Raw genomic sequence first — 139,312 nt, forward strand, 5'->3', positions numbered from 1 at the left:
ATTTTGTGCTTGGCTTCCCTAATTTTATGTCAATTGTTTTCCCCTTATAGTCATTTGCAAACACTCTATACTCACATCTGACTATCTATTAAAGATATCTTTGAATGTGACCTTTTATCTTGGCAAAGATAGGAAATTAGGCAAAGAACTAAAAAAGAAAAATATCCAGTTCTAATATGAGAGGGTACCTGGATAATCTGCCTAACCCCTCTGGGATTCAGTCCTGCCTTGGCTCTGCCAGTTCTCTCAGACCTCAACTCCTCTCCCAATCCAGGCAAGAGCCTGAGCCTCTAAATCAGTTGAACAGCCCCACTCCACCCACAACTCATAGGCTCTGCTCTGCCACCTGCCAACATGCCAGCCTGTCCTTCCTCCAAGTCTGCCCCACCTCCACCTCAGCACAGCCCCCTTACCCAGGGACACAGTTGATCGCCAGCTCCAAGCTTCTCCTTTCTTGCTGACCCAGTTTCCATTCCAACAGTGGGTAAGGGCCAGCTCTGGGGATGCAGGAACAGCAATCCCCAGCAGTCACATAGTCTGTGAGCTTACTAAATAATGCTCCAGTGGGTGGAACTGACGAGTGAATGGATCCTACAAGCAGAGACCCATCCCTTAGTCCAGATTGGATGGACTGCACAGGCTTGGTGAATACAGGGCTAAGGCACTCTCCATGGCTCAGCCCCGTGCCAGCAACGCCATTCGCACAGTGCCTGTTTTTTGCCTGGAGGCACTCACTATGTCTTATCCAAAACCCTCTCTCTGGAAGAACAGAAAAAGTCAGTGCACCCTCGTCTAGGCTCAGCCAGTTTATCTGCCTTAAACTGGCTCAGTTCCACAGCTGATACGTGAAACCTGGTCTGTTTCTGGTTTTATGATCCACATGTGATGCTCCAGAAAAAAACAAAAATGTCTCTAACTCTATTTACCAGACTGGGGGTGGGGGGGTACATATAGTTACGTATTTTGATACGTAAATCTAACTTAAGATAGAACCTTTTGCTCTCCTTATGCTCCACATACAAAAATGTGTGTTCATCATTTTAAAAATCCACAGCATACTGAAGAGAATAAAGTTCCCTTTCTCAATGAGCCCCCAGAGACCAACCCCTAGAATCAACTGTTGTTAACAATATTTTTATCATTCCAGAAATTTTCTACATGTGTGTAAACATGGATTTCTATAACTTCATTTTACACAAATGAATAGGATGTTTTAATACATACTTAGTATTTAGGTCATTTCTAAGTTTTTTCACATGGCCCTATGACTAGATACTTTCAAAAACACAGATAGTCCTTGATTTAGAAGCACATGATAACCTAAAAACTCAATTTGTAAATAACCTTTCTGAAACTCAAAGCACCTTTTCAGAGGAATAATGTTTTAAATCCGGATCAACAAACTTTTTCTACAAAGGTCCAGATAATAAGTATTTTCAGCTCTACAGGCCACAGTCTCTGTCACATGTTCTTCTCGTTTTTTTTGTGTGTTTGTTTTTATTTACAATCTTTTTAGAATGTAAAAACCAATCTTAACTCTTAAGCTATACAAAAACAGGGTGTGGGCCAAACTTGGCCTTAGGATTATAGCTTGCTGACCCTGTTCTAAATAGCAGTTAGGTGCCAAGCTTAGCTCTCAGAAGCAATGGGTTGCTAAGATACGAAAAGAGATACTGTCTTTTATTATTATTTTTTAAAAGATTTTATCCATTAACTTGTCAGAGAGAGAGCACACAGGGGTGTGCAGCAAGGCAGAGGTTGAAGCAGGCTCCCTGCTGAGCAAGGAGCCCCATGCGGGACTCCATCCCCAGACCCTGGGATCGTAACCTGAGCCAAAGGCGGATGCTTAACAGAATGAACCACCCAGGCTTCCCAAGATAATATACTTTAAATTGCTCTATAAACCATAACATCTCTACCAATGTGAAGAACTATTAGACAGTTCTTCAGTACTTAGCATGTGGGTAACTTTAAAACTGTTAATACTGAATAAAAAAGTTTTATGTATCTCAAATTGCATGAATTAGTGAAGAATCTGAATAGAATTCTCAAGAGAAAATCTACAAGGCAGCAGAGATAGATAACATCATGTTACATCCAATCCTACCTTTTTTGTCAACACAACATAAACACATCTTGATTCAAATTTGATTGGTTAGTGTGGTGTGCGTTCACTGGATAAGTAAGTGGCTCCTTCCATCAACAAAAGAGTAGACCACTGAATTTCTACCTCCTATGGACACTGAAAAGGCTTTTCTTATGCCTTTTCACAGACACATGCATTGACCTAGCCTTGAATCCTCTGCCAGCTGTACCTGCTGTAACCTACAAAGGCGGAGAAGAGGCAGAGAGTAGAATAGAGAGGATGCTGGAGAGTCATCTGGTGACTACCTGTATTAGGAGCCTTATTTTAACAATAACAGAAAATCCCGGTCTCATTTCATTGAGCTTTAACCCTTATGACTTGCCTCTTCTCTGTCACAGAGAATAACTTCATAACATGACTACACTTTTATCTTCTTATAAAAGAAATGCAGAGTTATTTTTGAAGCATCTGGGCTGAAACAGGAAACAAGGTCAAAAAGAAAGGCACTAAAGAGGATCACGTGTGAGAAAGGGGTTGACGGGCTGATTTTATACACAGGCAAAGAAGGCAGTTCGTGACATACATGCAATCTGAGAAGGGAAGGCCGGGTGGAGGGAAGATGTTGCCCTGGGCATGTGGCTTCATGTCAACAGGTCCTTAATGCAGCGGCATTCTGTGATATTTCCTTTAGCAAAGCATCCTATAACTTGCTAAAAGGGGTCCTTTCAAAAAAAAATTCTGTAATAAAAAAAGAAAACAGTGGCTATCCATACCTTGTATTTTAAGGACCCATTGGTTCCTCTGAGTCTTCTTGTCCAAGCAGGTGAGCCAGAGCACAGTGGCAAAAAAAGAGTGTCAATGATGACAGGTACAGTAAAAATATTACCTACATTTGTACACCACTGAAGAGTTTAGAAAATACTTTCCCAAGTACTATCCTCCTAACAACTCTGTAAGGTCAGGGATTTGGAGATGGGTGCGGTAACTTGCCCAGGGTCACACAGCTAGCAAAGGGCAGAGCAAAAAACAGCACTTGAAGTTTCTGAGGCCAAATTCAGTACTCTCCACATCTCCCACACTGCTTCGCAGGAGGTTCCACAGAGACCTGGTAGGAATAGGCATTTCTACTTGTATTCCTCGCCCTGTTCTGTATTTAGTGCTTGGACTCCCATGAACATCACTCTAAGTGTCCTGCACTTATTAAACACATGAAACTGCTGACCCTCAAATAAACCAGCATGGTTTGCTGAGCATTTGCATCTGCACAGGGGAGACCGCAGAGCCCAGATGGGATGGGAGCCAACTCTGGGACCGGACTCAGTGGGCTGAAATCCTCAGTGCACAGCTGACCAGCTGTGTGAGCTTCAGCATGTTACTTAACCTCTGATCAGTGTATGAAAAGCATATAAGCCCGGTGCCAAGGACGTAACAGAAGTTCAGTAACTGATACAGATTTCACTCTTGCTGAGTCTTCACCTACCTTCTTTGGGACCAAAAGAAAAACTACCAACAAGAGGCTGATTGGTATCTTCAACTCCACTCTCTTCTTTCCAAAGAAAAAAGTCACAAATACATGAACAGAGGGAATGCCTTGTATATACATGTTCATGGGTTTGGCTAATGAGTCTATCTGGTTGTGCACAGCCTCCACATGCTAAAATAATCCATCCTAGCCCTTAAGCCAAGCTACAATTTAAAAATTTAATAAATGGCACTCATCCTCTAATCTCTCCCTATACATGATTGACAAGCATCAGTGGAAGCATCTTGTGGAAGTTACTGTTCTGGAAAGCTGGGGTAAGTGGGCTGAAAGCCAAAATTACCCAAATAGCTTGAACTCCTGGAATTTATTTCCCAGCTAGTGAAAATAATCAGTTATCAAGGGCTCCCCCTACTGGCACCAAAAAGCAAAGGCTAAAATTCAGATAACATTTATGCAACGTACAGAGTATTGTGTCTCTTTCTTCTTCTGGACAAGTTCCCGCAACAAAAAGGAATATAAGACTTAGTTCAAACTATTTCTCTTTCTGAGGGATGGAAGTTCATGACTTAAGGATCCAAATTTCCTCATAACTAAAAATACATGCATAGAGAGAAAAGCTCACACAGGGGATTCAAAAACTGGGGATGGGAGAGACTTAACATCATGCTGAATGGGAAAGAGCTGAAGGAAATGGGGGTGGCTCAGCGGAGAGACAGGGACCAAAGGGTACGTAGCAGGAATGATATCTGACAGGCTAGCATGGAAGCAAGATAAGCCTTATGCTACGCAGCCCCACTAGAGGGCGGAGTCATCAGAGAACAGATTTTACCTTACAGAAAGGAAGAACAATTAATAATGAGCACTATCATACATAAGGAACTACAAAGGGCAGGTGTGAAGGATCATCGCTGACTGGTGAGCGGGCAGAGAACTAAAATGGATTATACTTAGGATTTTAGTTCTAAAATCCTGAGAATGTATGTTAAAATTCCAAACAACTGAACAGTCCTGTTAAGGCTGGTTGGTGTCATCCTCAGACTTTTTTTCAATATTAAGTTGAAATTGAAATTTTCCAATATTAAATTGAAACATACTGTGCTTCAAGCCCTGATTTAGTCTCAAAATAATTTTAAGAGAAAAGACGTCAAAATCAAAATAAAGGGTAGATCATGCCAATGTCAACTTCCTAGTTCTAACGTTATACTACAGTTTATGTAAGTTACCATAGGAAGAAGCTAGGTGAAGTGTACCCACGGCCTCTACATTATTTTTGCAACTTCCTGTGGATCTATAATTACCTCAAAATAAAGAGCTTATGCAAATCAAATTAAAGATATTTCCCTACGAAGCACCTGGGTGACTCAGTTGGTTAAGTGTCTGCCTTTGGCTCAGGTCATTATCCTGGGGTTCTGGGATCCAGCCCCACATTGGGCTCCCTGCTCAGTGGGGAGCCTACTTCTCCCTCTCCCTCTGCCTCTGCCACTCCCACTGGTGTGCTTTCTCGCTCTCTCTGTCAAATAAAGAAATAAATAAATCTTTAAAAAAAAAGATATTTCCCCAAGAGGTTCTAAGTAACCTCAAAGACAATCGAGTTCCGTTCAAGAGTGCAGTGTCATGAGCCACCAATGACTCTGTGCAAGTACCCACAGGCAGCAGGGCTCATTTCAAAACCATGATCAATCAGCTATTAAGATTTACAGTTGTGATTAGGAAAGCCTGTCATGCTGACAGGTGTCTAATTTGGTTACGCTGATCATAAATCTTCAGCTATCTCAGATCGCAACATCAAAATCACCTATAGGCAATACATTCTTACAACCGCTGCCTACGTTGTACTACAAAGGAACCACATACAGACTTCATTACTATACTTTATCTAACTATAACACAGTAACATGCTCATATCTTCCTCCTCCCCAACTATGACTTACAACAAGAACTACAACCTGTTTTTATCTGACTTTATCACCAAAACCTAACCCATTAATAGTTTTTTAGTAAATACTCATAAAACAAGTAAGAAATAAACCAGTAATTAAGTTATTTTCTTCAACTTCTGGGACTTTCTTTGACTTTCTTTTCTGATACAAAGACACCCAAAGAAACATCAGAGTCCCTACTTTGGAATCAGGATTAAGTATATGTATACATATACATACAAATGTGTTTATGACAAAGTCTACAAAACACAGGTGTTTAATTTCTAAAGACCTTTAGAACCACTTGTTTTTGATCTGCTAGTTTCCTAAGACATTATTAACTCAGCTTGATTTTTTTTTTTAAGATTTTATTTATTTGACAGAGAGAGAGAGAGAGCACAAGCAGGGGGACCAGCAGGCGGAGGAAGAGAGAGAACAGGTTCCCTGCTGAGCAGGGAGCCCGAAATGGGGCTCAATCCCAGGACTCTGGGATCATGACCTGAGCTGAAAGCAGATGCTTAACCTACTGAGCCACCCAGGCACCCCAATTCAGTATGATTTATAATGAAAGAGAGAGGTCAAGCTTTTCCAGATAGGAAAACCAATATGAACTGTTGAACAGATCCCCTGAGCTTTTAAGTTCCTCCTAGAATGATCTCTGCCTAGTTTTACCAAGTGCCAAAAACATTCAGCCTCTTTCAGAAATTACTGCGATATCATCACCTTTGGATTCTTCAATATTAACCAAATGAAAAGCAGATGGAAATTTCTCTAACTTTTATCTGTTTATTAAAAATCTTTTTCAAATAAATACTTTGAACAACCATTAACAATCAAAGCAGTGAGATCACTGAGTGTTGCTTCTTTCTGCCAAGAAGGCATACCATTAGCTTGTATAGTTAATGCAACAGCCACATCCAAAGTCAATTAGGCTGTTTTAAACACATGACGGACACTACTTATGATCCCAGAGACACCAAGGACTCCTCGGGGTCAGTCATCTGAATAGGCTCTGAAGCTGGCTTGATCCTTAGAACCTCTGCAAAGCCATCACCAAACCAGCAAGTGACATGTGCTATGTCTACGGTAAAGTAGAAAAGGCGGTCCTGGCAGAGCTTCCGTCGATACACAGACCGCGGGTCGGCTGACAGCACAGCCTCAATGGCATGCCTTGCTTCCTCTGCTGATTGAAAATACTTAAATGAAGGCTGACTGCCATCTGCAATGAGAAGAATACAACTTAATGCTGGTCAAATTTCAGTACAGTCAACTTCAATGTGGAGTATCACACTGAATACACTATCACTTGAAATGAACTGGGTTTGGCAATCTACTCAGTTCTTACAGAGAATGTTGCTTTCAAGTAGTTTCATTAGATTAAACTTACACGTGCCCCAAATTTTCATTCGCTGAACAAAACCTTCTATGTTCAATGTCGACTCTGATTTGATTCCTTGTCATTCCGTTTCTTCTCAGAATGGAGGCATGGTCAGGGAAATGCATGACAGTCCCAGCACTCTCAGAAAGCCACAAGAAAGAAGACTAAACCCACCTATACCCAGAGCACCAGCCATAAGCAAGGGATAGTGTCTCAGAGAGCTGGTGTCACAAGCCCTAGTTAAAGTAACACCACATTCCCTAAGGAACGAGGACTTGGGAGAGTCCTGAACAAAGTAGTATAGATACTCTGAGAAAGTTAAATACCATCACTAGAGAACAAGCCACCCCAAACAACCAAGGTGAGGATGTACAGTAAAAAGATGTACACCCTGTTAAGTGGCAAAACTTCCTACATCTGTGTCATCATGGATGTTTTTTAATTTTTAAAAATACAGTATGAACAAAACTTAAATAAAAAATTAACTGTGACTTAATTTTTAATAGCTACAACATAACATACATCCAAGTAAAGGCCAGGCCCTTCCAGGAAGGCATGTGCTTTAAACAATGTTGTTCCTGTTCAAAATACCATCTGGAGTGGTGGTGGATCTTTATTCTTCTGAAAGTAAATTCAGTTTTTAGAAAACAGCCAAAATCACTTGGGTAGTAAGTTTGTAAATAAAGTCATGAAGTTCGATCTTTGGTCAAAAACCAAGGACCAATTCAATTGCTGATCATGTGGAATCCTTAAAAAAAAAAAAAAAAATCCCATCAAGGACCAATTATGCAGTGCTGAGATTCCTTTACTGCATGGCTCATGAAATGACTCCAAGGCCACCAAAAAAGAGGAATTCCAGAAACATCACACTCTTCAGTAACAGTGTACCTGGTAAAAGCTTGAGGACTTTGCACAGTTGCTCATTTGGCACAGGTGCCCTGCCAACACTTCTCTGCCTACTTACTCTTCCAGGCTCAGCTCAAATACTTTTTCCTCCAGGAAGTACTCCCAAATTTTTTCCCTGTTCCCCAAGTCATAATCCTTTTCCCGTCATGTGCCCATAAGCACTCCATTCCAGCGCCAATCCCCCCACTCCTACCACCAACACACGGCCACCATTTCAGTATCTTTTATCTTTTCTAGACTCTAAAGCTTCTGACAGGGTCATTTCTTATTTCTGTATTAACTCCAAATTCTGCTGGTCCAAATCAGTCCCTGTTTCATAGTTACATTTCATAATTTCTCTTTTTAGTGCTTTTTCAAATCAACAAGGCACATTATAACCTCTCAGACACCTAGCACTATAGTTTGAAAAAGATAAAACTTTCCAGAGTAAGAAGCAATCACTGCTAACTGCAGACGAAAGGGTAAGTAGAAATATAAAGTATCTTCTGAGCAACACTGCTTTCTTTGTTCTTTCACAAAATCCCTTTAAAACTGACCTTCCTCAACTGTATACAATGAGGAAACAACTTTCATAAACAAAACTTTTTAAAATAAAGAGCTCAATTTAAAAATCAGACGCTTTGTTTAAACATAAAGCCTTTGGAAAGAATAAGAAACACACCGTGGAGCGGCACATGAAATCAGACATGTCCTTGGCAACTAACTGGCTGTTCTTACTGGGCTCGCTGCAGCCACCTTCCTTCTAGACTGCTGCCTCACATCTGCTATGGGCTGGGCAACCAGGGGACAGCATCTGTTACAAACTGTGTGTTAAAGTAAACGAGTCCAAGTAATAGCCCTGTGGCCTCTCTTCTACAGTAAAGGGCACGTCTCCAGTGCTGGGACTTTTTACAGGGACAATTACTGTGCTAAGAGACTTCCCTTCTACCCCTAGGCTCCGTGCCACAGGGAGAGCTATCAGCCGCCTGACAGAATAAGGTGGGATATTTCTCTAGTCAGATAGTAAAACATGAAAAAAGTTAATCCAAGTATAGAATGAGCACAATTTAGCTTCTGAACGCTGTTTGAAAACTCCAGGAACTACTGTAACGGACTGACAAGAGGCCCTAAATCATGTGCCACCTCATGAGGCAGGAGCCTCCTCAGCAAACACTTCACTGAGTGTCTGGGACTCACTGTGCTGAAGAAGGCTCGTCGTCAGATGGTGCTGTTGCCCAAACAGAATTTTATACTCCTACAGTTCGTATAACCAGTCATACTGACAAATCCTCTACATAACTGCCCTCAGAAATACCAAATTGGGCTAAAGCTCTCATTCCAAACTGAGAGACAGAGGGTACCTGGCTCACCTTCTGAACTAAGGTGCTCGAGGTCCGTCTCTGCGTGAGGAGTGAAGCGGACTTCCAAGGGGGTCACGGGGGCCTCTCTAACCCAGTCAGGGACTGCGCTGCGGTGGGCTGCACCAGCCATCCTGGAAGGACAGTGAAGAACCACCGGCTGCATCTCCGCACTGTTTCCTTGTGCGACCACTGCTTCCTTCCCTCTCTTTAGCCTCTTTTCTGTACCTTCCTCTGAAAAGCTCTTCCCCGGGCAATTTGAGCCAATTTGTTCTTCTGCCACACTCAGACTCTGATCACTTCTTGATTCTACACCCAAATCTTCTGCTATCTCCCTGGGCTGAGGGGAGTTTTGCTGGACTTTTGTTGAGTTATCACGTTTCATGTAGTTTGCTCCTGAAGTGCCATCTTCATGACATTTAGGTTTTTCCTTAGTGTGACTACAGGCTTGTGGTTTATCACACCTTGAGAGCTGTCGCTGGTCACAGTGGTCCGTCTTGCCATCAGACTGGGATGTGTTTTGGGATTTATATTGGTTATTCTGTAAACTAAAGTCCTGTAGAGGCTCAATCAAATTTTGTGGCGAGTCATACTCAGCTATGTAGGGCTTTATGTCTAGTACAGGTGTGCCATGAATCATGTCAATTCCAGAAAGGTATATAGCTCCACCTATAATGTGAAAAACACATCCTCTTAGAAATCGTAACAATGAAGAACAGTGCAAACAATTAAGAACCAACATCATCTGCTTATGCCTCACCAAGCTCACTCACAATTCTCTTACACACCAGGTTTTCTTATACCTGGTGCCAACACACCCTTTTCATTCTGCCTGGAAACCCATCCTCTTCTTCACCTGTCAAACTCCCACATGCTCTTTAGGGCTCCTCTATGAAACCTCACCTACAGAGCCTTTCTGGCTCTTCCACACATAAGCACTCTTTCCTCTGTGTTCCACAGAGAAACCTATGTAAAAACCTCTACTACACCTCTTTTCATATGGTCTGGCAATGACCTAGTCAGTCTCTCTCCCTAGACAGTGTGGTTAGGCCCTTGAGCACTGACTCATTTTTGCATCACTGGGGCTTCTAACTCTGTTCCAGGCATAGCAGAGTCTTCAGTATATCTCTCTGGGATCAATGAGGATTTCCACTGTGGCAAATATACACGAAAGTGGCCCCCAGAATGCCCACCTCCTGGTGTTCACACCCTTGGATAATCCCCATCTTTTGAGTGTGACTTGGTATCACTCCAATGACTGTGTTACATTATCTAAGACTCCTGTGCCTGCAGGCAGATTCACTAGAGATATTCTCCTGGTGGGCTATGAAGTAAGCAACCACCCTGAGAAAGCCCATGTGGCAAGGCACTGCAGAAGCCTTTAGGAGCTGAGGGCAGCCACCAGGCAACAACCAGCAAGCAACTGTGGCTCTCAGTTCCACAACTACAAGGAAGTGAATTCTGCCAACAACATGGGTGAGCCTGGAAGCAAATTCTTCCCCAGTTGAGCCTCCACATAAGAACTCACCTAGATCACACCTTATTTGCAGCCTGGTAAGATCCTAAGCAGAGGACTGGCTTAGCTGTTCCCATATTTCTAAACTAATTATTATGAAACATAGTAATATTTCAAAGAGATAATAAATGTGTGTTGTTTAAACTGACTAAGTAGGGGCGTCTGGGTGGCTCAGCTGGATAAGTGTCTGCCTTTGGGCTCAGGTCATGATCCCAAGGTCCTGGGATCAAGCCCGGTATCAGGCTCCCTGCTCAGTGGGGAGTCTGGTTCTCCCACTCCTTTTGCCCCTCCCCTCCACTCATGCTCTCTTTCTCTATCTCTCTCAAATAAATAAAATCTTTAAAGAAATTAAAAAAAAAACAATAAAGTGTATGGCAATTTGTTACACAGCAATGGAAATCAACACATCCATCAAGACTCAAACACTTAAACAGAACAGAGGTCACCACTGCCAAATATTAACAGGTCTTTTGTCTCACTTATACAGCTGCATGTCCAGTGCCTGCCACTGGTGCAGATTCTACTAACTTGATTCTTGGGAAATTGGCCAAATGAGAATCAAAAAATTGCATGTGATCACATTCCATTCTGTCTCCATTTAAGAAAAACAAGACTAACAGAGGACTGATTTCTAAAACATGCTCACTACGAATGAGCCTGGAACTTTGGAATAATGACTTTGGACTTCCTAACTAACGGATATGCCCAACAATGTCTGCAGAAGGAAGAAAGCATTGTAGTATACATAAAAGTTCATGGGATTTAGACTTACACAACCACGTGGCTGGATGCTATTAGGCGTATTATCAAACATCAAAGAGCCTCAGCTTCCTCATCCATAGAAGGAGGATTGCTACCCTATCAAACCCAAACAGCCACAGAGAGATTACGCACAGCAACACGCTTTATAAACTGTAAAGCACCACGCAAACACTAGTAGTCACCATAACACTTACTTGTAAGAATGTATACAGTGTTACTGCGTTTGCCTTTTACATTCTAATTTGAGCTCCCCCATGAGAATTTTAAGTTCTTCAATGCAGGGATTTTGTGTGTGTGTGTGTGTAAATTTTTATTTTTATCTATTTCTTTTGGTGACACACAATATTTTAATAATGAGAACTGCAAGTGATGACATCATAACAGGATATAGTAAAACCTGAAAAAATACAGAGCGCTTCACGAATTTGTGTGTCATCCTTGTGCAGGGGCCAATTTTAGCATATGTGCTGCTGAAGCAAGCACAATGCATGGATTTTTATCTAATTTGTTTACCACTATACCCTCAGCACCTAGAACAATGCCTGGCATATACACAGTGCTCTGATAATAAAATGTTTAGTACTATTACTCAAGCTGGTTGGCTATCACAAATTGACAAAGCTCAAGTTGGACTGGTTTCAGAAATTTCGTGGAAAACCTATCCAAGGCTGGGCTGAATACAACCCAGGGGATGGAGTTCAAGTTCTGGAAAAAAACAAACAAAATAACTGATCTTACCTATTTAACACTAAGTAGCCTGAAAAGTACTTACAGCTTTTGTCTCATAAGATGCTAAAAAAAAAAAAAAAAAAAAAAAAATACTATGTAGTCCCAGAGAGGGCAGGTCCTACTCCTTCACCCGCTTTACAAACCAGGAAGCTAAAGCCTAGAATGGTCTCCTGACCTCCAGTCTTCTGCCTCTCCAACAAATGTGCTTATTGTTAGTCAGAGTGATTCAAGAACGGGATGCTTTACTAACAAACAAAACAAACAAACCAAAACTCAAAGATACAGAGAACAGATCACTGGTGGCCAGAGGGAACAGAGTAGGGAGATAAATGAAATGGGTCAAAAGGATCAGGAGATACAAACTCCCAATGATACAATAAGTAAGTCTTGGGGATGTCATGTACAGCACAGTCAGTAATATTGTATCGTATATTTGAAAGTTGTTGAGAGTAGATCTTCAAAGTTCACACCGTAAGAAAAAATATTTTAAACTATATGGTGACAAATAATATCTAGACTTATTGCGGTGATGATTTCACAATGTATATAAATACTGAACCATATTGTACACTTGACACTAATATGTCAATTATACTTCAAAAAAAAAAAAAAAACCACGGATGCTTCCAAAAAATGTATGGCCCAGTAACTAGGCTATATCTGAATACACAGTTAAAATGAACCTGGTATTCTACACAGGTACTTCCACAATCTGACAGGTGTATAAATGTTATTATACTGCAATTCATAGCAGACCCTCTGCCACACGTCAGAGTTAACAGGTGTACTACAACCACAGCACATGTTCATCTCCTCAAAGTGCTAGGAAGAAATAATACACCACCACCCTACATGTTTACCATATCTACACATACAAGCAGTTATTCTCTGTTAATTCTGAAAGTGTCCAATTATTGTTGAATAATTTTGTATTTACTGTATTCTAAGTCAGAGAAAATTTGGTTACTAATTTAATTATTTTTTAATAACGTAATAGTTTCTAATATATGGGATGATATAATTAAACTCTGAGCATCCTATAAGAGCTGATTTCAAAGGGTAACATTCTTTTTTAGTCATTTCTTCTTCCATGCCTGGTAATCCCCAGGGGTTAACACCACTGGTACTCCTCCGAGTAACAGCCAGTTAATACTAAGTTTGTTTTATAAGACTTCTTTTAGATAAGGAAAAAAGATAAAAGTAGAAATGAAATTTGTTACCTTCTACCTTTTCCAGTTTGGCCAGGGTCAGTCCTATTGCATTGGGACGATGTGGGCTCCTTGTGGAGAAAACTCCAGTCTTTATTCCATTCAGCCTAGGAGGCTGCACTTTTGCCTTACAGCTCAAATGACCATTTTTGTGAAAAACAAACAAAATCCTATTGAAAATAAACCAAACCACCAAGTAAGGAAAGAATACTAATTAATTTATCATAATAATTTTATGGGGAAAAAAAACTTTAATCTTTAATCCCACAAGTTAAAGCTGAAAGAATGCTTTTTAACGGTACTAAAATGTAATCAGTGGGGAAAAAAATAATGCCATTCTCATTCCTTGAAGGATGGCAGCGTCTTATCTCTATATCCTAACAAAATTACTGGTACGTTGCAGGAACTTTTACAAGTATTTTTCAAGTGCCTGAATAAGCAATATTTACGAAGTAAGAGCCTGCTATTTGCCAGGCAGTCTGCTACACATTTTTATACTTATTTAACTCTCTTAACAAGCCCAGGACTTGTAATTTATCCTCAAGAATGAGGCAATCCAGGTTCAGAAATGTTAAATAACTTCACTGGGTCTTCCTAAATAAAACAGAAAAGCAGGAAGCCATAAAGAGAAACAATAACAGATTCAAACTCATTAAATCATTAAATTTATGACTATAAAATGTAATCCCAGGAGAAAATGTTTGCTACATGTACAATAGATAATGGGTTAATATCTGTGGTATATAAACTGTTCCTACAAATCACAAAGGGGAACTCATTATAAGAAATTAAGCAAAGACAGGGTGCCTGGGTGGCTCAGTTGTTGGGCATCTACCTTCCGTTCAGGTTATGATCCCAGAGTCCTGGGATTGAGTCCCACATTGGACTCCCTGCTCGGTGGAGAGCCTGCTTCTCCTTCTCCCACTCCCCCTGCTTGTGTTCCTTCTCTCACTATGTCACTCTCTGTCAAATAAATAAATAAAATCTTTAAAAAAAAAAAAAAGAAAGAAAGAAAAAAGAAAAAGGGGCGCCTGGGTGGCTCAGTGTGTTAAGCCTCCATCTTCAGCTCAGGTCATGATCTCAGGGTCCTGGGATCGAGTCCCAAATCAGGCTCTCTGCTTAGCAGGGAGCCTGCTTCCCCCTCTCTCTCTGCCTGCCTCTCTGCCTACTTGTGATTTCTGTCAAATAAATAAATAAAATATTTAAAAAAGAAAAAAAAGAAATTAAGCAAAGAACATGAATTGACAAAAGAGTAAGAAATAACAGCAACCAAATGAAAAGATGTTGAACCTCACTAATAATTAAGATATTTAACTGAAAAATAAAATATTGTTTTTCTCAGGTCACCTGGATGGCTTAGTCGGTTGAGCATCTGACTCTTGATTTCAGCTCAGGTCATGATCTCAGGGTGGTGAGATCAGTCCCCGCTTAGGATTCTCTCCTTCTGCCCCTCTACCCATGCGTGTGCATGCTCACTCTCTCTCTCAAATAATAAACAAAATCTTTAAAAAAAATCTTGGTTTTGGGGCACCTGGGTGGCTCAGTGGGTTGGGCCTCTGCCTTCGGCTCAGGTCATGATCTCAGGGTCCTGGGATCAAGCCCCACACCGGGCTCTCCGCTCAGCGGGGAACCTGCTTCCCCCTCTCTCTCTGCCTACCTCTCTGCCTACTTGTGATCTCTCTCTCTCTGTGTGTGTGTGTCAAGTAAATAAATAAAATCTTTGGAAAAAAAAAAAAATCTTGTTTTTCCCTGTCTGACAAAATGCAGAAAAACTGGAACATAGACAGTGTTAGCAAGAATGTAAGGAAAAGGTCATTTTCATACACTTACGATACACAAATTAAGCTTTTTAGAGCAGTTTGGCAGTAGCCCTCCAAAATTATAAATATGCACACCCTCTAGCTCAATATAACCATTTCTGATATTTATGTGTGAAAATGTACATGTGCCAAGATCTGTGTCTAAGAAGGTTTGCTACAGCATTACTATAATAGTAAAATAACTATCCATTAACAAAAGAGTGGTCAAATCATGTCATATCTATATTTTGCAGTAAGAGACAGCCATTAAAGCAAAAAGAAGAAATCTGTATGCATTGTCATGATATACACTGTTAAATGAAGAAAACATATTCCATTGTTTAAAACAAACACCTACCCTGGTGTGTATGTTTATGCTTCTATATCTACTAAAAAAGAAAAAGTGGGGCGCCTGGGTGGCTCAGTGGGTTAAAGCCTCTGCCTTCGGCTCAGGTCATGATCCCGGGGTCCTGGGATCGAGCCCCACATCGGGCTCTCTGCTCAGCAGGGAGTCTGCTTCCCTTCCTCTCTCTGCCTGCCCCTCTGCCTACCTGTGATCTCTGTCTGTCAAATAAATAAATAAAATCTTTGAAAAAAAAAAAAAAGAAAAAGAAAAAGAAAAAGAAAAGGCCTGGTAGCATGTAACCAAGCTATTAACAATAAAAATCTCTGAAGAGTGCTGGGGCTAAGGATGAGAGAGAAGACAAATAGGAGGGATACAAAAAATCTCTTCATATAGATCTGGACCCATTTTTTTTTAATATCAGCAATGTTCTTAATTTAATTAATTTAACCAAGATCATACAAACTAGGTCAGACACATGTTGCTTTTACTCTACCCACATCTCCAAATTAACAAAAACATAAGCTATCTCAGAATAAATACTTCATTTTAGGTCTTCACCCGTAAAATTAGACCAAGTCATACTGGTGATGCTGGAGTGGGTAAGAATGGATAGATACAGAATTCCAAGTGACAGTAACACTAGTATAACACAGGTGCTAATATAAGTAACACTTCATTTAGAGTATCCAGATTTCTAAAGTCTCTTTTGTCTCTTAGGAAGAACAAACTTAATTGTTAATGGTCAAGAGCAGAGTCTGCAAACTTTTTCTGTAAAGGGTCATACGCTAAGTATTTGAGTTTACATGCCAACAAGTCTGTTGTAACCATTCAACTCTGCCACTGTACCACAAAAGCAGCCACACACAATATATAAACGAATGGGAATGGCTGTGTTCCCATAAACTTATTTACAAAGATGGGGAAAAAACAAAGATGGAGGGGTAGATGGATTTGGTCCACAGCCTGTAGCTTGCTGACCCCTAGTCCAGAGGATAGAATAATGACTCACAGGCAGAATCACGAAGGTCCATAGAGTACAACTCAACAGAAGGCATTCATCACAATCAGGACCAACTGCAAATGGAACGAGTCCCCTCAGTGGATCCCAAGCTTCCGTGAGAATGCCCAAGTTATGCATACAGTCACGTGTGTGAATATGCAACAGGAATTCCATGCAACAGCTAAGTGTGGTCTGGAGGGCAGACTCTAAGGTTGCCTTCGATGGGAGTACTTTACTCAAGAGCAGGTTCTGACCCAAAGATCCACTTCTAACCATAAAACAACTTACCAAACATGAGAAAACTGTTCTAAGCCCATCAAGGAATGTTCAGGATTATTAAAGATGCTCTTTCTAATTCTCAAACAAGCCCGTGAATGGCTACAAACAGACGGCTGCCTTGGAGTACCATTCTTGGCTGAGAAACAGGATTCCAAGTAGCCAATTGGCTCAGTTAAAAGATTCCCTACAGAAGAAAAGTAGGTAAGAAATCGTTAGTCAAAATGTCAAATAGAGATGTAGGAAAACATGTTTTCTTTAATGACTGATTTCATAATTTTAGCATCTACCAAGTGTTATACAGCTATTAAAAATGATTCATATGTCATGAATACATATAAATAAATATATCATCACCACACACATATTATTATATCCCTTTTGACAGCCAGAGAGAGTAGAGGTCTAAGAAAGACAGGGGGCTCGAGGCACCTGGGTGGCTCAGTGGACTAAGCCTCTGCCTTCGGCTCAGGTCGTGATCTCAGGATCCTGGGATGGAGCCCTGCATCAGGCTCTCTGCTCAGCGGGGAGCCTGCTTCCTTCTCTCTCTGCCTGCCTCTCTGCCTACTTGTGATCTCTGTTTGTCAAATAAATAAATAAATAAAATTTTAATCTTTTTTTTAAGATTTTATTTATTTATTTGACAGAGAGAGATCACAAGTAGATAGAGAAGCAGGCAGAGAGAGAGAGGGAAGCAGGCTCCCTGCTGAGCAGAGAACCTGATGCGGGACTCCATCCCAGGACCCTGAGATCACGACCTGAGCCGAAGGCAGAGGCTTAACCCACTGAACCACCTAGGCGCCCTAAATAAATAAAATCTTTAAAAAAAAAAAAAAAAGAAAGACAAGAGGAATTCTCAGAAGTTCTACTATGACCATAACTCAAATTCAATGTCACCATTACTAAGGTATGTGACTTTGGTCAGAGCTAAAAGAGTATTTAGGGGCAACTGGGTGGCTCAGTCGGTTAAGCCTCTGCCTTCAGCTCAGGTCATGGTCTCAGGGTCCTGGGACTGAGCCCTGCATTGGGCTCTCTGCTCGGCAGGCAGCCTGCTTCCCCCTCTCTTTCTGCCTCCTCTCTGCCTACTTGTGACCTCTCTCCGTGTGTCAAATAAATAAATAAAAATAAAAGAGCATTTAAAATACAGGGAATTGGGGCACCTGGGTGACTCAGTTAAGCATCTCAACTCTTGCTTTCTGCTCAGGTCATGATCTCAGGGTTGTGAGATCAAGCTACAAGTTGGGCTCTGTGCCAAGCATGGAGTCTTCTCCACATTCTCTCCCTCTCCCTCCCCCTCCCCCGCCCCTTCCTCGGCTCACGCTTGTGTGCACACTCTCTCTAAAGAATAAATGAATTCTTTTTTTGTTTTTAAAGGTTTTATTTATTTGACAGAGAGAAACACAGCAAGAAAGGGATCACAAGAAGGGGGAGTTGGAAAGGGAGAAGCAGGCTTCCCGCTGAGCAGACAGCCCAATGTGGGGCTGGATCCCAGCACCCTGGGATCACGACCTGAGCCAAAGGCAGACCCTTAACAACTGAGCCACTCACGCACCCCAAGAATAAATGAATTCTTAAAAAAAATTTTTTTTAAATAAAATAGAGGGAATAACATGCACAAAGTTAAATGACAAGTGTTACATCACATGCAGAGAACAAGTTATTTTGATTGGCTGGAGTGTGAAAGATAAGGCAAAGAATAACAAAAGATAAGGAGACAGATTGTATACAGACATCCTCATGCTTTTCACAAGCTTGCGTGTAAGCCACTGTGTGTTTGTGAAAGACCTACCTCAGTACCTGTTTTTGCTAATCAAAAGAAATCCAAAGAGAATGTTTGATTTTACCAAAAAAAAAAAAAAAAGGCTAAAATGGAAAGCACTCAGCATCTGTTTTGCAGCAAGCTGTTATAGATGCAGGATGCACCCCAAGCAGTGAGATCAGCCCCACCCAGGTCTTTCCCCAGGAACTACACTCAGCATCTGAACATCAAGCCACCAGAGCTTTGAACTGTGTCTGTGAGCATCTGTGCTTTATCTTGATTTATTTTGTGCATCAACTAACAATATGTGTCCTGAAGTAACAGAAAAGCCTAAGAGGTAATTTTTTGGGCCTGGGAACATTCAACAATTTTTCCACATAAATTAATGGTAATTGCTTCTTCACATTATGCCATTTCAGGTCACAAAAAATTTCATAGGAATGATCTACTTTCAGATAGTGTGGGGAACATGTTCCAAATAAGCATACATTCAACTAAAAAGAACCGAACAGGGGTGCCTGGGTGGTTCAGTCAGTTAAGCATTTGCCTTCAGCTCAGGTCAGGATCCCTGGGATCAAGCCCCGCTTCAGGCCCCCTGCTTAACGGGAAGCTTGCTTCTTTTCCCTCTGCCTGCTGCTCCCCCTGCTTATACTCTCTGTCAAGTAAATAAATAAAAATCTTTAAAAAAAAAAAAAAAAAAAAGGAACAGAATATATGAAACAAAGTAGTTTAAGCAATAAAGGGAGTACATGGGATCATAATCATACTACTAAAATATCTACAGACAGAACAGATTTCAGGTTTGGCTTGGTCTAGTAGCTCTCTGCTCTAGTAGCTCTCTCTTACTAGAATGTAAGCTCCATGTGGCAGGAGTTTTTCTACCTTGTTCACTGCTACATTCACGGCCTAGTACATTGCGTGCAAGGGGGTAGGTACTAAAAAAATTCATGTTACATGGAAAAAAAAAAAGGATTGTTTAAGTCTAAACTGGTTAAATTGGAAAGTGAGAGGCACCTGGGTGGCTCAGTTGGTTGGGCCTCTGCCTTCAGCTCAGGTCATGATCTCAGGGTCCTGGGATCGAGCCCCACATTGGGCTCTCTGCTCAGCGGGAAGCCTGCTTTCCCCTCTCTCTCTGTCTGCCTCTCTGACTACTTATGATCTCTCTGTCAAATAAATAAATAAAATCTTAAAAAAAAAAGAAAAAAAAAAGTGGGCGCCTAGGTGGCTCAGTTGGTTAAGTGACTGCCTTCAGCTCAGGTCATGATCCTGGAGTCCAGGGATCAAGTCCCACAGGGATCAAGTCCCATATTGGGCTCCCTGCTCAGCAAGGAGTCTGCTTCTCCCTCTGACCCTCTCCCCTCTCATGCTCTCTTTCTCAAGTAAATAAATAAAATCTTAAAAAAAAAAAAAAAAAAAGGAAAGTGAAAAACTGAAAGAATATAATGTCATTTAAGAACGTTTGTTTAAAAAAAAAAAAAAAAAGAACGTTTGATTAGGGGCACCTGGGTGGCTCAGTGGGTTGAAGCCTCTGCCTTCGGCTCAGGTCATGGTCCCAGAGTTCTGAGATCGAGTCCCGCATCCAGCTCTCTGCTCGGCAGGGAGCCTGCTTCCCTTCCTCTCTCTCTGTCTGCCTCTCTGCCTACTTGTGATCTCTGTCTGTCAGATAAATAAATAAAAATCTTAAAAAAAAAAAAAAAAAGAACGTTTGTTTATACATTTACCTATTTAAATATGTACCTGTATATGTTTAGAAAGCTGTCTGAAAGGATATTTCACCAAAATGTTAACATTTTGGTAAAATGGACATGGTAATATGGTAAAAATGGATAGTGAGATTTCTGGACTATTTTTATACTTTGTAATTTGCATAATATTCAAAATTTTTTAAATCATCAGAAATCCTCTTTTTTCTTCCTAAGTAGTAACTCCTTTCAAAAGACAAGAACTTGGCAAAGCAGAACCAATATAGGTTTCAAGTCCAAGGTATCCACAACTAGCATTTTGAATTTACAAATAACTTTTTTTTCCACATTTCATGAAAAATTTACTAACTTCTTTCAAGAGATGACATACAGACACTCTAGACCATCATTTTATTTTCAGCTTCCATTAATTAAATCTACCAGCACAAGTGGTAAGATTATAGGCCTGGTGTTGTCCCTCACAGTACCTTTCATTACTTTTCACTTATAAAAACTGTATTATTGGCTACATATAAAATATTACATGTATTAAATGTGTAACAGAGCATAATACTATGAAATCCTGTGTACCCACCCACCCAAAGAACTAGAGCTTTACCAAAAAAAACGTATCTTTTTATGTTGCTTCTCTCCTATGGCAACCCATCCTTTCTCCCTGAGATAAACAGGTGCCTGAATGGGATCTTTATCACTCACTACCTTTAATATAATTTTATCACATGCATATGCATGCCTAGATAATATTTATTTTGTTTTGAATTCCATAAAAACTGGGATTGAACTGCATGTTATCTTCTCAGACTTGCTTTTTCTCTCTCAGTATTACAATTCTAAGACCCTTCCATATTGTGTATGCTTTTGATGACTTTAAAATATTTTTCCAAATATGCTTACAGGCATTCTTTTGTTTATCCTCATCCACGTTTCTGTGGAATAAAGATAGTAAACAATTTAGAGATGAAGAAACTAAGGCCAAACAATTCTCTGGTCTTCATTAAAACGCCATAAAGAAAAATGGCCAAAAAAAGACCCCTCACCTAGTAAGATGGGATCCCTGTGTCTTGTTTTCATTTGTTTAGCAAACATTCCAATATTCTACAATTGCCAGACATTGAGCTAAGCTTGGGTAGAAGAAACAAGAATTCTTATCACAGCAGAATTAACAGTTGGTTGGGGAGAACCTCACAATATGTTTCAACATCATGGGAAAAATATGGAAAGCACCTAGTGCCACACAAAGTGCTCAGCAAAACGTGGTTTTCCAAGCTCTTACTTAGGCATTTCTCTCATTTTAACAATACTGCAATTGTACTAACTGTGTAATACGAGAAAAACCAACAAGTTATTAATGCAGAGTTTTTGTACTCAAAGTTTATCTGAAAAAAAAAAAAAAAAGAAAGAAAGAAAAGTTTATCTGTATGTCTTAGTACTGACAGAAAGTTCAGGTCCCTTATGACCCTCCTGCCCAGACCGTAAAATTACCCTTGTTATAATTCATGTCCCCAGCACAGTTCCCTCCCCTTCTTAAAATACACTACACCAGGGACGCCTGGGTGGCTCAGTTGGTTGGACGACTGCCTTCGCCTCAGGTCATGATCCCGGAGTCCCGGGATCGAGTCCCACATCGGGCTCCCAGCTCCATGTGGAGTCTGCTTCTCCCTCTGACCTTCTCCTCACTCATGATTTCTCTCACTGTCTCTCTCTCTCAAATAAATAAATAAAATCTTTAAAAAAAAAAATACACTACACCAGTACTCCAGACTCTGAGTTCCTTAATTTTATGCTACCTCTTAACTAAATTTTTCACTTTTCTGTTAACAGACATTGTATTTCTTAACCTGGTATTCAAGGTTCTCTACAATCTGAATCCAATCAACCTCCTTGCTCCATCCAGTATTTCAAATTTATACTCCCCAGTCTGGTGTTATGCAGACCTCTAAGCCCTGCTCCTTCCTGCCTATGAAAATATTAGGCCTGTAATCTGGCACTGTGCAACAATTTTTTTTTAAATGAGCACAACCTTCTACAAGTAACAGTCCTTTTAGTAAATTCAATCTAAGTTAAACTTTTATAACATGCACAAACATTTCAGTCTTGAGAATTTTCTTCACAATGAAAACTGGCAGTAACCTAAAAGCCCAACAATAAGGAATTGGTTAATTAGAACACATCTCTAAAGCAAAGTACTCTGCAATCCCTTAAAACTATTAATGGCCACCCATTTATATGAAATTTAAGTTTTAGAAAGAAGTTATAAGACAGTGGGGTCACATAATTCATTTTCTAGTGTGCATGCGCAGAAACAAGTATGTAAGGTAGGCACCAAGATATTAACAGCGGTTTTCTCTGGGTGATGGCAGACTTTTTCTTCCATTTGCGTCTTCTAATTTCTAATGTTAATATTCGGCTCTATATAATGAGGTGAAAATAAACTCAAGCCCAACTTTCCGGGCCCAGTTTAAAAAGATTTCCTGTCTCTCCTTTTCGCCCTAGAACTTTTCCACATCTCCCGTCTCACTTCCTACAGCACTGGATGCCTCTCTCGGGGGTATTTATTAATTCCTAACCCGCGTAACACCAGCGTTCACATCCTATCTCTCCTACGTGAGCAAAAACTCTGTGAGAAAGGCTGTTACACTGCACGTGTCTGTTCCAGCCACGGTGCCAAGCCCAACCCAACCGGAGCTACCAGGAACGGAACAGATGACATCAGGCCGCTCGCCTCAGCAAAATCACGTGGTCGCTAGTGCACGTGATCCGTGGCTTCAAGAACTGCAACGACCCACTTGGGTTCAAGTTGTCGCATTTTACATCCCGTTATGAAGTCAGGTCTGCGCCTGCGCCCAGGCCTCTTTTGGGTGCGGAACCGCTGGTCTCTCAGAAGTTACCTGTTTCCAGAGCCGGCTTCACGCACCCACACCCGGTCGCTGTGGGCTGAGGCCCCGGCTCTTCCAACACGCGCATGGCGACTGCTCACTGAGGTGTCGACTGGCAGCGACAGGCCTTCCGCTTCCGGTCTCCGAGCTGGGTGCCTGCGCAGTAGCCGCCCTGACGGGGTGGCGCGAGCCCAGAGCCTGGCGCATGCGCGGGTAGTGGGACGCGCTCTAGGCGGGCGCTGCCTGTGGGACTGGTAGGGTTTCGATTTCCATTTCCCGGCTTCGGTCTCTCTGCGGGATCTCATTCTGAGCCTTCGCGCTGACCCGCTGCGATTCCCTGCCAGTCAGGAACTCCGAATTCCCGCGCTTGTGAAGGGGGACACTGCGATGAAGATTTACGCACTAAGATGTCTCTCTCAAACATTGATATAAACAATTACGTGACCAATGAATGACACTGATTTTTAAAGACAAAGGATGTGTTTATGCAGTTAACCACTTAGCATAACGATGGGATGTTAGGAAATTAGAAATTCTTTTTTTTTTTTTTTAAAGAAGATCCTGTAGTTCATGAGTGCCCACAAGGCATTTTTTTTTTTAAGATTTTATTTATTTATTTGACACAGAGAGAGAGAGAGAGAGAGATCACAAATAGGCAGAGAGGCAGGCAGAAGGCAGCCCCGCTGAGCGGAGAGCACGACTGGGGGGCGCAATACCGGGACCCTGGGATCATGACCTGAGCGAAAGGCAGAGGCTTAACCCGCTGAGCCACGCAGGCGCCCTGGGGAATTTGAAATTCTTGAGTGGTGGGAATACACATGATTATACTTCTGTATACTCCCAACTTTTCCGCAATAAAAACGATGTTTTGTCAGCAAGGAGCCCTAACTGAACCTTATTTCACTTCTAATGGATGGTGAGCGTCACACTGGAGTAGGAGTTAAGGAGTCCGGACTTTTCTGTGCTCCATACCCTATGGGAACTGAAGCAAGAATGAAATTCAGAGCCAATATGCTATGTACATGGGAGAGATTGTGATCGTTGTTTCTGGGCAAGCTGTGAAAGATTGAGAGCCAACAAGAATCCTGATTTCATTCCATGAGAAGACCAGTTATCCTTGCAGCGATACTATCCTCTCACCTACTTATTTGTAAAGTCATTTCTCCCCTATATCAAGTTTCTCTGTACATAAAATTCTGTTTCTGGGTTTTTTATCCTGTTTGTGGTCGGGGAACATAGGGCTTGCAATATAAAATATCCAGAAGCATGCAAGTCCACAGATTTTAAAAGCTCAACCATGAAAATCTGTTGCTAAACCTTCTCATTTCTCATGGCGTTATATAAGATCACTAGCAGAAAATAACCGGCAACACCCAAAGATTTAAGGAGAAGGTTGTGTAAAACACACACTTTGGGGCACCTAGGTGTCTCAGTCAGTTAAGCATCTGCCTGCAGCTCAGGTCATGATCCCAGGGTCTTGGGATCTAGTCCGGTGTAAGGGTTCTGCACTCAGCGGGAAGCCTGCTTCTCCCTCTCCTCCCTGCTCCTGCTCTATCTCTGTCCCTCTCTCCAATAAATAAAATCTTAAGAAAATAATAAAAATAAAGCACACACTTTAAAATTGGTCAACTTCATATATGAGTCCTAGGTCCATGAAAATTTGGAAAAGAATACTGTTAATCTGTTTCCAGAAGGAATGCCATTAATATGTGCACTTGCAGAAACAAGTTTGAAAACAATTGAGCTATACACACTTTTGTAAAACTGGGGCTGTAATAGCTGTGTTTGCCACTAGATGGTGGTATTAAAAGTGATGTCTTGCTTAATTTGTTGACAGACGAGTGTGGGAAAAGAGAGGTATTTGCCCTCTTGACACTAGATACCATTATCTAAAGATAATCACAAAAAATAATGCATTACCGAGTGTGACAAGAACTGCGATGCAAAGCAGATTTGGAGACACTGATGAAGTAGCTTGCTACATCCAAATTTCAAAGATAAATTTTCTTTTTATGGAAAACAGGAACTTAAATATATAGCAACTTTATTATGCGATCTGAGGCTTTTTATTACCCTTTCTAGAGTTATATCTGATTATTTATAGTTTATAAGGCAACTGTTCTTTGGAGGTGAGACCTAGGAATCTGCCTTTAAAAAGCCTAAATGATTCTAATACAGGTGATCATCAGCCTACACTTGGAGAGACACCACCTCTTAGAATGGTTCTTAACCTTCCATTTGGATGAAGGATCCCTTTGAAAAGCAATTAAAGCTTTGGGATTTTTAAGAACCACTATTGTACCTACCATGAGAGGAAAGTAGCACAAAGTAGGGATAGATGTTTACAAAACCTTTGATTCTGTGACCTCAAGGTTCAAAGCCAAGGAAGAAAACTGGGAAATGTTTAGATGCACACTGGTGTTTGAATGAGAATAGTGAGAAAGCAGAGTTTATGTGTATACAGGGAGCAAGGTAAGAGGATGAGCAGAAAGGATCCTAAGAGGTAAAAAGAGAAGATCCCTCTCTTTCTAATGTACTATAGTCCTCATTCCATCTACTTCCCCATCTCTTTCACCGTATGCCCCTGTGAATTGTACCTATGCAAGTATCTTATGGTTCGTTTTAATGCAACTCTCTTAGAACATGAAACTTCCATTTAGTCTTTTTCCTCTAATGTTGACCCACTCTGGCAGGTGGATTGAGACAAAATTTCTTAAGATTAGACCTAGCATGAAAAGCACTGAAGAAGTTAGATGTGACTTTAGGTGAGTACCCAGTCTCTCTGAGGATATTCTCTCATCTATAAAACTGGAACTATAATCATTGTCCCGCCCATTTCACACTCATATGCAAATAAAAAAGTGTTTATGAAAACAAATTCTGAAATGTCATCCAGATGTAAATGACTATTATACGGTTATGCTGCCCTCAATATGTCACTGGAGTAGTATGATGGGGTGTGAGTAAATCCCTATACGATGAACCTATCTCGAGAAGAAAAAAATGTAATGTTCATGGGGGTGTGTGTGCAAACAGAAGGGAAACAGCATTGTGACTGCCCATTTTATCAGTGGCCATTAACTGTAGCTGCACTTTAGGATCACCAGGGGAGTTTTTCAAATACCCTAAATGCAATGTTGTATCCCATTTTGGATCCTGAAGCCAGAAAAAGGGCATTAGTAGAAAAACTAATGAACTCCAGATAATGGTAACATCACTGTCTTAATTTCTTACGGTTTGATGAATGGACCATGGTTACAGAGCTTGTTAACATTAGGATAAACTGGTGAGAGGTATACAGGAACTTCTGTACTATCATGTTTTCTATAATTTTTCTTTTAAAGATTTTATTCATTTATTTGACAGAGATCACAAGTAGGCAGAGAGGCAGGCAGACAGAGGGGGCGGGGGAAACAGGCTCCCTGCTGAGCAGAGAACCTGATGCAGGACTCGATCCCAGGACTCTGAAATCATTACCTGAGCTGAAGGCAGAGGCTTAACCCACTGAGCAACCCAGGCACCCCGAGTTTTCTGTAATTTCTAAAATTATTTCTCAAACAATATTTAAAACAAAAAAAAACTATTTAAAAATTAATGTATCTATACCTGGATGCCATCCTAGACAGGTAAATCAAAATCCCTGGGGAGGTGTCTGGACAGCTGTAATTTTGAAATCTTCTCCAGTGGTTCTAATGGACCCTGAGCAGCTCTTCTACACCGTGATGCTTATGAGACTGGGATTCTGTCTTGTTCTTAGCTGTCTAGCTAGTACTTAGCACAGTGCCTCTGTACCTATATAGGGAGCTTATACAATCTCATCCTTGCTGAACTAAACCCTTACCTGCAAAAATCCCCTTCCTTTGAGTCTTCTGTAATAACAGATGGAAAACTGCAAACAGCGCCCCCGCCAAAATACTGGGAGGTTCAGATATCTTCCCACACAAAATAATTCCTATTCATGCCGCCAGTCTCTTGTAATTTTCAGCTAACCCTGACCATTCTAAGATAGAAAGTCTCAAAATACTAAAACTGCATTGTTCAAAAGTCTTACTTCGTTCCACATTACCGAACACATACTTCTTAGGTGTGCAAAATTCTGTCCACTCTGATATGAGACTTTCAGCCTATTAGCCTGCTGTTCCACACGGACCGTGCATTAACTGTAGTTTGTATGCAGTTCCCTTGAACATATGCTGAATTCATCCTTCTCTGTGTCACATACAGTGAGGCCACAATCCTCACCTACAGTACAAATCTTTTCCGTCTTTCAAGATTCCTTGAAGATGTGATTTTTTTCAGGTCGCTCCAGCAAAAAAAAAAAAAAAAAAAAAAAAAAAGTGAGTGTTTCCTCTATTGTGTCTACTCTTCAAATGACATTAGCATTACTGTTATTTGTGTTCTGTTTTATTCCCCCCACGAGACAAGATTAAACCCCTGGAGGGTAAGGACTATGTGTTATAGGTGTTCTAATCCTCGTGGTGCTTATCAGGATGCTGTCCAAACGGTGAAACATGTAATAAGGATTTAATGTACATTTTGCACAAATACAATATTTAAAAAGGAAAAAGAAAATCAAAATTCAAACACTCCAGGAAACTGCGTTGATCACTCGTCCCCTCAAAATATCTTGGAAGGAGTCCCAGAATAATTGTTAAAATTAACTTAAAAAGACTACCAAAGTCTGAATAAAATGTTGATGCTATTGTTACATGGATAAGTGAACAAAGTTTACAAGAAAACTATTACTCCCCCAGATTTTAAGTGTTCAAACAATACTTTCTCTACTTTTAAGAATTAACCAAGGAAAAAATAAATAAAATATAGAAGAATTAAAGGTTCTTGATAAAGGTGATCAATTATTCAGCCATTCCTTTCCCATTTCTGTCTCTCCCCCACCACTATCCTCACCCCAATATGCATATATGTATATATACACACACGCACACGCACACGCACACGCACACACTAGCAGGATATCATCTATGTAACAGAGCCTGAAAAAAACACCTTCATTCTCTCAGAGTCTATACATGAAAAAAAGAAAACGTTAAAATATTAATGAGTATTGTAGAGATCTACAGTGTTTTGAAAAAATCACACACGTAATATATTAAGATGTGTATTTTGTTGGACAACTATTGATGGTTGAGCATTGTTAAAACAAAACATAACTAAAGACGTCATTTTCTGGATGAATTTCTTGAGGAACATTTGCAATTGCTGGTATCTCTGGTTCTTCTGCTTCAGGTTTTTCTCTCATTTCTGTAAAACAAAATATGAAAATAGGTTCAATAAATGGTATTGAAACAATTAAGTATCTCGGGGAAAAAAACTCTGCCTCACACCTTGCACAAAAGCAAATTTCAAATAAACAAAAGTTTTAAATATTAAAATACCATAAGTTTTGTAGAAACAATAAAATGTTTTTTATACTCTTAGTGTTAGAAAGGCCTTTCTAAGCAGAATAGAGACCAGAAAACATAAAGGAAAAGAATGACTGGTTTGAAAAACTAAATATTAAAATCATGACAGTTTTGAATAACTAAAAATTAAAATCTTATCATGTAGATGACAAAAACCACTATAAATAAAGTTAAACCAAAAACAACAGGGAAAATATTTATAACTTATATGTAGGTGAAAGCTTAATAACTATGATATAAGGATCTTTAAAATCAATCCAAAAGATCAAATTTAAAATAGAACAGGAATTCAAACAGGCAATTCTCAAAAGAAAAAAATTCAAATTTATAATAGTCATGAAATCCAAATTCATGATAATATTAATGCCTAGTAGCAGTAGTCATCATTAAAAAAGTAGAAATTAAAACAATTGGGTTTTTTAGTTTTATTTTTTTAAGCCTAACACATAGGAAAAGGTTGTTGTTGGTTTTTTTTAAAGATTTATTTACTTATTTTAGAGAAGTGGGGGCAAAAGCAAGGGAAGCGGCAGAGGGAAAGGGAGAGAGAGAATCCTCAAGCAGGCTCCCTGCTGACTGCAGAACCTGACACGGGGTTCAATCCCAGGATCCTGACATCATGACCTGAGCCAAAATCAAAAGTCAGACATTCAACAAATCGAGGCACCCAGGTGCCCCAGAAAAGTTTTTTAAAGGTAATAATATGCAGTATGGGCAAGGGCCTAGTGGAAAGGCATTATATAAACTCTTGGTTTGTGTGGATTGCTACAATATTTTGGGATGCTGGTCTGACAGAATGTATCCAAACATTAAATGTGGGTACCTTTTGGCCCAGCATTTCAATTTCTAGAGATTTATCCAAAGAATATAATTGAACAGACAAGCTTCCTGTGCCTCAGTTTCCTAATCTATGAAATGGGGATAATATTGTTTTTCTGTTAGGGCTTTAACATTGAATAAAATAATTCACCCAAAAGGTTTAATAGTTTCTGACACATAGAAAGTACCCCATAAATGTTACTTCCAATGATGTCCATCGAATGCTGTTTTAACAGTAAAACTTGGCAGTAATGTAAGTGTTCGTCATTTCAGGGATTGGCTGAATAAATTATTGCACATGTAATAGAACTACTACAAAAGATTTCACAAGATGGCCATGATATATAGTGTATGTGAAAAAACGCAGGTTACAGAATGTATTCTACTATCTCATTTGTTTGTTTTTTTAAGATTTTATTTATTTATTTATTTGATAGAGATCACAAGTAGACAGAGAGGCAGGCGGATGTGCGGGGGAGGAGCAGGCTCCCTGATGAGCAAAGAGCCCAGTGCAGGGCTTGATCCTAGGACTCTAGGCATCATGACCTGAGCCGAAGGCAGAGGCCTTAACCCACCGAGCCACCCAGGCCCCCCTACTATCTCATTTGTTAAAATGAAGGAAAACCACCTTCAGGATGAGGATCAAAGATAGGAAATGGTGTTAGAGTGGACTTACTCTACATTCACTTACATATTGCCCTCCTTGATCATGATGAACATTCATAATTCATTATTATGAACATTTTCTACTCAGTAAAAAAGGTAGATACTTCCACTTGTTTGGCCAAACAAAACCCCCAAAAAAGAAATCACGAATTAATTGCCCACATTAACCTTGGCAAGAATGAACCTTCTAGAACGGAGCCCTGTGTGGATGAGAACTGCTTCTCCAGCAGGGGCTTCTGTCAGCACAGGCCCATGCTTCACCCATCTGCTTTTTACTCTAATTTTTTCTTTTCTTTACTCCAATTTTTTCAAGGTATTTCTTTAAAACCTGTGGGAACCCAACTAACCCCATGCTTTTGTTGCACTCATCTTTTAGGAAAGAGAATAAAAAAGCTACCAGAGGGATTTCTTTAGGAAACAATTGCCTGGACAGAACTCTAGTCTGGTAGACTCAGCCCTTTGCTAACACTGTCCACGGTATTGTGTGAAGAGTAAGTCAAACAGAAGAAAGGTCACATTATTTAAAAAGTGTTATGCTTAGGAGAAAGCTTTTCAGGAATAGGCATTGAAATAGAAAGGGGTTCTTGGCAAACTTGATAAATCCTACAAAAATCCCAGTAATAGGATCATATTTTCTCTTTATAATTCCCTCATACCTTGTACCCTGAGAATTTACTTGCTTTAAGTTTGCTGGGAAATTTTTATTCTCAAGAAAAATTGTATTCCTGAAGTTTCCCTATTAATTTAGACTTGACTGTTCTTTAAAATATTTTGTGCATAATTCATCTTATATTGGGTTCATTTCACTTTACTGGCTAAAGCTTCCCAGGTATATCAAACACCTACTATAAACGATTATATTTCCTTTTTTTATTATTAAAAGATTTTATTTATTTACTTGAGAGAGAGAGAGAGTGAGAAATCATGAGCATGGAGAAGGTCAGAGGGAGAAGCAGACTCCCCACGGAGCTGGGAGCCCCATGTGGGACTTGATCCCGGGACTCTAGGATAATGACCTGATCCGAAAGCAGTCACTTAACCAACTGAGCCATCAGGCGCCCCACACTTATATTTTCAATGATTTTCTTTTAATTCTTTGTAAATGTGCCAAACAGACATTGGTTGGATGAAAAACATTTTTTACTCGAAACTAGCTAATGACATTAATGGTATCCCTTGCAATAATGGGAGATACCCTAAGATTGTTAAGGCAGGCTATAAAATCACCACTCCGAGGGAGACGTACCTATGTTGGTGCTCTAATTATAAATGGGGAATCCCATTAAGTGGCAGTGTCACTGACTTATCCCAATAAAACACCCTACCTCGAGGAAAAGTATAAACATCCTTAGCGTCCTCCTGGTGTGCTTTAGGATCCTGGCCTTGGGGCCCACCTGTTTCTTGATATGGTTCTGGAAAGCATTCTTTGGGCAGATCCTTATTTTTATATGCCTTAGTAGAAAGATCTTCAGGCCCAGGTGTTTCTTGGTATATTTCAGGTGAGCCTTCCTCAGGCGCAGGTGTTTCTTGGTATATTTCAGGTGAGTCTTCCTCAGGCCCAGGTGTTTCTTGGTGTATTTCAGGTGGATATTCCTCAAGAGCAGGCACTTCTTGGGTTGTGTTATGAGAGAATGCTTTAGGTACAGCAATTTCTTTATATGTTTCACGAGAGAAGTGTTCAGGTTCAACGGTTTCTTGGTGTGTCTTTGTAGAAAGGTCTTTAGGCACAGCTATTTCTTGTGTCTTAGGAAAGAAGCTTTCAATCTCAGCCATTCCTTGTTCTGGTTCAGAATTGTATTCCTCAGGTTCAGCTCTCTTTTGGTATATCTCAAGAGCATACCCTTTAGGCATATCTGGTTTGGGGAATGCTTCAAGAGAGCATGCTTCCAGGTCAGCTACGTCTTCAGATGTTTTAGAAGGAAGGACTTTGACTATAGCTGTTTCTTGGCACATTGCAGAGGAGAGGGCTTTAGGTTCAGCCGTATCAGGGCACATTCTGGAAGGATGGTTTTGAAGTACAGCTGTTTCCTGGCACATTGTAGAAGTAAAATCTTCAGGTTCAGCTGTATCAGGGCACATTATGGAAGAATGGCCTTGAATCATGGCCGTTTCTTGGTACATTGTAGGAGAGAGGGCTTCAGGTTCAGCCACATTTTGGCATGTTTCAGAAGGGTGGTTTTGTACAACTGTTTCTTGTAACTCAGAAGAATGATCCTGATGTATGTTTTCTTGATCCACTGCAGAAAATTGTGTCTCAGGCATAACTTTTTTGGGAGAGGCTAGCAGAGACAGCACTTCAGTTATACTCTTAGGTGGTTCAGTTTCTTTCTCCATAGGTGCCAGTGCTTTCTCCATTGTGTCTTTTTTAAATTGTGACTGAGATTCCTCCTTCAGTTCCGTACTTTGTCGTCTCTTTCTGCCTCTTTTGTTTCCTTTTCCTGTCCTTGGCCGCTTGCATTTTTTCTCTCTGGGGAAGATAAGAATTAGTGTCAGCAATGGGATTACAGGATTGGAAGAAATTCTTAGTGATAACAGTCCCAGGCCTCCCGCGTCCTACTGTGTTGCATGATCATGAACAAATACTTAATCTCTCTAGAACTCAACCTTCTTGTTTGTAAAATGAAGGAGAAGTGCTAGATGTTCTCAGTTGGCAAGAGAAGAAATGTCCCTCGGGGAATTTTTGCCTCTGACACCTGGCTCACACAGAATCTTCCTGGTGAGTGTAGAGTGTGTGTGTGTGTGTGTGTGTGTGTGTGTGTGTGTGTTTGAAACCATATACTTAAAGATTGGTCATGGAAAGTGTATTACTCATGTTGTACAGGAATAGACTGGCATGCTGGTTTACACAGTAGTCTCTTTGGGTCACGTCTATGTGAGTTAGTCCCACTATGCCCTGCGCAAATGGATACAACTGTGTTTCTAGATCTGCAATCTAGGCACAGCTCCTTGTCTGTGCAGCCTGCAGACAGAAGATATATGTATAATTGCTTATCTAACTCAGCGTCTTGTGTACAGAATGTTAATCGCTGTGATACATGTCAAAGGAGATGTACTGTAAGCTGGGCCAAAAGCTGCAAAAACATTTCTGGAAATAAAGCAGCGTAGTAGAAAGGTATGAATGGCCATATTATACCTACTCCAAATTAATAGCTAGAGGAGGGATCTAAAAGATAAAAAGATATGCATGGAAATTGCAGTTAATGACAAATAGTTAGTTATTGCCACTACAAGCAAATACAGATGGCTAATGCAGATGGACTGGGGGGTTGGGGGAGGAAAAGGTGCTATAAATAAACATTTCATCATTTTTCTAAACCTATTGAAATTCTGTTCTATGCTACCTGCTCTGCGGAGCCTTCTCTTATAGATCACAGGCTGAAATGTTCTCCTTGTTCAGGATTTATGACGAGGGTCATGCTTTTAGGGGAGGGACATGGGCTGCCTCATACTTTCATTTTTTCTGGGGAGATATTCTGAGAATAAATATTCTTATTTCTTTTAGCAAACAAGGTAAAACCAGTGCTTTTATATCTCTGCAGTGTTCGTAATTCCTTGCATAGTTAAATGGGTACCCTATTCTACCTTTATTTATGTTTGGTGATTTCCATAGTTAAAAATTTTTTAAAGGTGGCCTCACAAGAACAAGTTTGAAATCAATGTTTTGAAAGTTGTATATGTGGGGCACCTGGGTGGCTCAGTGGGATAAGCCTCTGCCTTCAGCTCAGGTCATGATCTCAGGGTCCTGGGATCGAGCCCCACATCGGGCTCTCTGCTGAGCAGGGAGCCTGTTTCCCCTCTCTCTCTCTGCCTGCCTCTCTGCCTACTTGTGATCTCTGCCTGTCAAATAATTTTTTAAAAAAATCTTTAAAAAAATAAAAAAATTTAAAAAAGTAATATAGAAGAAAACGTGCAAAAACGATGGGATGAAACCTCAGCATTACAGAGTTTAATTCCAAGTAACAGAGGACACAAGGTAATTTATAAAGTCCTCATTGTCAGATTTTTAAAAGATGGTGTATGTGACTTTTTCAGGAAACACATCTCATCCTAGATATTGAATCCTAAATAATTTGTTAGGTAGAACTCTGAGGGAAACTGAGTTATGTTCCATATTCTTCCTGGTTGTTTTTCAAAAGAGACAAATACATCTATGTGGCCTAAAATTTAATCTAGACTCTGTCATTGGTCAGCTATGTTATCACGGACAAGTCACTTAAGCTTTCTATGCCTTAGTTTCTTCATAGGTAAAATGGAGTAAATGGTATCTGTCCAACTTCATGTGGTAATTGTAAGAATTGCATATAATAGGGGTTCCTGGGTAGCTCAGTTGGCTAAGCATCCAATGCTTGGTTTTTGGCTCAGGTCATGATCTCAGGGTCCTGAGAGTGAGCCCCATGTTGAGCTCCCTGCTCAGCAGGGAATCTGCTTCCCCTCACCCTCTCCCCCGTCTCATGCACACCCTCTCTCTCTAAAAATAAATAAATAAATCTTTTTTAAAAAGAACTGCATATAATAACTTGGATGAGTGAATTATTCAGATATAAATTAGTACTCATATTAATACAGGAAGCCCAGTCCTTCTTATGTGCCAGGCACTGTTTTGAGTAATTTACTTATTCTATTATCTCATATAATCTTCACATCATCCACTTATGAGACAGATACTATTATTACCTCCATTTTGCAGATGACAAAACCGAGGCACTTTCTTGTCCAAGGTCTAATGGCTAGAAGTGGGGGAGCCACACTTCAGGTCTAGCCATTCTGGCTTTAACAGCCAGGGCTCTTAACCATGACCCTCTGCTGCTTCTTTCTGGAACCACCAAGGTTTCACTGTGTGGTGTGTTATGGTAAGAACAGCCATCAGCAGTAAAGAGATATGTCACAAGAGCATGGCCAGCCAGCTGCCAAGAGACTTACCAAGGTGTCATCTACTTCAGTGGTTTTTTCAGCCTTGTCCCACCCCCACCCCAACCCAGCAAGCCCAGAAACCCAATTCTATCAGCACTTGGAGAAGAGCTCCCTTTATCTGGGATAGAACTCATCAACCAGCTCAGAGAGACTGATAGATAAGCCTAAAGACCAGTTTTTAAGGAAACAGTGAGAAAAGCAAAGTCACCTAGCAGAGGATGCTTGGACTAACAGACGAATGTATTCTTTCTCTGTACCAAGTATTTGAGAAGCCAAGTAACTATCAGAAGTTTGCTTGGCAAGTGTGGAATTAGGGGGGCTAATAGGATATTCTTCAACTGAGTCACCTACCAAAGGACTCGAGTACAAAAGTTTCTGCTGTAATTCCTGGAAAACCATAACTCCTGGAAAACCTTTCTGCAAATCATACACTAAAAGTGCAGCGCTTGGGGGGGAAAATAGAGTTAAGGCAAATAACTAAAATTCTGTGCAACTTTTTTGTTTGTTTGTTTTTATTAAGTAGATCTAACGCAGGACTTGAACACTCAACCCTGAGATCAAGACCTGAGCCAGATCAAGAGTCGGGGGGCTTAACTGACTGAGCCACAAAGGCGCCCCTTGTGCAACACCAACAAAAATAATGGGTACCCAGGAAATGACTTGAGTAGTCCAGACAGGCCGCTTACCCCGGCTGGAGGCTGCCTGAGACAGAGTGAAAATACTCAAAAGCAACAGTGTAAATGCAGGCTTTCAGCTGCTGAGATCATGCAAATGGTGGGGGTACTCTGAGCCAGCAGGCTGGGCACTGGAGGTAGTGCAAGCTACATGTGGGGAGCAGTGCAGGGCTAATCCTGTCCTCTGGGGAAGGACGCCTGGGTGCATCCTGAAAAGGCCCCTGCTTTTGCAGCAGCCAAGCTGAAGGTTTTTCCCGTTCCGACTGAAGGTTTTAATTGTATTCCCTTTTGACCAGGCAAAATCTCAAACCAATACAACTTCTACATTATACTGACATCATTCTCCTATTTACCAATCACATGTGAGCTGACTGGTGCTGTAGAAACTCGCCTCGTAGCAAACTAGCTGGTAACTCAGTCCACAGGGGGATAGGTGCTTTTTCTCCAGAAAAATGCTAAAACATCTACCTTGTACTTTTTTTTAAATGACACCTACAAATATGTAACCTATTTTATCTTTGCCATCAAAAGAAACATTTTTGCAGCACAATGAAGAAATGCAAATCTAACTGCTAATCTAATAATAAGAAGAATGATGATAATAAGTGTTTAGATCAGTGGTTTTCAACTGGGGGCAATTTTGCCCCTTCGTTTCCGCCCCCCCCCCACACCCCACCCCCTGTCCCATGTCAGCAGACATTTGACAATGTCTGGAAACACTTTTGATTGTCACAACAGGGGTGAGGGAGTGCTACTACTTTCTAGATGCCAGAGAAACTACAAACCATCTACAATGTACAGAACAGCCTCCCACACAAAGACTTACCCTGCCCACAGCCTCAATAGTACCCAGATTGAGATACTCTGGCTTAGATGGCTAAGCTCATACTCTGGCTCCTTGGGCTCCCCGTTTCTATCTTTAAGCATGTCCAAGTACCTCTGTTTTCAGAGTCCTATTTTAAATGAGTGTAGTTAGAAGCTGCCTCATTTATAATCATGGTTTCAGACTCCCTCCCTAAGGGAGGCAGGTGACTTTGCTTGGAGATTTAAGAACTCCTACACTCTTCCATCACTTGTTTCCATGGTTTACTCCATGGAGAGTTAGCACTCTTCATTCAATTAGGATTTTACTAATTGAAAGCTTGAAAAAACTAGCTTGACATTCTCCTCCAAGATATCTACTGCTCCCAACAAGATGCTTCTATGTTTGTATTACCAGGGTAGTAGAACACCAGGCCCCTCTACAATATGATTCAGCTGCCTGGGGCTTTAATTTAAGAAGAACAGGAATAAAATTCTTTTCCCAACCCTTCACTAGCTATGTGATTTTAGTCAAGAGATTTAACCTTTGGAGACTTGGGGTTTTTTGTTTTTTGGGGTTTTTTGTTTGTTTTGTAAAATAGAAATAATCCCCCACCCCCTCTAATTTCTGGGGTTGTTGGAAAGATACAGTGTGTAAAAGCACGTCAGCACTACTTCGGGGCGCCTGGGTGGCTCAGTGGGTTAAAGCCTCTGCCTTCAGCTCAGGTCATGATCTCAGAGTCCTGGGATCGAGCCCCACATCGGGCTCTCTGCTCAGCTGGGAGCCTGCTTCCTCCTCTCTCTCTGCCTGCCTCTCTGCCTACTTGTAATCTCTGTCTGTCAAATAAATAAATAAAATCTTAAAAAAAAAAAATTAAAAAAATAAAAATAAAAAAAAAAAAAAGCACGTCAGCACTACTTGACCCAAAGCATATACTGGACAAATATAAGTTCTTTTCCCTCGCAATGATACTATACCCAAAATGCCACTGCAAATTTTGCTTCTCTTGCGCTTCAGCTTTCCTTTTTCTGAGTTGCTCTCTGTTTCGCAAATTCCAAGTTCCAGTGTCTTCTGTAGGATCAAAATGGAAGTTAGAGGATGTAGTGATAAATTGTGGCATTTATCAGCAAGAGTCCTAGGGCACAGTGGTAGAACCTCTACACAAGGTGTCTGTTTCGCTCCCAGTTTTGGGAGGACAAAGACCATATCTTATTTATCCTTGGACTGACCTCCAAAGAATGCCTAGGAGCAAACATTCAGTAAACACTTTTTAAACGAAAGAATCAGTACATAAGTGTGCTATTAACCCATTAATGTCTTCAAAATAATTTTACATATTGTAGAAACATTAAAAAAATCAACCATGTTCTGCCATCCTTAATGTTATAACCTGTTTTCATTTTATTTCTCATACCCATATAGTCCTTATATTACATAAATCTGTAATGATTGCATACTATAATTTTATCATTATTAACCTAACATTATGTCAGATATATTTTCTATGAGATAGTCCTCATAATTGTAACTTCAATCAAGTTGATGTATTCCTGTTTGCCCAGTCATTCTACTAGCATTGGTTGTTGCCAATTTTATGGGAATTTTATGGCAAATTTTTTTGCCATTGTAGATCAAATTATAATAAGAACATTCATGCATACAGCTTCTTTCCTTTTGAATTTTTTCCTTAAGATGATGTTTCTCCAAGTTCTTTGGAAAGTTATCAAAAAAGGGTTCTGTTGCCATCTAAGTTTGTGAAAAGTTAGTGGGTCTTCTTAGAACTGTAAAGTGATTATAAACTTCCACTGAGATTCCAAAGAGACAGAGCATGCCCCTTGGACCACAGGACCTTTTGTTCTTAGAATAGAAGTACTTGGTGAACTTTGATGGGGGAATAACATACCTTTATTTTTACCAATGTTTAAGTAAATTTCCTTCAATTATGAATGTAGGTGACAAACCACAGCAATTTTTGTACAGTAACTGACTTTGTCACCAAAAGAAATCACAGTTTTTTTCATATCACAATACAGTTGTTACAGATACCTAAAAATACAATTTATTTGAGATGATATATTCAATCTGATACAATGGTTTTAGACTCACCTTAATATGATCTTGTTTTTTAATGCATTTACAAATAAGCATATATATTACTACATCACAATTTTTTAATTTTGGTAATTGTATCTTATAATTGTTCCCTCTGGAATCCTATCAATTTTATGTATTTAAAATATTTATTTTATAAAGGGGTCTATAGGTTTATCAGAATGCCGAAGAGATCCATAGCACAAAAAAAAATTTTAAAAACTATCTCAAGGCCTAGGGTTCTGCAAAATGTTTTGAGACATGTCACTTTAGAACAGACTCAAGGCTAAGATTAGTGAGTCAAAAGAATTAGCTCTATTACAGATCGGACATTAGGTAGACCAGATCTCTTTCCAAAAATCATAACAAATTTACACTACCATAGAAGTATAAGCATGTACTTGTCTTACCACAGCCATCCAGTATTGGGTATTTTCATTATCTTTCACTTGAATATATTATTAATAACTTGTTATCTCCTTGTGTTTCTCTGGCTTATTAGAATCAAGGCACTATAAGTCACCTCAGAAGGTATACAACCCCAATACTTCCCATCTAAGGTTATATGAACATACTCAATTATGTCCTTTTTGGGGGCCAGATCCATAAAATTTAGGAAAATAATCACAGCCCCAGTTCTTCCCAACAGTCACCAAGTCATCTGAGTGGCCACTAGAGACCTCTGAAGATCTCTTTCCATTACCTGGAACATGGTTCTCTTCTTGACGAGGATTAGGTGTCTGACGGCGTTTCAAGCGAGATTGGTCCTTTCCCAAATCCATCTTGTTGTAATACCTTCTGCTATTTGGTCTAACTTCCACAAGCAACCTTTTTAAAAATATCAAATAGTTAGACACACACAGGCACACAAGTTTACTTGTCACTTAACTTCCCGCCTAAAAGTTTTATCTAGTTGGACCACAGCTGTTGGGCACTTCTACTTTCTTTATCACACTGCACAGGTATGAGTGAGTAGGGGGTATGGTTGGTCCTACTATCCTCATCCTGTAGCATAGTTACTGGTTAGAGAGGGAACTCCATGGCCACAGCCTGGCATGGCGCAACCTCTGGTACAGCAGTCATTTATTTCTGTTGCCTGAAAAGTGCCTGAGTCTGATGGTCCTTTATGGAAGGACCTTTCTACACTATGGAAGTAACATAGTGTAGAAAGAACCCTAGGTCTCGGACCTAACCAGTCCATGTCCTAGAATAAGTTACCCCCCCCTTTCTGTGACTCTATGCAAGGTGAGTAAATAATTCCTGACACCCCATACAGTTCTTGCGAAAAAGTGAAAATAATGAATGTGAACATTATGAAGGGGTGAAATTAGACTTACATGCTTTTCCTGCAAATGGCATTCTTTCTACCTCAATCCTTTGCAAAATAATGTAAAGTCTTGCTGTAGATGCTGTGAAATTTAGATGATAGCGCCCAAGAATGAAATTAGGAAACTGAAGCAAATCTGAACTCTTTTCTGTTCACCTGATCATTCTCCAGTGACTCAAGGTAACTAGTGAAATCCACTGTTACTTGTCCAGGAAATGTCAAAAAGAATTTCTTGATGAAAATATGACCGTGTTATGCCACAGAAATTAAGTTGGAACCAAAGGAATTACTCCAACCCCGGTCGGTTACCCCATTTGAGAAGGCAAGGAGGCTTTTCAAGTAGGGAAGGACGACTGAACACACCCGGATGTGAGCAGCCCGTCTGAGAAATGCGGGATTAACAATATTCTAGAGTCACAGATTGTACTGAAGCGAGTTTGAACTCCAGTGTTGCTCAGGTCAGTTAAATAGCCTGGGGGCCAACTGACCTAGCTACACCCGGGGACAATATCGGTATCTATCTCATGGTATTATTGGGAAGATTAAATCAAATACTCTGTATAAAACATTTTCTATGTGCCCAGCATATTGAACTTGCTAACAAGTATTAGCTGCTTTTATTAATATTAAAAATATACTAACCAGATTTTGGTAAACCAAGTCATTGTTGTTGTTGTTTTTCAAAGACTTTATTTTTTATTTATTTATTTGAGAGAGAGAGAGAGAGTACAAGTGGAGTGAGAGTCAGAGGGAGAAGCAGACTCCCTGCTGAGCAGGAAGCCAGATACAGGACTCAATCCCAGGGCCCTGAGATCATGACCTGAGCCGAAGTCAGACACTTAACTGACTGAGCCACTCAGGTACCTCCCACGACATAGTTTTAAATGCACTAAAGACATGTAGGAAATCTGGAAAGAATCCTTTATAAAGAGAAAACTTTTAAAATGTGAATAGGTGCCCCCTGCTTTTCTAAACTCTTATGGCATTGGAAGTAGAAGGGCCCGCAAAACCATCTAGTTCCCTCCCCCATTTTATATATGGATAAACTAAGAGCCAAGGAGGGAATGATTTACCTGCCCCAAATTTTCTTATATATTGCCAACAGTACCTCTTACTGATTATAAGACAGCTTATCTTTTTCAGGCTTGATCTTGTCTGGGTATGAAAATGTATGAACAGGGCGCCTGGGTGGCTCAGCGGGTTAAGCTGCTGCCTTCGGCTCAGGTCATGATCTCAGGGTCCTGGGATCGAGTCCCACATCGGGCTCTCTGCTCAGCAGGGAGCCTGCTTCCCTCCCTCTCTCTGCCTGCTTCTCTGTCTACTTGTGATCTCTGTCAAATAAATAAATAAAATCTTTAAAAAAAAAAAAAAAAGAAAATGTATGAACAGATGAGAGAAGCAAGTTTTTCAAACACACTAGAAAATATTGAGAATCATATAACAAACACCCATATATACCCAGCACCCAGAATTAATGTGGTTTTCAGTCACCAGATCCTAATGCTTTAGCTTTACATTCCTAAATTTTCCAGTCTTTCTCATCAGAAAACATCTAAAAACTCATAACCTCAGAGACCGTCTCTACAAAGGAGTCCTGGAAGGAATGGAAGGTGTAATTTGCAATTTGCGTCTTGATCGTTTTTGGATTTTCAGATATAGGGCTTAAAGAAATCAAATACAAATTGAAGTAACTTTAAAAATTTTAAAGTAACATGTTGGTTAACTGAACATAATAAAAAAATAAAAAATTTTAAAGTAGTATAAAGTAAATGATAAAGTTTATCATTTACAACTGGCATCTTAAATATTGATCCCTTTATTTGAAATGCTTTAATTCTTACTAGTTGTTTCTTATGATAGCTCAGTTAAATAACCTTATCAGATATCTCTGGGGTACCTTACAGAAGATGCGGAAGTACTTCTTAATGAGAATGATCTTTACTCAGGGCTTATTATGTTCAGTTCAATGATTTGGTAAACCTTAGGGAATGCCACGTACTGTGCCAAAAGTTGACCAAGACTGTCAGGATGCAAAGACCGATGGATATAGTCCCTGAATTCTGGGCACCATATGCTCAAGAAAGTCATACACATCCTTATTGTAAGGAAATAATAGATTCTTTGGTCGGCTGCAGCCTTCCTAAGTTAATTCCACTCCTGCCTCATGTTCCCTGTATCTAGAAGCAGACTGCGGAGGGACTATGAGAGGGTGGGGTCTCAAGTTAACAGTAGTAGGGCCAATACAGGGCGGAGGGGGCCAGTGGAAGGACCTTGGAGTAAACTAGATTGGAAGTCAGGCAAGGTGTCTTTGATGTGATAAGCAGGCCAGAGCAGGAACTTGTCTGGGACAGAAGTAGCCACACAGGAAGTTCCGAAGCCATAGGTTCATTGTCCCTTCTCTCTGTAGAAAACTCTGGGGCCATTACCAGAATGTGAGATTATTAGCCATTGAAGGCTGGCTACTTTTTAAACAAATGCTGCCTGGTTCTAGAGTTATTTGCATATAAACACACATGAAACCTCTCTCCAAGCATCAGACTCTTGGGGGGGGGGGTTCGGTAGTTACCTCTCCTGACTCCCCTTTCCATCCCCACAGTATAGTCTAGTGAGAGGCAGTTGCAGAAGCACCCCCATAAATGCCCACACTCCTGTATGCAGGGCTTGCAGCCTGTGAAGGCACTTTATGCACTCAGAGGACCTGTGGTGGCTGTGACTTAATAATAGTAATCCCATCGTCTGTTCCAGAACTCTGCCTGGTGTCATTCACGGGCACCGTCCTATGTTCTGGAGATATGGCAGCTAAAAGACAAAAACCCCTGTCTGAATAGAGCCTACGGTCTAATGGGGAGAGATAAATACTAAGCAAATTTGTTAAAAATGTAAAATACCAGATGGTGATGAGTGTTTTGGAGAAAAATGAGCATGGAACAATAGGCTAAAGAATGAGGGGGGAGGTCGATGCCGGTTGCTGTGTAAACAGGATGGTCAGGGAAGGCTTGAGGGATAGTGACAGTTTTTTTGTTTTGTTTGGGTTTGTTTTTAAGATTTTATTTATTTATTTGACAGAGAGAGAGAGAGAGATCACAAGTAAGCAGAGAGGCAGACAGAGAAAGAAGTAGAAGCAGGATCCCCACTGAGCAGAGAACCCGATGCGGGGCTCGATCCCAGGATCCTGGGATCATGACCTGAGCTGAAGGCAGAGGATTAACCCACTGAGCCACTCAGGCGCCCCTGTTTTTCGTTTTTTTAATCTTTTTTAAAAAATTTATTTATTTGACGGGGCGCCTGTGTGGCTCAGTGGGTTAAGCCACTGCCTTCGGCTCAGGTCATGATCTTAGAGTCCTGGGATCGAGCCCCACATTGGGCTCTCTGCTCAGCAGGGAGCCTGCTTCCTCCTCTCTCTCTGCCTGCCTCTCTGCCTGCTTGTGATCTCTCTGTCAAATAAATAAATAAAAATCTTTAAAAAAATTTATTTATTTGATAGAGACAGTGAGAGAGAAAACACAAGCAGAGGGAGAGGGAGAAACGGCTTCCTGGCCAAGTAGGGAGCCCGATGTGGGACTTGATCTCAGGATGACCTGAGCCAAATGCAGATGCTTAACGACTAAGCCGCCCAGATGCCCCAATAGTGTGACAGTTGAGCAGAACTGAAAAGGTGAGGGGCCAGCCAGGCTGATAGCTGGGAGGGTATTATTTCAGGCAAAGGGACACAGGCAAATGGCCTGTGGTGGCAGGAAGTAGGTTCAGAGGAGTAAGTCTGTTGCTCTTTGTAGGGATTTCTACTCCGATTGAGATGGAGAGTCATTGGATGGTTTTGAAGAGAAGACTGATGTGATCTGACATATGTTTAAAGGATTCTTCTGACTACTGTGTGGAGAACAGACTCTTATCGACAGGGGAGGAGGCAGAAGCAGGGAGACCAGTTAGAAGGGTCTTGTAATAATCCGAGTGAGCTATGATTAAGCCTTGATTTGTGATGGGAGTGGTGAAGAGGTCAGATTCTGGAGCAGCTTCCAAATCGGATATGGAGTGAGAGAGAGCCAAAGACAAAGACAAGGGTTTTGGTCAGAGCACCTGGAATGATGGAGTTACTGTTAATACATGAGGAAGGCTGGGAGGAGCAGGATTGCCAGAGATGATGAGGAGTTTAGTTTGGTAACATGCGAACAGATTAGGGAGAAAACAGCAAAGGAACAGCCAGCGAAACAGAGGAAAACCAGAAAAGTATAGTGTCCCAGAAGTCACTTGGAAAAGATGTTTCAAGGAGGAGGGAGTGGGGGGCGCCTGGGTGGCTCAGTGGGTTAAGCCACTGTGTTCGGCTCAGGTCATGTTCTCAGGGTCCTAGGATGTTCTCAGGGTCCTAGGATCAAGCCCCACGTCAGGCTCTCTGCTCAGCAGGGAGCCTGCTTCCCCCCGCCTCTCTGCCTGCCTCTCTGCCTACTTGTGTTCTCTCTCTCTCTCTGTCAAATAAATTTTTTTAAAAATCTTTTAAAAAAATTTTTTAAAGAAAGAGGAGGAGGGAGTGATCAATTGTGTCAAATTTAGCTAATAGGTAGAGTAGAAGAAGGATTGAGGGTTGTCTATTTCCTAACAATTCAATTCATTATAGACTGGAGCCCAGAGGGGCCGTGTAGGCAGGATGAAGTTACATGATTTGCATTTCCCAGTGCACAACAAAGAGGCATTGCTCCTCCTACAAAAATTAAGAATTTCCAGTCGAGGGGCGCCTGGGTGGCTCAGTGGGTTAAGCCACTGCCTTCGGCTCAGGTCATGATCTCAGCGTCCTGGGATCAAGCCCCACACCGGGCTCTCTGCTCAGCAGAGAGCCTGCTTCCCTCTCTCTCTCTCTGCCTGCCTCTCTGTCTACTTGTGATCTCTCTCTGTCAAATAAATAAATAAAATCTTTAAAAGAAAAAAAAAAGAATTTCTAGTCGAGGGGCTCCAGGGTGGCTCAGTCAGTTAAGTATCTGACTTTGGCTCAGGTCATGATCTGAGGGTCCTGGGATTAAGCCCCATGTCAGGCTCCAGGCTCAGGGGGGAGTCTGCTTGTCCCTTTGCCCCTCCCCCTGCTCATGCACACACACACACACACACACACACACACACACACACTCTCTCTCTCTCTCTCTTTTTCCTCTCTCTCTCAAAAAATAAAAATAAAATCTTAAAAAAAAAAATGAAAAAGAATTTCAAGCCAACCACAGCAGAAAATTAAACCCAGCACAGGGCCTTCCCTACTTTCACAAGTGTTTCACAGGATCCTTGCAGTAGACATAAAATAATTATGGTCATTTTTCAGATTTTTCAGACCAATGTATGGTCATTTTTATACTGGTGCTAAGTATTGAGTGATTTCAGGTCACAGAGCTAGAGTAAATCTGGAACCTGGGCCTTCAGCCTCTGAGCTCGGTCTTCTTCCTACAAGACCAAACCAGTTATTGAGGGAGAGAATGGCTTTTCCACCTCCTGACCCATTTGGAGCAAGTTTAAATATTGAGGCCCTGTTCATGCTTTTCAGAAGGCTGATTGAACCGTGCAGGTGTGGGGAGAAAGGAAACATGGCTAAGAACTTCTGCCCCAGGGGTCTTATGATGGGGGTGAGAAGAGAGGAGGGCACATGAGGTACTATTCCGTCAAAAACATGGTCTGAGCTTTTCTGCTCATGGGTGCCGCCAAGTGCACATCATTAAAGTTCCACTCCCACCACCATCAGGTCTAAGTCAGAGTCTCCCAAGGAGCCTGAAGAGCTGTGGAAGCTCTTCATCGGAGGTCTGGGCTTTGAAACAACAGATGAGAGTCTGAGGAGCCATATTGAGCAATGGAGAACACTTAAAGACTGTGTGGTAATGAGAGATCCAAACACCAAGTGCTCCAGAGGCTTTGGCTTTGTCACGTAGGCACCTGTGGAGGAGGTGGGGGCTGCCATGAACACAAGGCCACACAAGATGGATGGAAGAGTTGTGGAACCAAAGAGGGCTGTCTCAAGAGAAGATTCTCAAAGACCTGGTGCTCACTTAACTGTGAAAAAGACTTCTGTTGGTGACATTAAAGAAGACACTGAAGCATATCATCTAAGAGATTATTTTGAAAGGTATGGAAAAATCGAAGTGATTGAGATCATGACTGACCGAGGCAGTGGCAAAAAGAGGGGTCTTGCTTTTGTAACGTTTGACGGCCATAACTGTAGATAAGACTGTCATTCAAAAATCCCATACTGTGAATGGCCACAACTGTGAAGTAAGGAAAGCCCTATCTCAGCAAGAAATGGCTAGTGCTTCATCCAGCCGAAGAGGTCGAAGTGATTCTGGAAACTTCGGTGGTGGTTGTGGAGGTGGTTTTGGTGGGAATGACCACTTTGGTCATGGAGGGAACTTCAGTGGTTGAGGTGGCTCTGGTGGCAGTAGAGATGGCGGTGGATATGGTGCCAGTGGGGATGGCTATAAGGGATGCAACTTTGGAGGTGGCGGAAGCTATAATGATTTTGGCAATTAGAACAATCAATCCTCAAATTTTGGACCCATGAAAGGAGGAAATTTTGGAGGCAGAAGCTCTGGCCCCTATGGTGGTGCAGGCCAGTCCTTTGCCAAACCAGGAAACCAAGGTGGCTATGGTGGTTCCAGTAGGAGCAGTAGCTATGGCAGTGGCAGAAGGTTTTAATTACTGCCAGGAAACAAAGCTTAGCAGGACAGAAGAGCCAGAGAAGTGACAGGGAAGCTACAGGTTACAACAGATTTGTGAACTCAGCCAAGCACAGTGGTGGCAAGGCCTATCTGCTACAAAGAAGACATGTTTTAGACAATACCCCTGTGTATGGGCAAAAAACTCTAGGACTGCATTCAAGACTATTTGTATAACAGGTTATTTTAGTTTCTGTTCTGTGGAAAGTGCAAAGCATTCCAACAAAGGGTTTTAATGTAGATTTTTTTTTTTGCACCCATGCTGTTGATTGCTAAATGTAATAGTCTGATCCTGACGCTGAATAAATGTGTCTTTAAAAAAAAAAAAAAATGATCTGGTACAAGTGCTCCAAAGCTAATGTGGTTATGTGTTTTCAGGCTATACTGATAATTATAGAGCCCCCACACCAGGGGAGATCAGAGTCCTGCTACACTGTGGTTTGTCATGCCATATCCAGAGCATCATACTGTGAGGACCATGGGAGTGATATTTGAGAATGTTCGGGAAAAAGAGCAAAGGGTATGTAGCAGTACCACTCCCCAGCGGTGTAATCTGGGGGGAAATTGCTGCGTTCTTGCTAATCCTCGGCTTCTTCCCTTGTAAAACAGGAAAAGTAAAACTTCACCTGGATTCTGTGGTGGACAAAACCAATCTTGAGGGCTTTTTGTAGAATGAAAAGCACTGTGCGGATAGGAGTGTCCTAAACATGGGCAGTGTTCGTGGTATTGTTGGAGTGGTCTCCTGATGCACCTAGGCATTCTCCTAGAGTGCATTTGCGCACACAAGTCAAGAAAGGGAAGATATCATGCACTTACTTTTCTTAGTGTTCCTTCCTTGCTAAGATACTTTTCCAAAGCTTTTGAATTCTTTTCAAAGAGTGGATCAAACTTTGTTTTCCTAAGTGGAGAGGGAGAGTTTCTGGTTTCCCTCTCTCATGGTCTGTGGATACGTGATAAATGAGTTCTGTCTCTGCTTAACCAGATGCTGCAGGACTCTTAGTGATAACATGGTCTACAGTTCTAGAACGGCAGCAACCTGCCTTTCAATCTAGTTTGTGGCAAAGGTTGTCCTCTGGCCTCCTCCACCAATGTTTCTTTCTACTTCTTACTGTATAGACAATAAGCACCTCCTGATGAAACGTGAGTGGTCATTTGTCTGGGGAAGATCAATTCTGCTCCCACCTTAGCCGCCATCACATCTTTCTTTCCCCAATTTCTTGAACTCCTACCATACTCAGTTGACCTTCTTTTCCCCACAACCCTTCTTCCTTCCTTCACACCTGCAGTCTAGTTTTTCTTTCCACATTTCGTTCTCTCATCAGTGATGCCTAGCGGCCAAGTCCCGTGGCCCCTCTGCAGTTCTACCTCTGAGAGGGAGAGACTTGCTCACAACCCCTCCCAGCACTTCCACCCTCCTTGAAACCTGCTCTGGCTCTTGGCATCTGTGAGGATATATTTTTCACCTCTCTCCCTCTTCCTCATCCTTCCTCACAGGCTTCTCTTTCACTCCCCGCAATGTGGGAGGTATTTCCCAAGGATGATTCCCTGATCTTTTCTCTGTATACTTCCACCCTTCTTAGGTGGTTGATCCAACTGTAGACCTTCAGCTATTACCTCTGTGCATATATCTTCTAAATAAATATCAGTCTGAGTTCTAAGCTCAAGTTTTTAAGCGTCTCTTGTATGTCATTCATTACAGAATATCCCACTGCACCTCCAACTTAGCATAACAAAAACCAAATCTACCTGCCCCCTCAGGCCACTTTCCTCTTTGGTTTCTTTCTGTCAGAACAATAGCACCATGCTCCTGGTCATCTAGTTGTAAATCTTCACAACTGTCTTCCCCTCTGCCTCCTCACTCCTTCTCACATCCAGGGGGACACAGTTCCATGAGTTTCTTCTTCCCAGTGTCCCACATGTTCATTCCCACTTATCCTTCCCCATGCCACCATCCCAGAGAGGGACCTCACTTTCTCACTCAAGTACTGGAAAAGCTTCCTAGGTGGATTATCTGTTTCCATTTTCCCTCACTATCCCCAGACTGTCCTGCAGAAACAGCCAGAACATTCCCCTTATGGCTCACTCTGAACCGGTCACTACCTTGTATACAATACTGTCAAGTCTCAGTAATACTTTCAGGATAACGACTTAATTTCTCATCCTGGCCCTTAAAGCCAACTTCCTGATCTTCCTTCCCATTCCTTTCCCGAAAATACCCAATATTCTAATTAAACAGTGCCATTGGTCCTCTCTGTTTGCCCTTGGTTCTTTCTAACACCCACAGTACCTTTATTCACACCTCCTGGCTGTTCAGTGTTCTTTCCTTGTGTCTGCCCATCCAGGTAGTGAGCGCCTCCATCACAAAGCCTTTGATGACGGTGATCATGATGGCGATGAAGAGGAGGAAGAGATGTTAGCCACTTTACAAACACATAATAGGTACCTAATGTTTTATATACATTATCTCATTCAGTCTGTCCAGCTAATATTATCTCTGTTTCACTGATAAGGACATTAGTGGTTTAAAGAGATTAGGTTATATCCCAAGATCATCTAAGCGCATTAGTGCTAGACTTAGGGCTTAAAACCAAGGCAGTCTGTCTTTAAAGTTCAGATTAACCATTCTGTTCTACTACCTCTTTGTACCTAGAAGTGATCTCTCTTTCCAAACTGTAATCACACTTAAGATGAGCTTCTTGTATGGTAAATACCACATAATAGTTTAAATTTTATTGTTCACATGTATACATCTTTTCTACAATATTCATTTGGCAAAAACGTAACAAACATTTACTGCCAGGCTCTTCACGGAGAATTGGTGACATGGAGAAGAATCAAACAAGAGTCCTTTTCCCCAAGAAACTCAGTCTGATTGAGGGTGAGAGATAACAAGCAAATCTGAATTAGAATATAACACAGTGTGGTCATTTTAATATCGATATTTCCAAATGCTCTGAGAGTAGATATGGAGTACTAGTTCTATTGCCATAGAAGCGGAAAGAAAAGGATATTACACTGTGCACCACGGCTATAATTCTTATTTGTAACTGCCATGGAATGAATCTGCATTGGTCAACAAGCAGATTTGGGAAAATGAAGAGGTTTTATATGTATGTAATAGTGTCATGGGTTTTTTTTTTTCCACTTTATACTAGTGGGTTTTTCCCCCTTTTAGTCATTTCACACACAAAAATAATAATAATAATAATAACCAATGTTTATTGAGCACCTGCTTACCATATACCAGGCACTATTCTAAGCACTTTATATAGAATTCATTTGGTCTCTGCAACTTCCTTTAAGGTAAGTAAGTATTGATATCCTTGTTTTACAGATGAAGAAACAAGAAGAGGCATGACCCTGCATCATAAATCACCCCCTTAGTAAATGGCCCAGCTGGGTGGTTTGGATCTAGAGATTTATTTTTTTTAAAGATTTTATTTATTTATTTGTCAGAGAGAGAGTGAGCGCACAAGCAGGGGAAGTGGCAGAGGGAGAGGGAGAAGCAGACTCCCCACTGAGCAGGGAGCCCGATGTGGGACTCGATCCCAGGACCCTGAGACCGTGACCTGAGCTGAAAGCAGATGCTTAACCGATTGAGCCACCCAGGTGTCCCAGCTGGATCTAGAAGACCATACGTTTAATTACCTTGTTCTCTTACCTCTCAAGTCTACTTCTTTCTTATTGAATAAAATAAGATAGCAATATATTTTCTTTTCCAATCCCCTCCCTCTCTTGGCTTCTCCTTTTCCCTCTCCCTTATACTTCTCCTCTTTTCAAAGAGTCAACATTTGTTGACTCTTTATTCTGCCCAAAACAATGCAGGGTGTTGGGGATACAAAGGCAAATTAACAAAACACCAGCATACATAGAACAGTAAGAAAACATGGATGAGGGACACTAGCCAAGGTGGAAAGAGAAGGACTTCTTTGAATAGATGATCTTGAGCTTAGTTTTGAAGGGTGAATAGGAACTAACTATCGCAACACAGCAAGGCTAAGAGCAAAAAACACAGGCTCTGGAGTCTGATCTAAGGTTATTCGCATCAGGTTGTGTACAACCTAGGGAAAGTTACTTAAAACCTCCCACCCTTGATCCCCTTGTATATGGAATGGGTATCATAACACCTACCTCTCATGACTATTATGGAAATTTAAAATGAAAAATTATGGAAAACATTCAGCTCACAGATGACCTTAATATGCTGGCTGTTATTATGATTGCTCATAATCTAATAGAACCACTAAAAAGTAAAGCTGAGCAAGGCGTTAGAGTTATTTTCAAGGTAAGAAAGTGGAGATCCAGAGTGAGGCCAGTGTCACATAGGCTTAGTGGCAGTTAGAACTGGAACCTGGATCCTTTAAGAGTTCTACCATTTTCCCTTTACTTGTCTGGTGTTCTGAACTCTCCTGTCTACAAGTCAATCTATTTCATTCCCTTGTTTAATGTGTATTTCCCAAACTTTCCAATTGTTTACATTGTGACTTTTGCCAGATTCTTTTAATAACATCTCCTATATTATTATTTGCTTAATATTTTTTCTTCAGATAAACTTATTTTTAATGAAAGCATTTCAAACATTTTTTTTTTTAAGTAGGCTCCAGGCCCCATGTGGAGCCCAAGGTGAGCCTTAAACTCACCACCCTGAGATCAAGACCTGAGTTGAGATCGAGTGTTGGATCTTTACTAAAAGTGTTTCAAACAGAAATTTTATATCACCATTGTACACAGAAAACCAGTCACAGGTTTGTGCTGTAATAAATTCTATTTCATCCAAGGCACATTAAAGTAAATACCAAGCTATTAAAATAAAAAACATTTCATCTAATTATCTGCACTTCCCCAAGTGGAATGCATACCACATCTGGGAAATGCTGGCCTATATAATTAATCAATGAACTTCTCATTTTACAGAAGTTCTAGACCATGTCCAAATCCATCTGAAAACCAAACTGCCCTTTGCGGTGGCTGGTTTATGACTCAGAAGGAACAGAGCAAAAGACTCACCTCACTCCCTGGCCTGCTACTGACTCACTATTATTTATATCAGCAACTCTCATTAACATCTTTAGTTGAACACTAGCCTCTCCTATTTTTGCTATTTCTTCATCCCCTGGAGTTTTAGCAATTCTGGCAACGAACATACTCTAGAAACTAACATAATGGGGCGCATGGGTGGCTCAGTGGGTTAAGCCTCTGCCTTCGGTTCTGGTCATGATCTCAGGGTCCTAGAATCAAGCCCCACATCTGGCTCTCTGCTCAGCGGGGAGCCTGCTTCCCTCTCTCTCTCTGCCTGCCTCTCTGCCTACTTGTGATCTCTCTTTCTGCCAAATAAATAAATAAAATCTTAAAAAAAAAGAAAGAAAGAAAGAAACTAACATGATGCTTTAGTTCCGTTTATTTGGAAGTTTCAAATCCCTGCTTCCAGCAGATTCTATCCCCCCGACTTGGAATTTATAGTTAAAGAAACCTAGATCAGTCCCTGCCCCAAAAGGGACCCCTGCTGAGGAACTGCAACCTTCTGAATGGTTCCGCACGCCAGGCCGCTGCTGCCCACCCCCACTCAGAGGGCCCTGCGCAGGTGTGTTTTCAGTAAATAGTCATCACCTGAACCAATTGGGGTAGAGGGGCTCTGGCTCGAACTGCTGCCACTAGGTGGACATCTATGGCAATTGCACCATTCTCACCTGCCAATGAAGTCAGAGCTTTGGCTCCAGCACTTTCTTTCGGAGGCAGCCAACCTTCCTCCCTCATTTACTGACACTCTCTGTTTCTCCTCCCCGCAAGCCCTCCTCTGGTGAGTTAGCACTGGGGATGTCTGCATACCAAACACTTAGCTAATTGATAGTCTGTCACAATCTGCTCAACAAATGGTAGGCTTTTTTGTTTTGTGTGTGCCCCCTGTGTGTGTGTGTGTGTGTGTGTGTGTGTGTGTGTTTAGTGACATGTTGGTTGTATTTTTAGCCAGGTTGGGAAAGGAAGAGAAGGAGTTACTCTGGCAGACAGAAAATGTCTTGCCAGGGTCTTTCTTGCCTGGCGTTCTCTTAAGTGGCTGTGAGCGCCTTTAACAGATGGAGTTCAGTTATATGCTCCAATCTGATTTTATCAGCACATATCCTGGGCAAGTTCAACTCGAGGATGAAGACTTCCTTTGTGCTTCTGTATGTGTTGTCTTGTCACCCTTTCTTGTTAGCACTCTCTCCTCATTTTAAGGAAACCAGCCTTGGTCAGCCATGAGAGATGCCGGTGTGGGAGTCACATAACAATGTCTGACACTCCACGGGGATAGAAGATGGTGGCAGTCCTGGCCCAGCCTTTGTAGTGAACCTTCCAACCTCCCCCATCAACAAGAAGCACATTTTATTCTTAAAGTAAGTGGCAGAATGTTCTTGGTAATCAAGAGAGACACTAAAACAACCCAGACAGAAGAGCCATCCTCTAAGACCGCCAGCAACACCCAGAATGGCCCATAATTCTTCTATCTGAAATAGGAGGTCATGTGTTACTATTGATATAGCCTTTATCATTAAAGTTGGACGTTGCACTTCACCTCTCAGGAAACATTAACTCAAAGGAACCACTACCACCCTGAACAGCATGTGGTACAGCGGGTAGAGCCTGGACTCTTGGATCAGAAGATAAATAGGGTATCTATTTGCACAGAACTGCTATTAGCTGCTGTTTTTACCCAGTCCAGATGGGTGTATAATACTTCTTTCTCATACAGGGAGACTGGGGAGAACCTTGTCCAGACAGAACATAAATAACTTCTTTGGTCCATCCCATGAAGGCAGACTTTACTTTCTAGAAAACCACACACCTACTCTGACTTATGGAAACCTCTATTCCCATATCCCACTACCAAATATGACACCAAAATGGATTTAGTCATCTCTCTGAGAGGAAAGAATAGAGTGGAACTGTACTAATCCAGTCAGTTTAATTCCCCTTTAATGGGAACTAAATTAAGATCTCAATAATACATGATGACAGTTCTGCTTTCTAGTCTTATATAGAAACTACGCCTCTAGCTCTAAATCCTAGTTATCTCTGACAGAGGAAGTGAAGCATTGATCAAGTAATAGAGTTGTTATGTTGTAGGGAGTAAAAGGAGTGGAAAGAAGAGATTGATGGCCAGGGGGGTGGAATAAATAAGTACCAGGGTGAGACTTCTGGGTAAGTCAGACAGGGATGCCAGGCTGGGAGGGCGAGCTATTTATTCTGGGATTTACGAGGGAGCTCAGTGTTGTGCTTAATGAAGTTACATGAACCTGGGACACAGTAAACACTAAATTTCACAGAATCTCATAGCTGGAAGAAATCTTTAATGTCATCTGGTCCCATTTCCCAAGAAATGCCTAGAAACCCTCTATAGACTCAGTTTACTAGAAAATGTTTCTGTTTTTAAGCACTTTGTTAAGGAAATCAGCAGTTATTTTTTAAGTAACCCCCATTTGTTATAGTTCTGATTGTTACTTCACGACCCTGGGAAGTTGTTTCCTATTTAGGGGCCTCTGCTCAAAAGTGTGACCTCTCTGGCTATTAGTTTCCGTGTCTATAAATAACCACCCCAGATCTCTCCTGCCTCCCCTCCTCGTGGAGAACAGGCGAAAGAAGACAGGAGAAGTGGGAGTGTCTTGGTAACCCTGAGGTATGGTGCACTTTAAAAAACATGACAAGTGTTGCTTTCCCTCCTGTATTCCTCACCAGTGACATCCCCCCATGCTGCGCAAGAGGGGCAGTGTTCCATCCCTCTCTGTTCTACCAAGAAGCTTCTCACCCTTGCTCTTCATTCTTTTCATAGAGTGACCCACAGACCCTGTAAGAGCATTCACCCAGGGATCCTGGGCTTTTGCATAAAAAACAAGGAACAGGCTTGTGCTGGTCACAGCGCTGGCCGCCTGGGGTGGGGATGGGGGAGGGCTAGCGTGCAGGGAGGCTAGCAGTGGTCTTCTGGCTCCTCCCCACATCCTCGACTACCAGGGCCACCTGTCCACAGGCCTCTATGGACCCCTGAAGAACCCAGCAGTAGCAGCCCACACAGAGGAGCCTCGTAGTCCTCGGTTTTCAGTCACAGTGGAGCCTCCTAATGGCCCAGACTGTTGTTCCCTTTAAGAGGCATTTAGTAAGTGTTTGTGATGCGTCAGGCCCTGAGCTTGCCACTGGAGATAAGAGATGAGTCAGATGCACTGCCTTCCCCAGAGACCTCACAGATTAGCGGGAGAAACAGACTCATGAGTGTCATACACAAGACGTGTTATGACCAAAGCCTGAACGGTGTTTGGGCTTAGCCGATGGATCACTTCAGTCTGTCTGAGGCTCTGGTTCAACTTCTCAGAGGAGATGAGGTTCAAACAGAACTTTAACAGGGGTGTCGAAATTCCCCAGGGGAAAAGAAGAGACATTTCAGGCAGGGGAAGCTCCCATTACAAAGGCACAGAGCTGTGGGAGGACACCTGGCTTCTGGGTAATGGGAAGGCCGGAGTGTGTGCTCCCATCAGGGAGTGGGAAGACCTGAAACCAGAAGGCTTGTGAGGGCCCAAGGAGCAGGCCTTTATGATGTCATGGCAGCCACTGAAGGATTTTAGGGAGGACAATGTCATGGTCAGGTAAGGTTCTTAGAGCATTTAGGTGACAGTGTGGGGGCTGGGTGGGAAAGGAGAGAGAAGATAAATTAACTGAGGGTACTGAAAGGAAGGGACAGATCCTAGAGAGATTGAGGAGGTAGGATTGATAGACCTTATTATGAAAAAGCCTAAGAGCTTCTGACACAGGAAATTAAAAAAGAAAGAAGGCACACTGAAAATTTAGTGAGGGCCCACAGGTAAGATGACAAGATATCTTACATCAACTTGACTTCAACTTCTTGACTGCCTGGCCAAGATGGCCTGGGTAATGTTTGCCCACAGGAGGTCAAAAGCTTTTTTACCAATGATTTTTCCTAGCTGCAGAGGTGGAGTTGGCAGATCTGGCTGGCTGAGCCAGTATTCCCTTCCTCCTTCTCTCCTGCTCCACATATCTCAGTCCTGAAACTGATTGCTTTGTCAAGGAGGTTGCCTTCCCCAAATAGAAAAAGAGCCGCATTTGAGTTAAGGATTGGCAAATAACTGTGTAGGATCTCCATGCTAAGTCCCATCTAGATCTATGTATTATCACCAAGAACTGCATAGCTCAAAATGCTCTACTGTCTCTAGCATACAGTTACAGACCAAGCAGGGGGAAAATATCTGGGCTGGGTCTTGAAGGAAAGCAAAGGAAACACAAATGCGCTAAAATCATATCTTTCTTGGTTTGGCACCTAGAGTGCTCTAGGGATGAACTGTCCAATATGGTAGCGTGTGGCTATTGAGCCCTTGAAATGTGACTAATGTGACTGAGGAACTGAATTTTTTATTTAATTTGTATTACTTTAAATGTAAACCATTCCCTATAGCTAGTGGCTACCATCCTGGATAGCACAGCTCTGGAGTGCATTTAACAAGCCCAGATTCTGTCTCAGATGTTCATTCTTTGCTTCATTCTCCTTGTGACCCTCCTCTGTCCCTGCTCTCTTCTGCCTAGTCCTTCCATTTTGATTACCAATTGGCTATCTTCCAGCTTCAAACACTGGTTGTTTCCTGGTTATTGATTTCCTCTCTCTCTCTCATCATAACAGAGCCCTGGACTACCTTCCATTTGACTCGCGCCTTAATACCTCCTGGTTTGTCCCACCACGTGTGTGGACCTAGCTAAAGTAGGATTCAGAGAATCCTCTCCTGCCACACTGGGCCCTTCAACAGGTCTCATTTCCTCCTTTTCCTTGGTTTCTTTTCCAGGTCCCTTGAACCAGCCAGTTAGTGATGTGGAATATTCTTTGATGTTCTCCCTCCCTGATGAGCTGAGTTAGAGGATGGGACAGTTGAAAGAAAAGGAAGGTGGGAGGGAGGGTTGTAATAGATTCAATGACTACTTTGATCTGAGGTCTCTGGTAATAGGTCAAGAGCTCCATCCGGAGGCCTTTTCTGTCGTTTTTGTTTTTTTTTTTTTTTTAAAGATTTTATTTATTTATTTGTCAGAGAGAGAGAGAGGGAGAGAGAGCAAGCACAGGCAGACAGAATGGCAGGCAGAGGCAGAGGGAGAAGCAGGCTCCCTGATGAGCAAGGAGCCCGATGTGGGACTCGATCCTAGGACGCCGGGATCATGACCTGAGCCGAAGGCAGCTGCTTAATCAACTGAGCCACCCAGGCATCCCTTTTTCTGTCGTTTTTAACTTTGATTTGGGTAAAGATAGTAATACTGATAGATTGTTTACCTTTGTGGATGAAAGGGATAGATTCAGGATAGATTCAAAAAACGGCTCAGGGTGCATGGGTGGCTCTGTTGGTTAAAGGCTGTACCTTTGGCTCAGGTCATGATCCTAGAGTCCTGGAATCAAGTCCCATATTGGGCTTATTGCTCGGTGGAGAGTCTGCTTCTCCCTCTCCCTCTGCCAGCTGCTCCCCGTGCTTGTGCTCTCTCTTTCTCTCTTGCTATCTTTCTCTCTCTGTCAAATAAATAAAGTCTTTTAAAATTTTCAGAAAAAAAGCTCTTGATAGGCCAAAACAATGGACCAAATTTAACATGACGAAATGGAATGATGACAAGTCTCAGATCCTGTATTTAATGGATCTAAATGGCTAATTGCTTATATGTCAATACGTGGCTCAGAAGGCTTGGTGGGTTTTGCTGATTATGAATCAGTGGTGGATAATAAGAAAGGTAATATACTCCAGGAAAGCACTACAGAATCATATCTAAGAGAGATCTGTGCATTTCCACAGCAATCAGAACACACCTGGATCATTGTTTCAGGTTCTGAGCATCTCACTTTAAAAAAAAAATGGTGGGGGGAACATTGATTAACCAGCCACAGGGCTAAAGGGACTGGTAACCCATCATATGAGAACTGAGCCACCTGAGGCTTGGAAGAACAGACCATGGGGATGGGGTCACCATCCTCAGACTCTGCAGGGCGTTCACAGGACAGAGAGCAGACACATTCTCAGGGGCTCCCGAGGGTAGAGCAAAAAACAGAGTGAAAATTCAAGCCGACTTCAGCTCAGTGTGATGGAAATGTTCCCAACTGAACTGTGATTTTTGGCATTGTAACCTGCAGAGCAGAATTTGGGAGAGCCCCCGGAGGAACGATGTTAAACATGCCCCAGAGCTAGTCTGCTCAAATATTGATTGTCTCTCCAGTGATGGATGGCTCATTCGAATGTGTAAGCCCCATACTTGCTGATCCCGTTTAGCTGGCAAGTTCTATATTAAGTGTCAGACTCTTCTCATTCTAGCTCAGCATTCTAATTAAATAACCGTGACTCCCTGCATGTGGCCAACAGGTTTCAGGCACAGAACCTCTAGCACCAAGCAGAATGGCAACATAATTTTAGCTCCGAAGCAAAATGGGTCTCACAATAGCATCAGTGCGGCGTGTGCATTAACATTTGAATATGCTATATAATAAGCGTGTTAATTACTCTGAGAAGAATACTTGAAGAATAAAATAAGCTGTGATCATTGGAGGAGAAAGGGGCTAGCCACTGATGGGATGGCTGCTGCTTGATATTCAAAAATACACGACAGCTCTCATCACAGGTAAAAGATAAAATTACTGGGATTATAAACCGTGATGAGAGTGGCAGGAAGTGATTGGAATTTTATTGGAAGGAAGTATGTGGTATAGTTGTTGTTGTTGTCGTCGCCGTTTACCACACTCAGATTTATTACTAATAAAAATGTGTTTCTGTCTGGTGGTTTCGTTCCTTTGAGCAGTTTAGGTGTGAACCTGTTACTGTATTGCTCATCTCAACTGTGCAGAAAACACCTGACAGTTTACAAGGGAGATAAGGACCTGGGAGGGGAAGGTCTCCGGTTGGACATGGGGCCACGATAACCACCTTGTGCTAGAAGAGAAGCTGTAGGGACACCTGGGCGCCTCAGTCAGTTAAGCGGCTGCCTTCAGCTCATGTCATGATCCCAGGGTTCTGGGATTGAGTCCTGCATGGAGCTCCTTGCTCAGCAGGGAGCTGGTTCTCTCTCTGCCTGCCACTCCCTCTGCCTGGGCTCGCACTCGCTCGCTCTCTCTCTGACAAGTAAGTAAATAAAATCTTAAAAAAAAAAATACAATAGAAGCTGTAATGATGACCCAGTACCCCATGCCTTGGACAACCTAAAAGGGCAGTTCTCAAAGTCTGGTCTGCAGACCTCGCTGCGATCCTGCTACTCTTTAAAGGGGTCCATAAGACCAAATTATTTGTATAATAATAATAGTATTTGTCTTTTCCACAGTATGGAACAACTATATACCATAAGATTCATTTCTATGAAATGTCCCAAACAGGAAAATCTGTGGAGACAGAACGCAGATAAGCAGTTGCCAGGGACCAGGAGAGGTCAAAAGGGAGAGCCTAATGGGTACAGGGTTTCCTTTTGGGGTGAGGAAAATGTTCTGGAACTAGGTAGCAGTAGTAGTGATGAATGTCCTAAATGTCACTGAAAATAGTTAAAATAGTGAACTTTATGTTATGTGAATTTTACCACAATTTTTTTAAAAGACCAAAAAGAGAGAGAGAGAGAAAGAGAGAGTAAAGCTTGCACATTGTACCACATGAGAAATTCTTCCTCTCCAGAATTTTGAAACTTGAGGGGTTTGTAGTCCTGAAAGTTTTCCTCTTTGCAAGGCCTCAATAGCTACAATTCTTTCTTTCTTTCTTTCTTTCTTTTTTTTTTTTTTTAAAGATTTACTTATGTAGGGGCGCCTGGGTGACTCAGTGGGTTAAAGCCTCTGCCTTCGGCTCAGGTCATGATCTCAGGGTCCTGGGATCGAGCCCCACATCGGGCTCTCTGCTCAGCGGGGAGCCTGCTTCCCCCTCTCCCTCTGTCTGCCTCTGCCTACTCTCTGTCAAATAAATAAATAACATCTTTAAAAAAAAAAAGACTTACTTATGTATTTATTCTCACAACCTGTGAGATCATGATCCATAAAATCATGACCTGGGCTGAAATCAAGAGTCAGATGCTTAATTGAGCCAACCAGGTGCCCCAATAGCTATAATTCGTAAAGAAACATTTTTCTTATTCCCTGAACAGTCTAGCCTCTTTTAAACCATCTCTTTGGACTTTACCCAATGCTTTATCCTTTTGCCTTATCTTTTCTGTTGACCTGGAAAGTTAGTACTTGTTCTTTAAAGTCCATCTAAAATGAGGGGCGCCTGGGTGGCTCAGTGGATTAAAGTCTCTGCCTTCTGCTCAGGTCATGATCTCGGGGTCCTGGGATAGAGCCCCACATTGGGCTCTCCGCTCGGCAGGGAGCCTGCTTCCCCCTCTCTCTCTGCCTGCCTCTCTGCCTACTTGTGATCTCTGTCAAGTAAATAAAATCTTTAAAAAAAAATTTTTTTTTAATTATTTAAAATGACATTCCCTTGGTGAAATCTTCCTGGACCTGCACTCCCACCCCAGGAAGAAATGGCCAGTCTGGGTTCTTATAGTACTTTGGTCATATTCCTTATGTCATATTTCTGATATAAAGAATTGTATCACAGTTACTCGCAATACATCACTTTTTGTTAATATGTCTGTCTCTCTTAAAAGGTGAGTCTTAAGAGTGGGAGTATTTCTCATTACCCGAAAAGCCCAGTACATACACATACCCCTCACCCCACACCCCTGTAGCTCTCCAAATGCTGTGCCGATTAATAACTTTATAGTAAGTACTTTTTAAAAGGCTTTACAAACATAGACTCATTTAATCCTTCTAGCCTTATATACATTTTATAGATGGTTCACCTGAGGTAACAAAAACTTTAGGGCATGAAGAGATGTTAAAACAGCAAAGTCATGGGCACCTGGCTGGTTCAGTCGGTTAAGCATCTGCCTTCATCTCAGGTCATGATCCCAGAGTCCTGGGATTGAGCCACATATCAGGCTCCCTGTTGACCAGGGAGCCTGCTTCTCCTTCTCCCTCTCCCTCTGCCTGCCGCTCCCCTTGTTTGTGCTCTCTTTCTCTGTCAAATAAATAAAATCTTACACACACACACACACACACACATCAAAGCCATGCGACAGTAAAACCACAGACAGCATCTGCTCTCAAACTTGGCACATGGGTGGTGCTCAGTAAATGTCTGTTCTGACAAGAGAAGGAAAAGCTAATAATACTGGGTAAATAAAAGGTTCCCATATCTCTTTTAGACTTCACAGTGTTAGAGCTGGGAGGGGACATTGGCTATATCCCCGTGCAAGTTAGGGATAGAACAGGGGAGCTGCCAGGCAGTCCTGTGGAAGAGACATGGCCCTGGAGCTGAAAGGGAGAGATCAGGAGCAGGGAAAGAGTTCTCCCAGAAGGGAGGAGAGAGTGAATAAGCTGAGAAAGAGAGAGAGAGAGAGAGAGAGAGAGAGGAGCTCAAGATGATTATTTGACCAGCACTAAGGAAACCCCCATACCCAGGAGAAAGGCGGCAGAAGGCAGGAGAACTAAGACACGGGAGAGCCACGGAGCAATGCAAGATGGCCCAGAGCATGCATGCCCCCCAGGGGATAAAGTCTCAAATCAAAGAGCAAGTCAAGGCTTCCTCCAAAAACCAGCTGTAGCTCTTGTCCCACACCGCCCTGATCTGCCCAGAGACAGCTACTTCCAACTCTTCCAGCTTCTGAGGTGTACCCCGTATTTATAAGCAGTTTCCCTTGCTATTTCTTGATCTCTCCACTTTAGCTGTTACATATGGACCTCCTACCATTCAAAGATGAGGATTTAGCTCTCTGCTACCTCCTTAAAAAACTGGGTGTGCATGAGCCAACTGGAAACCAAGTGACCCATCTGAGGGGGAGATAGTTGCTACTTAGCAGGTTACTGCCAGGAACTCAGCTCCAGGTTGGCGGGATGTGTTTTTGTTTCTATAGGCCAGAAAAAAAAAAAAAAAAAAGAGTATGTTTATTTGCAAGTCACCCACACACAGCTGAAAAACGGGGACTTAACCATGAAGCTCACACTAAGGATCCCAGGTCGTTCAAGCTTCAAGGTTGGTTTGATTTAGCAGAACACCTGTGTCATCGATGCTGATTTCCGTGTGAGATGGCCGCCGACAGTCCCCGGGGTCCTCACCCACATCCAGCCAGAGAAAGGTCATTTCTGGAAGCCTCTTTCTCAAAGACCTCAGCAAACCTCTGTTAGTCTAGATTGGGTCATGAGCCTGTAGTGGGTACTGTGAAGCTCTGCTCAGTTTCCCTCGTCAGGCTGGACAGAGCCATCTCTCAGATGCTGAGAATATTCTTGCAGTCAGTCTCAGGTCTCAGGAAACCACTTCCCCCAAGGTTTTATACCCCCCCCACCCCAGGGTGCTGTCTGAGGCTAGCCACTGGCTGATGAGCCTGGGCCCTACGCTTCAATTTGGAACGATTCTGAAGGGTCCTCCCCATTCTCAAGTCCCTAGTGGGATCATCTGAGGCCTTGGTTGTAACTACATTACAGTTAGCTGATCAGCTCTGTCCACGTCTGCCCTGTTGTCTTCATGTCCCCACAAATGTATGTCCTAAGAACACTCCTTAATAAACCTTGTGCATGTTACTCTCCATATCAGATCCATTTCCAGGGAACCCAATCTAACAGTCCTCACTTCTGGATCAACAAAGGTAACAAGAGGTGAGACTATGCTGATGAATTAGGACTAATTTGCATGCCCTATTATAGAACCAGGGTGGGATCAGCTTCTCCCAAAGCATATAGGCTGAGGCAGGGAAGATGGGGACTGGAACAAAACTGAATTGTTGATAAAAAAGGGAAGAATCATCCTGAGGAGGAAATGCTACAGATATTTTGATCCTTCAAGAGAGCCAGAAGCAGTTTATGTAAAAAAAAAAAAAATCTCGTGATGTTTCCACATTGGAAACTAATTGAGTATTTTTAAATGCCATGAAGAGCCGACAAGACATGGTCCAATACTGGCCCACATTTCAGCAGTTGGCAACCTTAGCCAGAAAAAAGCAGGTGTAGTTTGTAGTTCCAGAAAGCAAAGTTAGGACTGATAGCTACGTGAAATCAAGATTTCAGCTCATCTAATGAATAGTTTCCTAATGATCTGAGCGATATAAAAATGAAATGAAGCATCTAAGGAGGAGGTGAGTTCCCTAGCACCAAAGTTCATGTTTGAGTCACCCTAGAATTTGAACGCTATGATCTTTGAGATCATGTTCATTGATACCCATATAAAGTGCCCTACCTTTACAAAATATCATTCATACACCCTTATCCTGATCTTAACAGCAAACAGCATTGGGATTACACCAGTAGTACTACTGAAACACGACTCAGTTTCCTTTTCCTGGAAATCACCCCACTTGACTCATCACTTCTGGATATCTACTTAAGTTTATCAAAGGGAAAAAGGTATCTTGTCTTAGATATAAAGATGCCCCTAGCAAACCCTTTATAAATATCATGATAACATCTGTTCCTTAGAAATTAGCATTATATTCTAGCATGTCAGAGCTGGAAGCATCTCAAAGATCATGCAGTCCTGTTCCTTCATTCAATAGAAGATACAGAGAGGGGAAAGAACTTAACTTACACAGTAAAGACAAGATTGGGGTCCAGATTTCTTTACTCTTGGAGCAGAGTTCCTCCCACTGCAACCCAAGTGATTTTTTTTTTTTTTGGTCATTAGGCTTAAATAGTTTCCTATCATCCAGCTATCCCAGAGTGACAGGATTAATGGGCTAATGAACTTCAGGGTTCTAGGAGCAAGCCAGTCTCGGCACCCATTCCCTTTCAGGAGCCTAGAGTATGAAACCATTTATAGAGATAGTTTCTTTGATTACATTTAGAGGTTACTTGTTTTAAAAGTATTATGTTCACATGGTTCCAAATTCGGTGTTCTTTTCTCAATCTCACTATGCCTTGACAAAAAACGCCACAGTATGTAGTAAAAACTCAGTCGCGAGAAGCAGGATGAAAGGTACGGTGGGTCTGGAGGGCGAAGAGCCACTGAACCAGGGCTCCTTAAATTCCCTAATAGGACGAGCCCGCAGAGGGACCAATCGGCCCAACCTGTAAAGAAAAGAGGGACTCAATGGGCAGATAAATGATCACCTTGAAATATGACTTGTTTCATCCCGCTCCTTCATCCCATACATCTAATCTGACACAAAGCCTGGTCGAATCTTCCTGTGAAATATGTAGCTTGCCTGTCCCTCCTTCTCTCCCCTCACAGCAAAAAACTTGATCTGGACTTGAGTTACCTCACACGGAGGTTATTGTCACAGGCTTTTTAACTAACCTCCTCCAGGTACAGAAATAGCCTTAACCTAAATGAACATGTCTTTCACCTGGTTTCATTAATAGCATGTGTGTAAATTATGCTGGTCTTTTAAAAAGCCTAGCTGTTTACCCTTCAACTCCACGTAGTGGAAAAAACACTGTTAAGTGCCATAAAAAGACGTGCTCCAGGTCAGGAACAAGGCTGGTCACCAGAGAGAAGAAACTTCTCGGAAAATGGGTAAACAAGTTGCATTATTATTTTTATACATTAGTATAGGACTCATTAATTAGAAGAAGTGAATGCCCAGCAACCCAGATAAATCTCAAAAATACCATGTTGAGTGAAAGAAGTCAGACATGAGAGTACCCTGTGGTATGATTTCATTCATACGAAGTTCAAGAACAGGCAAAACCATCTCTTGGGAATGTAATTTGGGATGAGGGTTGCCTCTGATAGGGCACTGGAAGGGTTACAGGGGAATGGGATAGCCATACTTTCTAACTTCTTTGGGGTATCAGTTTTACACATATATACCTTTGTCAAAACTCACCAACTGTACGCTTAACATCTGCCCATTTTACCCTATGGAACTATTCCTCAATGTAAGTGAGCAACTGAGAGAAACATACCTGCTCAGGCTGTTGCGGCAAGAAGAACCAGGATGTTCGGTGAAAAACAGTGGCTTCCTAGGAGGCCCCAGCCCTCTCTCAGCTTCTCAGTAAAGAACATCTGAAGAATTGGAGAAATTAGGAATCTCCCAACACCATGCAAAACCGGACAGAAAAGCAATGCTAGGGTCTCGGCATCATCTTTTTTTTTTTTTTTTAAGATTTTATTTATTTGACAGAGAGAGAGATCACAAGTAGGCAGAGGCAGGCAGAGAGAGAGGGGGGAAGCGGGACTCGATCCCAGGACCCTGAGATCATGACCTGAGCGGAAGGCAGAGGCTTAACCCACCGAGCCACCCAGGCGCCCCATTTCTTTTCTTTTAAAGTCCATGTTGCAGGCTCCTGTGTGGCTCAATTGTTAGGCATCTGCCTTCGGCTTGGGTCGTGATCCTGGTGTCCTGGGATCAAGCCCCACATTGGATTCCCTGCTCAACGGGGAGCCTGCTTCTCCCTCTCTCACCCCCCCTTCTGTTCTTTGTCTTGCTGTCTCTCTGTCAAATAAATAAAATAATAAAATGTTGGGGCGCCTGGGTGGCTCAGTGGGTTAAAACCTCTGCCCTCAACTCAGGTCACGATCCCAGGGTCCTGGGATAGAGCCCCACATTGGGCGCACTGCTCAACGGGGAGCCTGCTTCCTCTTCTCTCTCTCTCTGCCTGCCTCTCCCCCTACTTGAGATCTCTATCAAATAAATAAATAAAATCTTTTTTAAAAAGTTAAAAAAATATAAAGTGCATGTTGCCGCTGGATTAAGAAAATCTGACCCAAATTGAGCTCATATCCTACCACTTTCATTCCCTGAGTAGACACTTGGAAAAAGGTATGAAGTCCCTTAGCCCCTCAGCGCCTCCCACACCGTCTGTCCTCTTGGCCACTCCGGGGACATCCAGCCCTTTGAGAACAGATCTGAGGCAGCCAGAACACCTTTTCTCAGCATCCACAGCTACTGCCAGGAGCTATCTCTGCCAGCTTGCTTGCTGTTTAAATTTCATTTGTTTCAGAGTTAGAACATGGACAGAGATTTTTAACTCCAAATAGGACTACAGAGCTCTTACCCAAACAGGGGCTCCTGTCCCACACTTCCCACCTCACTTCCCATTCTTCCCAGAGAGTCGTTCCAGTTCTTTTCAGCTGTTGCCTCTGGTGTTGGCCTCCTTTTACATAAATAATATGGTTATAGTACTCTTTAGGTTGTTTTTTTTTTAATTTGAGACATTAACTGTTACCTTTAACTATTTTTTATTAAACTTTTTTTTTGTAAGTATCTTTATTTATTTGAGAGAGGGAGAGAAAGCAGGAGCAGGGGAGAGAGACAGAGGGAGAGGCAGAGGGAGAAGTGGGTTCCCCCCTGAGCAGGGAGCCTGACTGGGATGTGGGAGGTGGGGAGCTGGCTCCCAAGACCCTGGGCTCATGACCTGAGCTGAAGACAGATCCTTAATCAGCTGACCCATCCAGGTGTCCCGACCATTAACTATTGACTTCCTAACATGAGAAAGAGGAATTTCCTTCTCTTCCACCGTCACTCTCGCCCAGTTTTGACTACCCCTCTTTTCAGTCCTGGTTATTTATATTAGCGTGGCTTCCGACGAGCCACATACCGGTATTTGTCGTACAATTTTTTCTTTTTCCTGGGGTTAAGAATGACCCCTTTTCGTTGTTTCCATTTCTCAATGAAAGCTGTAAAATGACCTCTCAGTGTGGTTACATGGGAGGTAATCCTCACTTTTATTTTCCAGCATCCCTTCTGGAACCCTCTGACCTCTTGCTCCATCCATCCTGGGTTGCTCTCTAGACCTACTGTCCAGCTACCCCAGTGGGGGGGGATTCTCCAGTAGCTTCCTAAGAAAGGGTGCCTGAAGGGTTACTATTCTGAGATTTTGAATGTCTGAAAACATTTGTAGTCTTCTCTCATCCTGAGGGATCGTTTGGCTGTGTGTTACCTTCTCAGCAGAGGGTCCTTTTCCTCAGAAGGGATCAATTGCTCCACTGTCTTCCGGTTTCCCATGTTCTCTTGAGAAGTTTCAGGCCATTTGACTTTTGATCCTTTCATTATGACTTTTTTTTTCCTCCTAGGACACGTTTAGGATTTCTGGTTTTCTGAAATCTCGTTATAGTGTGACTTCACGGGCTATTTCAGTCTGGAAATCCAAAGGAACTGTGTTGTATTATTGCTCAATAAGTTCATCTTTTATAGCTGTAGATAATGAAAATACTGACGTTTGAGGGTCTTGCAGTGGAAGTGCCAGCTTGCTTCCTGAGCACCGTGGCATGATGCCCATTAGTCTTTAAGACCTACTGGTACACACAGTTTCCACTCACCTTTTTATTTATTTTACTATTTTTTTAGATATTTATTTATTTATTTGATACAGAGAGAGAGAGCACAAGCAGGGGGAGAGGCAGACAGGCAGGTAGGCAGAGGGAGAGAGAGAAGCAGGCTCCCCACCGAGCAAGGAGCCCGATGTGGGGCTCAATCCCAGGGACCCTGGGATTACTACAGGAGCTGAAGTCAGCAGCCCAAAGGACTGAGCCACACAGGAGCCTCTCCACTCAACTTTTTAGTGCCTCTCTTGTAAATATGAATGAATAGTCAAGAATGATCAGGTACTCAGGAAAGACTCTGAACACAGGAGCCAAAAATCTGAGTTAGTGAAAAGGAACTTGGAGAAAATGAACCCATTTCAGATATGAGAATGCAACTTTATCTCTTCAAAGATAGAAAGATGTTACAATAAAGCAACTGGCTGACTTAGTGATGGAACATGCGACTCTTGGTCTTGGGGTTGTGAGCTCCAGTCCTGTTGGGTGTAGAGATTATTTAAAAATAAAAATCTTCAGGGTACCTGGGTATCTTGGTTGGTTGAGCATCGGACTCTTGATTTTGGCTCAGGTCATAGTCTCAGGGTTATGGGATTGAACCCCAGGAGAGCTCTGCGCTCAGCCAGAGTCTGCCCGAGATTTTTCTCCCTCTCCCTCTGCTGCCTCCCCCACAGCACTCCCCACTCTCTCTCTCAAATGAAATAATCTTTAAATTTAAAAAAAAATCTTAAAAGAAGGAAAAGATGTTACATCAATGAAATAAAAACAGGGTGCTATGAAAAATGAACAAGACAAAGCCCTTGGAAATTAGAAATATAGCCAAGGAAAAATAAATCTGCTTATTTTAGATATTTTCTCTTAAATCAGTCACTTCGCCTGAAAAGAATTCTCCAATCTCCTGCCTTTGGAGATTAGCTAGTAGCCTTCTGGAAGGGGAATTGGAACAGTAGCTCACCATTTGGGATGTAGACTTCCACTAATTCCCTTCATTTTAGTCTTCTCTTTTTTTTTTTTTATTTATTTGACAGACAGAGATCACAAGCAGGCAGAGAGGCAGGCAGAGAGAGAGAGAGAGGAGGAAGCAGGCTTCCCGCAGAGCAGAGAGCCCGATGCGGGGCTCGATCCCAGGACCCTGGGATCATGACCCAAGCCGAAGGCAGAGGCTTTAACCCACTGAGCCACCCAGGCGCCCCAAGTCTTCTCTCTTTCTTGAATTTTGATTAATTTAATATGGGGCCACCTGGGTTGTCCTTTAATTTTAGTTTTCCTTTAGTATTTATCTTTTTGTTCTGCTTTCTGGGAAAATTTCCTCAACTTTGTCTTTTTAAAGATTTTATTTATTTATTTCAGAGTGAGCAAGAGCACAAGTTGGGGGAGAGGCAGACTCCCCACCAAGCAGGGAGCCCAATGTGTGGCTAGATCCCATGACTCTGGGATCTTGACCTGGGATCTTGACGTAAGCCTAAGGCAGATGCTTAACTGGCTGAGCCACCCAGGTGCCCCTCCCCACCCTTAGTTTTAAATCCTTTTAAGGATTTGGGAGGAGATGGCAAGGAGCATATGAATTAAATCCATCACCATTATCAAATTACAGAGCATTTCTGTTACTTCAAAAGAAACCTCATACTCATTAGCCCTCACTCCCCATTACTCCCCGCCCTTAGCAACCACTAATCTACTTTCGGCCTCTGTGGAGTTGTCTGTTTTGTATATTTCACATAAACAGAATCATACGTGGCCTTCGCGTTTGGCTTTTTTCATTTAGCATAATTTTTTTAAGGTTCATCCATGTTGTAGCATCTAGCAGTACCACATTCCTTCCTATGGCTGAAAAAAAGTTCATCGTATGGCTATGCCATGTTTCGTTTACCCAGTCATCGGTTTATGGACATCTGCATTGTTTACAATTTATAGCTATTATGAATAACACTACCATAAACATTCATGTGCACATTTTGTGTACACATATATTTTCATTATCCTGGGTATATGGTAGGAATGAAATTGTTGGCTTTGTTTAGCTTTTTGAGGAACTGCGGAGCTGTTTTCCAGAGCCGCCCTACCATTTTACATTCCCACCAGCAATGCACAAGGTTCCAGTTCCCCTACATCCTCCTCACCGACACTTGTCCATCATTTTTATCATGGCCATCCTAGTGGGGGTGAAGTGGTATCTCACTGCAGTTTTGCTTTGCATTTCCCAAAGCCTAATGATAACTGAGCTCCTTTCATGTGCTTCTTGGCCATTGGTATACCTTCTTTGGAGAAATGTCATTCAAATTTTTTGTTCATTTGTAATTAGTTATTTGTCTTTTTGTTGTTGAGTTCTAGTTCTGTATATATTCTGAACAAAGTCCCTTATTAGATATGCGACTGCCAGGTATTTCTTCCCCTCCCACGCATTGTCTTTGGACCTTCTGCTCGGCATCATTTGAAACTTAAAGTTTTAAAATTTTGATTAGCGAAATGTATCTTTCATTTTCCTTTGGTGTGTTGGGCTTTTGGTGTCACACCTAAGAAAGCTTTACCTAATCCAAGGTCATGCAGGTTAACTCCTTTCTTTTCTTCAGGTCTTCCGGTTTTAGCTCTTAATATTGAAGTCTGTGATCACTGTGAGTTAATTTTTGCATATCCTTTGAGGTACAGGTTCAGCTTCATTCTTTTGCCTGTGGATGTGTAATATTCCTTGCACCATTTGTGTAAAACACTACTCTTTTCACATTGAATTGTCTTGACACCCCTAGGTTTTCAACCTTGTCATGCTGACTGACTGAAGATTTTCTGAAAGATGGTACCTAATTTAGGAAAGGGTGAGGGGAAATCTTATGCGGTGCTAACAGGAATGTAAAAGAAGTCCAGCCTCTGGGGCACCTGGGTGGCTCAGTGGTTGGGCCTCTGCCTTCGGCTCAGGTCATGATCCCGGGGTCCTGGGATCGAGCCCCGCATCGGGCTCTCTGCTCAGCGGGGAGCCTGCTTCCTCCTCTCTCTCTGCCTGCCTCTCTGCCCACTTGTGATCTCTGTCTGTCAAATAAATAGAATCTTTAAAAAAAAAAAAAAAGAAGTCCAGCCTCTGAAGGGCAACTTGCCGTGCACATCCAAATTCGAAACGTATATACTTTGCTTCAGGAATTGTCTTCTAGGAATTTATTTTCAGGACCTAATTGTACAAAGCTGTTATACGTAGTGGGAAACAACTGGAAGTAAATGTCTATGAGTAGGAGACCAGGTGAATAAGTTATGCTACGTCCATACAACGAAATATGATGCAGACTTTAAAAATGAAGGAGGCCAATAAACAGATAGATAGATAGATATTTAAAATAATGGAGACGTATATTTATTGACACGGAGCAATCTTTTGCTAAGGGAAAAAGGAAAGCATGTCACAAAGCACAATGTATAGTAGGATTGCATTTCTATATTTTACATATGCAACTACATTCATAGAGATAACTCAGAAAATATTCACAAAAATGTTACCAGTGGTTGGCGCTAGGTGATGGCATTTTGGCGGGCTTTTATTTTCTTCTTTATACTTTTTTGCATTGCATGAATTTGCTACATGCATATGTATTGTCTTTATATTCAGAAGAAGAAAAGCTATTTTCATTTTGCAGAAGAATGTCCTCAAGGAATATATATTGTAAACGACTATTCAATGACAGGGAAAGATGTTCATAATATATTGTTAGCCCCAAAAAGCAGGTTACAGTATCATCCCACTTATGAAAAAGAAAAATTGAATGTAATATACACAGTATTTCCTCGGTACTACGATACTTTTTTTTTCACTACTTGCTATTTCTGAAATAAGGATGTCTCTTATAATTTATATGAATATTTAATGTAGTGGGCTCTCCCCTCCCTGCCCCCCTGAAAAGCTGTTATTAATGAGACGATGCTTCTGGCAACCTGAGACTGAGAAAGTACCATATGTGGGTAGAGAAAAGACTGGAGGAACAGACACCAAAACATGAGCAGTGCTTTGCCCTGAATTGAAATTTTTATTTCCCTCTTTTTGTTGAGTACATTTTCCAAGTTTTCTATAGTGCATGCATAGATAAACATTAAAAACAAAACAAAACAAAACCACCCGGAACCTGCTTTTCAAGGAAGTAGAATGTGAGGGTACCTGGGGCTTATGGCCTTTACCAAAATAAGAGCCTAACAAATTAGGGAGCACAACAATTCCCTGAGTAATGTCAGAGTATAGAGTGAGGGAGGAGTACCTTGCATGCCCACTGAGGGGCCCATGGCCAGGCAGGAGCTGGCAAAGCAAGTTTGAGAACAGATGGAAAGTTCAGTCATCAGGAGCAGGACTCTGAGATCAGTCTTAGTCCTGTGTGGACAAGGAAATCCTTGTGATGTAGGAGAGGGTCCAGACGGTGGGATGCTGGCTAATTATGGAGAGGGGTGCTCAACACTGTGGGGCCACTCAGGCTAGCTCAGGAACACATTCCCAGTTCCACAAGAGACCAAGAACTGAATGAAACTGAAAAGGGGCCTGCCCCTCCCTTTTTTTTAAAGATTTTATTTATTTGACAGAGAGAGATCACAAGTAGACAGAGAGGTAGGGGCCTGCCCCTTTTAAGAGTGAAATTGTATATTGGTTTGGGTGAGCCCTTCTCTCAGCCAGAGGGGCAGGGTCCCTACAAGAGGCGAAGGACACGGACTGGAGGTGAGGACACAGACTGGAGGTGAGGACACGGACTGGAGGTGAAGGACTGAAGGCCACAGCAGAACTTCCAACGGCCTCTGCTTAGGGAAAGGGAGAGACTTGGGCTTTTGGTGACTGTGCCTGGAGCACAGAAGAGGAAGCCAGGTACTGTGCCAGGTAGGAGCTTCACCCACATGACCACGTCTAATCTTTGCAACAGTCCCCGAATGAGCAGCCTGAGCCTCAGAGAGGTTATGTGGTTTGTCCAAAAGCACAGCCAATAAGTAATGGAACAGAATTCCTAACTCAAGAGTCCCTCTCTGAAAAGCAAAAAACTTTTTTTTTTTTTTTTTTCTTACAAATACACAGGTGGACAAAACCTGCAAGGATATACGCCTTAATGGTGGATAGGTCTCATTGGTACGAATTTAATTTCTAAATTTTATTTTATTTTCTCAGTTTTGGTGTTTTGCTTTGGTTTTTTGTTTTTGTTTTTTTTTTTACTTTCCACCTCCTCCATGATGAGCACGTAAATCTTCTTAAAGCAGAGAAAACAAAAAAATTTTTCAGAAGCAGTTGTGAGGACTAGTGGATCAAAGTAATGGGAATGAATTACAGTGAGACCTTAATGACAGAGAAATCCAGGTTCTTTACTGGTTATGTGAGTTCCACTTGGCTTCACTGAACCTGTTTCCTAAACAATAAAAGGGGATTATAATCTTGTCCCAGTGAGCTGTTGCCAGGATTAACTGAGATGCAGTGTACATGAAAGTCCCAAGCACAGTATTTGGCATAAGGATGATGTTTAATAAATATTAAACTTGACTAGTCATAGCTCCTCACGCTGCACCAGGAAGGCCAGGCACCTACAGCTGTTTCAGAGAGCAGAAAGGAATCTGGTTTCCTTGGCAGGGGCTCCTGACCGGACCTGTAGCTGCCTATACACCAGACACTCTCTCCTCCTCTGTTTTTACCATCTGGAGACTAATAGGATCTCATTCCTTACCCCATTTTCACCTATTTGCTCTTCTTTCTCCCTTTGTCTCAACAATCTCAGCTGCTCAGATAGTATTTTTGAATACATGTGACATTATTTTTAACATAACACACATTTGCAGAGCACCTGTGTCCTAAAGATGGCCCCAGATTTCTACTCTCCATTCATATCCTCAGGAATATTTGTACAAGCTTACAGTCTAGTTGAGAATTTTAGATCCTTCAACTCCCATTTGTTGTCTAACTGCTGTCACTGGTACACACGCCCTATTGTGGAAACCCAAAAGGCAGATCTTACCAGTGTATGCACATAGGCTTGGGAGAGGAGGGGAAGAATGGAATATTTAGTATTTAAAGAACAATGATCAGGGTGCCTGGGTGGCTCAGTGGGTTAAGCCTCTGCTTTCGATTCAGGTCATGGTCTCAGGGTCCTGGGATCGAGCCCCGCATTGAGCCCATATCGGGCTCTCTGCTCAGCGGGGAACCTGCTTCCCCCTCTCTCTCTGCCTGCCTCTCTGCCTACTTGTGACCTGTCAAATAAATAAATAAAATTCTTAAAAAAAAAACAACAAACAATGATCTTCTCACCCTAGATTATGCACCAGATTCATATACTGCCTTTACTGGACAGAAAATGTGCCCATTCTGCTAAACTGGTTTCAAAATCAGTTAAACCAATGCCTGAGTGGTGCTGTTTCCTCTCACCTTCAAATTTATTAAATTCTGTTCACAGCCACAGGGTTTGTGGAAGGCTCAGGTCATCTGATGCTGCTGCTGAGGCAGTGAAGTGGAGAGCAGGCCCAAGGAGTTATAAACTAGCTCAAAGTGTTCTCAGACATATTCTGCAGTAAGATATATATAATATATACACACACACATACATTAACATTAATGGGAGTAAAAAGAGATTCACCCATAGTTCAGACTCCCTAAGAAACAAAGTCGTTTTCAGTTTTCCTTAATCTCTTTCAGCCCTTGTTCAAATCCATAAATCTCTGGACATGAAAATAATTGTGGATTAGATACAATTATATATTCTACTTCTTTTTCGCACCCAGATGCATACTCAGAATGATCTTAAGTACAGCAACACTCAAAACCAGGGCACTGCGACAACAGCCCCTTCAGGCCTGTGGACTGACAGTCCTGTGGAAGACGTTGGCAGGGCGCTGAGACACACCCTGTTCCGCCTGTGTTATTTATGCCTCTGGCAGTGAAGCCCCTGACAAAGAAGCATGTCACTGGAACACATGCTCTTTGTTCACAGAGGTGCATGCCAGCACCGGCTGTGTCACAAGGGACAGTACCGGGTTTGTAGTCTCTCCTCCTTTGGCTCTTTTGCTTTCTTTTTATTTGCGTGCACATTGTGGCTATGTTTATTAATTACTTGGTAGCTTAATCTTATAAAACAGACATTTATCCTGTGAGCTATGTATCACGGGGAAAGAGTCCTTCATACCCTTGGGTTGGTTCTAAAAGGACAGGATCCCAAGATTTGCTCCTTTTCTTCCTAAGGATCAATACCACCTTCCCCACCAGCCACCAGGCTACCACTCTCCTTAGCACAGAGCTACCCTGTTCTAGGCTCCTTCAGCATCTCTCCTTTACCTGCAAGATGGCTTTGCCCGCATGCTCTGTTTGGTACTGAAGGCCTTCTACAACTGCTCTCAATCTACTGTGCCAAAGCAGGCGTCATGCTATGACTTCATTCCTGTTAGACTGATGGTAGCTGAAAAGATGGCAGGCAGGCTTTGGAGTCAGACCCATTTGAGTTAAAACTTTAGCTCCACCTCTTGTTGGTGCTGCAGCTTAGGGACCCCGCGCTTCAGTTCCTCATCTGTAAAATGAGTAAAATACAATCTACTTCACAGGTTGTCTAAAGATTACATGAGAAAACATATTCAAACCCTAAAAGAGGATGTTTCCTAATTGCTCCTTAGCTCATGTAACCGATTTGCTAGTTTCTCATAAAAGCCTTTATCTCATGGCCTTGTGGATCTTATAACCTTATAGTTAACAGACCTCCTGGGACATCCTCAAGACCACTCTACTCATCATTTTCCCATCACAGAGATGTCTGCTAGAACTGACATTTTAAATACAAGACTCAAGAAACAACGTACTATATAGTGTTTGTCTTTTCCCAAAATGCTTCTAAAACTTTTTTTTGCTTTGAATTTTTAATTGGATGTTTTAAAAATTGATATAGACGGTTTTGTTTGGCACTAAAGGAACTCAGGTAAAACGGGAGGAGTCTTTCTTCACTTCAAAAAAACAAACCTTGGTTTATGGCATAGAATTGTGCACTTTTCTCTATTCATAAGTTGTTCTCAATCTTTGGAGCCTCTATGTAGATGGCATCTGATCTGACACATGACATATTTACTTATTTTAAGCTTAATATACCCTTAGGTGACTCCCCAGAGGTCTGCAAAGTAAACTTAGGGCTCTAACCCTGGCTCTCAGAGTGGTTGCTCCCTGAGCCAGACCATTACAAAGGCTACCTGCCAAGCTTCAACGACACAGAGCCCACCGAGTATTTACAGATCTCACTGGGGTGCCCCGAGGAATAAATGAGATAAAAGTCTGGGGGAAAACTCTGTAAAACTCCGAGACCCCATTGGAAATGCTAATTGCTGACTTGCTTGCCTACATTTAACTGTTAGGGGAAAAAACCCCAAAAACCAAAACAAACCTAGGGAGATTCTCTTAAACTCGGGGACACTTGGCCCCTCTGTGGCTCCGGCGGACGCCGGGGGGTTGGGGTGTCCACTGCCCGCAGGCCGAGAAGGCCGACTCCGCCCGGCGCCACGCGGTACGACGCGGGCCGGCAGCGATTCCTCCCCGCGACTGGGGGTCCTCACAGCACTGCCCTCCCCGGCCCGGCCATGGAGAGCGGAGTTCGGGTTGTTGGCCTCGTACAGCGTGAGGGAGGGGAAGGCGAAAGCGGGTCCAGCGCTCTCTCGTCTGCCCACTTAGCGGGCGTCGGGCTGGCTTGGTCGAGCCTCCCAGGACGGACTTGGCCTCCCGGCTCCCCGCAGCCCTCCGGGCAAACGTCCAAGCGCGGGCCTCAGACCCGCCTCCAAGATCGGCGAGGTGGGGCCCGGGGGTCTCGGCTCCGTGGCGGGAGGGGAAGCCCCCCCAGGAGGAAGGTCTTACATCAGCCACCCCACGTGCGGTCGGAGGGAGGAAGTCGCTCCAGTCCCCCCGGCTGCGCCTCCCCGCCCCGCCACCCCCCGCCTCCGCCCCTCCCGCCGCGCGTCTCCCCGCCCCGTCCTTGGTGCAGCAGCGGCCGCCGAGCGGAGCAGCGCCGCGCGGGGCCGAGTGGAGCCGAGCAGCCGCCCGCGCCGCGTCGCGGGTTTAAGCGCAGTGCGGGGCCGCGGCCGGGGGCGGCGGTAGTGAGACCAGCGCTGCGCTCCAGCCCCCTTTTCCCTCCATGGTTTCTCTCCGCTCCCGTGAGTAACTTGGCTCCGGGGGCTCCGTTCGCCAGCCCGCACGCCGCCCACCGCCTGGGACCGCGCCGCCGGGCTCTACCGCCAGCAGACCCCTTCCGACGGCCCTCGCTGCGCAGGCCGGGACGCCTCTCCCCCCTCCGCCCCCGCCGCGGAAAGTTAAGTTTGAAGAGGGGGGAAGAGGGAAACATGGACATGAAGAGGAGGATCCACCTGGAGCTGAGGAACCGGACCCCGGCAGCTGTAAGCAGAACCTCCGTTGGGCGCCCTCTCCCCCCCCCCCCGATGACTTGCATGTAATGGTGGCCACCTGCGGGGCCCGGGCCGCGGGTTCGCCGGCTCCGGCTCGGAGAAGGGCGCAGCTCGCGGGCTCGGACGGGGAAGGCGGGCAGGCGGGCGGGCGTGGAGGGGGGGAGCGAGCGCGCGGAGATTAACTCTTTGGCGCCCGCGGGCCCCCGCGGCCGTCTGGGGAAGGCGGTGGGGTGGGGGAAAGGAAACTTTGAGGTCCTCGCCCGCCGGGGTCCTTTCCCGGAGAAGCGCGTGTGCGTGTGGCCGGCGGCGAGGGAGGGAGGAGGGGGTTGTGTAACGCTGGGAGCCATGTTTGCAGCCTCCCGGGATGCGCGGCCGGGCGGAGGCCGGGCCTGCCGAGGAGCCGCGCGGCCAGCCGGGGCTGGGCCCGCTGGGGCTCCGCGCGCCCCCGGGCCGGCCGCGGAAGGGGCTCGGGTGGGGCGGGGACTCCTCCTCTCGGGCCTCGCGGTTGGCACCGGCCGGGCCGAGGGTAGGGGGCCGTGGGGTGAGGAGGGGGCTGTCGGCCTCTGAGAGGGGCGAGGAGCACCCTCGCGGGCCCGGGGGCTTGGGCGGGCGCGGCCTGGCGCGCGCGGAGCGGGGGAGGGGCGAGCCGGGCGGCGGAGGTGGCGCAACCGCCGTCCCTCCCGAGGCCAAGTTTGAAAAAAGGACGCGGTTCCCGCCATTTTTCAAGCCTAAAAATAAAACTTTCTCCCCTATTTCTCTCCCTCCCCTTTCGTCCTCTGGGCCTTCCCCATTCCCGGTCTCCTAGGGCGCGCCCCGGTCGGCCCAGGCCAGCCGTTTTGGCGGCGGCGGCTTCGCCTTTTCTCCGCGCCGTGGCGGGGGAGCCCGGGGCCCCTGCCCGGAGTCTGGCCCCTCGGTGTGGGCGGGCTGTGGCTCCTCGCGCCAGCCGGGGCGCGCCACGGTCCGACAGAGCGCCATGTTGGCGGGCGCCTGTCTCCCTCCGCCGCGTAAGCCGGCCTGTGGGTTCGGGCCGCCGCGGCCGGGCTGAGCCGGTGGCTGCTTTTCCGTCCGCGTCGCCGGGGGCTCTGCTCGCACTGGCAGGAGCTGCGCGCTGCGGCCGCCACCGACTCCTCCGGCTCGACTCCTGTGGGGCGCGCTGCCGTCCCCCCCTCCCCCCTTCTTAAAAGGGCAACGCCAGGCTGCCGCCTCCGCCCGGGCCAGGCGCTGGGGGTACGGGCGGGCCTCGGCTGGGCTCGCGGGCCGCGCGGTCTCCGCGGCCTCTGCCCCCGCACGTGCTCCAGGGAGGCTGGCACTCGCCGCGGCGGCTGCGTGAGCTGCGGGCGGGCCTTTGAGAATCGCCTCTTTATTCTCCACCCCTGCCCTCCCGGCGGCGGGGCGCGGGGCCATGTTCGGCGGTGCCCGCGCGGGGCGGCCGCGCCTCCGCCAGACCCGGGGCTAGGGTGAGTGGCGTTCCGTGGCCGTGGGGAAGCCTAGGGGAAGTCCTCCCGCCCTGTCCCAGTCGAGCGATGGGCGCGCTTCGTGCAGTCAGGATCTGTGGTAACAAGTTGCCAACTTGTGGAAATTCGTCAACCAGCGTTCGCTTGGTGTGTCCCCACAAATGGGGTACGCGGTGAGCCTCCCCGCGCGTCCTTAGAGGACCTGAGGGGTGGGCGTCGCCAGTTGGTCCCCTAGGTTTTTCTGGTTGGGGTTCGACCACGGCCGTCCCCTCCGTCCACAGTCAGACATTTTGTGTCGGCCACGTGCTAATGTTAGTGTATTGAACGGTTAAGCCTTTTCGCACCCTAAAACTTAAGAGTTCTGTTCTCATTTTTGAGTTGTTAATTTCAGACCCTTGCATTATTGCTGCGAGCTGCAAGTTAGTAGAATGTGGAGTAAATTTAGCCAAAATTTCCAAAAGTATGCACGTGGATCTTCAAAAGGCTTTAGAACTAGGATTTCAACTCTTTGTGCGAGAACTAAAGTTAAAGTTTGATAAGAGAATTTTTACGCTTTCTGGGAGACACAACTGGGCTGATGTTCCCACTATATGGAGTTTTTTCACATATGCAGTAACCAGTATATTACTTTTTAGAAGTACTTAAGTAGGAGCAGGTGTTAACTTTTCAAGTAATCAACTTAGGCCTTATACTCTTGCCAAAGGCAGGTTAGTTGTGTGATTGTTTCATTAACGTTAAATTAAAAGTCAGTTTGTCAGTTGCACTATTCACATTTCAGGTGCTCAAAAGCAGCAGGTGACTAGTGGCTACTGTTACTGGATAGCACTAGGCTACAGCAGTCCACTACTGGTTTATTAAATATTTGAGTACCGGCAGTATGGCAGGGCCTGGAAAAGCAGGGTGAACTAGACAGCAGTGCCTTCCATCCTGGAGGCTCAGCACCCGGAGGTATCTAAATTGCACTGGTGCAGTTTAGGGGCTTTGGGAGCCCTTCTGGAAGCCTGCTAAGGTTGGGGGGACACATAAAGGCTCCCCTGGGAACTCTGAGGAGGAGACTCAGCAAGAGTTCTGTTCTTAAGACAGGAAAGCTTTGATCTTAAATTGAAGGCTTTTCAGGGGAAAGAATGCTGTAGATTTTGAAGGAAATTCTAAAAGAGTTAAATAGTGCTTTGCACGAAAGAATCATCATTGAGGCAAATGAAAAGTTGGAAGAGGACTCCTTTAAAATCAAACTCAGTCACATGGCTCCTTATGTTTGTTGTGGGGCCAGCTGTTACAGAGTAGGCTTGGCCTCTGGGATCCTGCAGACTCTTGTCATTTGGGGGAAAGAAAAGAACCATCATTGGATGTACAGTTAAAATATGGACAGGAGGCTCTTAAATGCATCCATGCATTCCGTGGTTGAACTTAATGTCGTCAAGTGAGAACCAGGTGTTTGAGGAGGGTAGAGGTTTGATCACACATGATTTTTGTAATTTTTTTTTTTCTTAAGGCCAGATAGGCTTTTATTGTGTATGTGGCTTTTTGATTTTTATTTTGAGGTTTGAAGATGACCCTGGTAACCCTTACCTTCTTGTGTTGGCCGCAGTGTGTGAGACCAAGATAGTAGGTTCAGTTCACCAATTACTATGGTCTTACTCCTTATAAATACAAGTACACACATTTAAGAGGAGACTTGCGAAGAAATGTGTAATTCAGGTTTTTTCCTAAGACCAAAACAGCTCTTCTTATCAGGTGTGTTCTCATAGTGGAAAAATGTCCCAGATGGCATTTAAAAATCTACATAAAGAATGAAGATCATCATTTTAAAATATAGGCAAGGATAAGAAATATTTTATACAAAATATTTGTATCGTCAGTTACTTCACTGAGAAGAAATTGTACAGTGCTAGTAATACCATATACACCACGGAAATTGATGGTATTTTCAGATGTGAACTAAAACACTGATGGGGCTAATGAAACACAATTTAGTTATATTCCAGAATGGAAAAAACACCTGTTCTTTATGTGAGGCTCTCATCCTTCCCTTGCACGAAATGTGGCCCTCTGTTATGAGCACCTTATTAACTCTGCGTCCAGGGACAGCCAGCCTTGATGTTAGCTGTTGGGAGTTTTCCATTCAAAGTTAGAAAGGCAGGCAATTCCTGTGGTTCAATTCCTGTGGTTCAGTGGATGCCTCTGTGGGACTCCGGTGGGCTGTGTGCAAAGACGAGGCACTCCTCTTATAAATAAGAGTAACCTTAGGAGACAGACACTTCTGTTTCTCCTACTTTACACCTTTACATTTTTTTCCCCAACTTTTTCCGTCTTGTGTCTCTTAATGTAATTTTCAGCACAGTGGGATATTCTAATTGGTTGCATAGCAACTTGCTCGCCTTTTCCCCATTTTTAAAGTATTATATCTAAATTGAAGAAAAAAATAGTAGATGTAGATAAAAATAAAATAGGATGGGGGGGGTGTGAGATTTCTACCATCTAGACGTTTGGGTATATAGTCTACCAAATATTTAATATTTTCCAAATTCAAATTCTTTTAATGTATTTATATAAATACAGTAAACTTCTCTACCTCTATGTGTTACTATTATTTTGCAGTTTCATTGTTAATATCTGCATAGATCATAATTTATGGGGGTGGTTAGAAGTTTTTTTTGCCATTTTAAGTAGTACTGAAAGGAACCTCTTGCAATGTGAATCTGTCTTCTGTCAGATTGTTGTTCAGAATGGTTCCTTTCTTTACCTACACAACCAATAGGATATGGGTGTTTCCTTCTTTCATGCTGATAGTCCTGTCACCTAAATACAATTGAGAACCATTAATATATATTGTCATTTTGAAAACATTTAAAAATTTTTATTTTTTTATTAACATATAATGTATTATTTGTTTCAGGGGTACAGGTCTGTGGTTCATCAGTCTTAATTCACAGCACTCAACCGTAGCACATACCCTCCCCAGTGCCCATCACCCAGCTGCCCCATCCCTCCCACCCCCTCCCCTCCAGCAACTTCAGTTTGTTTCCTGAGATTAAGAGTCTCTTATGGTTTGTCTCCTCCCTCTCTGGTTTCATCTTGTTTCATTTTTCCCTCCCTTCCCCTATGATCCTCTGTCTTGTTTCCCAAATTCCTCATATCAGGGAAATCATGTAAGTGTCTGAAAACATCATTTTAAAATAATGGTAAAGTAGAAGGTTTGGAACATTGGTTAACTCAGAAGAATGAAAGTTGGCAAGGATGCCAGGAGTTACTTTTTCTACATTTTTAGATTGTTTCACTTACTGCAATAACCATGTATTAACTTTCTAATTAAAGGAATTGATAACTCAAAATGATCTCTAATTCCTCCATACCTTTACCTCCCCCCTCCTTGTAACAGTTATAACCGTTCTAATTGGGGAAGATCACCCAACCAGTTCCAAACCAGTTAGGTAAAACTGATATCAGTAGCCAGGGGAGTGGAAAGAGAAAGCAGGTTGGAGAGGATGAAAGGAATGGCTTGATTTATTTTTCTCCGCTAGCACCAATCCCCATAACTTGACTATAGTATATTTCAGATTTTTCGGTTAAAAAGTAGTAGAAAATAATGGTTTTTCTGATAGTCACAGAAAACAAAAACAAGAGTTAAATAGGAAATAATATGGATTATTTATAGTTTTTAAGTATTTATCTTGAATTTATATTTTTAGAAAGATCTAATTTAATTGGAAAATGAAGGATGAAGAGTAAATTTGGTCTCTAAAGTTTATCGGTCTTCAAACAGAAAGCCAGCTAACTTTATCTTGGACCAAATAGCTCCCTGAGTTGTACACCCAAATGTACAAATGACTGCCCAGCCTTCCCTCCTTAGATAGTAGCTCGGTGAGGATTTGGAACAGGAGGAGAAACTGGGGCCATTTTTTCTTGATTAGAATCCCTCATTTATTCTGGGTCTGTATTGGGAGGCCATGGGGTTATCTATCCCCAACTCCTTGCCCACTGTCCCCTCTCCCACAGTTCTGTCCCTTGCAAGCAAGTCAGGGTCCCTCCATAGCAAGGAACAGGGCAGGGGGAAGACTTGACTTCCAAAAATGCTGCTGATGCAGTGCCTGAGAGCAGACACCTTTCACCATGCTCCTCTGTATAGAACTTCAGATGAGCTAGAAGGCAGCTGCTGACGGTTCACTTTCCAGACTTCTTGTCCTTGGGCACAGCCCCAAGTGGAACCCTGTGGTCTCTGCTTTCTTCAGTAATTCCCACTCTGTGCATTTTTCCCAGCGGCTTGTCCTCTTACTGTGCCTCTGGTACTCCGGTCCAGGGGTGCCAGGTTTCTTTACTACTACTTCAGCCTTCCTGGAAAAGTCAAGGGGTATGCCTTCTCTGCTGAGCCATACAATCCTCTGTCTGACTCAGCCCAGTAAATTCTGTTACTTTCTACTTGTGGAGAAAATTTAACAACTGAGCCACTCAGGTGCCCTACTTGTGGAGAAAATTTAAAAGTCTCAGGTGTGCATTCCCTGAACTTCTTGCTCTCCCACTTATAAACTCACCTACACCTGTATCCATCCTGGCTTTTTCCATAGGAGGAGCTTCCTGCCTCCCAACAAGAGTAGAATGATCTATCTCATTTTTTTTTTTTTTTAAGATTTTATTTATTTATTTGACAGAGAGAGATCACAAGCAGGCAGAGAGAGAGGAGGAAGCAGGCTCCCTGCCGAGCAGAGAGCCCGATGCGGGGCTCGATCCCAGGACCCTGAGATCATGACCTGAGCCGAAGGCAGCGGCTCAACCCACTGAGCCACCCAGGCGCTCCGATCTATCTCATTTTTAATATGCAGTTTTTATTGTAGTTGCACATCAACTTTTTTAATGTGATGTTCTGTATTTTTTTGGCTTGTCTGTTTTTTGTCCATGTTTCTTTGGGGTTGTTTTTTTCTTTCTCAAGGTAAAAACGATATCCTTGAGAAAAAGACAAATTAACGCAAATATCTAAACTTTCCATATATCAAGAAAGGTCACCAAAAAATAACGGGTTGGTTGCCATTTTAAATAAAGAACTCGGAACTAAATAACAGAGACTCAGATGTCTCTATTCTTTCACCTAGCAATAGATTGTGAGGAAAGAATCCTGATTACAGAAGAAGTTTTATGTAAAAAGGTATCATGCCATTATTTATAAACGGGAAAATTAGAAATATACAAGAGGATTGTAATTTGTGGTATATCCTATATACTCTAATTTCTTTAGCCATTAAAAATACTCAGTGTTGTTAAAAGTATGCTTAGTAACAGAGTTTTATCTCACCTATATTTGAAATACACAAAGACTAAGTTAATACCAAAATATTAACAGTGACAAATATTTCTTGCATTGATACGATAACGCTCGTGATCAGGAAGATGTTCTCTTATATCCAGGTTTTCTGTTGCTGCATCTGCTCAACCCCCTACAGTCCTGACACAAACCTGTAGGCAGTACTCTGATAAGCCTGTGACCAGTTTTCATCATTTAACAGTTGTGAAAGCTCTTTCTCATACCTGGGGTATAGTGGTGACTGAAACAGACAAGACCCTGCCCGTAATGAAGCTTGAAATCTAGTGGTGACTTCTTAAGTCTTTATTCTCCTAATAGATTCATGTTATCATCATTGACATGCTAAATAAGATTTTTTTTAAAAGATTTTATTTATTTGAGAGTGAGCGCATGAATTGGGGGGACAGAGGGAGAAGCAGACTCCCTGCTGAGCAGGAAGTCTGACACAGGGCTTGATCCCAGGACACTGAGATCAACAGTCTGAGCCAAAGGCAGATGCTTAACTGACTGAGCCAACCGGGTGCCTGCTAAATAAGGTTATAAAGGAAGGTCTCCCTTTCTCTTCTTGAGAGATTTTCTGTATATAAAAGTGAATCCATTCTTCACATTTCATCCTACAGTGTATCCTGGAAAGGAGTCCCTTGTTGATGGGCATTGAAGTTTTCTAATTTTTTTAGTCCTTTCCTCGGTAACTTCTTGTGCCTTGTTTCAGAAGCCTTTACAGGTGTTTGAAACCAATACTCCACCATTGGTACCATTCCTGATTCTTCTTGTCTTTTTTGCACATCTGTCCTTTGTCCTCTTCCTAGGGATTCTGTCTTTTCACTCTTGTTTCTATCCTGGTGACTCCAAAAACAGAACTGACAACCCTTCTCTGCACCCCAAACCACATGTCCTGTTGTCTGGGGAAACTTGTACCCACACATCCCAAGGGAACCTTAAACTCAGTATCCTTCATGGTATTCATTACATCTGCCCCTCCAAATCTGTTCCCTACTTCCATCTAGCTACATGGCTCCCATTTCTCTAAGCCAGACTTCAACTTCCCCTCCATCATTTTCCACACCCAGCAACTGAACCTGCAGATTTGAATCATTTAACATCTTTTTTTTTCCCCTCCCAGTTCCCTCCTCTTGATTCCTATTCTGTTGGTTCAGCAAACCTGTTTTAGCTTGCATTTGAATCTTTATGGTAGTTTTTGATGACCCTAGTTACGGTGGAATTTTATCAGTTGAAAGAAATAGCCAAGAAGTGATTTCACCCAGTGAGCTGGGAGGCAATATGGCTAACTCGAGTCCCTCTTCACTTGGCTTTTGGCATATTAGTGTCATTCTGTATAATATTTTGGATTCTTTGTGAGATACAGTCATAGAAAATCTCCCAAACCAAATGAGGACTTTTAGTAGTATTGCTGTTTTAGATGTGTGAGCAATTACAGTTGACTTTATTTTTATGGTTTGTTGGTTTTCCTTTTTTTTTTTAATACGAAAGAAATATATGCTTATAAAAAGCCCAGTACAGATATGAATAAAAGCAGAGGTCCCTGTCGTTCCCCTCATCCCTTTCCCCAGAGGTTACTTTTTTAGCATTTAGTATGTTCCAGGTGCTACTCCTCTGCAGCTCCATGCCATGAATACTACTATCTTCCTTCACAGATGAGGAACTGAGGCGCAGAGAGGCTAAGTGACTTTTCTGAGGTCACACAGGTCCTAAATGGAGGAGCCAGGATATGACCTTGGCCATCTCTTCCTATAGCCCATCCCACCTCACTGGACACCTTAAGTTTTCAGATGTGGTTTTTCCCCAGAAAAGGGGAAAATGGCAGAGGTGTGTAAAGAAATGTGGAATGAAGGAAGGAAAGAAGTAAAAGGTGTAACCGGCCTGCGTGTATCCTCACTGTAACCAGGGCTTAGGAGGAGGAAGTAGACAGGGTAGTGAGAAGTAGTAAAGAAGCAAGTGAGAAGTTGTGGGTGTTGTGGGTATGACAGACTCTAAATCTGTGTCCTTCTCTGTAAATGGGGGGAGGCAGGAAGGTGTGGTGGTGCAAAAAAATATGAGTAAGTGCTTCGTAAATGATAACAATTACTAGAGTAGTATCCTTGGATTTTGTATGGGAGGATGAAGACATTATTAGCTCATATTCTCATTGTAGGACTGTGAGCATCTCCCTTCCACATGTATGCTTGATTAATGCTATTTAACATGCTGGATTCACCACAAGAGTGCCTTTGGCCGTTAAGTCTAATTTGCATCAGTGTAAATTGACTAAAATGTGTTAAAAAGTTGCAAGTTTCAGCGTTCACCACAGAGCAAGAGTGGAAGTAGGGATTAGCATGATAGATACACAGTAGACTGTTTATTAAATTGATCAGTATTTAGAATTGTGGGGTACCTGGCTGGCTCAGTCAGTAGAGCACTCAACTCTTGACCTTGGGGTCAGGAGTTCAAGCCCCATCCTGTGTGTAGAGCTCACTTTAAAGTATTAAATATATATAACAGGGCGCCTGGCTGGCTCAGTTGGTTGAGCGGCTGCCTTCAGCTCAGGTCATGATCCCAGGGTCCTAGGATCGAACCCTGCGTCAGGCTCTCTGCTCAGAGGAGAGCCTGTTTCTCCTCCTCCTTCCACCTGCCTCTCTGCCTACTTGTGTTCTGTCAAACAAATAAATAAAATTAAAAAAATAAATACAAATAAATAAAATCTTCAGATATGGTACACTTGGATGGATTGGAATTCTGAATTACAGGACCCACAAAGAAGGAGATTTTGTGGCCTGAAAAAGGAACCTAATTTAATGTCTTAACAGTTTTCTTCTGTAGAAATAGCTTTCTCACATGTAACCCAAACTGATCTTTGTTTTGAATTAAGTCCTCTTTCATCTTGACCCCTTCTAATTATCAAGATAATCTTAGTAAAGATTAATAAAACCAAAAGTGGAAATGTGTAGTGCAGAAACCTGTTGCCAAAATCGGTTAGGGATTTGATAGGAAAAATAAAGTTTTCCTCTTTTCCTTGTGTCAGTCCCCTGGGCCTTGAGGGAGACTCAGCCAGTGGGGTTAGGGCAGAGGTGGGGGCGGTGTCTTCTCTGCTTTCATAGTTAAAGCCCCCTCTTAGGGAACAGACTTGGGAAAAGGAATAAGGAAGATATCGTTTCTTCACTTATATTTTAAGATCTGCAGTTCTGTCTGTGGAATGTAAAGAGTTTAAATCTTTATTTAGGGGCGCCTGGGTGGCTCAGTGGGTTAAAGCCTCTGCTTTCAGCTCAGTTCATGATCCCAGGGTCCTGGGATCGAGCCCCACATCGGGCTCTCTGCTCAGCGGGGAGCCTGCTTCCTCCTCTCTCTCTGCCTGCTTCTCTGCCTACTTGTGATCTCTGTCTGCCAAATAAATAAATAAGATCTTTAAAAAAATAATAATAAATATTTATACTGTGGTGTAACATTCCATCCCTGCTATCTATTAGTATATTGTTACTAAATGCTTAATCATTTTTCATTTATTTATAACTGTGATCTAGGTCTAAGTAGAGGCCGCCCCTCTATGTGGATGTTTTTGCTGGGTGTTTATGGTTATAGGTTTTGCTTCGTTCTTTGTTTTATATATGTTTCTGAAAGCTTGTTTTTTTTTCCTTCTTTCCCCTTTGTCATCCACAGGTTCGGGAACTTGTCCTGGATAATTGCAAATCAAATGATGGGAAAATTGAGGGCTTAACAGCTGAATTTGTGAACTTAGAGTTCCTCAGTTTAATAAATGTAGGCTTGATTTCAGTTTCAAATCTCCCCAAACTACCTAAATTGAAAAAGGTAAGTACTTTGTCTTTAGCAGTAAAAGAGAGAACATCCTGAGAAAGGGAAACATGTATGATTTTACCTGTAAGGAAGCAGTTAGTGTAGCAGAAAGCACGTGGCCTTTGGACCTGGGCATATCTGGGATTGAATTCCAGCTCCGCCAGTTCCCTGATGATCTTCTGCGGGGTACTTAATCTCTCTAAGGCTCAGTTTCCCTCACCTATAAACTGGTGATACCACCCAGCCTCACAGAACTGCTGTAATGTTTAGGAATAAGATGTGTTGGATGCTCAATAAGTAGTAGTTATGAAAAATAATTATTTTGTGAATAAGCTATTACTGGTTAATTGCTCTATGTTATAATGTTAGCTGTGTTTTTTTCTTAGTATGCTCTGGTTTAAGAACCAAAGGTGCCTCTCACTCTTCATGTTTTATGTTTGTTGATTAAGGGTGAGTTTCAATAAAGACTTTTCAGATGTGTAGTCTGATCATTCAAACCTATTGTGTAATTCTTAATGACTAGAAAGTTTAAAATGTGTTGTGACTGCAAGAATTCATTGTAACAAAGCTACTCTATCTGCCATCCTAGCCAATGGCTCGTTGTTAGTACTTTATTGGTCTAATTGTAAATCAGTCACGCCACCAATTTAAAAAAAAAAAAAAAAAGCCCTCTAGAAAAATGTTTTCTCATGTCCTTGCACATGTAACTGTCTCGGGGCTCCAGAAAGTCAAAACTGGAAAAAACTTTGCTTGATTCTAGCCTAGTCCCTCGTTTTATAGGCATTAGCAATAGACCCAGAAAGGTACAGTGATTTGCCTAACACCACCTACAAAAGAGGTTAGCACTAGATCCAAAACAACCCATATCTCCTATTTCCTAAACCAGTACTTTCTCTATTACATAATGAAAAGTATGTGTAAGTATTGCAGGCTTTTCCACTGTTTGGTATTCACTTTATTAGGGAATTTAAGCAGAACTTTTATCCAAAGGTACACAGAGAAATCTGTAATGAGATTTAGGCAAAATGCAGGTAGGCTGTTCAGTAGCTTGCTTTGAGTCCTGAGAGGAGATTGTTATGGGTAAAGTACATTAATTAAAAACCAAAAACCCAGGACACCTGGGTGGCTCACACCCGTCTGTTACCAGTCTGCCTTCGGCTCAGGTCATGATCCCAGGGTCTTGGGATCGAGTCCCACATCCAGCTTCCTGCTCAGCAGAAAGTCTGCTTCTTTCTCTGCCTGCTGTTCCCCCTGCTTGTGCTCACTCCCTCTCTGTCTCTCTCAATCTAATAAATACTTAAAAAAGAAAACCAAACCCGAAACTTTTTAAATTTTTGCCTTAGGTAATAAATGCTTAGATAGTCCTCACGAGTTTCAGGTAACTTAGCTTCCTATCAGAAAGAATAATACTGTTATATTTAAATTTGTATATTGTTCCTTTCGTCTAAGCATCTATTTTAGAGGTTCAGGTGTAATCCTTTTGTATTTACATGGGTTATTGGTGACATTGGGAGCTCTGATTAGCCCATTAAACAAATGATGGCTTTCTAGCATGTATCAGCATAAACTTGTTGCTAGTGTGATCCTAGTGGGTATTTCGAGTTCTGTTTTCCTAGCATCCTAATACATTTTCCTCTTTACTGTGGTGTGTGTACTCTGTCAGACTCAGAAGAGAAGTGAACTAGTGACTATCTATGTAGAGGCTTTATCAAATCCTTCTGAAGCCTTGTTAATCACTTGCAGAGTTAGGGAGGAGTGGAGAGATCTACATATCAAACTTAAAGGCAGATAAGAGGTTCTCACAACTGATAACAAACTTCCTTTTCTTCCTACCCTGGAGCACAGATTGTTTTTTAAAAAGAAACTGGTTCTGAAAGAAATTTTAGTGTGTAAATATCCCAGGTTTCCTAAATTTACACATTGATTTGATTTCAAAATAAACATGCCACTAAATGCGTTGGCAGATTGCCTTGCTGTCTATTCCTTAAGGTAATTCATGTTGAAAGGATAGGAATATTACATATGTGTGACATTCTAACCAACTAAGGAAAGTAGTCTCTGTTTTTGTTTTGATTTACTGAAATCTCAGTAAAGCTAACACTTGAGTCTTTGTTGATAAGACTTATATATATATATATATTTTTTTTTTTTTTTTTAAAGGATTTTTTATTTTAGAGAAGAGTGAGAGAGCATGGGGGAAAGGGCAGAGGGAGAGGGAGAAGCAGATTCCCTCCTTGAGCAAGGCCCCCCCTAGGGGCTCCATCCTAGGACCCTGGGATCATCACTTGAGCAAAAGGCAGACACTAAAACCAACTGAGCCACCCAGATGCCCATAGATTTGTATTTACAAATCTAGAGCATGACTAGATAATTTGGAATACCTCATTGGAAGGAAAAAAAATGTTTTAAAGTGTTGCGTTTCCTCTTCTGAAATATTTAGTAACACCTAAGTCGAGGACTTGAGTTTTTTAAATTCATTCTTTCAATAAGTATTTAAGTTTTTTAAAGTTCCTCTCTTCTGTATCATGTAGTTCATTTCATTGCATGCCAAAGTCTAAATTACATGAAGCTTACATGCTATTCTGAGTACATAGCATAGTGGGAAGGGCGAATTCTTCGGAAGCTAGCCTGCGTGGCTTTAGGTCTTTGGTCACCCCTGGAACTGTTGTGTGATCTAGGGCAAGTCACAGAATTATATTTCATTTTCTTCATTTTTAAATGCAGATAATAATTCTACCTACCCTGTAGGGTTATCGTAAGAGCAGATAAGCTTGGGGCACCTGGGTGGCTCAGTGGGTTAAAGCCTCTGCTTTTGGCTCAGGTCATGATGCCAGTGTCCTGGGATCGAGCCCCGCATCAGGCTCTCTACTCAGCAGGGAGCCTGCCTCCCCCCATATCTCTGCCTGCCTCTTTGCCTACTTGTGATCTCTGTCAAATAAAATCCTAAAAAAAAAATCAGATAAGCTCATATTTCTAGTGTTTCAAACAGTGCCTGGCTCTGTACCTAAGTACACGTAGGTACTGTATAAGAGTTAGATGTGGTTGGCTGCTGTTGTTGGCACCTTAACTAGAGAATTGAAACCAGTTCTGTGGTCTGAGTTTTCTCATCTGCTAAATGAAGAGTTTGAATTATATGCCCTCGACTGTCTTAATTTTTCTGGCTCTAATTTCTTTCACTTTGGGTTCTGATTCCTCAGTGAAGGCTCAATCCTTCATTGGCACACGACTTGCTGTGCTACTTGACCTGCCACTAAGAAATTAGAGTAGGTTCTCATAAAGGCTAGTGCTGGGTTTGTGCAAAAAGTGGCCTCTGGGGAGTTGGTTTCAGCAGCCCTGAAGCTGTTGGCCCACTCAATTTCCTGAGGTCATGGAGCTTCTTTAAGGGCTTGCTTTGGGACCTGTGCCACTCCTGTAGCCTTCGGAACAACACTCCCTGGTGGCTTCCAGGTAGACAGCCTTCCAGTGTGTCAGAACTATATAGGACCAGATCAGCTTTCAAGTGGGCATTGTGAGCTTTGTTTGGCACATGGAATAAGCTGCTTTGAATGCACAGACCATTTACCCTTCCTGGCAGGTATAGCCTGTTGCAGCTTCTCAAAGAATTCTAATTTGTCTTGACCCACTTTTTAGGTTAGAAAATGGATTCATCAGTGTCAGGGCCAGATCTTGAGCAAACTAATTAGCCGCTGGTTAGGGAAATGCAGCTCTTATCCATTCTGTTTCTCCTCCTCTCCTCAGATGTTCTTGGGATCTGTGAACTACATAATCTGGTTTTAATCAAACAAAATGAACAAACATGCCCTAACAGGAACAGAGATTATTTGATCTTGATAAGTATTTAAGAATTGTATTAGCTACTTATGACACCTTAATGATAGGTGTTTCTCTGTGTGTATCTGTGTGTGTGTGGTATATTCTCTTGCAGCTTGAGCTCAGTGACAATAGAATCTTTGGAGGTCTGGACATGTTAGCAGAAAAACTTCCAAATCTTACACACCTAAACTTAAGTGGAAATAAACTGAAAGATATCAGCACCTTGGAACCTTTGGTAAGTAAGTGAGGACTTGGAAACCAGGATTTACTGGTCATTTTCATTTTCATATTTATTTATAGTGAGGGAAATGCTTGGAAATGATAATAATTGATCAAGAAGGTGGTGGTTTTTATTATAACACTTTCTGTAGAAGTTTTAAAGATCAAGGCCTCTCTGGTTATGTGTTCCTGTGGCTTTGCTCTCCCTGCCTGATACTGTGGTGGTTTCCTTCCAAGGGGAATTTTTTTCTTTTCTTTTTTTTTTTTTTTTTTTTGGTCCTTTTTAACTTTCATATATTGACCATAGACTTAAACATTTATCTTAAAATTTTTTTCCTCAAATTGGCCGGGCTAGTCTATACTTTTATACTTTTACAGAAAAAGCTGTTCATACTGGATGGCATATCTGAATTGTGGATGGAACAGTCCAAGGACAGCTCCAGTTAGTTTTAGGTCTTCTAATTGATCTTGTGCCCGCTGGATCACTGTCGCCTTAAGTTTTGCATGGGAACCCCCGAATCCTTGGTCTTCATACTGGGATAAGCTGTAAAATGTTAAGTGCTAGTTGAGTTACAGGCTTACTGTGTGACCTTGGGCAAATTGCTTCTTCTCTCTGGGCCTCAGTTTCCTCACTTAGGAAGCAGGGAGGATAATAAACTCTGCCTTACTTTACTTAGGAGTTCTGAGAATAAAATACGGTAATGCACTTAACTTTGCTTTGTAAGTTGGGAAGCTGTGCTAATGGGGGTCCAGTCCACGTGGAAGTTGTAGGGCAGAAAAGAGAAAAGGGCAGGGAGAGGTTAATGTAAAGTGTGGGGCAGCCTCCCAGGCTGTTCTGTGTGGCTGCCACTGGGAAAGTGCTATGAATTCAAGATTGTTAAGTGGCTGATTTGTCTAAATAATGTATTCTATAAATTTGTCATTGAGACCGAATTCCATTTTAATAAGGCTAATGGAACTCCTGACTTGTTTCACATGTCTTTCATACATTAAGTCAGTCTTCCCATTTGACTTATCTGGCAAACATTAATTGGGAGAGGGTTTTGCAAGCAGGTAGGAGCTGTCTCAGGATCCAGAAGAGCAAAACCCAAGAGGATAAGACATCTTTCTCTATTATCGCTATCAATTCAGATGTCACAGCACATTAAAATATTTATTTGAGTTTCACCTAACTTGTACAGAATGCTCTGTCGATTTTTCAAGGGAAGATGGAGTTAAATTGTGACTTCTTTTAACAGAGAGGATTTCCTGCCAGAAATATAGCATCTTTTTCCTCCTAATCAATAATTCAGGCTCTGCTCTAACGTAGGTTAAATTGCCTTTTATTGAGTCCCTTTATTTTTATGTTTCATTCAGTGGACCACGGTTAGCTCCTGTTTCTCAAATGCTAGGAGCCTGTTTCTCACCTTTGCTTTGTGAATTTGTCCCTTTGTTCCGTTGTGGGTACACCCAGATACTTGGGCTCCTTCCTTTTTACTAGTCTGTTCTTTTCCTCTAACCCAATCCCCATTTCCAGTGTTTCAGCAAGCATTAGTGAGTTTTGCTGTATTCAAGGACATTAACATTGGCACATTGTATCTGCCTATGACCCAGAGAAAAGAGAACGACTGTCCCCCTTTTAGAGATGAGGGAACCAAGTTTAGAGAGCTTAAATAATTACTCAGTGGCCACAGGATAAATGGCAAAGTAGATGTTTAAATCCAACTCTAGCATTCTTTCCACTGCCCTTGGGACCTGTTCTTTTTGCCTTCATATTTATTCCGTACCCAAATTAACATTAAACTGGGAATTCCAAGAGGAGCACTAAATTAAGCGCTGGAGTCTCTCGGTTAGACCGGCTCCCCTGAACCTTTCTTTATTGTGTATGTGTCTATGATAGGCCTATCAATTCAGGATCACTGTGAATCTAAGAACCCCTTTTTTCTAGAACAGAGTGCCACGCAGTGCCTCCCATGGTGGGTCACTGGCTGTTGCCCAATTGTGCCAACCCGAGTCCTCTTTTGATGTTTCACCAGAAGTTTTTGTCCATGGCATAGCACACAGAGGCAGAGCAGAAGCAAACGTTTTGTGGGAGTTGTTTTCTTGGGCATTCTGACCTGGTCAGTGATGTATGCGCTCCCTTTGGTGGCTGTGAACATCTAAGTCCCCCAGGACAATGAAGAGTGGTGAATAATTGTATTTACCATTTTTAGTGGATCTGCTATGTACCGTGCACTGCGGTAGATGCTTCATGTATGCGATTTCGTTAGTAATCCTCACATTTCTGCAAAGAGAATAAGAAATAACATGGCCCTCTTTTATGCATGAGGAAGCTGAGGCTTGGGAGAGTCCGAATCCCTTGTCCAGAGTCACACACCAGGCTAGCCAGTGACAGAGCCACAGTGCTGCACAGTCAGGGCCATCTGGAAAAGCTTGACCTCCCACCATTCTCCTAAACTTGCTCTTCAGATGCCTGGGGGTGCTAGGTAGGTCTCCTAAAGTTATATCTTGCAATAAAGTAAAACTGTAGGAGAAGGTGAAGGGGGGGAATGTTGGGTCCGTTTTGTCTTCTGAAAGTATTCTTCAGTGGGAACAACACCATCCTCATCTTCATTAACCACTACTGTACATTTTGAACACCGTCTACTTTGAGCCCAGTTCTTACAGTCATTGCAATGATTGTGAATGCCTCTGCTTGCTACAGGGACATTAATCGAGAGACAAAGAAGGCATCAATTCAAACTTCCTTGGACACCTTTTTTAAGAGACCTGGGCCATCCAAACCATCCCCCAAAGCCCTTCTAAATTCTAAGAAGGCAAGCAAAATTATTGTTAATAAAATGTTTAATGTTTATTATGGCTAGCCTATTAGTTTTAGGCCACATTTCTGGTGTGGTAGCATTCTGATTTTTGAGCGTTTTTTTGTTTCTTGGTTTTTGGGTGTTTTTTTGTTTGTTTGTTTTTTAGCAGTATTTACACATTACATTGGGTTCCTGACTAAATCTGTGGGTAGTATATTTTGGGCCTTAAAGTACAATTATATTACTTTAAACAGTTCTAGAGTACTACAGTTACTTGGAATTTTGTTGTTGTTTATTTGCTTTCACTTTGTTTTCTAGCATACTGTTTGGCATGCTTGAGTTATTCATAATGGGTTCTTAAGAAGTATTCAAAAATTTCACAGATTCATGGAGTTTCAGAAATAGGTGGAGGCCCTGTGTACTGTGACAGGAGGTTGAACTTAGAGAAGGGGCTCGAGGCACCATAGAGCGTGAAAGATGAAGGGTTGTATGCATTTTCGTGCATCCATTCCTAGGGAATAATTTTGAAAAGCAAATGGCTCATTCCTTTGAGTGAAGAATTTTTAGACTTTGGGAAAGCTGCCTAAATTTACTTGTGGTCATATCTTAGCTGGTACAGAGACAACCTTTTTGTGAAGAGAGAAGAGTTCCCAGTGTGTCAGCTAGTTGTCTGGGGTGGTATTTCAACATTTTTTCCCCTCTTTGGCAGGAAGTCCTACCTGGGCTTCTGGAGGTCAGGACCTCCCCGGTAGGGAACCTAATCTGAAAGCCACACAACATAAAAGCAGCTCTCCCTATGATTAGAAGGGCTGGGGACCGCTTTCTTAAGACCTCAGGGGACTGACTTACATAAGCACATTATTTGATCCACAAACTCTTGGATCACTGTACATTGGTGTTTGGAGGAGTGCATTTGCCTGTTGCCGTAACCCTGCTCTGTGTTCCCTGCCTGGCTCTCTGTTCCCAAAGGCTGCTCAGTGAAAATAAAACAAGTGTGGGAACCTCTTCTTTGACCAGGAAGATGAAGATCTTGTAAGTGCAGGGGTCAGCAGCCCTTCCTCTACGGGGCCAGGTAGATGTTTCAGGCTTTGTAGGCCGTAGGGTCTGTCGCAGCTACTCAGCTTTGCTGTTACTCTAGTACTAAAGAAGCTATACATAGTACATGAACAAATGAAGTGGCTGTGTTAGAATAAAACTTACTTTACAGAAACAGGCAGTGGGCCAGGATGGGCCGGTCATCTTTTGCCAAGCACTGCTTTAGGGTAAAGATTTTAAATTATTTTCTAACTCTCCCAGATCACTAAGATACCTCAAGTCCTGAAGACAAGGTTTTTTTCATCTGCATTTCTTCCTGGGGCTTGTGAATGTTGAAATAGTTTTCCCAATAAAGCATCAAAGCCTTTGAACAGTGTTTATTTTTAGCAGCTTACTTCATGCAGAGATCCTCTTAGTTTTGTTTTTGTTTTGTTATAGTACTACTTTCTCAGAGAATACCAGGCTTTTTCTCCTGACTCAGAACACTTAAAAGTGACATTTATGAAGCTACATGTCCTGCGCCCTCTGGGCTTATTGGCCCTATTCTGGAGGGCACCAGGCTACACACTACTTGATGTTTTGTGTTTGCTTCTTAAACACTTGGCCCTCTTCTCCTTCCTAAGAGGGTCTGCTGTTACTTCCTGCTGTTCTCTTCTATTTGCCTGTAATATACTCCCTCTGCCCTCCCATAGTCTCCCTTCACCCTTAGTCACAATTTGCAAAAGCTGGGATTGAAATACTGTTACACAGTTATAATAGCAAATGAGTCCCTGAGTAAAATACATGGACATTTTCTTATCTACTTTGGCTACTCAGAAAACTTTCCTCGACCCAAGCTTTCAGATACCAACTATTTTGTGTTTTGTACTTTAGATAGATTAAACCAAAGTTCTAAACAAATGAGGTATTGCAACAAAATTTCAGGGTATGGTAAAATCAGAAGAAATTTATATCAGAAAGGTCTGGTAATGGTGTTGATCCTTTCCCCCCAAATTAAAAAAAGAGCATTGTTTCTCTCCTTCAGAGGTTTCAACTCTTGAGTGCCCCTTCCCTTTCCCCAGTCTGTACTGACTCCTCTCTTTTTGGAGAATAACCGTTAACAATAATCGTTATCATTTGCTTTATTAAATGCTATTCTCTTGTGTTTCACATCTGTGTCTCTGAATAGAAATCTCAAGTACTTCAAAATTGATGCATTGATTAATTGAATGAATTTTTTTTCCCCATCCTGCCACCCCAGAGCATTGAAGACTGGACTTGATATCCAGCAAGTTCTTGTTGGCCATCTGATTACTGGAATGTTAAAACTTAGTTTTGAACCAAATTTATTAAAACTCTGATTTGTCTCATACTGTGAAAAGATCCAGTTTTAATGAATAGTTTTTCAAATTCATTTTTCTTAAAATTACTAATGCTGCCAGAAAAAGACAGTTCTCTGAGAAGGTAGATTGTAGAATCTAAAATCTAGTGGCCCATTATAAAGTGTATGAAGGACTTGAAATGTTTTCCTGTGTATAAAGCTGAGTCAGTAGCAGCTAAATGAATACAGAGCCTAGACTCTTACCTCTTCGGGAGATGGGTTTTATTGCTTATGTTCCTTTGGTTTAGAAATTTTGTTTCTTAATCCTTTTCTTCAGAAAAAGTTGGAATATCTGAAAAGCCTGGATCTGTTTAACTGTGAGGTTACTAACCTGAATGACTACCGAGAGAGTGTCTTCAAGCTCCTGCCCCAGCTGACCTACCTGGATGGCTATGATCGAGAGGATCGGGAAGCCCCTGACTCAGATGCTGAGGTGGATGGTGTGGATGAAGAAGAGGAGGATGAAGGTAGTGGGGGTACCATCTAGTGAACCTAATTTCTGCCTGTCAAAGGTCGTGATAAGCTGTTGAATATTCTTGGTATTGAGAACAATAATTACTTTCCATGTGTATAGGGAATTTATTTCCATTAAATTTGGAACTAGGAACTCTAATTAATTTTAGTAAGTTTTTGGGACATTGAAGCCTTCAAATTATTCAAAATAAAAATGATTTGTTAGCCTTGAATTTGGAGCCCTAACACATTGAAGTATTTGTGGTTTACAGTTTACTGAAAGGACCATCATCTCGTGTCTTCCCTGCCTTGTTCGTTTCTTTTCTTAGTTATTGTCTGATTTATCCTTACAAACTCAGCTTTGTCAGCACTTCCAGATTGCATTTCCTGATGCTCGTGAGCTAGGTTAGGTTCCTTGTGCATGCTAAAGCTCTTCCTTGCTTACCTCTTTCATAACCTGTCATTCTCTGCTACTCTTGTCCCTTTCAACTATGCTGTGATGATCTTGGGTAGGAATGGTTTTTGTCATCTTTATTCACAACGCCTAGCACTTCACAGATACTAGGTATGTGTCCATTGTATCCAAATGTAAATAAAATCGTTTTCCTGATGGCCTTGTGCTCTCCTTGCACCATGACTCACTGACTCTGAGCCACTCAGGGTAAATAGTTTCTCACCTCCAGTGGCTTAGAGGAAGCAGAATGATCAGTTTTCATATAAGTCAGCATGAAGAAAAGTTACTGTCCTAGAATTCCTAATGTTGCTGGAATTTGTGGTATTAGTGTATTTGAAGCATTATTTTATATATCTTCTCTTTAAAGAGAAAAACACATAAAACAAATGGTCAAGAAAAATAGAGGAGAAAAACATCAGGCAGCTTGGGTGCAATTAATGGTGTAATATTCTGGTAGCATCTTCGCAGATTGACCTCAGATTTGAGACAAGGCAAAAAAGGCGCGGATGTAGGATGGTAAAGCAGACACAGGATAGGACTTCTCACTTTGTTCCATATGTTCACATCACTTACTCCCTTCACTGAAGGTTCTCGGGTAGTCTTGAAAACCCTCGTCGTGCCTCTTGTCGTCTAAGTTCACCTTAAACAGGTCGAGTGGCCACATGTGCAAGAGCCTGTAAGGAAATTCCTTGGACAGTGGAGAGCAGCTCCTGAGAGGGAGTATCAGTCAAGTAATAAGTTTGAGCTTTTATGTGCCAGGGACTGTGGAATATAGTTTCGAAAGTAGAAAGTAGACATGGTTCCTGTCCTTGGTCTTTACGGTCTGCTGAGAAATGTTAAGTAATCCCAAGTGAGTAAAGCGTGTGATAATGGAGGAGTATCAGGTGCTCGTGTGAGAGCGTATGAGCCGGGATTAGGAGGTCTGGCGAGTTTGTCTGAGGAAGTGATGTTTAACTGAGACCCAAAGGTTTGAATCTGTGTTAGCCAAGCGGAGAAGAAAGGGAAGAGCCTTCAGAGACTAGGAAGCCGGACAGCGCAGCAGGCTCTAGGACCAGGAGCGGTAAGAACTGCTAGCCTCCAGGCCTACACCAGCTGGAGTGGAGACACAGGTTGTAGGTGCCTCTCAGCCTGCCTCTTGTTCCCCACCCATGCTGACCCTCCCATTATAGGCTTATGAGCGTTTCTCGGGTTCCTCATCTGGCCTCTGGTTTTATGGTGGTACCCTTACCTCAGAGAAGGAGCTCAGTGTTAGTTATTTGGGGAAGGTGTGTGATAACTTTTTGCTATGGAAAATTCCAGACATAGACAAAGATAGAAATAACAGTAAAACTAACTTTCACGTTCCCATCACTGAGCTTCAACAATTACTGGTTCATGGCTGATCTTATGTTATACGTACACACCCCTACCTACTTCCCCCTCCCTTATTTTGAAGCAGATCCTAGGAATTCTGTCCTTTCATCAGTAGCTGTTGTAGTGTACAGCTAGTCCATCAGGACTCCTGGCCTCCAGATGTGAGGGGACTCTGATGGATAAAGGTTGCAGCTGCCTGGGAGAAAGGGGGCAAGTGTGGTGCGTGGGTTTCTCAGGCACTGGTGTAGCCCAGTGTTTGTCTCATAGACCGACCTAAAGCGCCCCGGCACCTTAGTACACATGCCTGGTGGGCCATCGAGGGGATTTAATGAACTCCTTTGGACTGTTTCAGAAGGAGAAGATGAGGAAGACGAGGAGGATGAGGATGGTGAGGAGGAAGAGTTTGATGATGAAGAGGATGAAGATGAAGACGAAGATGTAGAAGGAGAAGAAGATGAAGACGAAGTCAGTGGGGAGGTTGGTGTAACTGTTTGCTGCTCTGTTTCCTATTTGTAGCTAAAAATGTGGAGGTCTTTTTTGCTGCTGCTGTTAAGAAAATGGGCTTCTAATGAAAGTAGTAAACTTGTAAATAGACCAATAATGATTTGATTGATATAATTCTTTTCCTCCCCTTTTTAGTAAATACTAAGCAGAATGCTTACAGAATGCAAATTAGACACAGTGCTTGGCTGTGTGGGATAAGTTTTGACCCTTTAACTTAGGAAGTAATGAGTGTCCTTTCCATAGGGTGAGAAAACGAAGTGTTGAGAGCTGATGGTATGTCCATCCCTTGGTTGTGTTGAAGGGAAGGATATGTTTACCAAGTCTGAACTTGTTCTCTTATGTTCAGCTTAATTCAGTAAATACATCTAATGCCTGTTGTTTTAAAGAGGTAGGGATGCAAAGTTAAGCAAGAATGTGGTCCTGTCTTGAAAGTCGTCTAGTTTACGGGACACCCAGTAATAGAACACCTCTGAGGAGCTGAATGCCACAGAAGGACAGGAGAAAGGAGTGACTTGACTTCGACAGACCTCAAGGAAGTTATGAAAACAGGCAGAGAAAATGAGATGTCATCAGAATGCGTGTTGCTTTGCAGTACAAAAAAAGAAAGGCTGAGCAATTTGTGTAATCTCAAAGGTATTTAATGAAATTAAATTCCTAAAAGAAGCTTTTTATGAGGATGAGCATATAAAAATTCTCTTCTGAAATTCAGGGTTCTAAAATCATTTTTTGAATTATTTATTATAAATTGTATACTAATTAAACACATCTGGCAAATTAAATGCTTCTGAAAAGCAGTTTTATTTATTTTATTTTTATTTTTTAAAGATTTTATTTATTTGACAGGGAGAGACACAGTGAAAGTGAACACAGCAGGGGGAGTGGGAGAGGGAGAAGCAGGCTTCCAGCCCAGCAGGGAGCCCGATGTGGGGCTTGATCCCAGGATCCTGGGATCATGACCAGAGCTGAAGGCAGATGCTTAATGACTGAGCCACCCAGGCGCCTCTAAAAAGCAGTTTGTTTTGTTTGTTTGTTTGTTTTTCTATTTTATATAACTTGGGTAAATACTTTTAATATAAATGAAAATAAAGCAAATTCTCAAAAGACAAGGTCTTTCAGCTAATATTTGAAACCTTAAGACTGAATTAGCTCTTCAGGAGAGTGAATATAGAAAGGAATATAGAATCAAAACAGCCATAGGAATACCTGTAGGAAAAAGTGGATTGCTGGGTTTCCTTAGCAGAGATCTAGCAATGCTGTGCAGATTAGGAAAAAGTGGATCCACTAAATATGATCATATACTATTTATCAGACCTGTAGAACGGAAATCCAGGAAAATGAACCAATGCTTGGATCACAGACAGTTCTTTTTGTCTCTATATATTTATTTATATCTACGTATATAGTGTGTATGTGTATCTGTACATAAATTATGTGGGTGTGTGTGTGTGTGTGTGTGTGTGTGTGTATTCATATGTGTATATATGCTTGTTTATATATGTATGAAATTAGAGTCAACAAATAGGAAAGTAATGAAGAAAAGATGTAAGACCCCTATAAGAATAGGTGACTTTAGGGGGCGCCTGGGTGGCTCAGTGGGTTAAAGCCTCTGCCTTCGGCTCAGGTCATGATCCCAGGGTCCTGGGATCGAGCCCCGCATCGGGCTCTCTGCTCAGCAGGGAGCCTGCTTCCCTTCCTCTCTCTCTGCCTGCCTCTCTGCCTACTTGTGATCTCTGTCAAATAAATAAATAAAATCTAAAAAATTAAAAAAAAAAAAAAAGAATAGGTGACTTTAGAAGGACAGAGAGCTCAGTAATTACACCAGAAGTCAGATTAAAGAAGGTTAAAGAAAAGAATATAGAGAAAGAAAGTGGCAAGTCTGACATCACAAATTCTCTTAGTTCCATTTTGCTTTCTTATGCAGTGGGGAGGACAAATGGAATTATATTTGAAAAAGGCAACAAAGTAAAAAGTTAAGATCCTAAAAAGCAGTTTGTTTTGTTTTGTTTTTATTTTTTTTTAAGATTTTTATTTATTTATTTGATAGAGATTACAAGTAGGCAGAGAGGCAGGCAGAGAGAGAGGAAGAAGAAGAAGCAGGCTCCCCGCTGAGCAGAGAGCCCGATGTGGGGCTCGATCCCAGAACCCTGGGATCATGATCTGAACTGAAGGCAGAGGCTTTAACACACTGAGCCACCCAGGCACCCCCTAAAAAGCAGTTTTTAAAGAAAATTTTAGTTTAAACTTCTTCAGAAAAATGAACAGATTTCAGGACATTCAAGTAGATAAAGATAATATTAAAAGGTTTTCTCCTTGATGAATTATTACATTTATTGGCAAATTATCTTTTTCTCTGTACTTCCTAAGTTCACAGATTAATCCAATAGCATTCGCTATTTACTCGTCTTTAGGAAGAAGAATTTGGACATGATGGAGAAGTTGATGAAGATGAAGACGAAGAGGATGAAGATGAAGATGAAGGTGGGTGTTACGCGTGCACTTAGGTCCTCCTCAGTTAAAAATTCACAGGGAAATGCCCATTAATTTAGAATTTGAAACTAAAGAGAACAAAATAAGACTCCCCCGGCCCGGGTGGCCTTCACAGGTGCTTGTACAGCGCTGTCGGGGTGCCTGGGCTGCTGAGACCGCCTGCCCTGCGGCGGTAGCGGCTGTGCACAGACAGGAGGCTGCCCTTGGCTGGCGCCTGGAGTGTCTCCCACCCACCCCAGCGCTGGGATTACTGCCACACCTGACACTGCTGGTTTGGGAAGTTTTTCACTAAAATCTTAATAACTGGAACATAATTTCTGCAAGATATAAATATAGCATCTTTCCAACTTTATTCCTGTTACTTCTTTTCCCTACCACAACCAAAACCAATGAAACAGCTATTTATTTGCTAATTGTTGGAAATACAGATTCTCACACCTGTGTGGGTTTCAGAGTACCAGATTGTTTGCTCTGCTTTCCATTGGTTTGTGTTTTCTCAGCATCTGCTGTCTGTGCCAGGCACTGGACTAAACTTAACACTGAGTGCAACGGTAGGTAGGGCTTAGTACTGCCCCTAGAGAGCTTTTCGGAACAGCATGCTGCGTGTTTAGGTAATTTCGTTGATACAGCCTCGGATTTTTACTGGTTGGAAAAAAACAGGATGATGTGTAGGTATTCTTGGATCCTCAAGAATGAATACCAGATACCTGAGGATTCTAAGAAATACCTTTTGAGTTAAACACTCAGTTACTACAATGTGAGCCAACTTAAAGACCGCACATTAAAATGGAGAAAACTGGGTCGACGTGGCTGTCATTTGAAATGTTGCTGGGCATGTTGCCCTCCTTCATTCAGTGGTTGCTAGTTGCGCTTTTTAGTTAATACCTCTCAGCAACCTACCATTCTGTTCAAGCTTACAGGTTTTAAATCTCCCAACTGTCAAAAGTTCATCGTTACCTCCATTAGCAATAACATAGGCAAATACTTTTCCGATTGTCTCAAAGTGAATTTTTGTTATTGTGCAGAAGAGGAAGAAAGTGGGAAAGGTGAAAAGAGGAAGAGAGAAACAGACGATGAAGGAGAAGATGATTAAGACCCCAAAAAACTTGCAAAGAAAGAACTGTTCAGTATTGGTTGGACTGCTCATATGGATTTGGTAGCTGTTTTAAAAAAAAAAAAAAAAAAAAAGGTAGCTGTGATACAAACCCCAGGACACCCACCCACCCAAAGAGCCAAAGAATAGTTCCTGTGACATTCCACCTTCTTCCATTTAGCCCCTCTTGGAAATTCACCACCAAGCTTGGGGACTTCACCCCAACAAAATTGTAAGCGTTGTTAGGTTTTCGTGTCAGACTTGCTGTAGCGCGGGGAGCTGTGATTGGTGAGCCGACTGTCTGTGGCTACCAGTTGCACCAAGACTGTAACAGCATTTTTACTTTCTGTACAACAAAGAAGCTTTGTAAATAAAATCTTAACATTTTGGGTCTGTTTTTTCATGCTTTTCTTTTCAATGAAATTTTTTTACATTAGGACATTTTATGTGTCAACTGCCAAAAAAGTATTTTTAAGAATTTAAGTGAAATAAACACGTTCCTCTTTGGTAAAGTCTAGTTGTATGCTTACATTTTTAAATTAGACTAATTGTAAGCTCATGTTAAAACACTAAGGAACTGGTGTCTCTGGGATTTTTATGTTAATGGTTGTTGAGAGGAAATGCACAAGTGTATAGGGGTCTTTGAACACTTAAATCTGATTCTCCTCATTCCTCTACTGTGGGAGTAGGCTCCCCCCACCACCCAAAACAACGTTTGAAATTCAGTGCTCTGGAGCCCTTGAAAGCCAATAAAAACTGTTAGATTCAAGTAATAGATGAATTAAGAAGAAAAGGATAATATAAAGGAAAAGCCTTACCCTGGGTTATGGGAGATCCTAATTCTAATTCTGCCTCTGCCACTGATTTCCTGTGTGACCTTGCGTTGACCTCTAGATCACCTCCTGGCCTGTAAAATTGAGGGGGTGTGACCAAATGGCTTCTGAAGTCTCTTGTAGCACTGATGGTCTGTGACCCTCACTGACAGGAAGGTCGGAAAAAAAAAAATGGGCTTTGCATCAAGGCTGAAACATGTAGGGTTTGACTGACAAGTGAACAGAGTATGGTTTGTTATCAAGACAGGCGTGCTAAGGAGGAATGACATGTGAAAAGCCTTGCCAAGGAAGAGGGTGGGCACTGCCCAAGGTCAGCTCGGCTTTTCCAGAAGATGGAAATTTTCTCTGTTAAAGGGATTTGGGGGGAGGGGTAAGATGTTCTGCAGTCTATGTGTTCAGTGGCTCAACCGCTTAAAAGATGCGTGACTTTGTTGTCAATATTTTTTGTGGTAGGAGATTGAGGATTGTTTTAGTAAATCTTAAGCTATAAGCCACCGGAATGAGAAGGGTTTTTATGCATAAAATTAGTGCTAAAGATTGGGATCTAATTTGAATTCATATCTACAAAAGGTTATATAGTGTTAATGGCACCCCCAAATCATGTACTTTAAAATTGAAGTCTTGAGGCTTTAAAGTGGAATTTGCTTTTTGCAAAGGAAATTCCCAAAAATGAGGTTTCTGGTTTAATGGGTACTGTGTTTTCCTCAGGCACAGTGCCTTTGCCATTGCAAATCTTCAATACGTTATGAAGCAGTTTCTTCTGTAACTGGCTTTTGCATATATTTCCAAATACCAAACAGTGACTTTGGATGATTGCTTTTCTGCTTTTTCACGTTTACAGAACTTTCCAGTAGCGACCATGCACGTAGGCTGGGCCAGGCTCCTTGGCTGGACAAGAGGGAGAGGGCTGGGATGGAGATAAGCCAGCTGTTGGGTGCTCACAGTTAACTAGGAGGAAAGAAGACAGGCGGGAATGCTAACTTACTAGGACCTGGAACTAGAGGTCCAGTAAGTGTTAGGGGAATTCAGAGTTTGCGGATTGGGGAGGATTCCTAGAAAGGAAAAAGATGCTGCCAGTGCAGGGTTAGAAATGAAATAGGGTTTAGAATAGGAATAGGAGGGAAGAGCATGACTGACCTGGGGTCTGAGGTGGGCAACTGCTTGAGTACATTTAGATTCAAAAAGGCAAGTTTGCCTGGAGGATGGGAAATGTGGGAATGGCCCCTGAGACTGGTGCAGTAATTTTGGGACCTTCTCCTGGAGAGCCTTTGAAGGTCAAACCTTTCTTGGGCAGTCACTTTGTAAAATGCCACTTTGAACTACTACATGTAGCCCGTGAGGATGTCTAGGAAATTATCAAGCCAGGTTTTCATTTCTATCCTGGTTTTTTTTTTTTTTTTTCCTGTTTTTCTTTTTAAATGGGACTTTCTGGAAGTCTGACGTGCTGACCTCTAGTAGGGCCTTGAGGCTCTGCTGCTCTTGACTAAAGACTTTTTTAATTCTTGAGAAGCAAGTTTTTTGGTGATGAGGTCACAGAGTGGACCATATTTCTGGAGTTGTCTCCCGTCTGAAGGAGACCCTCATTGAGTGGGTTTGCTTCCAGCTTTTGTATCGAATATCTGAGTTACAAATGTACCATCTAAGCTGGGTGGGGGGCATGTTGGACTGGATGGTTGGTGTCTGAGGGGTGTCTCTTCCACACATAGGCCCTCCAGCCAGAGCAGCTGCTCTCCCTGTGTGATAATGGTGGAATATCATGATTGCATCTGAAGCACTTATCCTTTAAAATAGTTAATATTTGGGGTGCCTGGGTGGCTCAGTGGTTTAAGCCTCAGCCTTCGGCTCAGGTTATGATCTCAGGATCCTGGGATCGAGGCCCACATTGGGTGCTCTGCTCAGCGGGGAGCCTGCTTCCCCCCGCCACCCTCTGCCTGCCTCTCTGCCTACTTGTGATCTCTGTCGAATAAATAAAATCTTTTTTAAAAAGTTAATATTTATTTTATTTATATATAATAATATATATTATATATAATTAATATGTCATAATATATAATGTAATTTATATATTTATATACAAATATATTATTTAAATATTTAACTATTAATATTTAATATTTTAAAATACAAGAGAACCAGTACTCATTGCAAAGATGGGTAAACTGAGGCACAGGAGAGGGTGAGTTGGGGACTGGCCCAAGGTTTCCTGGTGAAGTGAAAGAACCTGGCCTAGAAGCCACATGGCCCTGTTTTCAACTTGGTGCCCTTACCTTCATTTACACATTCTGCTCTAGTAACCCAAGCCCAGTAATGCTGGCCACTTCTGATGGGAATGCAGACCATCTCGTGTGGGATGTTAGCCTCCGCCCCCATCACCACCACGGGACTCCTGACTAGTGCCTGCATGAAGGTAGTGACAGCAGACTCCATGTTTCTATTCTGGCATTCCTACTTGGGTTCTACTACCCTACCCCAAGAGAAAGGTGAGACGGAACCATGAAAGTAGTTCCACCCTTAGGCTATGACCTTCCCTTTTCTCCAGCCCTGTCAAGTGGTGCTGACATCAATTTTAATGAGGCGGATGATACGCTGTGTTGACAGTTTGAGAAGGGGTCAAGTTACCAGCAGACTTAGACTTAAGCTGAGGTCGGCCAGACAGTTGCTCTGCAGGAAAACCACCAAGATTGCAGCAAGTGTAGAAATTGTTCGCAGAGCCAATTAGGTCAGCCTCATAATCTCTGACCAAGTATCTTATAACTTGTTCCAGAGGTGTTGGGCATATAGAGGAAAAGTTACCCTTGGAGTTACTCTGTCTGATGAAAGGGACTTCACCCCAGTCAGGAGGGGCTTGTGATGGGGCTGGGTGTTCATTATGGCCCAGCTCTGCCTCAGCCCTGGGGAGGCAGGAGTGGAGTGTGGTGAGGAAGGCCTCAGAATCTGGAGATCTGTTTCAGCCCCAGCCTGGCCACTGGCTGGTATTTGACTCCTCCTCCTCCCCCCACACTTCCCTTCAGTGAGTGTCCAGTTCCTCAACGGAAAAGATGGGGCCCGAGCTGAATGAGCTTACAGCTCTGTTTCGGCTGTACAATTCTGATTGGGGTACACTCCCAAGTTCTATTCAGCAGCACGGATGCTAGTAGTCAGTGACTTGTGCTTTACTCCCAGTTACCCTAGAGCCCTTCCGCGGAGTTAGGTAAGGGTTTGTTTGGGCTGATGGAAAAGGTCGGCTATGTTTTAGGCTGATGAGGTAACAGGGATATGCCAGCAGCAGGACACCAGCGAGGAGACTGTTAATAGTTACCCAGGCAAGGCCGGATGAGGGCTGCCAACCCCTGGACTGACTGTGAGTGAGGTGTCTTCCAAAAACCGCTATAGGAGTATGAGTAAACTGTCCTACCAGTCAGACCAGCGCGGGTTCTGAAGTAGCATTGGACTCATTAGCATGAGCAGAATGTGTATCTGCCACTAGAGGGCACTACAGCTTCCGGTCAGAGAAGGAGCAGATAGATGGCCATTTATTGAGAAATGTGAAAAAATACACTGTAACCCCCATTTTACAGATGTGGAAACTGAAGGGCTTTAAGGTGAAGTGCCCTACCCAAAGTCACGTGGCCTGTAAATAGCCATCCCGGCTGGGATTCTAATTCCAGCTCTGCCTGAAACCAAAGCTTGTGCTCTTGTGAATGCACCTCTTTAGGGCCGTCTGGCTCCTGACTCTTCTGATGAGCAAGTGGGCATGTTTCTTCCCAGTCTGGGAGCAAAGTAGAGGCTGGATGACCAGACCCTGTTGGTTTGGAGGTTCAGGATAGAAAAGCTGAAGTTTTCAGAGTTGAAACCATGAAATGCTTTGGGGGACTGGCAAACAGCCTTCTGTAAATGTGGACAGTCACCATTATTAATGATTTCACATTGTGGGACGCAGCCCTGACATACACCTCCTTGGCAAACTTGAAAAAGAGCCTTTGCTTTTTGGAATTCTGATTTCCCATTTGTAAATTGGGAGTGCCTTGCTTCTAACCTCTGCTGAGTGTGAAAGTGCTGGATGCCCATGAGGGAAAATCTTGAGAAGAGTGGGAACAGCCTATGCCGATGGCCTCTGTTAGTGGCAGACTAAGCTAAGCACTCATGAGCCCAGGGTTTGACAGAGCTGTGCACCCGCAAGTGAGGTAGGTGAGAAGCGGGCATCTTATTGGGGCAGTTGGGCTGGCACTGGGGGACTCTGGGTGTGGCTGGCAGGACCTTGCAGAAACTTGAGAAGTCCACAGGACCCCAGCTAGCCCCTGGGGTTGGGAACTCCTGTCAGGCCCTTGGCTTTGTCCATTCCAGTGACTGGGGCTCTTCTGCCTTCTCTCTGGTTGGCCCTTGGGTTCCCCTCCTGTTGGGACATCAGCCAGTTGTTCCCCGCTTCTGTAGCCACCCTGTGCCCTCCACAGCTACCCGCCCAAATCCTATCTACAGCTGCCCTGCCAAGCTCAGACCTGAGCACCTCCAGCCTGACCTATCCTGAGCCCCACTTCTGACGAAAGAAATGCTGGTCCCAGTTTGTCCCTGGCACACTACAATTTGGCTCTTTACATCTGTTTTCTTGCTCAAGGGAGGCAGTGTAAAGATTCTGACCCCATCTTTCAAATGAGCGAATTGAGGCTCAGGTGGACTATTGGAAGAGCCCAGAGTACAGAGCAAGGCCAACTTCACTGCCCACTTTGTGCTATTCCCAGAGTCTAGGGTGAGAGAGCTGACCGAGGGTGACGGGGTCTACGGGACTTGGGAGAAGCTCGTCTCTGAGGGTCCCTCATGTTGGATGGGAATTCCTGAAACCCAGAGCTCTCCACAGTACAGGTGTTTCAGTAGGTGGCAGGTAGAAAAAGAGGATGTAAAGCTGAGGAAATCCAAGTTCCCACACATGGGCCACCTGAGACTGACCCTTCAGTGTCCCACCTGAGACCTGTCATCTCTACGCTTGCTCAAGGGATGTCCCCACAGCCTGGCCCTCCTCATGCAACTCAGGAACTTCCAGTGACCTTCCTGACCTGCAGACACACAAAACCTCCCCACCTTCCCAGCCTTACTCCCTGCCCCTTAGTCCCCACATGGCCAACTGGCCCAGCCATCCGCACATTCCTGCATGTTTCACTTTGACTTTGTTCATTCTCACTTGACTTTGTTCATCCATCTGTATGATCAAAACCAACCCTATCTTCAAGAACCAACACAGAGCTATTAGCTTCCCAAATGGCCTGGCAGGCAGTCCTGCCTCCCTGGGGTCCTCCTTGATGACCTCGATGACTTGCTCCCACCGTCTCGGCGCTGGCTGCTCTGCTCCCTGTCTCACCCGCCCTGTGAATAGTGGGCGCTCGGGCCAGGTATCTGCTTCCCTCTGCCGTGCCTCACACGCTAGCAGTCTGTGCACACTGCCTCAGTGACCAAGTGTATGAGTGTCCTGGCATTGCCATGACGAAATACCCACAAGCTGGATGGCTCAAACAGAAATTTCTCGTCTCACGGTTCTGGGGGCTAGAAATCCCAAATCAAAGTGTCAGGGTTGGTTCCTCCGAGGGCCGTGAGGGAAGGATTGGGTCCAGGCCTCTCTACTTGGCCTGTAGATGCCATCTCCCCCCGTGCCTCTTACCGTGGAGTTCTAGTGTGCATGTCTGTGTGTCACTTTTCCCTTTTTAAAAGGATGCTGGGGCGCCGGGGTGGCTCAGTGGGTTAAAGCCTCTGCCTTCGGCTCAGGTCATGATCCCAGGACCCGATTGAGCCCCGCATCGGGTTCTCTGCTCAGCAGGGAGCCTGCTTCCTCCTCTCTCTCTGCCTGCCTCTCTGCCTACTTGTGATCTCTGTCTGTCAAATAAATAAATAAAATCTTATAAAAAAAAAAAGGATGCTAGTCACCTTGGATTAGGGCCCACCCTAATGGCCTTGTCTTAACTCCTTGCATTTGCAGAGACCCCTATTTCCAAACGAGGTTATGTTCGGAGGTGCTGGGTGTTAGGACTTCAACAGACGCATTTGGTGGTGGGGGGGGCACAGTTCAACTCACAACACAAAATGAGTGATTTGTGAAAACCTCTGGGCAGAGAATGGCTGTCAGGTGCTTTTTCACCCCCCACCCCCCCCCTGGCTGGGTGTTTGGACAGACAGCAATGTGATTAAAAGGAGGATCTGGGTACTCTGTTTTTGAGAGCAGAGTCAAATCCTGATTTGCCTCCCATCCACTTTGTGTTCCTGAGTAAGACAGTTACCTCAAACTACATTTCTCTCTCAGACCATACTAATTCACATTAATTATCTTACTCCCCTTCAAACCCTACCACAAAAATGAGTATAATATGAGGACCAAAGAGCCAGAGAGTTGGCAGAGAAATACGAATCAATACAAGGAAGTCTGGAGACCCCAAAATCAGAACCCACCAATCTAGAGCTGACAAAAGTTCTGTATCTCCAGACAGCCAGGAAATCTCCAAACTGCAGGGAAATCCAGACTCCCTAAACTAGAAGAAACCAGGTCTCTTCCAGTTGAATCCCTTTACTAATCCTGGAGCCCCACCGGCAACATGCCTGCCTGACTTCCGTTGGATACCTCAGTGATGGGGATCTCACTCCTTATAAGGCAGTGTATTCCAACTTAGAAAAACAAAGTTTTTAGAATAGTAAGGCGGCTTTATCTTCTATTATTATTGCTAGTTAGGCAAACAATCTTTTTAAAAAGCTATTATCCAATTTTCTATAACATTCTTGGGTCTAATTTTGCCCCACGGAGCAACAGAGGGGGGAAAAACCCCAATTCAGCTTTTTTTTTTTTTTAAGATTTTATTTATTTATTTGACAGACAGAGATCACAGGTAGGCAGAGAAGCAGGCAGAGAGAGAGGAGGAAGCAGGCTCCCTGCTGAGCAGAGAGCCCAATGCGGGGCTCGATCTCAGGACCCTGGGATCATGACCTGAGCCGAAGACAGAGGCTTTAACCCACTGAGCCACCCAGGTGCTCCCCCAATTCAGCTTTTTAAATGGAATCCTCTGAATATTTGATGATAATCCATCATGTTCCCCAAATCCCAGCCTGTCTTCCTCACAATTTATCTCATTGAATGTTTTATTTTTTAAGATTTATCTACTTGAGAGAGTACATGCACAAGTGTGGGAGCAAGAGAAAGGTGGACGAGAGGGAGAGTCAAGCAGACTCCATGCTGAGTGCGGGGCTTGATCGCATGACCCCAAGATCATGATCAGCTGAAATCAGACCAGACACTCAACTGATTGAGCTACCCAGGTACCCCTCTCAGTTGAATGTCCTTGAAAGTTTTAGTGAATAAATACTCATGAGGAGATTCCAATGTTATGTTCATTCACATTGTAGTATGCATTAGTACTTCATTCCTTTTTTTATTGCCATACTATTCTGTTGTATGGCTGTATTACATTTTCTTCATGTAGACATGCTTTCATCTCTCTCGGGTATATATGGGGAGTGGAATTGCTGGTGCAATTGTTTACTCTATGTTTAACCTTTTGATGTTTTGTTTTTTAAGATTTTATTTATTTATTTGACAGAGATCACAAGTAGGCAGAGAGGCAGGCAGATAGAGAGGTGGAAGCAGGCTCCCTGCTAAGCAGAGAGCCTGATGTGGGGCTCAATCCCAGGACCCTGAGACCATGACCTGAGCCGAAGGCAGAGGCTTAACCCACTGAGCCGCCCAGGTGCCCCTACGTTTAACCTTTTGAGAAACTGCCAGCTGTTTTCCAAAGCAGCTGCACGATTTTACAGTGTATGAGGGTACCAATGTCGACACGTCCTTGTTTTTACCTCTCTGATTCTAGATATCCTCATGAGTGGGAGGTGGAATCTCATTGTGGTTTTGATTTGCATTTTTCTGATGGCTAATGATGTTGAGCATCTTTCCATGTGCTTTTGGCTGAAATATTATAGTTCAACCATGTCCAGATCAGTTTGGTTGGCAGTATCACATGGTTGAGACAGGGGTTGCTGTGGGGCGTTCTGAGCCACTGGGGCTGTGTTAAGAAATGGTGGGGAACTGAGCGGACAACCAGGGAGAGAACTCAGTCTGGGCTGGTGATGAATGTCTGGGTGCTGCCCATGAGGGCAGAGGAGATCTTGACGCCCTGCAAATAGATGAGATTGCCAGCATTTCTAAGTGTGAGAGGAGAAGAAGTAAAGTTCTGAAAGCTTTGGGGACTCTTGGAAGTTAAAGGTGAGAAGGTGAGAAGAGCAGGTGAAGACACATCATAGAGGCCCACTCTCCTGATTGGGGTGTGGGGTGGGGCACGACTTGTCAGAGTGGGAAGGAGGTGCGGCAGCTGAGAGCCATGGAGCATCAGGATGGGGTCTGAGGGTAGGCAACGTCCCAGCAGGCCACAGGCAGTGGGAAACAGATCTGCCAGGGTTTAGGAATGAGACCTGTCCCTAAGTCACCAGGCAGGACAAGAATCCAGAACGGTCTCACACACTGATTCTTGTGCAGTCCTCACTACTGCCCTCTGGTGGTGGCTGCCTGTCTGCCACAGGAAGTTGAGAAGTTCCTCCCCAGGGACAGAGCGGGTAGTGAAACCCAGGCCTGACTTATTCCAAACCCTGTGCTTTTTCCAGGACACTGTGCTGTCTCAGCATCGTGTGGTGACCCCACACGGGAAGAGATTATATCATTTGGAAGGAATTTGGGGTGAGGGGGGCGATTCAGCTTAAATGTCCAGTCTTCAGAAAGATTCTTCCCGACTACCCATGAAAAGGAACTCCTCTTATTAGTCTCAACACAGCACTCAATTTGTTTTCTATCATTGCGCTTATTATTATAATTCACGATTTTATATTGTGAAATAAAGAAAACCTCAGGCCCCAAATGGTATCACTTAGACCCAGTTCCCAAACTGGGGCTTAATACCCAATCTAATTGCAGTTGCCACCTCCCCCAGAAATGTGGCCTGAACAGGTCACTCAGGAAATTTTTCTTTCCATTAGAGCCAGTAACTCTCACCTGGATCCTCTCCATCTCTCAAGGAAAGACGACGGAAACTGCAGGATAGGATACCTCATCTTTTTCCCTAGCAAACAGCCTCATCTGGAACAATCCTTTTCTTTTGTTAATAGCTTTCTTGTCCTCACCCCCAGTATATAAAAACCTTCCATTTTGTACAGTTCTTCCGAGTGCCTCTCTGCTTGCTAGATGGGGTGCTGCTCAATTCATAAGTCATTTAATAAAAGCCACTTAGATCTTCCCACTTACTTGGTTGAACCTTGTTATTTAACAATATTAGCATGTGGGGCACCTGGGTGGCTCAGTGGATTAAGCCTCTGCCTTCGGCTCAGGTCATGGTCTCAGGGGCCTGGGATCGAGCCCCGCATCTGGCTCTCTGCTCAGCAGGGAGCCTGCTTCCCTCTTTCTCTCTGCCTGCCTCTCTGCCTACTTGTGATCTCTCTCTTTATCAAATAAATAAAATCTTTAAAAAAACAATATTAGCGTGTGACTATAGTTTATTGTAAACTACAGGTTACAGAGAAGGACCATACTCTTTCATTCCCCATTTTATTCCTGGTGCCTGGTGAGGTGCCTGGCACACAGTAGGCACTCAGGAATTATTTGTTGGATTATTTGTTGGATGAGTGAAGTCGCATTTAAAAAACGGAGGCTGGGGGCGCCTGGGTGGCTCAATGGGTTAAGCCGCTGCCTTCGGCTCAGGTCATGATCTCAGAGTCCTGGGATCGAGCCCTGCATCGGGCTCTCTGCTCAGCAGGGAGCCTGCTTCCTCCTCTCTCTCTCTGCCTGCCTCTCTGCCTGCTTGTGATCTCTCTGTCAAATAAATAAAAAAACAAACAAAAAAAACCAAAACGGAGGCTGGTATATTGTGTGCAGAGGTCAAAATCCTCTGAGGGAGTCCGTGGGAGTTGATTTTCACCTTCCAGAGCACCCCGGGTGTGCTGGTGGGCTTACATTCCCAGGGACAGTATAAAAATGATGTTCATGTTACAGGGATGAGGCCCAAGGTTGAGGAAGCAGGAAGTAGGTGTGGGTGAGGGTGTTGACTAGTAAGGGTGCCTGTAAATGGAACAACTGAGAAACTCGGGAGAATCAGACAACTTGGCCCCTTAACCCCAGGGCAGGTCCTTGGCAGCTCGGGTTGGGAAACTTGGGTGGATCAACAATTCACTTCTTCGTCAGAGGAACTTTCCAGAAAGCTGACTTTAAGAGCAACTCGGGCAACAGTCATGTTTGCTTAAGGGACTGAATGTGGCCTGAGTAAACACATGAAGTCAATTATGTCTCAGTATTCAGTCATCTTTCCTATTCTGCACTTGTACATTGAGCAAATATTTACTGGCCCCTATTAAGTGCTAAGTTCAGTGCTTGCCGCTAGGGATACAGTAGGAAACAGTCCAGGTCTGTTCTCAAGGAGCTCCTGGCCCTGAAGGACACTTACAGTACAAGGATCTAAGCAACATAAGGGCAGAGGTATGGTCTGTCTGGTTCACCATGGTATCCCTAAAGCTTTGCCCTGGGTTTAGTGCTGAGTAGGTGATCCAGATGGTTCCTGACCCAAAGAAGTTCACAGCCTAGAGGGAAGATGGAGGAGACGAGGGGCAGTTACCATAAAAGGTAATACGTGGGCAAATAAGAGTCTTATGGGAGCCCAGAGGAGATCGTTGGGAGATCGGAGAAGGTTCTGAGAGGAAGTGACTTCTATACTGATGGGCCAGAAGGTGGTCAGACATGGCTCAGTATGGTGGAGGTGGAGGAGTGGGAAGCCTACAGACTCAGGCAACAGCTTATATGCCAAGTTTTGGAGGTGAAAGACCATGATCCCTCAGGACAACTCAGAATAGTTCAGTGAAACTAGAGCCCAGAATAGCAAAAGATTAGGTAGGAGTCCCAGGTCATAGGAAGCTTTCTAGGAACCAACTTAAGGAAGGGCTTAGCATAGTAGGACTGACCACAGGGGCCTCAGACTCGAGGGGTTTCAGGGTTTCAGGTCCGAGAACTGGGTCTCCATCCCCTCTCCACCTTGGTCCCCATGACCCAGCACTCAGGGTTACCCTAGTTTCTCCAAAACTAAGTTCTTCCTTACCCTCTCCTGCCAATAACAGGGGAAAAGAAAAGAAAAAAGAATCCCCAGTTGGTTTTGTTTTTAAGACCTTCCCACATTCTGTCATCCATTTCTACATATTGAGCACTGCTTCGTTATCCAAGCAGAAAAAGCAACAGAAAGCACTGGAAACTGGCTTTTATTTATTTATTTATTTATTTAAAAAAAATTTTTTTTTTTAAAGATTTTATTTATTTATTTGACAGAGAGAAATCACAAGTAGGCAGAGAAGCAGGCAGAGAGGAGGAAGCAGGCTCCCTGCTGAGCAGAAAGCCCGATGTGGGGCTCGAACCCAGGACCTGGGATCATGACCTGAGCCGAAGGCAGCGGCTTAACCCACTGAGCCACCCAGGCGCCCCGGAAACTGGCTTTTAAAAAAGGAACGAGCGTGAAATGAAAATAGTGTCTTTTCCTCCTTTCTGTAGTAAGATACATTACCTAAATTTACTGAAAGCTTTTATTTAATCACAAATAACATCAGCCTAACTTGCTTTTGTGGGATGATTGTATTTTAATTAATTAACAAGATTTTATTTATTTAATTTAGAGAGAGTGAATGCAAGCAGAGGGGTGGGGCGGTTTAGGGGGCAGACGGAGAATCTCAAGCAGACTGTGCACTGAGCCCGACAGGGCTCAATCTCACAACCTCAAGATCATGACCTGAGCTAAAATCAACCAACTTGAGCCAGCCAGGTGATTGTATTTTTTTTTTTTTAAAGATTTTATTTATTTGACAGAGAGATCACAAGTAGAGAGAGAGAGAAAGGAGGAAGCAGGCCCCCTGCCTAGCTCTCTGCTGGCAGGGGGCCTGACTTGATCTTGATCTTCTGACTTGATCCCAGAACTCTGAGATCAGGACCTGAGCTGAAGGCAGAGGCTTAACCCACTGAGCCACCCAGGCAGCCCTGAGGTGATTGTATTTTTAAATGTGATTTCTCCTTTTTTGCTTTTAAACTTAATTTTCCCTCATTCACAAATTATTCAAAACCATAATGGTTTTCTTTAGCACAAGTAGTACTGAGCTACTTAAGTGCTGGGTTTGATTTTCTCTGGATTCAGGGTCTTTTGCTGAGCCTCAGATGTCCACTGCCAGTTAAACTTGAGAGACAGAACGCACGTGCTATGCAGTCTAGCACACCAACGTATCACGGATAGGTGAACCTTGGTACATCCCCTTCTTTCCTTTGATTCCGTACTCCTGGCTTCCCAAGGTGCCCTTCTTCACAACCCCTCAACTCTGGTTCCCCGTCTAGACCACGGTGCATTTTCCATCTGCTTTTAACAACTAAATGTTCCCCAGAAAAGGTCTATTTTAGTCCCTTCTGTTTCATCTTTCTTGGCCAGCGGCTTCCTGATCCCCAAATCTGCTGGTGTCTTCTTTGTTATTCTCCTGGACTGCTTTAGGCTTTTGACCCTGTGGGTCTCCCTGCCTTAGGACCACCCTGGTTCTGTCACCTGCTCTAGTCTCTTTTCCATTCCAGCCGAGGCAGTGGCCCAAGCTCGTTCCTCGATGCTCATCCAAGCTGTTCATCCGCTTATTGAAACCTTACTACAGGCCAAGCACCGTGATCAGGGTTTTCCATACATCATCTCACGAACCTATATAATTCCCCCATTTCGGGGAAAAGTAAAATAACGTTCAGGAAGACTAAAAAACTAACGTATTCACGATCAAGAACCGGTTAGTGGCAGCACCCGTGCTCAAACCAGCCCTAATTCCAACTCCCAAATTCATTTTTTCCATTACACCGCAGGGCGCGCTCTCCCCGAGCCCAAGGCAGCCGTCTTCCCCCCTCCATTCCTCTTAGGAGAATGTTGGCTCACAGGAGAAGCAGAGAGGCCGCGACCCCCCGGACCTCGCTACCCGCCCGGGAACCTGGAGCCCAGCTGAAGAGAACTGAGCTTGATTTCCTCGTCCCGCCTCACCGCCCTGCTCGCGGGAGGCTCCGCCCCCTGCCTCGATTGGCTGGCGACAGCGAGTTGGGGCCCGCGGATTGGCTGCGCGGCCGCTGCCTAACGTGGCGGAGCTGACGTGGCCGGGACGGCGCGTGGTTCCCCACTGGGCAGCGGACCCGACTCGAGGTGGGCGGTGGAGCGCCGAAACGCGAGCCGCAGCGATGCCGCTGGAACTGGAGCTGTGTCCCGGGCGCTGGGTGGGCGGGCAGCACCCGTGCTTCATCATTGCCGAGATCGGCCAGAACCACCAGGGCGACCTAGAAGTGGCCAAGCGCATGATCCGCACGGCCAAGGTGAGGGCAGAGCCCGGGAGGGAAAGGGCGCCGGCCGGGGGCGGGGTCGGGGTTCGGGGGCGGGGCCGCGGGAGAGCCTGCGGCGGGGAGCCGGGACTGCTGGGCTCTGCTTCTCTCAGTAGCCCGCGTGCGGCCCGGCGGCCCGCTCGCCAGTTCCATTTCTAAATCTCTGGAATCCTGCTCATCCCTCCCCACCCTCCTCACTTGTCCGCGTTCCTGCGGTTGCCGTCCAACCCGACCTTGGCCCCCTCCTGGTGGCAGAATAATCTTTCTTAAACACAGGTTTGGTCAGGTCGTACCCCTGCCTCACACCTTCACTGGTTCCCCATTGTCCACGGGTGGAGTTGAAACCCTTGAACATAGCCTTCAAGACCTTAATGACCTGGTTCCTTCCTGCCTACCATTTTTCGTTTCTGACCTCTTTCAGCGACACCGAGTTACTTCCAGCGAGTTCTGAAGCACCTGGAAGTTGCTGTCGTCTTTTCATTTGGCATTGCTTGTGTTTGGAAAGTGAAACAGTTAAAATGCCAGGGCTCTGGGTTCAAATTCAGCGGCCACCACTTACCAGCTGGGTGAACGTGGGCCGGCTACTTAACCTCTGCGAGCCTCAGTTTCATCATTTGAAGGTCGGGCTGATAATAGTACTTACCTCAGAGTTGTAAGGCTCAAATGGGATGATTTATTTAAAGCTCTTAGCACAGTACTTGCTGAGGACTCAATAAATGTTAGCTATTAGCAGTTGGAGGTTAAGGAATGTTCAGTGCTCCGTCCTGGCAAATTTCTGTTCCTGTACAGGTCTACTTGGATGCTTTTTCCAATCCTTCCCCACAAGGCTGGCTCTCATCTATCTCTCCTATCACTGCTCTCATCAAGTTGCATTGTCACTGTCTACGCTTCTTGCTCTCTCTGTTCTGGTTCGCTCCATCTTTTCCCCCCCTTCTTTTCCGTGAAAGCTGTTCCCCTGTCATCAGTAGTGATTAGGTATTTAGCTTGTTCTTCTTTCAGGACTAACTCAGCTTTTCTGGAAGCCTGCTGAATCATAAAAAAATACTTTTAAAGAGTGACAGCTGCACTAAATGGACCAAATGTTTTAAATGCACCATCTCACTTCATTCCTACAACACAACATGGTGGATTCTATTGGTTTCATTTTATTTTTTATAAATTTTTTTTTTAAAGATTTTATTTATTTATTTGACAGAGGGAGAGAGAGATCACAAGCAGGCAGAGAAGCAGGCAGAGAGAGAGGGTGAAGCAGGTTCCCTGCCAAGCAGAGAACCCGACGCGGGGCTCGATCCCAGGACTCTGGGATCATGACCTGAGCCGAAGGCAGAGGCTTAACCCACTGAGCCACCCAAGTGCCCCTATTGGTTTCATTTTAAAGGCTCAGAGAAGTGACTTGTCCAAGGGCACACAGTAAATACTGGAATTCAGAGCTTTGGTCCTAACCAGAGGGTGCTAGCCTTTGTGCTGTAACATTGTTTTCTAGGGGGGAAATTCCTGCTCATAATTTAGGGAACAACCTGTTCGCGGAGGTGTGACCTCTGAATACTGAGGTTGTAAAAACACCCAGAGATTTTGAAGCCATAGAAACAAAGCTTTTTTTTTTCTTTTTCTCTTAATTTTGGAGGTTGCTTCTGGGGCGAGGGGAGGAGAATGAAGAGGTTGAGCCTGTGGTAGAGTGGAAAGAACACTGGACTGGTGTGAAGATGCCACTTACCAGCTGAATAATCCTGGGCAGGTGACTTTTCCTCTCTAGGCTTCAGTTCCATTTATTTTAAAATGTGTGTGTGTTTGTTTTTTAAACTTAAAGCAGTGGAATCTTGTGAAATCCTTGTATTTTAGGATTTTTAAAAAAGTCTTTGTTGCCAAATAAAGTCATATTCCCACCTTTAGTTACCCAGAGTAACTCATGCAATGAAATCAATCTATTTGTAGTATTAAAAGTTAGCTCATTCGATTATTTTAATTTTCTTACAACAAAATATATTATAATTAATATATATAAACTATAAATGTGTTACAATTAGAGATTTACTAGCTGAATATAACTTTGAATTTCCAAATTTTGCAGCAAAGGGAGCATCACAGCTTGGCCCATCCTGGAGTTTTGCTGCTTTTGTTTTGTTTTGGTTTTTTTGGCCAGGAGAGAATCAATAAAAACTTGACCACAATCATCGTTGTAGTAGAACAGAGACAGTGATTGTGTTTTCTGAACCTGGAGTTCACCATAGAATTAAACAGAGAGATCACTCAGTTTTAGGAAAGAAGAGGAAGAACCCGTTCTTCTCTCCGAACAACTGCTGTCAGGTGGAATATAGTAGAAATTTATCTGACCTCTTGTCTTTAGTAGTTTCTGCTGCTTCACTTTCATCTTCCTGTAAATGAAAGGTTTGCCCAGAACGGACAGTCTCTTTTACTCCTTGAGATAGAGCTGAGAAGTAAAGGGAGTGGGAAGCAACTCCCAGAGACACACACACCTCCTTAACAACCCCCCATCTCCCGCACCCTCCCTGCCTTGGTTTGCCGGAGGTCTGGTGTAGCAGCCTCTGGGTGGCAGTCACGGGCCTGGAGACACGTGCTCTGCAGCCTTAGAAAAGTGATCTGTCCAGCTCTGCCAGAGACTCTGTGCAACGTTGCTCGGGTTACTCTGGGCCTGGGGATCTTCCTCTAGACAATGAGAACTCTGTTGCCCAAGGTCACTTTCTGTTCTCATGTTTTTCAGACTTTCTTGACCATGCCATCTTGTGGTCTTTCCGGAAGGGGGAGCAGCGCAGTTAGCACAGGTATTTCTGGAAGTGAGGCTTTTAGCAGCATGAATAACTCTGTCTACAGAAATGTTAGTGAACTGGAGACTTTTCCTCCGTATTTCTATTGAGTGGTTTTTAAAAGCAGTTGCGAGAGATCGGGGGCTGACTGGCAATAGAATTAGAGCTTTTATAGCTGGAAAATCCAGCTTTCATTTATAGTTTCTGTTCAGTAAGGCCTGGGCCTATCTAAGTCCTTGTCTGTGTCCTTTTTGCCCCAGAATCTCTTGTTCAACTAAGATGCCATGCAGAAAAGCACTAGCGTAGAACAGCTAAAGCAGAGTTGTTTGTTTCCTGGCCCATGAGGGGCTCTTCTGAGCTGCTCCAGGTTCTGGAGCGATCCCAGAGCAGCTGTTGATGGAGATGGAAAGGCTGAGTCCTGAAAGCGGGACTGACTTATCCAGCCAGGAGCGAGAGTCACATCCTGACTTCCCCTCAGTTCTGGTCCAGTGCTCATTTTGCTGTCCTCTGCTGAGTTACCCAACTTAAAAGTCTTCCTTAGCTGTTTAATTATTTTTAATATAAAATAAACTGAAAAAAAAAATCACATTTTTTTTCCTTTTTGCATTTTAACGGGGGACAAAAGGGGAATCCCATCCCCAGCCTTCTCTTCCTTTGAGACTTTGCTTCTCCTTTTCCTCTTTGCCTCTATCAGTCAGCCTTATTTTTAAAGATACTGATGTCAGAGCTGTTGCCCTAGCATTTCCCTTTTCTCTGAGAATCCATGACAGGCCACTGAAAGGAGCCTGTTGTGTGTTGCAGGAGTGTGGGGCCGATTGTGCCAAGTTCCAGAAGAGTGAGTTGGAGTACAAGTTTAATCGGAAAGCCTTGGAGAGGCCTTATACGTCCAAGCATTCCTGGGGGAAGACATATGGGGAGCATAAGCGCCACCTGGAGTTCAGCCATGCCCAGTACAGGGAGCTGCAGAGATATGCCCAGGAGATCGGCATCTTCTTCACCGCCTCAGGCATGGATGAGGTGAGCCCTTGGTGTTGCTCTGTCCTTTGCTAGGCCTGGAGTCAACTCCAGCCATTGCTAAATTGAGCATTTTTTGTGCTTTCTAGACTTAGCGTTCCCGATCACATAAACCGTATCAATTCCCAACTGAATGGGGGGCCAGGAGAGGCAGAGGCCCAGTGAGATTTTGTGGGCGGAGTAACAGAAGTTTCTAAACAAGTTATCTTTGGGAGTAGGGGACTAGCCACACTGGCATCCCCGAGTCCCTCAAGCTTCTGGGAGACCCCTGCCGGACCAGTTTTCTCCCAGTGGAAAGTGGCCTGGACTAGGAATCTGGAATCCTCCCTTCTGACAGGGGTCCACCCATTGCTTTGTGGCCTTGGCAGATTTGGGTGGGGGGCATTGGTAGTCATCCTGAGTGGTTCACAGAATGGTCATGCTGACATTCTGGAAGGGTCCAGCAGGTGCCACGTCTCAGGTCCTGTCTGCTCTGTGACCTGCCCCTTTGAGATTTCCTTTGTGTACTCTTTTTCAATTGTAAAAAGTTTAATTGTAAAATTAATAAACATCTTAGAAAGTTTAGAAACAGGAAAAACTAACCCGTAATCGCTATATGGTGGCTCTTTTTATAGATTTAAGTCTTATGTGCATTGCATGGTTGCTACATTTGTGAATATTTGGTTCTGTGCATGCTTTTCCCATTTAACATTATGCAGTAAGTTTTTACCCATATCTGAGTTTTTCTTTCCAGCTTTACTGAGATATAATTGACATAAGTCCTCACATCTTTTGCTTTAAGTTCCTTTTTTTTCAAAAACTATTATTAATTTTTGAGAGAGATGTACACGGGCTTGAGTGAGCGGGGCCAGTGGCAGAGGGAGAGGAAAGAGAATCGTAAGCAGGCTTCATGGTCAGCTCAGTGCAAAGCCTGATGTGGGGCTCGGTCTCAACGACCCTGAGGTCACGACCTGAGCTGAAAGCAAGAGTCCATTGCCCAACTCACTGAGCCACCCAGGCACCCCATTCTTAAAGTTTTTCATAACAATGTGATGCTTCTTTTTTTCTTTTTAATTTTAAAATTTATTTATTTATTTGAGAGAGAGAATATGTGTGAGGACGAGGGGAGCGGGGGTGGGGGCAGAAAGAGAGAGAAACTTATGGAGACTCTGTGTTGAATACAGACCTAACTCGGGGCTCAGTCGCACTAGCCAAGATCACGTGTCAAAACCAAGAGTCCGATGCTTAACTGACAGCAGCACCCAGGTGCCCCAGCAATGTAATTAATCTTTTGAGGATTTATAATGTAACCATTTCTCTACTTGTGTACATTGCAGGTTACTCTGGGGTTTTTTTGTGCTTCTAACGTATGCTGAGATGAACATCATTTTTCTGTGTTCTGTGTTGTTTCTTTAGGGTGGCTTTGCAGAAATTGATCATTAGATGAAACCTACGAGCATTTTCATGGCCCTTGAAACTTTTGGAATACTTTTGGTCAGTCAAAGTAGTTGAATCGATTCCAGTTTATTCTGTAGGCCTCCCTGACCATTTGTGTCCCTGTTCCAATCTAAGAATATGTTATAAACAGTCTAAAGGAAACGTAAATCTAGTCTGGGCTGTTGGTCGCCTAGGCTGTTGGTGGTTTTAACAGGGACAGGGAGGCAGAGAACCTAGGCATCTTGGGGAAATGACAAGTCCAGGCCTCAGTTCTGTGGACAGATTCATCCCTTAATTCACAGCTTTCATAAGCCTGACAGTCTTCAGACCCAGTTGTGCATTTGATGATCATAATTTCCTACTTTTGAATTATGACTTACAGAGCATCTTTCCTTACAGTAAATATATTTTATCCCTACTGTGCCCCACTTTGCAGATGAAGATATGGAGGCTCAGAGGGGTTGGGAAATTTGTACAAAGTCACACATGCAGGAAGTGGGTTTCGAAGGTGCAGTGTGCTTTCCCCGGTCCTTCAGCTCTTCCTGGGCATCAGTCCAGGTGTGTGTGGCTTCGTGGAGCTCAGCGGAGCCTTTGGGCTTCCCCCTTGCTCTTTACTGCCTTGAAGTGGTTGGAGAGCCTCTGGGCCTAAGAGCTGCTCTGGGGACCCGGAGACAGATTTTTTGAGGAAAGTGTTCCTGAAGAGGTGGCTGGGCTTTTTTCTGATCCCAGCTTAACACTTCCTCAGGGAATTCATCCTGTTCCCCAGCTTGGTTCAGGCCCCTCCTGTTCTGGTCTCTCATTACTTGAGTAATGGTGTGTTAACCCTCCCATTTCCATCCCAGACTGCTAGCCAGACGGAGGCATCTCTGGTGCCTGGCCTGTAGTAGGTGGTTGGGAGACATTTGTTGGAGGAATAAACGAAGGAGCCAAACAAAAGAGAGGGTTAGTGGTTTTATCAGATTCTTATAGGATCTGAAAATCAAAAAAGTTTAAGCAGGAAAGAGCATGTGCTTTAGGATCTGAAAGACTTGGGTGTTGTTTTTGGTTCTACTGTTAACTGACATTTTTTGAGTATTTATGATGTACCAAGTTCTCTGCTAGGTATTTTAAACATAACAACTCATTTACTCTTCTTAACAACCTCTTCAAATAGCACAGTTCTCCCCATTTCACAGGGAGAGTATCAGTAGTCACCAATTAGCTAACCACCCCCCCCCCACTTGACCACACTCTTCTTTCATCTCCCTGGGTCTGTTTCCTTTTAGGGAAATGGCAAGGCATTGATTAAGATACCTCACCCGCAGGCTTGTCTTCTGAAGCGGGTGACACCTTATACATGAAGCACAGGTCTCAAGATGGGACCCTGTCTATGTGTTCCCTATGGGTCCAGATCCTGGCCCTTAGTACCTCCTGATCTTAGTACTTCCTGATCTTGGTACATGCTTAGTGCCTGGGAAGGAAGGTCACACCTAGAAAGTGGCATTTGTTTTCATTTTGTACTTGTGTCATATACTGTGGGTTCCCAGCAATTTAGGATTGCTCTTTGGCAATCCTCTAGAACTCAAGCACACAGAGACAGCCAAACCCTCATCCTCAGAGGGCAGATTTGGGTTAAGGAAACTACCAATCCTTCTTGTGCTGAGTGTGAAACTTTGGGTCCGATTGGCTTAGTAATGAGTCAGTAACAAGACAGGGCTGCAATCAAAAGAAATGAAATCTTTAAAAAAAAAAAAAAAAGAAAGAAATGAAATCTTGCCATTTGCGACGCCGTGGATGGAACTAGAGGTATTATGCTTAACGAAATAAGTCAATAAGAGAAAGAATATTATCATACGCTTTCCCTGATATGAGGAAGTTGAGAGGCAATGTAGAGGGTTTGGGGGGTAGGAAAGGAATAAGTGAAACAAGATGGGATGGGGAGGGAAACAAACCATAAGAGACTCTTAATCTCACAAAACAAACTGAAGGTTGCCAGGGGGAGGGGGGTAGGGAGAGGGTGGTTGGGTTATAGACATTGGGGAGGGTATGTGCTGTGGTGAGTGCTGTGAATTGTAAACCTGGCGATTCACAGACCTGTACCTCTGGGGCTAAAAATACATCATATGGTAATAAAAAGTTAAAAAAAAAAAACAAAACAGGACTGCAAAGCTCTGGAATGAATTTCCAAAGATTATGACAGTGTTCTGGGTTTCTAGTGTTGTCTTTACGTACAGCCTTTCCCAGAGGAATGAATTTGAGAAGCACTCTCATTTAGAGAACTAAGTCTTAACCTGTTTGTTAAAAATAGTCTCGAATGGGGCGCCTAGGTGGCTCAGTGGGTTAAAGCCTCTGCCTTTGGCTCAGGTCATGATCTCAGGGTCCTGGGATCGAGCCCCACATTGGGCTCTCTGCTCAGCAGGGAGTCTGCTTCCCCCTCTTTCTCTGCCTGCCTCTCTGCCTACTTGTGATCTCTGTCTCTCTCTGTCAAATAAATAAATAAAATCTTAAAAAAAAAATAGTCTTAGGGCACCTGGGTGGCTCAGTCAGTTAAGCATCTGACTCTTGATTTTGGCTCAGGTCATGATCTCAAGGTTGTGAGATTGAGCCCCGCATCGGGCTCCACATTTATGGGGAGTCTGCTTGAGATTCTCTCCCTCTTCCTCTCCCCAGCTTGCATGTGTATGCACTTTCTCTCTTTATTAGAGAGAGCACACGCTCTTGTTCTTTATTTGAGAGAGAGAAAAGGAGAGCAGAGTGAGCAAGCGAGAACATGAGTGGGGCAGGGGCAGAAGGAGAAGCAGGCTCCCCACTGAGCAGGGAGCCCATTGCAGGGCTCTGTCCCGGAACCCCGGGATCATGACCTGAGCCAAAGGCAAACGCTTAACTGTCTGAGCCATCCAGGTGCCCCAAATAAGTAAATCCTTAAAAAATAAAAATAATCAACCTCGGTGGTGTTACTCCCCCACTCTCCACCACATAGTCGCTTCCCCAGGGCAGTTTTCCTAAAACCTGACCAAAGGGGAAGTGGAAGAAAGGTCATGTGGGAATTCCATGGCAGTGACACCTGAAAGCAACAATAACAAAAGAGAGTAATGGGAAGAGTATGACCGTGGTTCTCAAAGTGTGGTCCAAGAACCCCTGGGGGGGTCAGGATGCCTTTCAGAAGGTCTACTAGGTCCACACTGTTTTCACAGTGATATTCAAATGTGATTTGCCTTCTTCACTGTCATTCTCTCCCAAGTGTATAGTGTTGTTTTCCAGAGGGTGTGTGGTGTGTGATGACATCATTCCCCTGGCAGTGGCTACAGAAAGGTGTGCTTCATGCTCTTTTATTTTAGTAACAACTCCTTTCACAGACCACACGATTCACCAATTACAGTTTACCGTTCTGTTGTTTTTAGTATTTTCAGAGTTGTGGTGGCCTTCACCAGAGCAGACTTCTGCGCATTTTTATCGCGTACCCATTTACAGTCCTTTCTCAGTCCCCTTGTTTCCCTCAGCCCAAGGCAGCCTCTCACTGCTTCCTGTCTCAGTACATTTGCCCTTTCTGGACGTTACCTGTAAACAGAATGAGACAGCCTGTGGTCCTGTGTTTCTGGCCTCTTCCATGCAGTGACGTGTTCGGGGTCTGTCCGTGTTGCTCGTGCACCTCCCTCCTGGTTATGGCTGAGTAACGGTCTCGAGCACAGAGGACTGTGTCTTATTTACCCGCTTATCAGTCGGTAGACGTTGGGATCGTTTCCACTTTTTGCCTAGCAGGAATAATGCTTCCATGAACGTTCAGGTACAGGTTTTGCACGGGCATGTTTTTACTCTCTTGGGCATACGTGGTAATTCTGTGTTTAACTTCAGAGCAGTTGCCAGACTGTTTTCCAAAATGGCTGCACCTAGTTTCTAATCCTCCCAGCAGTGTAGGAGCGTCTGGGTTTCTCCATATCCTCACCAACCATTTGTGAAGAATCTGACTTTCTGATCCTAGATGTCCTAGCAAGTGCAAAATGGCATCTCATTGTGGTTTTGACTCCTATTCCCTGATATTGAGCACCTTTGCATGTGCTTATTGGCCATTTGTATACCTTCTTCAGAAGAATGTCTGTCACATCCTTTGTCAATTTTTTTTTTAAGATTTTATTTATTTATTTGACAGAGATCACAAGTAGGCAGAAAGGCAGGCAGAGAGAGAGGAGGAAGCAGGCTCCCTGCCGAGTGGGGAGCCAATGCGGAACTCGATCCCAGGACCCTGGGATCATGACCTGAGCCGAAGGCAGAGGCTTTAACCCACTGAGCCACCCAGGCGCCCACATCCTTTGTCAATTTTTAATTGGGTTATCTATCTTTATATATTCTGGATATGACTCCCTAGTCAGGCATTGGTTTGCAGAAATGGTTCCCATTCTTCTGGGTTGTCTTTTCATGTTTTGATGGTATTCTTGCAAGCACAAACATCTTTAGTTTTAATGATGTCCAGTTTATGTTTTTTCTTTTGTGCTTGTCTATTCTAAAATTTCTCAGTTTTAGGGGCGCCTGAGTGGCACAGTTAAGTGTCCGACTTGGTTTTGGCTCACGTCGTGACCTCAGGGTTGTGAGATTGAGCCCTGCATTGGGTTCCTTGCTCAGCTCTGAGTCTGCTTGAGATTCTCTCTCCCTCTCCCTCTGCCCTCCTGCTCATGCTTTCTCTCTCTCTCTCTCAAATAAATAAATGAATAAATAAAATATTTTTTAAAATTTCTCCATTTTAAACCACAATGTGGTATTGCTACAGAGCTATCTGTCTGGTAAAACAAAGTGACAATAACACCAAAAGGTTGTAAGGATGCGGAGAAAATGGAGCATTCCTATGCTGCTGGTGGGACCGCAGAAAGGTGTAATCACTCTGGAATATACAGCCCTCTCCTTTTTCTAAACATAACCTTATTTTAATACAGTTCACATGTGGTGTTCTATCACAATTTACTCAGTGTACTGGTAGTTTCTTATAAGCTGGACAATACATGAAAATATTTTGCATCTGTGTGTGGGGATGGATGTTAACTGAACTTTTTTTGGTAATCATTTCACAGTGTGTGCGTATATCAAATCATTTTGTACACCCAAAACTAATACACTGTTATGTGTCAATTATAGCTCCATGAAAAATAACCATTTATTGCATACCTGAAAAAACAACACAAACTAGACATGCTCAACACTTAGCCCTCCAGGTGTCATTTGCTAATTTAAAATTCATACAAAACCTTGTCCACACATGTCCATGACAACTTCACCTGTAATAGCCCCCAGACTAGAACAACCCAGAGAGTTCTCTAGCAGGGGAACAGTTCCAGCCATAAAAAGCAATGAACTGCTGATAAGTGCTGCAGCTTGGATGGCTCTCCAGGGTATTACATGGAGTGAAAAAGCCAGTCTCAGAAGGTTACATACTATATCGTTGAGTGTATATAGCAAATGACAAAGTTACAGAGTTGGAGAACAGATGAGCAGTTATCAGTGGTTAGGGAGGGGAAAGGAGGCGAGTGGATGTGGCCAGAAAGCCTTGGAATGACGGCGCAGTTTTGTAATGTGACTGGTGGTTGAGTTTGTGCACACGGTCAGGCTGCATAGAATTAGATGCACGCCCGCACAAATGAATACTTGTAGAAATCGTGACATCTAATCCAATCAGTAGACCCTGTCAACATCACTTTCCCAGTTGTGATTTTGTACTCTGGTTTTGTAAGGTGTCACTATAGGGGGACCTCTGTGAAGGGTACAGAGGATCTTCTCTGTATTATTTCTTACAGCTTCAGGTCAAGCTATCATTATTTCAAAATAAAAACTTTAAAAAGCCCCCAAATACCTTAGTTTTAATTTTAATTCCGTAAATGGATAGAACCTACATGAAAAAAACCCTGTAGAGTCCGTAGTCATTTTTAAGAGCTCCAAACCTTGGGGGGCCCCATGCTGAAAGGTGCACACCCAGGTTTCCCAGTTGAGCCTGCAGACTCTGGGGTCTGATTCCAAGTTTGAATATGCTTCTGCTTCTCATCCCTGGTGAGTCCAGGTGGAGTTCGTTCAACCTCTTTGTGCTTCTGTTTGTTCACGTGCAAAGCACAGTTAGTACCTGAACCCATCTTGCAAGGTTGTTGTGGGGATTATCCGTGATTATTGACATAATGCATAGCACACAGCCGTCGCTCAGCAGATGTTAGCTACAGTTAAGGAGGGCAGCCCAGGCTGAGCGTCAGGACATCTGGCTGGCTTCTTGCCCTGACTCTGCTCTGAGCTGATCTCGGTGTGAGCCTAGCGAGCCCCTTCCCTCTCTTGGCCTCCGTTTCCTTTTGTGTGTGAATAAGCTGCTGTCCACAGGCTCTCCCAGCTCTGATGCAGACCCAGAGAAGATAGGACAAAGGCCACTTTACTTGCACCTGGTATGAGCACTTTCCTTCTCAGCCCACGCTGCCAGGCGCCTCAGCTGCCGGATGTGGCCTCTGAAGGAGAGAGGGAACTTCCTGGCATCGTGTCCTTAGGAAAGGTCACTTGTTCAGGTCGTTCACTCCCAGGTGGCTTTGAGGCAGAAGCAGGAGCAGCTGGGAGATGGAGAAGAGCCTGGGTGTTGGTGGTCGGGGTCTGCCTCTCGGCCTTACCCTTCGGCTCCGTTCCCTCTGCTCCCCAGGAAAGCCCTTCTGTGTGGTGTGGGCGACACGGGCTCTGTGTGTTGTTTTGCTTCACGCTATCTGGACAGGGCGGTGTCTCTGCCCCGGAATGCCATGCTTCCCAAGTGTCCTCAGAGCTGACCCAGGCATAGGTAATGAGGGGAACTGCATTCCTTTTTTTTTTTTTTTTTTTTAATTTTTTAAATTTATCTGATGAGACACAGCAAGAGAGGGAACACAAGCAGGGCGAGTGGGAGAAGGAGAAGCAGGCTTCCTGCTGAGCAAGGAGCCTGATGCAGGCCGATCCCAGGACCCTAAGACCAGGACCTGAGCTGAAGGCAGACACTTAACAATGGAGCCAACCAGCTGCCCTGGAGATGCATTCTTAAGAGCCATTACAGTGTTAATTTGCTGGCCAGGTCCCTTTTCTGAACCAGCATGTCCTGTCTGCCCGGCTGTAGGAAGTACGTTAGTCACTTGTTCTGTGTGTACCTGGCAGGTGGCACCGGGTATTTAGCCCTGACTTCCTTGTGGGAGGCAGCCAGTTATCGAGTGCCTCGTTTCTCCTCTCAGTGTGCTGTACTAGGGTATTCCTCGTATGCTGAGGGAAGGTTTCAGTGAGGTGGGATTTTATCAAGGCTGACAGAATTACCAGGGCCCTGGTCAGAGCTGCCGAGAGACACGTGGAACGGAACTGAAATGAACAGAGTTCCTTAGGTCTAAATGGAGAGTTCTCTTGAGAAAGCCAATAGAAGCCACAACCATCGAGGTGGCCCCTGAAGGACGTGCTGCCCTCGCACACAAGTGTCTTGTCCTAGCGGAGTTGGGTACCCCAGAGAAAGGTACCCCCTTTCCTCCTTTCTCCTTTCCTTTGCCACCCCTGCTAGCAGAGCACCCCCTACCCAAGCCGTGGTGTGCTCTGACAGGGCCACTGGGTCTGTCCCCGTACTTCCTCCTTCCTCATTCCCTCATGCTGGGCAGCTCTCCAGCACCCTCTCTTCTCCCCAGCTCATCGCTGTGGGCTTTTCTCCTTTTCCACAGGATCTCAAATGCTGAGGGTTGGGGAAGGGGCTTTAGAAAAATCCCAGTTCCTCTTCTCGCTTCTGTTACCCCTCAGATCAGTGGGCCGGGATAAGGCAAGTAGGTTCTGTGGACACGCATTGTCCATCCTCATTAATTAGTAATTACTACCAATTATTAGTAATGAAGCCTCTCCTCCACCCCTTTCCCCCTAATAAACAAGGGTTCTGAGTTGAGTAAGTGTGGGAAACACTGGGATTTAAAAAAAAGAGGGGGGGCTAGACAACTGTATTTATTGGGACCCTGTAAGAGGGAGCTCTGGCAGTGTTCGGAATGGCCGCTAGGTGGGGCTGGTTCTCCAGGGGACTGCGAACACACCCCTTTCCCTTAAGAGAAGGGCCCCTTCTTCCTTGTTTGAAAACTGTAGAATCTGTAGAATTCCGTGCAAATTTTCCAGCCCTCATAGGTGAGCTTCTGCACGGTGTTTCTCCTGCGTTTGGTCCCTCCTTCCTCCTGCTGCAAGAGGCTCCTGCTGCCTCTCCTATTCATGCCGTTGGGGACTTTGTCATCATGAGCCCTTCTCTCTGGAGTTGAACATTGTAAGGAAGAAAACTTAGCATAGGGTTTTCCCTCTTGCGGTAGAAAAACACTCTCCATCAGCCAGATAGAATGAGAAAAGTGGGAGATGTAGACTTTGTTCAATAAACCCATTAGAAGGGATGTTTTTCACTTCTATTTCAGGGCTGGCTAACAGTGTGAGAGATACATAAACAGAAGAGGTGAGAGAGAGTGATTCGGAGGGGACAGGAGAGGTGGGGGAGAAATCCCGCACAGGGAACACCACTCGAACTCCAGCGAAGGCAGCTTAGCAGGCTTGGGAGTAAGGGGCACTCGGGCCACACTGGCTGGTGTCTCTTGGACCCAGGGGTTTGTGAACTACCTGTGAATTGTTCACTGGCTCATTATGCACTGAGTATGGCTCTCCTGCAGCTCTAACCTTCATGCTAGAGGATTTACATGGAAGGAAAGTGGGTTTCTCTGAGTGTAGCCAGTGATTGGAGTAGCTTATCACCTGCGGGCAAGATGGAAGGAAGCTCAGGCAGCCTCGGGTTGATGTAAAGAGCCTGATGGTGGAATTGCCACTGCTGTGCCCTCTAGGTTTCCAGCTGTAGCTCCTTACAAAATAGGATTCACGGAGCAGCAGTGGTAGTATTACCCAGAAACTTAGAGAAACACAGAGCTGCAGGCCCCACCCTAACCCAGCAGCATCAGAATTTGCATTTCATTTGAGCAAGATCCCTGGGAGATCACTGTACCATATTCAGGTGTGAGAAGCAAGGATCCAGCCTTCCAAACCAACTTCTGAAACCTGGGTAGCATTTTACAATAGATTGAACTTAGATATTTGGAAGCATTCTGAGACCTTGATGCTCCCAACTTCTGGTATCCAAACTCCAATTTAAAAAAAAAAAAATAGTAATAAAAGGTAGTTTTGGGGGGTTTTGTAATTTGTTAACAAGTTGAGATTTTACTCTTTAAACTTGTAGCCCACTGATTCTGTTAGCATTTGTTGACACTTACCAATTTCCTGATCCTGAGTCTTACTGACGAACCAGGGTGGAGGTAAAGGATGGTGAAGGGCCCTCGCCGTGATGTTGTGTTGGAAAAAAAAAAAAATGCCTTCAGCTCAGGTCATGATCCTGGAGTCCTGGGATCAAGCCCTGTATCCTGCTCTCTGCTCAGCAGGGAGTCTGCTTCTCCCTCTGCCCCTGCTCACTCGCTCGCTCTCTCTCTCTCTCTTGTGTGCCTGTTCTCTAATAAACAAATAAAATCTTTAAAAAAAAAGTGAACGAGGTTTGTTTTTCCTGTGGGCAGCAGGGTTTGGAGGCTGACAGGGTGTGGGTTTGATGGACTTTGCCGGCTGTGGATCACTGGATCAGGGCTGGGCCATAAAATGCTGCATTTTTTCCACTCGTGGCAAGGGTTGAAATGGCTTCTTTTCCTGGCAGTTTGGTTTTGAGTAAAGGGTAAGGCCTTCAAGGGACACTCACTTTCTCACCACCTGGTTTTCTGGACCAAGATTAGGTCATGAGCTCTTTGTGATTAGACCCTGGGCTCCTTGGGAGGGAAGGTCTGGCCTGGGGTCCGATTCTTTTGCAGAGCTAGAAGCCAGTACAGGCCAGCGTGCACTGTTTGTTGGGATGAATGGACAGGTGGCTGTGAATGCAGGTTTGCATCTGAATGAAGTGACTGACATAACACACCTGTCCCAGCTTTCCAGTTGTTGTTGCGAGAGTCTCTCTTGCTGGGCAGGAGGAGGGGTTTTTCTGTTTGTGGCTCCTCGCCTGACCTGAGCGTGGTGATTTTGAACAGCGGTGAAAAAGAGCTCCCTCTTTGATTTCTATAGATGGCAGTTGAGTTTCTACATGAGCTGAACGTTCCGTTTTTCAAAGTTGGATCTGGGGACACTAATAATTTTCCTTATCTGGAGAAGACAGCCAAAAAAGGTGAGTGTTTCATTTTTGCCCTAAAATGAAGAAGCCCAAATCTTCCCATTTTTATTCCCTTTGTAGAGCCCACCAGAGGAGTCTCCTGAAGACAGGCGTTAGAAACCTCTTTACACTTAGCATATACTTCTGTTTTTCCATGTGCTGACTTCGGAAGGAAAGACATGAAGGATAAGTCAGTTTTTAAAGAACCTTTTATTTTTTTTAATTTTTTATGTTTTAAATATTTTATGTATTTATTTGACAGAGATCACAAGCAGGCAGAGAGGCAGGCAGAGAGAGGGGGAAGCAGGCTCCCTGCGGAGCAGGGAGCCTGATGTGGGGCTTGGTCCCAGGACCATGGGATCATGACCTGAGCCGAAGGCAGAGGTTTTAACCCACTGAGCCATCGAGGCGCCCCAAGAACCTTTTAAATTAAAGATTATTGTTGTACATGAAATCGAGGATATGGCAGCATATAGAAGGCTTCTTAGAGAAAGTTTGACTTTGAGAAATAGTCTGTGCGAACCTCTGCCTGTTTCAGTTTGTAAAGTGGTTTTGCAACATGAATCCTCTCATTTGATCCTCCTGACAACCCCAGCACTGAAGCAGGTTCTAGGATTATGATGCTTTGTACTTAGTTCATAGAGGAGGCGTGCGAGACCACACAGCTGGGAGGCGGCTGCTCTGGGCCTCACACTCCCTTGTGCCCTTGAGCTGGGGGCCGTGCTCCCCCTCACCCTCCCATGCTGGGCAGCCTCTTCCTCCAGCGAGATGCTCATTTTCTCCGAGGATCATGAAATTCCTCTGCCTCCTGACTTCAGCTCACTTCGCTAAACACTAATATTGGGGGGGCGAGGGGAGTGTCCCATTTCCTCAGGGTCGGGGGCAGGAATCCACCAAGCTCCCCTCTCCCCCAGCAGTGGCTGGCACAGTGTCTGAGAGATCCCTGTGGCATTCATTTGGATGATGAGACCAGCAGTTGGGGTGTGCTTGAGGGAGAGTCCCAACCCCCAAAGAGAACATGCTGATGGTGTTGGTGTTGGGTCACTCAGGCCGCCCAATGGTGATCTCCAGCGGGATGCAGTCGATGGACACCATGAAGCAAGTCTATCAGATCGTGAAGGCCCTCAACCCCAACTTCTGCTTCCTTCAGTGCACCAGTGCATACCCACTGGCCCCCGAGGACGTCAACCTGCGCGTCATCACGGTGAGCAGCCGTTGTCTGATCAGGCCACACCGCAGTGGCGTTCCTTGAGCCGAGTACTGCAGGAAAGCTGGGACCTTTCTTGTAGCCAAAATTCTAACCAGTCTTTACCTGCTTCATGTAATTTGAACAGAACCACCTGTGCAGTTAAGGAAGCAGGTACATTCTATAGAGGGTGATTGTAAATTAATTTTACTTAAAAAACAATCTTCAGGGGCGCCTGGGTGGCTCAGTTGGTTAAAGCCTCTGCCTTCGACTCGGGTCGTGATCTCGGGGTTATGGGATCGAGCCCCACGTTGGGCTCTCTGCTCGGCGGGGAGCCTGCTTCCCCTTTTCTCTCTGACTGCCTCTCTGCCTACTTGTGATCTCTCTCTCTCTGTCAAATAAATTAAAAAAAAAAACAAACAAAACAATCTTCATTTTTCCCCTATGAGATTTAAGGAGTGCCTTCTCATAATTGTCTGTAGACACTTCCTGCTGTGTGTATCGGCCATCAGAGGTCCCTCGTCTGTCAATTGTTGCTTCATATCCTTTCTCAGTATGCCGTCTCGTGTGTGTGTGTGTGTGTGTGTGTGTAAAAGAGAAGATTTAACCATTTTAACCATTTTTAGATGGACAGTTTTCAGTGGCGTGAAGAACATTCACGTGGCTCTGTGACCATCACCACCACCCATCTCCAGAACTTTTCCATTTTGCCAGACTGACACTCTGTATGCGTTAAACACTGAGTCCCCCATTCCTTTCTCCCCCAGCCCCCATCAGCCTCTATTCTTCTTCTGTCTCCATGAATCTGACTTCTCTAGAGGCCTCATCTAAGCAGAACCCCGCCATGTGTCCTTGTGTCTGTCTGCGCACACTTACACACCATGTGCAAGGCTCCTCCGTGCTGTACCGTGTGCCAGGATCTCATTCCTTGTCGAGGCCGCGTCATATTCCATTGTGTGTATGTACTGCCTGTGGTTTGTCTGTCCCTCTGTTGATGGACATTTGGGCTGCTTCTGCCTTTTGGCTACTGTGAATAAGGCTAGTAGGGTCACTGGTACGCAAGTACCCGTTGGGTTTTCTTCATACTGAGTTGTAGGAGACCGTCTCGAAACTTCTGGCTTCTCCTGATCTCTACTCTTGGCCAGCTCTGTTGTTTTTTGCCTGTAATTCTGAGACTCTGTGAGGCTCAAGGTGGTTACAGTGACAGCCTTGAGGGAGCTTTATCTCTCGCAGGATTTCGTCTCCTCCACCTCAGCCATTTCACAGATGGTGAAACCCAGTCCCAGAGGGAAAAGGCCTTACTTGGCTGAGACCTCACAGCAGCTTGGTGGCAAAGCTGGGACTGGAATCCCCCGTCTCTTGTTGTCTCAGGCCTCCGCCATCCCTTTCTCCTGGTAGCACCCGAAGCTTAACTTAATTAGAGACATGTATATGTAATTATCCTACACAACCATTGTAGTTATATTAGTGGAATTTTAAATATACACAGGCGTATAACCCCAATACTGCAGTTCACTAGTTTCCTTTTATATTTTGCTTTTGGTATAGTATTTTGACATTGTTTTTTCCCCCCGACGATAGAGTAAGCTTTTGTATATGTTGCTACACAGTTTTCATATTTAACTTAAAAAAAAAATTAGCCTTTTTTGAAAGCATACACTGCTACCTTTTTACCTAAACTTCTGTCTCTCCCAAGTGGTAGCTTTTTCTCAATTTCTAGCTCATCTCTAAATCATGTCATTTTAAAAATTTAAATGTGACTTTTTTTTTAAACTCCAACAGCTCTGAAATATGTCCTGTAGAGGCTGAACGTTCTCTGTAATCTCATCCCACAGAGATTGCTGTCATCAGCAGTTTGCCTTACGTGACTCCAGATGTTTTCCTTGATTTTCTTTCTCTGTGGATATGGCCCGCTCCCCTTTCCCTTCTGTTCTCACCCAGGATGCCATCATGTCCTTTCTCGATACTGGGGCACAGTGAGGGTCAGCGGCCTGCCCGCCTCCGCCATCTTGGGCCGGCCCACCCATATTCCAGCACTCTGACCCCGCAGCCTGCATTCTCTTGTCCGTCACTCACCCTCAGGCCTGGTTTTCAGGGCCTTTGCCACTCAGCTGTCCTGCTGATCTTTTATTAGACCCCATCTGGGTCTTTCTACTACACTTATGCTTTCTGGTTCCCCTCAATGACAAGACTCGCTTGACGAATGTCTTTTGTTGCCTTCAGTGAATTATAGATCACAGATTAGTTAATTATTTAGCATTTCCACCAAAGGATTGTTTCGAGGTTGGGCCGTATATATTATTGACGACGATGTTTGTGCATACAGCACGCTGGTTTTCAGCAGCTCAGGCTAATTAAATGTGACAGATGCTTTCTGAATGAGTTTAGGCATTCGGCTGTAGTTCTGTTGTTACTCCCGGTGGCTTGTGCCGTGTGAAGCATTCTTAGACTGCATTCTTGCTAACGGTAGCCATTGTTTTGGGAGAATCGCGGTGTGCCGAGTGCTTTTCACGCATCTGGAGCAGCCCTGGGCAGGTAGCGGTATTATACCAAGAAGGAGAAGCTCAGAGAGCCTCAGCGTCTTGCCTGTATTTGCACAGACAGAGGCCCAAACGGGACTCCAGCCTAGATCTGCCTGACTGCACTCTGTGTGTAAAGTGTCACAATATTTAAGCTTTTTTCTTTCTTTCTTTTTTTTTTTTTCTATATTAAAGGAATATCAGAAACTCTTTCCTGATATTCCCATAGGGTATTCTGGGCATGAAACGGGCATAGCGATATCTGTGGCTGCGGTGGCTCTGGGTGCCAAGGTGCTGGAGCGTCACATCACTTTGGACAAGACCTGGAAGGGGAGTGACCACTCGGCCTCTCTGGAGCCTGCAGAGCTGGCCGAGCTGGTGCGGTCCGTGCGCCTGGTGGAAAGGGCCATGGGCTCCCCGACCAAGCAGCTGCTGCCCTGTGAGATTGCCTGCAACGAGAAGGTGGGTTCTGCACGACCCTGCCGTGCTCCACTGTCCTGGGAGGGGCTGCCGTGGGCTTCCCTGCTGGGGGAGTCGGTACTGACCCTCTGAGTCCGGGCTCAGGTTAGCAGTGGGAGAAGCATGTCACTTAAGGGAGTGTCAGTAGTTTCTGCGGCCTCCTAGGTTCCTGCTGTAGTTTCCCACCAAGCCTCTCGAGCCTTTGGCTCCAGGGCTCTAGACTCCAGGAGCTGTAAGTGGGTTCAGGGGTAGCCTCATGAGATGCCTGGCTGGTGAAGTCCTACTCCCTTGGAGTAGGTGAGCCTTGAGAAACCATTGGCCACAGGGGTTCCATGAGGCAGTGAGAGAAGGGCCTATGATACGTTGTTGAGGCATCTATAAATGGAGGCGACCCTGGATGGGCGGGGCAGTGGGTTGTCGCCAGGGCTGGTGGGGGATGACGCACATCTTCCCCTGGGAGCAGTGTGAGCTGTGCAGCATTGACCTTTAGACGGATGGGATGGTGAGGCCTCGCTGACTGTCTGGGCTTCTTAGAAGCTGTGGCCTAGACCTGTCTTGGCCTCTGTTCCCAGAGCCAGGCGCCCTGGGGCTGCCAGGAGTGCAGGCACTCCTGATCTGCTGTGGTTGTCTGGGGGGAGGCAGAGTCCGAAGCCCAGGCAGGTGTGAGGAATGCCGTCATCTTTTATTCTAGTAGGGCCTGATTAAAGATGCCTACGTACCAGGACACGGAAATCATGGTAAAAAGAAACAAACTGCCTTGCAGAGGAAAACGGGAGGGAATTGCACCAGAATTGACAAGGAGAGTTGAGCCCTTAGTTTGGTTTCGAGCCTCCCAGCTCCCTGGGCAAACAGTGACTACAACAGGGTGGCGCGTCATCTGGTAACATCCACTGGCAGAACTTGGGTCCTGGCACGGAATTTTAGAATTGATCCCTTGGCCCTCACATGGAGGATGTCGAGTGATGCAGTGATTTGTTCAAGAACTTTTCTGGACAAGACACAGAAAGGCTGGTCATGAGCTTCTGGTATCCATTAGTCCCCTCACCTGCTTGTCTTGTCTGCCCCTTACCCGTCCTCCAAGTAGCAGTATACTCAGCCTTGTGAGCCCTCCATAGTCTTACTTTACTGAGCGGAGTGGCCGTGGGCCAGGGCCCAGGATCCTGGTTCCCGGCAACTTTGGCTAAGTTATCTGCCCTCTGTGCACCTCCGTTTCCTGTGTTTAAAGTGAGATTGAACTGGATGATGACAAAAGTAATCGTAATTTTCATGGTTGGGGAGCATTCTGTGCTCCATCCAGGTAGATTGCATACATTATCATCGCTAATCCTTATAGTCTTCTGACAAACTGGAGGTACTGTTAGCTCCCATTTTACAGAGAACCTCCACCACTTAGGTGGCTTGCACGAACCTGAAGGGGATTTGAACCTGGTTCTGTTGGGCTGTATAACCTGAGCCCTTTCCTGTGTGCTCTATCCAGAGGCCCCTCCAAGCCTCTGCATTCACCCCACATTGGCCAGGTCCCTGCTGGGTGTGAGATGCTCTTCTAGGCACCAAGGCGAGAACAGAGTCCCTGCTCCCAGGGTACCTGTGAACACTGGGGAGGTCAGGGACCTTGGGTATAAAACAACATGAAGCAGTTAATTTCTATGAGGCTGGCACTGAGTCTTCATTTTATCCACAGCTGGGCAAGTCCGTGGTGGCCAAAGTGAAAATTCCAGAAGGCACTGTTCTAACATTGGATATGCTCACGGTAAAGGTGGGTGAGCCCAAAGGCTACCCTCCTGAAGACATCTTTAGTCTGGTGGGCAAGAAAGTCCTGGTCACTGTTGAAGAAGACGATACCATCATGGAAGAATGGGTAGAAAATCATGGCAAAAAAATCAAGTCTTAAAATAAAGTGCCATTCTCTGAACTGCCTTGCTGGTACTGTCGGGTGAGGTGGGATAGGAGCGGTGGTCCCTCAAAACCTGGCTTCCATCTCTGCCCCTCCTGACATACACATTGTGGGGCCAGGCACTGGCAAGCCCATAGGAGGGGTACAAAGAGCAAACATGCTAGTCTCTGCTTCAGGCTGGTCGGCCCAGAAGGGTGGGCAATTTGCTCAAAAGCAAATCACTGTTGTCCATTTGCTGTGTGGATACTGGGGGAAAGGGAGGAGATTGAAATCTGGCTGTACAAGGTCCTCTTCTTTAAGCCTTCATTCATCCTGCCCATAAAGCCAATCCACATGACCTGAAATGTTCCTTCCCTCCAGACCTGTCTTCTCCACTGTCCTTATTCCCTCCCTGCCCTGGGACTCTGTACCCAGTGAGCTGCATGGCAGTTACTGGGCCTCAAGAGAAGGGATTGGTCAGGCATCTGGCGGGCTGAGAGCTGCTGAGAGCCTGTATATCTCTATGAGCAAAGAGAGGAAAGGACATTCATTCCTCCTCGCCACAATGGGGAGATCCTGCCATGTGCCAGGGCCTGCTTTAGGTACAAGGAAACAGCGGTGAACAGCCCACATTTCTTCACGGAACTTTCACCCAGGTGGGGAGACAGGCACAGCAGACCATAAGCACCGTAAGTGAATCCCAGGAAGTCAGAAGGGAATATGTGCAATGGGGGGAGTAAAAGGGCTGTGTAAGGGAGACGGGGAGTGTAGGGATGGTGCATTTGTAGGGGGACATTTATATATGGTGGTAATGCTGAAATCAGCCCTTCCCTACTTATAATGAAGTTATGAACCCAGCGAACGAGAAAGATCCTCCGTTTTACGTTATTGTACAGCAGCATGAACCTCTCACAGTCCATGTCAGACTCCCCTTTGTTCTTTTGAACCAATACTGACAAGAACGATTCTTTTCAAATGTATTTCCAGATTCCTAATCTTTGTGCATATTTATCTGAGCTTGTCACTCTCGTGCCTTGTTTGGAAGTGTACACTTAAGTCTCTTTTCAAATGTATATAATTAGCCTCTTGAAGTTTCTTGTGAGTATAGAGCCTCCCTCCCTGTAGATCCCAAAGCAGGTTCTGCAGAGGCCCTGATTTTTTTTTTTAAGATTTATTTCAGACAGAATAGGAGTGGGAAAGGCAGAGAAAATCTCAAGCACACACCATGCTGAGCACAGAGCCCAACGCAGGGCTCGATCCCACGACCAAGAGATCATGACCTGAGCTGAAGTCAAGAGTCAGACACTTGCCGGACTGCACCATCCATTCACCCCGAGGCACTGATATTTGTAAGTGTGGTCGGGGTGGGGAGGGAGTCCTGGGCTGTACTCATGTGTAAAAGAGAATGTGTCAAATTGATGTGCTAAGAATTGAAGTGTGATGGAAAGTTATCGCCTGTGTATGCTACAGGTGGGTAAACTGAGCACGCCCACAGCCAGTAGCAGCGGGCCATCTTGTGCGGCCCTTGGCTGACCTGAGGGTGGAAGGATTGATATCCTGGCATACCTTTAGTCCATTCTGGTTGGGAAGCTCAGGTCTAGAAGATGTCCTTG

General features: G+C 43.7%; 4 protein-coding genes and 1 pseudogene across 6 annotated transcripts; 3 read left to right on the forward strand and 2 right to left on the reverse strand.

The window, feature by feature from the left end:
* Positions 1-6,252: 6,252 nt before the first annotated feature.
* LOC111145793 (tRNA methyltransferase O) lies at positions 6,253-23,180 on the reverse strand. 2 transcript variants are annotated; one of them, XM_022501010.1, is made up of 5 exons: positions 23,096-23,180; positions 16,758-16,932; positions 13,337-13,494; positions 9,122-9,778; positions 6,253-6,707 (listed from the first exon to the last, which is right to left on the reverse strand). In XM_022501010.1, exons 1-5 carry the CDS (start codon positions 23,169-23,171, stop codon positions 6,448-6,450), a joined length of 1,326 nt encoding a protein of 441 aa, XP_022356718.1. In that variant the 5' UTR covers positions 23,172-23,180; the 3' UTR covers positions 6,253-6,447. The 2 variants fall into 2 exon arrangements, with proteins under 2 accessions (XP_022356718.1, XP_022356719.1); XM_022501011.1 differs by lacking the exons at positions 13,337-13,494; positions 16,758-16,932; positions 23,096-23,180 and adding an exon at positions 11,398-11,634.
* Positions 23,181-28,189: 5,009 nt separating this feature from the next.
* On the reverse strand, positions 28,190-48,794 carry LOC111145988 (hemogen). 2 transcript variants are annotated; one of them, XM_022501343.1, is made up of 5 exons: positions 48,758-48,794; positions 39,170-39,294; positions 37,353-37,446; positions 31,314-32,455; positions 28,190-28,345 (listed from the first exon to the last, which is right to left on the reverse strand). In XM_022501343.1, the coding sequence occupies exons 2-5, from the start codon at positions 39,246-39,248 to the stop codon at positions 28,239-28,241; spliced, it is 1,422 nt and encodes a 473-aa protein (XP_022357051.1). In that variant the 5' UTR covers positions 39,249-39,294; positions 48,758-48,794; the 3' UTR covers positions 28,190-28,238. The 2 variants fall into 2 exon arrangements, with proteins under 2 accessions (XP_022357051.1, XP_022357050.1); XM_022501342.1 differs by lacking the exon at positions 48,758-48,794 and having other exon boundaries at positions 31,314-32,453; positions 37,348-37,446; positions 39,170-39,248.
* On the forward strand, positions 45,244-75,996 carry LOC111146097 (annotated as a pseudogene).
* On the forward strand, positions 75,698-102,681 carry LOC111145836 (acidic nuclear phosphoprotein 32 family member B). Its single transcript, XM_022501100.1, has 7 exons — positions 75,698-76,076; positions 86,484-86,633; positions 90,544-90,666; positions 96,103-96,292; positions 98,438-98,562; positions 100,998-101,067; positions 102,102-102,681. The coding sequence occupies exons 1-7, from the start codon at positions 76,023-76,025 to the stop codon at positions 102,167-102,169; spliced, it is 780 nt and encodes a 259-aa protein (XP_022356808.1). The 5' UTR covers positions 75,698-76,022; the 3' UTR covers positions 102,170-102,681.
* A 13,465-nt stretch (positions 102,682-116,146) lies between these two features.
* On the forward strand, positions 116,147-137,738 carry LOC111146174 (N-acetylneuraminate synthase). The gene is made up of 6 exons (XM_022501607.1): positions 116,147-116,341; positions 119,911-120,126; positions 131,578-131,677; positions 132,712-132,866; positions 135,563-135,829; positions 137,508-137,738. The coding sequence occupies exons 1-6, from the start codon at positions 116,210-116,212 to the stop codon at positions 137,715-137,717; spliced, it is 1,080 nt and encodes a 359-aa protein (XP_022357315.1). The 5' UTR covers positions 116,147-116,209; the 3' UTR covers positions 137,718-137,738.
* The last annotated feature ends 1,574 nt before the right edge of the window (positions 137,739-139,312 follow it).

This window comes from Enhydra lutris, unplaced genomic scaffold, assembly GCF_002288905.1.
Source record: "Enhydra lutris kenyoni isolate GAN:26980312 unplaced genomic scaffold, ASM228890v2 scaffoldscaffold13, whole genome shotgun sequence".
NCBI classification, from domain to species: Eukaryota; Metazoa; Chordata; class Mammalia; order Carnivora; family Mustelidae; genus Enhydra; species Enhydra lutris.

Coding starts and splice junctions, on each gene's coding strand:
- LOC111145793 (XM_022501010.1), bottom strand. CDS start 23,171: ATGCGCGTGTTGGAAGAGCCGGGGCCTCAGCCCACAGCGACCGGGTGT. Junction 16,933..23,095: donor GAAGCCGGCTCTGGAAACAG/GTAACTTCTGAG, acceptor TTTCTTCTGTAG/GGAATCTTTTAACTGAGCCA. Junction 6,708..9,121: donor CGAGCACCTTAGTTCAGAAG/GTGAGCCAGGTA, acceptor TTCTCATTGCAG/ATGGCAGTCAGCCTTCATTT.
- LOC111145988 (XM_022501342.1), bottom strand. CDS start 39,248: ATGGATTTGGGAAAGGACCAATCTCGCTTGAAACGCCGTCAGACACCT. Junction 37,447..39,169: donor AGAAGAGAACCATGTTCCAG/GTAATGGAAAGA, acceptor TTGATCCTACAG/AAGACACTGGAACTTGGAAT. Junction 28,346..31,313: donor TGTTTATACTTTTCCTCGAG/GTAGGGTGTTTT, acceptor TTTGTTTTACAG/AAATGAGAGAAAAACCTGAA.
- LOC111145836 (XM_022501100.1), top strand. CDS start 76,023: ATGGACATGAAGAGGAGGATCCACCTGGAGCTGAGGAACCGGACCCCG. Junction 76,077..86,483: donor GGAACCGGACCCCGGCAGCT/GTAAGCAGAACC, acceptor TGTCATCCACAG/GTTCGGGAACTTGTCCTGGA. Junction 90,667..96,102: donor TCAGCACCTTGGAACCTTTG/GTAAGTAAGTGA, acceptor CCTTTTCTTCAG/AAAAAGTTGGAATATCTGAA.
- LOC111146174 (XM_022501607.1), top strand. CDS start 116,210: ATGCCGCTGGAACTGGAGCTGTGTCCCGGGCGCTGGGTGGGCGGGCAG. Junction 116,342..119,910: donor GCATGATCCGCACGGCCAAG/GTGAGGGCAGAG, acceptor TGTGTGTTGCAG/GAGTGTGGGGCCGATTGTGC. Junction 132,867..135,562: donor TCAACCTGCGCGTCATCACG/GTGAGCAGCCGT, acceptor TCTATATTAAAG/GAATATCAGAAACTCTTTCC.